Consider the following 111,596-nt stretch of genomic DNA (forward strand, 5'->3'; position numbering starts at 1 on the left):
CTCTGCCTGCCCTCTTCCCTGCAGGGAAAAGGGAAGGGAGGAAAGGGGGCTCGCCCCTCGGCACCACAGCATTTGAACAAGCCCTGCGCAGCATCCAGAGAAACCTCGGGCTTCAAGCAATCTTTTCTTGATTTCCATGAAGGAAGCGAAGCGACACGAGCAGGGGAGCTCCCCAGTGTGCACGGGACGAGGTCCCGAAGGGCGACAGGGGCTGTACAGCTCCAGCCTGGAAGAGTGCCTGTCAGCACCGATTAAATCCAGGTTTAACGGCTTGTCCTCTGGCTCATATCCCTTATTCCCAAAAGACAGAAGGATCCATTTAAAAACTGGATCATTCCCTCTCTCCTGGGAGAGGCCAAAGTGCTGGCGCTGGAAGAGTTAATGCCAAAAGGCATTAATTTGTGGTTTCCATGGTGCGCAGAGCTCTGGCACTCACCAGCCCTGCCAAGGGAGCCGATGCGGGTTACCTTTGAACACACGCGAGCTCCCTGCAAGGGAGATCTGGGCCTTTTGCGGACGGCGAGCCGGCTGCTCTTCTCTCCCACCTGAGCTCGGCAAGCTGCAAGCAGCATTTCCTGCGGCGGTGGAGTAAGGAGCCGCAGCAGCAGCGCTCTGGCACGATGTTCCGGTTAACTTACCCACAGGACTCAAACTTTTATAGAGGGGAAAACCCCCACTGTCAGCCTCGCTCTTTAAGGGCAGAGAAAAGTTGATCCCAGATCACCTAAAAGCATCCCACTGCCTTTGGTGTTCAGGGCGAGAAGCAGGAGAGCCGCCCTCAGCCCCCAGTGCCTACGAGCTTCTAATAAATGATTCATCAGGAGCATCTCTGATCTCCGCATCGAGCGAGCTGCTGCAAAGGACGAGGCCAGCGAGGCCCCACCATCCCTGGGCTCACCACCCAGGGCTCAGAGATGTCGATTCAACAGCTCCACGCCTGCGCTACGAAACGAGACTTCAGGAGTAATGTCAGGCTCATCCTGAGGAACCGGGCAGGGAGAAGGATGAAGAACCAGCCTGGCACAGGTTCAGACCAGAGGGAAGGGACCAACGCGCAGGAGGTGCTCCACAGGAGATGCTATCCCGCTGTCAGCTCACAGCCCCGGTCTGGCCAGGCTGACTGTGCAACAACAGCCACGTAAAGGTAAGGCGGCAGCCTTCTCCAAAGGGGCAGCTCCCCGACGCGCAGGGAAATTACTTTCTTGGCGCACCCACTCTGTGTTTTAAAAGCCCACGTCGCGGTGAAATCCCTGTCCCTGAGGCCAAGCGTTATACTGCACAGGCAGAGCGATCGTTTCTCCGCAGATTAAAGCATCCCCAGGAGGAAAACACTGAGGATTTGCAGATGAAACTCGGAGTATCCTCATCACGAATGCAGAGAGACAGTCACGAGCCTCCGTAATCGCATCCTTGGTGTTTCCATTCTCGGGGAACGGAAGGGTGTGTGCCCACATGTGTGTATAAAACCGGACCCTTCTGGTCACTCTCCTGTATCTCGCTGCAGCATGACGGATGGCGGGATGAAAAGCAGAGCCCTGAGGCTTTCAGGCGATGGTAGATTAATGATGACATGGCCTTGACCTCCAAAAGGTAAAGGTTATGAAACACTCAAGGGTAACTGGGCTTCCAATTTCATACCCGGAGGGTGAATGACAGCAACCGATGGTTTTATTCTCAGAAACACTCCAATCCTAGGGCGCACAGCTGTCACCCACCACCTTTTTGAAATTCATCTCAACGTATTTATTCCTCCTGTTTCTTTCTCCTCACAGGCTCCAAGCGCTGCCAGAGTCCTTCCAGAGCCGATGCTCCCGTACACCGGGCAAGCGTTCAGCAGGGGACAGGAAGCAACAGGGAAGCCCAGGGTTTATACTGAGATATTCCACGTGCGCCTCACACCCCTTCCCATTTCCATCTGCAAAATCGTCTTTCCTGGAGGAGATCTTCACCTCATAGCACACAGAGTAGGGTGCAGGAATGAGGAGTGATGCTGGGTTTCACACTCCACTCCTCCAAAACACAGAGGTGATCTCAAGCTGCCCCTTTTTGACCCAACCAGCACAGTGCTCTCATCTCCAACAGCACTTTGTGCTTCCAGCCCGGATCTGGAGCTGGTCACAGAGGGATACACGGCGAGACGGAGCCAGCAGAGATAGCCACAGCCTTTCTCCAAAATAACACCCATGCCAGGACTCCACTTAGATTAGATACAGGCGGCAGGAATATACATTAAAGTCCCTATCACGGTCCTTATGCAAACAGTGTGTCAGAAGGACCCTCTATGCTGCCGCCGTGGAGGAATGGCTTCTGAACAGCACTGCTTATACAAAATTACACCACGTGTGTCAATCCAAGGGCCTCGACACATTTCAGAAACATTAAACACAGCTTTATCTCCATGGAAGAGAGACGCTAAACCCCCAGCACCAGGAGCTCAACCTGGGGATGCAGAGGAACGTCCCATTTGCCACCAAGACGTGGGGACATCCAGCACCGTGGGGTCTCACCGATGGCCTCGCTCCAACACACCCCAGGCCAGCCTGCGCTCTCCCTGCTGTCGCTTCTGGAACTAGATTGCAGAATTAGACCACAAAGTCACCTAAAGTCAGAGCAAAGCTTCATCTTTTGGCTTCCTTCATCTGTTAAAGACCTGCTGTGAGTGCCTAGGACCAGTCTAGGGCAAGAACAGACCAAGATCTCTGAAGATCTTTATTTACAGAAGGAGATAGGAAGCATAAAGAGCGCGAGTTGTTTAAAGCACCGTGCCCGTTCTGGTTGTGCACTGGGGACGTCCCCATCAACTCATTCACACTAACAAAGCCTGAACACCACAGGATTAGTGACCAGTTGCTTTCTTGGACTAACTCACCTTCTCAGCAATGTTTTTGGTGGGTTTTTTTTGTTGGGTTTTTTTTTCACAAGCTAAGGGAAACAGACAACAAGCTTGATCCTTGTCCTTTCTTCCAACATACATCTCGGAAAAAAGGTTGGGAAGGCAAAAAACCATCCAACTGTAGTGTTTTTCTGTTCATGTTGGGCAGGAGCGGCAACAGCCGGCAGTTCTAAGGTCTCTCTGTGTCACGGCTCTCACAGTTGGGAGTTTATGCTCGCCCCAAACGGGATCAGCAGGGGAGGAAGAGAAGAAAGTCACAGACATGTGCTAAGAGTACACCTGCAGCTCTCCCAGCGTGAGTTGAAAAGCATTCTTCGACTTCGACGTCAGGGACGAAACAAACACGTCAGGAATGCCGCACGGCCGAGTGAAGGAGACACTTCAGGTGCACCGCAGGGCAAAAGGGCCGCGAAGGGGCTTTTTATCTCTCTGCACCCGCTGAACGGCATCTTAAATACCGTATGGCATTTACAGTGGCTCTCCCATCCTCAAGTTCACTGGCCCCGGCATGGGAAGGCTTTGAGGCAGCCCCCAGCGTTCGGTGCAGCCCCCAGGAGCACATTTAAGAGCGATACACCTGGCTCTGCAACGGGAGGCCGGGCAGAGCTAAAGCCACTTGGCAGAGCAAGAGAGTTTTCCCTCGAAGAGTCCAGCTGTTATTAAAAAGAGGCAATCGGGCGATGACTAAACATGATTTGAATTGCACATTAGCCCCAGATTTAAAAAAAAAAAATCCATTCTATTCAAACCCAACAAGCGCAAAAACAGCAACATGCCACGGCAGCGTTAACCCTTCCCCTGCAAGCAGCACTGCAAATCCACACGCCTCTGCGAGGCGGCAGGACACGCCGAGCCCACCACGCTAACCTCACCGGCCAGCTGAGAAATGCCCTGTAATGTCGAAGAACTGCTGCTTTTCAAGCTAAATAAAGTCCCTGTAAAAAGGGATGAAATCAGGATGAGTTTGTAGCAAAAGAAAACGCCTGGATGCAAACGTGCCCATTGCAAGTGCTGCAGTGGGCAGCAAAGACGATCCCCGGAGTTGTGCAGGTTTATTCTCCCAGGGATCCCAGGGTACACAGCTTAATTCTGACCCAGAGGTGAGTTTATCTCCAGGCTCCGTACACGCACCCAAGGGCCAGGGAAGCCAGGCGGACGCTCACCACTCCTCACCCCAAAGGTAAAAGATTTTTTCAGTCCTAAGCGAAGCAGGTTTTTCTCTGCCAAGTAACTGTCTGGAGCTGAGGGCATGCCTGGACCCTGCACATCCCCCACCAACCCTTCGTCCAGGCAATACCAGGGGACCATCCGCATTTGAACTTCTAGGCTGGACACTTGGTTTCTCAGCCTCTTCCCCCCCAGACCATCCTCCTCCTCCTGGGCAGCAGCGGCAGGGATGAGCACAACAGCAGAAAGACAAAATCCTGCAGAGGAAGGACCTGGTGAAGAGGGTCACTCAATTAGATTTTGGACGGGGAACCAAACTCAGAAATTAGCTGCCCTACGCCAGCAATCAGGAATTGCTCTACGGAAAGAGCCGACGTCCAGGAGCATCCCAGGCTGCCTCCAGCCAGCACGGCACCATGGACAAAACCAAACAAGAGATGGTGGAGGAGCAGAATAAGAGAGGAAAGACGCAGGCTGACAGCCTTCACCCGCACGCAGCCTGGCGCCTCCAGAGTCAGGAGCTATGTGGATGCTCATCGCTTCCACACGTACACAGTCTTCAGACCTCTTTCAAGCAGAAAAGATGAAAGGCCATGGGAAAAGCACTCAGAAAGCACCTCATGTTTGATCTTTTATGGTCACTTCATTTGGTTTCTCCAGTATCACTAAAAGCTTGAGATTCTAGCAGAGCTTGAAGGGAAATCTAGCAAGAGAGTTGCTGCTCTGCAAATATTTGACTATAAACCCCAATAATTGTTAAATCTGTGCATTTGTTTCTCTGTACGAACAACCCCTCTCTCTTGCTTTTATGCCTTTTAAATAACAAGAACGGCCAGACCCCAGGAAAAGGTGTATTAGCCACTAAATTGCCCGTGCAATGAAGCTGTTCCATCCCAAACATTATAAGCCCAGGTTTTTAAATGAGCTGCTTTGGGCCCTGCGGGATGAGCCTGGCTGCCTAACGGTCCAACCTACAAAAGCACATTACACATCCGCAGTTAAAACATCAGAAAACCAAAATCTGCATGTTTTGACAAAGTCGGGCCTGGGAGACACCCAGCCAGGCGCCAGCAGCGTCTCTGCAGGGCACCTGCTCACAGACGCTTTGGTAGAAAAGCCATCTGAGATGGTCCTGGATCTACGCTCAAGGGTCTCTGAGTGCAGCACCCCTCAACCCCGCACCCGTTGGTGCCCTGAAGGATCTTCCAGAACATGCAGAGCTAGGAAAGATCAGCTCTGCTATCCCATAACCCAATCGGAGAGGGTTTCCTGAGAAAGCGAGGCTTTCCATTGCTAATTTAGCAAGACTAGGAAAGCTTTTTAGGGCCTAAGACCGTGGATCACTCGTCTTTACAGAGATTTTTCTAACGTTCCTACAAAACCGTCAGTGCCATGTGCACGGCCGTGAAGAGGAAGCTCAAGAGTCCCCAGAAGCCACAGCCACAAACCAGACTCGGTGCAGCATCACCGCAGAGCCCAGTGCTCTGCGGTAAAACTGTTGAGTCTTCCAGGAACAGAAAGAGCCGCTTAAGTTACCTTAATTAAAAGGATTAAATGGAAAGGAGGGGATCCTCGACAGAACTGCGCAAGGTTTAATTCACCAGCAGACGTGCCTCGCAGTCCCTCTCCGTGTGCGTGCAGCACACGCACCCCTCTGTGTTTCACGGGGCGGGGGGAGCTTTGGGGCTGCTTTTACTTTTGTCCTCCACGGTGAAGAGGGGTTAAGGGGAAACCTGACTTTGTTTCTCCGCTTGAGACTCGAATGGGCTCTGGAAGGCCGGGAGCCGAGAGCCGGGTCTGCCATTCTTCCCCAGCCGCTCCTCCAAATTCCTGCAGCCAAATGGTTCAAGAGCCCCTGAATGGGACATAATGACATCATTGATTGAATCATAATAGAGGGGGAAAGGGGGGGTGGGGAAAAGATGTATTTGTGTTACAGACAAAAGCGAAGTTCTGTTTCACAGCGGGGACCAATGAAGAACCAGATGACTGGGCAGAGGGAGGTCAGAGAGTCCCCCCAGCACCGTCCCCCCCGGGAGCGAGCCCTTCGCCACTCCCCGAAGGTTTGTCCGGGATGCGGAGCCCTTTCAGGCGGCGCCGGGATCAATGCACGAGCAGGAGTCCCCCTGACCCCGCGCAGCGCTCTCGTCATTTGTTTTTAAAATGACATCGCGGGTGTGTGTACGGGCTGGGGTGGAGAGGCAAGCGCTTCCAAAGGAATAATGGTAAACACCAAACTGCTTCGGGAGCTGGAGCTGGCAGGAGCGACAGCACAGCACCGAGCCACGCAGTCACTTCTCGTTTGTTTGTTTCACAACTGCTTTTTTCCTACACAATAGGACCGCGGTGAAGACATAACTGTGGTTTTGGGACCGGGTTATCTGAGCCAGGACGGTGCTGCACCGGCAGACGTCCTGCAGCCCAGTGGAAAACCCTCCGGCCCTTTTGGAGAGCAGCTGGACACCAATTGACATTTCTATTGGAAACAGAGCAACGGATTTCTTCAACCGCTGTTTTCTCATCCTGCCTAGGCAAAGGCTAGAGAAAACATCACACGATACCCAGTAAGCACTTGAAAGATAACGAAAGCCACAGTCTTATCGGGCATAAGATGTTCTCATGTGCCTGACCACGAGAGCTTCCCGTGCAAAGAGAAGGGCAATGACACAACGTACAGATCCCACCACCAACCCTGGAGACTGCTCCGCACGGAGCCAAGGGCAGGCTCTGGGAACCTTCCACCATCCCAGGGTGGGCACACAGCTCTGCACAGCACCTCCTCCAGCTCCTTCCTACAGCCTGAAACCTTCCCAACCAGGACATTCACCTCCCAAATTCCCATGGTACCAAAACCATGCTCACTTGAGCACTGACCGTAGCAAAGAGCAGCTCCACCTCTGCCTGATGTGGAGCTAATTCAGGGGGAAGTGGGAAGTAAGCACTGGCACAGCCCCTGGTAAAATGCAAAGTCAGATGGTCTGGAATTGAAAATTCAGTAAAGTCCTGGCAGGTAAGGAACAAAATCCACAGCACAGCATCATGCAAGAGGGACAGGAGGGGTTCAGGAATGGCTCTACGGAGATGGGGAAGAGCCCGGTTGTGGTGATGCCCACTCATGGATGCGGCAGCCTGAAAGTCGGCAGCGTGATGGGACAAAACACGACCAAGAAACACGCAGGGCAGCTCTGCAACCCCAGCACTTGCCACGGCACCCCACTTGGCGCCATCGCACAAGACCCACACTGCTGCCGGGCTGTCTGAGAAGGGGAGGAAGCCAGTGGCAGGATTTGGGTAGCCGAGGCAGCAGGAGAAAGGGAAATTGTTTTGGATACGCTGGAGAGGAAATGCCAGAGGGGAGGAAATAGCAGCAGCTGAGAGCACAGGTGACCGAGGGTCACAGCACAGGGACGCTTTGGGACGCTGGCTCTCTGGCTTTCCGGCCCTTGGGCATGGTGACTTACCCACTGCAAGGCTGAACTTGAACCCTTCTGGCACAACCGAGTTTTAGGGGGGCAGCAGGAAAGCACTGGCATCGCCACCAAGGCAGCAGGACGGGCTTCCCGGGAGCGCTACGTCCACGTTCCTCTGCGGTTACGTGCCTGCAGGCACACCGTCAACCCGAAACCGTGAAATTACGCTCCCACCTGAGAAGCGTAACCTGTAGTTTGCTACAACACACCTAAGGCTCCGCATACCTCCTGCGGCACGATTGAACTTTGCATCTCATTAATTTCACTATTTCCATTAGTGCGACTCATTCACAGAAGCAGAGGGGAAAACATTTCGAGGAGCAACAAGCATTATGCCACTAAAACAGCAGAGAGACTGCGGAGGCAGGAAACTTTAATGTATTTCAAGCTTTTACGATCTGCCTAGTCCAGAAAGGGCGACAACCCCTGGAAAGGCATCTCGACCCAACACTCGTGCTGCAGATTCACCTTTAACCAAGCAGCACAGTCAGGCTTGCAGCAGCCTGCAATATGTGACCATCGAACAGTGCAGAGGCTGGGTTTCCCCCCCTACTTTCCCCCCCCGCCTTTCCCCTCCTGCATACCAGTCTACAGTTATTTGCAAGAGAAGAGGCTCGTTAGATAAAACTTGTTATTTGTCTTCTAGGAAACACAAGACTTTAATTTCCTTGCACAATCTCATCATCCGCCAGCAGGATCACCAGGGATCGGGACTGGAAACCACAAATCCATCCCTCTTCCCAGAGGAGACTGTTGCATTGGCCAGAGCGCACTGGGCCAGCGAGGACCGCAGCCACAGCCCTCACGGGGAAACCATTGCTTTGTCTTAAATGAAAAAAACACAAAAAGGAAAAAAATTGAGGTCTGTTAAACCTTTATGTGTGTCTTGTAACCTCAGGTCTAGTTTTCCCCAGGGTTGCAGCCCTGTGAAGATCCGGCCTCATCGTCCAGCGCACCAGCAAGCCGCACGCTGGCACGGAGGCTCTGCCGAGCCTTCCCTTCCCACGCCTGCGTCTCCAAGAGCAGCTGTGGCCCAGGTCAGTGCCGGGGCTAGGCTGTAGCATGCCACGCAGCCCGCGCTCGACACCATCCGACAGCCTTTGTCCAGGGGCACACTGGTCCTGAGCTTTGCCACATCCAGGATGAGGACGGGGAGGGCTCTCCGGGCGCAGGAGTGGTAAAAATGAGACTACAACCCCCCCCATTACAAAGGGTGAACGTAAACATCTCGCCCGCCCTGCCCTCCACCCAGGGATGCTGCCTGCGCCGGCGATTCGGTCGACACAAACCCCTTCCCCAAGCGACCCGGGAGGGGGCAGGGGCGGCGGAGGCCTCGCTTACAGCACCCTTGTGTTAAAACGTCCGTGACTGCCAGCACTATTCTTCACCTTGTCACTTCCCATTATCTTAAACCAACAGGCCAGCATTCAGCGGCTCAACTTGGAAAATAGTGACGTCACTTTGTAAGGGGTTGGGGGAAGGAGAGGCAGCGAGGGGACGGGCAGCACGCACCGACAGTTACCGCGGCACGCAGAGCTGAACATGGACCTGTGCAGGGCTCCTGTCCAGGAGCCAGGACAGGAAAAAAGAAGTTTTTTTGAGGATTAGTGCCCTTACAGGGGCCAGCTGGAAACTCTCCAGCATCTACCTGCAAAAGCATTAAGGCTGCAGTGTCTCAAAACCGCTCTTTCTCTCCTCGAGACTGAGGTTTACCTTTTGATACGGATGCTGTTACCCATCTGCAGTCAGCAGCAGCTAAGGCAAAAAAAAAAAAGGCATGAAACACCTCAGCCTTTGAGTCCTCCGCTGCCGAGCCTTCCGCAAGTGCTCCCAGTCAGCGGGACTCACAGAATCGCATCTCGCCAGGTTCAACACTCCTTTCTATTTGCATTAGTTTGTATCTGGATCTTCCATCCTCGTTTCTGCAGGCCCATGCAATTCTAGCTGCACTCTTCTATCTGACCTAGTTTCTGCTTTCTGCGGGACTACTGAAAAGTTTCTCTAACAAGTAAAAACATGAGGGGTGTTTGAGAGGGCTTTGCTTTCATTTTACTCTTTCAACCAGGACTATTTTTTAATCTTCTCCCTCTAAATTCAGCTGCCTTAGTTACCACTAGTCCAACTCAGAGGGAGACAGAAAATCCTTTAAAAATTACCTAAAGCAGCTTTTTAAAATACCTAAAAAATATTAAGATCCAAAAACACAATGTCATGGGAATTTCAGGGCACGGGGAAAGAAGTCTGGGACTGCTGACTGGAGCCCTCTCATTCACCATGTGGTCTGTCACGACATACCGACTTCTCCGCATCTGGCACACTACCCTGCCCATTCCCCACATCATCGTGATGCTGCCCTGAGGGAGAAGAAACTTCTTTTACGTGGCTGATTTAAGAAATGCCAAGCGCTCCATAAATGCAGAGCTTGCACAGCAGTCCTGAAGAGGAAGGACGTGGGGATGACACGCAGATGAAACAATCAACTTCTCGAGAAATACAACCCTGCTACGAAGTTACAGCATGGTGAAGACACTTTCCTGGCCCATCTTTTATCTATCTTCTAATCAGAATGCACTACAGAAGGTAAAAGTGAAGGTGAGAGAGAAAGAGGAATTAAGATGAAGCACAAAAAGAGGAGGGGTTGCGTTATAACCCAGAGAAGACTGCTCTCTTCCCCTCTGCCATGCAGAGACTGGGTAAAAAGTAGAGGGGACAGAAAGACGTAAAGCTGATGACAGCCAGAAAAAGTGAAGTTTGGAGGGAAAAAAAAAAAAGGTAATATTCAGGGACACGTGCCCTTTCAAATAAGGCAGGAGCCATCCCTTCAAAGTGACAGCAAAAGGCATTTCTTGACAACAAACCCGCCACTTAAGCCAATCACGCCTCTGAAAAACGCAGGCATATGCCACCACGCGTGACACGTCCATCCCTGGCGCTCGCTAGAAACAACCCTCGTCCACGAATCCTTTTTCCTTTCCTCTGCCAACATCAGCACGTCTCCCCCCCGCCACCCTTTGCTTCCTTGGTGGTTAATAGCTTCTCATCCGGGGCTGGCGGGGGGTGTTTGGAAAGACTGCAGGCAGAAAAATTATCCAGGAAAAGGATTCCTCCTCAGCACGTTATTATAAGCCTGCTGGAAGCCAAACAATTAAGTCAATTGTTTTCTCTCTCTCATTTAGCTATTTTGTATACACACAGACTTTCTGCTGGTCCACTGACCCCTGCTCTCCTCCACCACCACACCAACGTCACGCAGTCAGCCCGCCAGCTGATCTCAGGCGAGCACAGTTCTTATCTGCTCCATGTAAAACACATTCTCATTAACCGGAATTAAACCAGCGTTAATCTAGAATCATGACTGATGGCCGTATTAAAACATTAACTCTTCCTAGCCAGGAGAGTCAGTACCTTTGATCAAGGGGATGCTTTGGCATCCTGCGCTGCCACCCCTGCTCAGGATCCGACCCGGGACGCCTGCAGGGCTCTCGACATATCTTACGGCTACAGTGCTCCAGCTGTAAAATGGAAGACTTGCAGCCAGGCAAAGAAAAATGAAGTTATTCAAGGTGACACAGGGCTTGAGAGTCACTCTCCCTTGCTACAGACAGGTCACTTCACCTCTCAACAGGCACAGAAACATCCCCCTGCCCCGAGAAGTCACCAAGTCGGTGATGGGACAAGTCGCCCCTGTGATGAGGGATGGGAACGCTAGGCACGCGTACAGCCCCTTCAGGGGCAGGTCTGCAGCAAAAAAATCCTTTGTTTCGCCCCCAGCTCCGAGAAATGCAATGGGGAGAAGAGAGCTCCAAGTGGGAACTCCCAACTCGGAGAGGAGTCACTTCACCTCTCTGCTCCCAACCTCTGAACGGCCGAGGGTTAATCAGCTAATTGTTCATCAGGCAGTTAGAGACCTCTGCGTTAAAGAGGAGATATAAAAGCCAATTATTTTAGTCATCTGTTCGGATCGGGAAAGGTATTTGATAATGTAACAGAAAGGTGGCAAACAGAGCTTTTATGTCATCCCAAGGGCTCTTGCTGTCCATTTGGTGCCAGCACTTTCTCAGCAGGAGACTTACAAGGCTATTTTATACATAAAGAGCAAACCACCCCCTTGGAGAAACGCTTCTGAATCACAGCCACGACGCAGGCAGCTCCCTCTGCAGCACCAAACCCTGCATATAAAACACGGAGCTAAACATCCTCCCCTGGGGAGCAGAGAGTTTGAGTGGTACAGGGAGCAGCTGCTATAGAGAGGGAACATTTACAAGTGTGGGGGGTTAAGTACAACTAACAGGAGTCAAGGGATGGAAGCTTTAGGTCAGCGAGCGGGTGCTTTAACAGGAGGCCTCAGAGGGGAGAGTCAGTGCTACAGGGAGATAAACGCTTGCTTGATTTATTTTAAAAATTAATTTGATGGCCCCGTGCTGCCTTGAGACAAATGAGCACCTGCCTCTTCTGCTCCAGCACCGCCAACCTTTCTGCTCGTCCGCTCTCCTCCCAGCGCCAGCGTCTCGCTTTCCCTTTAGGCGGAGAGGAAGAGGATTTTAAACTTGAAAGATTCCTACCCCAGAGGGCTAACAGAGGGGGAAGGGGGGTTCAAAGCTACAGATGAGTTCACAGCCACTAACATTTGCAGCTCTGCATTTGCTCCCTGCTCACAGCAGGTCTGAAATCCCCCTTAGCTACAATTCTCCCCCCCCACATCCTCACCCCTCCCCAAACCAATTTGAATAGGAAATGAAGTGTGGCTCCGTGGAGACAATGGTTTATTGTAAAGTTTTTGCTGCAACGCATGGTATAAAAACCTGCCAAGACACATGTAAACATTCGCAACTGCCAGGCTCCTCCGTAATGAAAAGCTATAAAGAACACCCAGGTGGGAAGCACAATACTACCAGCTAATTAAAGTAACCAATAATATTCCTCCCAGGAATGCAAGAGTGTGTTCCGCTCAGTGGGAGAAGCCACTTCTAAGCCCATGAACTCGGCTTCCTGGTGGAGCAAACAAAAAAGAGACACGGCGCAGCGAGGCGAGCCCTGCCGCTGGACACCGCTCGGCAGAGCGTGCGGCCGGAGCTCGCAGGGGACACAAAGCCCAGCGCCGAGCAAGCTGGAGGCTAGAACCAGCCCCGCCATGACTCCTGACCTTGGGCAAGTCGTTTTCCCCACCGGGAGGTCTCCATCGGTACACCGGGGAGCCGTTCCTTAGTATACAGCGAGCTGCATTTGCTGGTGAACGGCTCAGGGAGATCAGACCTCGCACTTCGGTGGGTTTTTGCCACGTACAAGGAGCACAGCACAGCCCGGGAAGCCTGCTCTTTCCAGAAACCCCAGCTTTATTAAGCTGCGGCCACACGGTCCTAGCCAGGGAAGGCCACGGCCATAAACGTTGACAAGGCATATATTCCTCCTGAAAAATGGGAGCTCCTAGTGACAGGGTTAATGATGTTTGAGCAGCCTCTCACCCTGAGCTCCACATATCCCAGCTTTAATGCACTGGCCTCCTTCCCCCACCCCCAAAGGGACAGGAGAGGGAAGCGGGGGGAACAGCGACCTCCAATGCCAGATATTTTCTACATCACTGAACTCCCAGGGCCAGTGGAATAAAGCAGAACACTCATACGTGGAGAAACAGGCAGCAAAAAAGGTCAAATCCATCCCCCCGAGGAGGAGAGGGGCTTATTTCACAGCGATGGAGAAAAGATGAACCTCCCCTGGCTCTTACCCTTTTCCGCCTCAAGAGGAGAGGTCTCCATGCCAACATTACCCAGCTGTTAGAGCCGGACGATTCTTTTTCACTCACCGCTATTTCTGAACAGTGCTGCAGCACGAGGTTCGCTACAGCCCAGAAGAGAAAAAGGCTATTTTTGTTTGGGAAGTGCACAGGATGTCGTATTTATCTCCGAGTATATATTTATCCCTTCCTCTGTTTTCCCCAAACATACTAAATTCATCTTCTCTCCCGTTTGGTCCGGAACATGTTTCGGCAAGGGATTACGGCACCGCTAAGCACATTTACCTCTGAGCACGCCCTGTCGCCCCCCCAGCAAAGCCCACCCTTCCAGCTCCAGCCCTGCCCCACCGACGGAGCCCCGCAGCCAGCTCCAGCAGTCGCTCACTTTGAGGACCAGGAGAAGGGGCTATGCTGAGAAGCTCACGTGCATTTCTTCCCTGGAAAAATAAATAGCTTTAAGACCAAATCCATCCCCCTACAAAGCTCATCTCATTTGTACTTCAAAGAGTTATTTCCTACCAGGGAGCTCTGGATGCCTTCTCTGAAGGGCTCATTACCTTGGTCTCTACCCTGGCTCCTACTCCAATCAGGAACGCGCGCTTACGCAGCGCGAATCAAACGCCTGAAAACAAACCAATTACACAGCCGGCTAAATGGTGTCTCTTCCCATGTTAAAATCCAGATGAACAATCTTAAAATTCAACACCTCTATTCGGCAGCTGTAACTCTCTCTAAACCATAACGAGTCGCACACACAAAAACAAACAGAGGGAAAGAAGAAGGAAACGGTGTTGACAAGACTCCCCTGGGGCCCACGCCGCTGCACTAATAACAAGATGTGAAACCTCAAGCAGCACGAAGGCTTTGAATGGTCACGGCACGCTACGAGCCAGAGCACCGGGCTAATCTGGAGGTGCAAAGAGTGTCCTGGAGGCCAAGGCGCCTTACCTTCTTGGAGAGCGAGGAGACATTCAACCCAAATCTTTGAGCCCTTTCCTTTAATTTATCCATGTTTACCTACAAAGACATAGGAAACAATTTATATTCTTTTTTAAAAAATAATCACCAGCACTCAAGTTGCAGGGATAGAGATAAGGAAAAGTCTCCCAGAACAGACCTGTGCGTGGGGAAAGTTCCCCTGGGCACTGTGCTGCACCAACACCCAGCAGCAACCGCTCCTGCCAGCGCCACAGGACGGAACCGGTGTCCCAAATGAAGCAGCCCCAAACTGCCAGTTGGCCCCTTCGCTTCCTCAAGCCAACCAAAGGATAAACACCCCAGGCACTGTTCCCCCTCCTGAAGGAGCAGTTGGTTGGGGCTGTGACCGAGCCAGCTCTACCTGGTTCCTCTCCTGTACCCGTCTGGTCCACGCGAACAGAAAACAAATAGCTTCTTAAGCAAACTTGCCACTACTCCTAGAAGTGACCACTGCTACCTGGCTGCCACAGGTTTAAGCAGCTGTTGCTGCACTCTCGCCCTTCCAAAACTATTGTGTCACATCTAAACGGGTCCCCGGACCAAGCAGCTTCCCAACACGTCACTGTTAACGGCACTTATCCCAAGGAACACAGATTTTCAGGGCTGAGCCTTCCTCCGCACATAGTTCTGCAGAAGAAACCCTGGTACTGTTCTGCCTCGCAAGAACTTTTTCGCCTCTGGCACCAGAGAAACCTAGAACCTTCCCTGGTGACAGATCTCGTCATCCTCAATCGAGCATGCAAATACTGAGCCAGCTGCCCAGCACGAGAGAGCTCTCAGCCCCGCACGCTGTGGTGCCTCCGACGTAGACTTGAAGTCAGAGGGGGAAAGCAGCGCTGGCCATTGAAAGCAGAGTCATTTACTACAGGTCATTCGCTATTTCAATTCCTGAAGCATAATTCAAACAGTTCAAAACAAGCACAGAATGAAAGTCAGGCATATGAAAAAAACCCAACCCAAAACCCAAACATCCATCTTCGTTCCTTTCAGCATTCCTTTCTGAAACCAGCTCATTTGAGAAAAACAGCGGAAGAGGCGGTCACAGGGACGTGAACCCATCAGGTTCAGCGCCAGCACGACACCCAGGCAGGCTGGCGTTAACTCTCACCCCACGTACGTCAGTCCTGAACCATTTTCACAGTTTATCTCTGCAGACAGGAACTTTTTTCTTTTTTTTTTTTTTTTTTTAATTTTACAAATGATGTTTTACGGGTCTGACCAGCACTAACTCAAGAACAAGAAGCATTTCTTACCGTGGGTTTGCTGTCTGCAGAGAGGCCTGAAACAAGAAGGCAAGAAAAAGAAAACCCAGTTAGAGAACAAACATCAGGAGCAGCATCTTTTTTAAAAGGAGGCGTGGTAAAGCCACAGCACCCGTCCCACCAGACTAGTGAAGAACTGCTGTCCTGTTTTTCCCGGTTTCTATCTCTGCTCGCTACAGAACGAGCCTCCCAATTTCTTTTTCACCTTCAAATCAGCTTCTCCGCCCGCAATACCACTGCTGTCCCACCTCGCTAAGGCAGCTTTGGCAATTGAACCTGGTGTTCTAGGAAGCCAAAGGAAGGCTGGCACACTGTGCGAGGACACGACAGGAAAATCTGGTTAGTGCCTTCCAGTTGTGCCTGGAAGAGATGCTGGGAAAAGGGTCTGAACTACCAATGAACACCACATGGCCTTTTCTTCCTGATTCTACAATTCCCACTCGGAGCTCCTGGGCGCGGTCAGGAAAAGGGACAGAAGTGAAAACAAAGGCAGCCCCACCAGCAATTCCCCCCCCTCCCCGCCGCAGGAGTAATTAAATATTTGCAGTAAGGTCACGCTGTGGATTGGTTCTGCTTCACCTCCTCACCTTTAGTCGAAACTGTGGCCAAACCAAACCTGCCAAAGGTAAACAGAGCTTAGTCAGAGCCGGGCAAAGAGAAGGTCAGCTGGTACCCGACTCATCAAGCCTTAGGTGTGCAAACTTTTCCTTCAAATACTTTTCATGAGCGTACTTGAGTAAAACTGGTTTGGGGCCACGATTACCTGGAAAACGCTGTTATTGGCCAATGTAATTACTACAGCAGCTCCTGCCCTTACTCCACGTATAACGATTCCCCACTTCCTTCATAAAACAAACCTCAAAGGGCAGAAAGCTAGTTGGATCTCTGGCAGTTCACCGTCTTTCCCTCTCACTGCCCTGTCTTTCCAGAATAACTGTGAGAACTGCCAGAAACGTCACCAGTATTTTAGCCCAAGCAACCTGTAAAGCATTCATCAAGCAGCCCACAATCAGACACAGCCCAAATTCGACAGGGGGGGTGTGTTTCCTGCCTCACGAGGGAGCACCCTCTCCCTGCAGGTTTCACGCCTGCAAACCCTTCATTCAGGCTGGGGGCAACCTCCACCTCAATTTCCCAGACTCCTCCCCAGCACTGTCGTCCCACCAGCACAGCACAAAGCCACGTTCACCTCACACCGACACGACACTGCTACTGGCACACGTGTCCGGAGAGCTCTTCTCCCAAGCACGGAGGGGGGAAGTCTCCAAGCACAGACTCACCGAGCTGCCCGCGCTGCCTTCTTGCTCTCCAGGCTCACGGGCACGTTGAAGCGTTCAGCCCTCTTCTGCATACGCTGGAGGAGAAAAGAGAAAGGAACTGACTGAGGAAGAGGGAAGACGTGAAGGGTACAGAAAGGACGTTCTGCAGATGGAGAGAGGCAAGCAAACTCAACACACGGTGGGCTTACGCCCTGCCAGACCAGCAGCGGAAAGAGAGCGATGCTGCAGGCACCTTCCGCTGGCTCGTGCCATCCAAGAAGCCACCCTGCATCCTCCAGGCCGTACGCTTGGCCAAAAGGTGCTCTCGTGATTCTGATCGACACAGGCCTAACAAAAAACCTCACAAAAAAAAAGGTATACCATTACTCTGCTGCTCTGGGAGTGTTCCCAGGAAAGGAGATGTGCCAAAAGAGAACAGGATCGGGGAGCCGACAGAGACGGGCGACTATTTTAAGATGCTACAAGGCTGTAACTGTGCCGGAGGCTGGCATGCCAGCACGCAGGCTGGAGTGCTGCTCACCTCGCCCAGGGAAGCCCTTGTGCCAGAGGGAAAGGATCGGCGCTCCTGGCAGGGACTACAAAGGGAGCGGCACTGACTTCCCTGCCGGAGGCAGGAAACAAGCAGTAGGCACAACGAAGAGAAGCAAACAAGATTTCCTTTTCTTCCTCCCTAAGCAAAAGGCCAAAGAAATATGCTAGAAAAGGGGATGGGGGGTGTGCATGTGTTTGTTTTCAGGGAACTTATTTATTTGGCACAAGTCTCTTCACAAGAGACGGACACTATTCATGCAGTTGGCTCAGCCCTGCAAGCAGAGTTTGCCATTAGCGGCACAATTCAAGACGAAATTCAGCTACGTAGGAAGGACTCGGCCTGGTGCCCTTGCTGCAGGCAAGGCTCGCCCGGCTCGGAGCACGCTGCCCTGGGCGCAGAAAAGCTTACAAACATAGGAAGTGCAAGAGTTTGCACCTACGAGTATTAAATCCCCTTAAAAGCTTAAGGGAAATATTTAACATTTTATTATTATACAAGGGCTCAAAAATGTGTTTGGTGTTTTAAAGGTTAGAGAAACAGATATCATTTTAATGGAAACATTTACTTTAGCCAAAGGCACAGTTAGGAGCGTAATAAACATGTGCATCAAAACACAAATGTTTAGAAAAGACGCATTAGGAACGCCACTCCTAACAGTACCAGTGCTGAGGAACTTTTACTCAGCCAAGTAGAAACAATAAAGACAAAAAAACATATCGCTTGGGTCAGAGCCCATTTCCTTACTCTTTTCTGACACTTGGAGGAATATCCAAAAGAAACACCTGAAGAGGCAGCTTCTGAGAGGACTCTCGACTGCTGACGAGCCGTGCTGGATCAGAGCAAAGGCTCCACCACCCCACAACCCGTCCCAAGGGGCTCGTCCAGTCGGGCGGTGGTCTGTCTCCCAATTCGCCCTCCCAGACTCCAGTAACCCACGGCAAACGACTGATGGAATTTCAGGCTGCGCTCACATTCGCGGTCCTTTATCCCCAGGAATTTGTCTGCTCACTTTTTGAGCTAAACTGTATTTCTAGCATCCACAACAGCCTACGTTAACAGCCTTCAGCGTTCAGGTATGCATTGCATGGCAAAATAATTCCCTTTTATCTTCAAAAACCATCTATGACACAATTTTGCCGAGACCCATCTGATTCGCACTGAAACAAAAAATTAAAGTGGATTTCCTGCAAACAGGTTCGGCAGAATTTAGAGAAAAACAAAGGGCAAGAGAAGAACTTCAGCAATTTTGCTTAACGAGCTCTTTAACCAGCTATGGCCAAGGGCAGCCCCACATCACGGGGGACATCGCTCCTTCCGCCGCACTTCCAGCTCACATCAGGTCCCGTGTTTCTCCTCATTACTCCTTCACTGAGGTCATAATCCTCCGCTTGCGCCATCACCCCGGTTGCTGTGGAAATGATCGCGTCCCAAACAGAAGATTAAAACTCTAAAGTCGTGGTGAACAGCAGGGAGACAAGAATCATGTTTTCATAGTGATTTCTTTCTTATGGAACACGAGCAAAAAAATAAGGGGGAGGATTAGAGAACCACAATCGGATTCCTGAAACTCAAAGTTTCGCAAAGTTTTCCCAGAGGAATCGGCAGCTTCTAAGCGTGTTTGTTTTCAGTAAGCCCAGCAAACGTAAGTGACAAAGTTAGAGAAGATAAAGATGAGATGCTCTGTTAGCTCATATCAGTTCCTCCCCAACTGATTACTCCCCAAAGCGTATCCTCAACAAAGCTTTGTAGTTTTACGTGTCTGAAGCAATCGGGCTCGCAGCAAGTCCCGAGGGACAGGGATGTGCCACGGCCTGGTGAACTCCACAGCAGAGCTTTTCATGTTTGCAATAGCAGGAAATACAAATTTCTACACCCAGAGTCGTAACAGAGGCGGTTCGAGTCTATCGACCTTTATCGTCCAGAGCAGAGGACGCTATGGGGCAAAGTCCATCTTTGTCTATGATGGAATTACACCCCAGGAACGACTCGGCTTGTCGTTGCTAAGTTGGAAATACCGAGGTAGGGTCAATGGCGGTTGGTGGCAGAAAGCAACAGCAGCGAGCAAGGAAAGAGGCGTTAACAGACAACCGAAACATTCCTAAGATCTAGCATCAAAATGAAACGTGCTAGGGGGTCACCGCCCTGCCAGGCCACTCCACAGCCAGCGACTGGTCATTAATATGAAATCAAGGAAAAATAAAGCAGGTTTGCAACAGAAACCCTGACACCTCAGCAACACACAAAAGAGACTTTTGAATGAAGCGAATAAGGACACCGACACCTCGGAGGATGAAGTAGCAGAAGTAACCTTACCTCCATCTGCGATATTTCTGATGTTATTTTCACTACCTTCTTTTCCGTAATCCTAGAGGTGTTTGAAAAGAGAGAAATCAGTCAGCACAGCTCCTGCCAGTGACACAGGCACGGCCCCGGTCAGGGTTCTGCTCCCTGCACCCCTCTCTGCCAACACCACCTTAACCAAGGGCCTGGTTTTAAAACCAGAGCAGCCGCAATCCAGCATCCCCCTCGCGAGGGCAAGTTTAGAGCCAGGTATCAATGCTAAAGTAGGAAGCCTGTGAAACTTTTAAGCCAAGTCTAAGGGTGTATTAGGGGCAGGAAAGACACAACCCAGTGAAGGTGCAGCTGTGGGCTCTCCCGTGAGTCTAACTCATGCCTGGAGCACTCCCAAGTTCCTCTGGCAACAACGGGAAGCAAGCGGGAAAAGACACAAGAACCAGCCACGACACTCTCACCCAATCTCTTGGAGGAACAATTAAAACCGTTTAAGGCAAGAGAAAGGTGCTGCAATTTTAGCGGGGTGCTGCAGATGTACCTCAAAATACCAAGTGGATATTACAGCAAGAGGCCATAGACCTACGTGCCCAAGAATAACCCTCTGCCCATCTTAAAGCTCAGCTCTTGTTAGAAGCCCAAAGCCTCGACTGCAAGCCCCGAAGAGCTTTATTCCTTTATGGCCCCTCAAATACAAAGGATTGTTCTGTTCTAGTTCATGGGGCAGCCACAGGCAACTTTCCTCAGGTCAGCACCAGCACCCCGAGCCCAGGCTCCATTTCAAACACACACTTCCTGAACAATGCGCAGCTGACAACAGCGGGACCAGTAAAAAGGCTGAATGAAAATAAAATGGAGTGGGCGTGCTCCAAAGTTTATGCTCCGAAAACAGAGCTCAGGCTCGAGGGGGAAAACAAAAGAGGAAGAGACAAAGTTCGGAAGTTCCCAGGCTAAATGAAATAGCACCCTCCTCCTCCAAACAACTCCCATAAAACAGTGGGTCACAGCCAGCCTCATTAAGGTCTCCCATTTAGAAAAACGCACTGCTTTTGTTCCAGATTCCTGGACAGGTTTCTCATTTTATGCCCTGAAAGGTAGTAATGGTTTAATGGCACTTTCACAGGAAGCAATTCTGCCTGGGACTCGGCACTCGCTGCCGTTCCCGGCGCAGCTCAGCAGGCACAGGACGCCCCCTCCTGCCCACAGGCCACAAGCCCGGGGCTGGCTTCGGGCTCACCAAGCTGATAGCCACCAGCCCTCGCACCCCACGGCTTCACTTCGCTCTACTCAAAAAGGATAGTTACACATCAGGCGATTTTACAGGAGGCTCTTCTACTTTGACGGGCGGCTCTACTGGCTTCTGTTCTTCTTCCTGCAAGTTAAGGAGCAGAGAGGAGGTCAGACAATTAATAGCGAACAAGAGAGACACCACAGTGGGGACGCTGTCAAGTCTTTGGGGTTCTCACTGGTTTAAAAGGCACGAGCCAGTAATTCAGCCTGCACATATCCAAAGATTTCTAGTTCATGCCTTTAACTCGGCCCGCTACGGCAAGAAGCAGTATTACGTGCTTGCAGCCTCAGTCCAGCCGGGTTTGGATACTAGCTGTTACAGACACAGCGTCCTGTTTTATTTTTTCCAAAGTCTAATCCCTTAGCAGAAGGTCTGGGCTTCACAAGGCTTAGGAAACAACTTGAGATGTTCTCCAGCCCACAACCAGAGCCAGCAAAGAACACCAAAACTACACAGTGCTCACGCTCAACACCCAGTGTCAATCCGATGAGACCCATCTCGCTTCTCACCAAACACTTTTTGTGAGACCAGGGAGAAATCTTCCGTATCCCCCCTCACGCTTGCAGGGCAGGCGCTTGCTGAGTGGCAAAGAGCCCGACAATTGGAAAAATCGGTTTCTGCTGGTGTTTTAAGCACAAAGGGCTTTCCCAGGTCGGATCTCCTCGCCTCCCTCAGAACGCATCCTTTCCTAAAAGCACACTGCACTCTGACCGCATTTGCTGCTCAGCTCAGGACAAAAACCGCGTGGCGACGGGGTGTGAATCCTGCTGAACGCTGACGGAAAGACCCCACTCTGAACCAGCAGCCACGCACCGAGGTTACACACTCTGCCAGACTGCACCCCCCCGCCACGTTCTGCAGGCTAACAGAGCAACACCGAGTCTTTGGCTTAAAAAATAGCAGGTTTAGACCCTACAAGGAATGACAGTGGTTCTTTAAAACAGACACAGCCCCGGGTATCACCTCGTTCCTCATGCACAGAACCACGGTGCAAACTGGAAGCCCCCGCTCAGGCACAACAGCTGCCCAGCAGAAGACTTACCTCTATTTCTTCTCCTAGCACATCTTCTTCATTTGCTTCTTCTTCAGCTGGAGGACAAAACAACAGAGCAATTGCAGTAACAAATTACTTCAGCAATATCTTTGCCTTCCCAGATAAAGTCTATGATGAGAGTTTTACGGGGGAAAGCGGGAAGCCAAGGCAGTTACAGCAAAGCGCTCAGACCAGAGCTCTTCTCTGTCACCCAGGAGCTCCACGCGAACAAAGACAGAAGCCCGGGGAATCTCTCACCGGCGTAACCCCAGAGCAATCCCCAGCAACAGCCGCTGCTCACGAGGACTTTGGGAAGGAGCCCACGAACGACCGGCCCCAGCACCCACCGTGCTCCTCCAGGTACGCCTGGAGCCTGTTGATCAGATCCTGCTTGTTGCCTTTCGCTTCCAGGCCACGGGCCAGACATTCCTGCTTCAGTTCGGCCAACTGCACAACAGAAGAAGCTTCCAATTAGTGCGTGTGGTTCACTCACACGTGCAGAAGCACGCCAAGAAACAAACAAATAAAAAAAAATATTAACAAAGCACATAAATAAGCCGAGACAATTTGGCTTTTTAAGAGCCACGAAGGCTGCCTACCCCTGTTAAACGCCAGTGGTCCTCCTGGCCTCCCAGTTCCACACAGATGCCCAGGTTACCCCCCCAGACCCGGAGGGTCCCTCCCCAGCGCCCTGCGCAGGCCAGGCCAGCCGCCACGCAGCCGCGACCACCCCGCGACCGAGGCCCCGCAGCAAGCGGTTGGGCGGTTGCCGTGCCCCGGGGGGACGGGCGCATCCCCAGGCACCCCGGGCGGGCAGCGGCGAGGCCGCGGCTCCCAGGTGAGGCTGAGGAGGGACGAGGTACGAGGGGTGCCCGCCGCAGGCCCCACGCGAGGCGGGGGACCCTCCCGGGACACCCCCGGCCCGGGGCGGCCAGCGGAGCTCTCCCATGTGTGTGCGCGGCCCAACCCGCCCAGCGGGGCCGCGGAGGAGCCGGGACCGCGGCGGAACGCGACCTCGAGGGGCTCTGAGGGGCTCCGGGCCGCAGGGACGCGCCGGCCGCCCCCGCAGGCCGCGGCTCCGGGCACCGGCAGGCGCTGCCCCACTCCCGGGCGGGGGCCAGCGGGAGCCCGGGGCCCCAGCTGCCCGGGCCGAGACAGGCCGCGACCCTCCGCCGCAGGAGCCCGAAGCCGCGGCGGCCTGACCGGTACCTTCAGCTTATGGAGCTCCACAGTCTCCGCCGCCATCTTGTCGCCCCCGCAGACCGCTGTTAGACCCGCCCCCTCCGGCAGCCCATAGCCCAATCAGCGGCGCGTTTCCTGAACCGGCGATTTCAAACCACTTCCCAACACCGCCTCTCACGAGTGGCCAGTCCTCCCCAGCGCCTTCCGCTCACTATTGGCCAGTCAGCGCGAGGGGCGGGGCGTCCCTGAGCGACGGGCAAAACGTCCAATGGAAGCGGGGAAACGCCGCGGAGCGGCCAATGGAGAGAATGGGCCGGGTGCGCGGACTTCCTGGAGACGAGCCCGGGAGCTGGCAGGGTCCTGGCAACGGCCGCGGAGCTGCCGGGTGGGCCCGGGGGTGTGAGGGGCCCGGGGGGGGCCGGTGTCCGGGGGTGCGAGGGGCCCGGGAGAGAGGGCCGGGGGTGGGCCAGGGCTGCGAGGCTACGGCGGCAGGGCCGGGCCCCGGGGAGGGCAGTATTCCCCCGGAGGGAAGGGGTCTGCGGTCCTTTCTTTCCTCCTGGCCTTTGCGGCCCTGTCCTCACGGCTGAGGCGCAGAGTCACTAATTAGGGAGCCGGTGTCAGAGGGGTGTTGAGGGTTGAGCGTGTGGGAGGTGCTGCAGCAGGACCGGGGGTCTGGGGCTACGCCAAGAGCCCTGACTGGGCTGGGGATTGCAGAGATTGGGGAAAAACCTCTCCGAGGAGACCTCTGGAAGGCTGCGTTTGTCTGCTCCAGGATGAACGTCGGCGTGGCGCACAGCGAGGTGAACCCCAACACGCGGGTGATGAACAGCCGGGGGATCTGGCTGGCGTATGTGATCTCCGTGGGAGTCCTCCACCTCGTTCTCCTCAGCATCCCGTTCTTCAGCATTCCTGTGGTCTGGACGCTCACCAACGTCATCCACAACCTGGTTAGTCAAAGCTCAGCCCGCTTTTCTCCCAGGGCTGCAGAACTCGCAGGCTGGCGTTTGCTGGGTACGGTTCTGTGTCCCCAGGCTACGAGGAAGCCCCTCGGTTCCTGCGGGACACCGAGGGAGCAGCGGGGGGGTCAGCACCGCAAGCGAGCTGTGGCTGATGAAAGGTCGTTAGCTCAGGAAACAGCACAAAGCACGTTTCTGTCCCAGAAGCGGACTGTCCCAGGCTTGCTTTACATCTCCTCCCCCCTTGAAACCCGCAGGTCATGTACCTGCTGCTGCACACAGTGAAGGGGACCCCCTTCGAGACCCCGGACCAGGGCAAGGATCGCCTCCTCACGCACTGGGAGCAGATAGACTACGGGACGCAGTGCACCTCGTCGCGCAAGTTCCTCAGCATCTCCCCAGTAGTGCTGTGAGTGCCGCTGAGCGAGGCAGGAAGGCACAGGGGGGGAGCTCAGGAGGGCACGGTGGGACCGCTGGGCTTCTGTTGGCACAGATGGCACCCGGTGGGTGCTGTTTGGCACGGGAAGCACCAGGGAGGCACCTGAAATCCCCCCGGTGTGCGTCGAGGGGAGGGTGGGAGCAGCGCAGAGCTCACCCTGGGGTCTCCCTTGCTCCCCCAGGTACCTCCTCACCAGCTTTTACACCAAATACGACCCCGCGCACTTCGTCATCAACACGGCCTCCCTGCTCAGCGTCCTCCTGCCCAAGCTGCCCCAGTTCCACGGCGTGCGGATCTTCGGTGTCAACAAGTACTGAGGCCCACCGTGCCCACTGCCGCGGCACCGGGGGACGGAGAGGGGACACTGGAGCAGCACGAGGCGCCGGCTGGAGAGCAGGGGTGAGGTGTGAGGAGGGCTGGGCGCAGGGCAGGGACCGCTCCAGCTTTTAGCCAGGGTTTTAGCAAGGTTCCTCCATCTTGGAGCAGCTCCTCGCTCGGGCTTAACCCTTCGGTGAAGGGAGATGCGAGTGGTACAGAGCGAGCAGTTGTGTCACACGCACGCATTTCCTTTGAGCTAAACCTCCACGTAACCCTGCAGAAAGCACCTACGAGGGGAGAACTGCTGACAGGAGGGAAGAGTCGCCCACCAACACCTCTCTCGTCCTCATATTTTATAGACTTCCACCACAATAAAGAACTTAGAGCAACTGGAGCGGCATCCTCGCACGGGGACCAGCCCTGGCTCGCGCCTCCCGCCCACCCCTCCCCGCACAGACCAGCCAGACTTCTTCAAACTGTACTTTTAATTTAACAAAAAGCGTTAAGAAAGAGGTGCGCTGTCATTTAAAACCCAGCCGCTCCGCTGGGGCAGTTCAAAAAGGTTCTGCCTGGCACACGGCTCAGAGGGCCGGGAAACACAAAGCACTCGGTGAGACGCCGGACACTCACACGTGTCTCGGCAAAAAACCGCTCGTGATACAACTCGGCGGCCCGTAACCAGCCCCTGCCTTCATTTTGTTTTTAAAAAAATAATAATGTGCTCTTCGTCCCCAGCGCTGTGGGAGGGGGACGAGGGTCCCTCACGCAGAGTTGAGGCAGGAAAAACAGAACCGGCACGGCCAGAGGCTGGGCGGGGGAGTGGGGGTCCCGGCTGGGCAGCGCTGCGAGGAGGAGGAGCGCAGCTAACGGACGCGCTATATTAATAGAAAGGGGATGCACGTAGTAATAAATAGACCTGCACGAGCAAAAAGGAACAAGCGGCTTTAAAGAAAAATATGCAAAGTGTGCTGGCAGAGGCTGCCGGGGCTTGGCGAGCCCTTCTGGTGCCCCGGCAGCTTTGGCCCCGCGGCCGAAGGAGCGGCAGCGGCTCACGCGGGGGCCGTGCTGCGCAGAGGGGACCCCGTGACGTCACCACGCACAGCTCCCTTCCTTCCGAGGCGGCTCCAGGAGCCGCGTCCCTGCGATGTTTACAATAACCCTGAAGAAATTTGGCAGCCGGTCTGTACGTCCGTCCGTCCGTCCCCCGCCCGGCCCTGCCGGCTGCCCCGCTGGGCTCTTTGGTACAGCTGCTCCCACGTGCAGCTCCTCCTGCCCACGGTGGCCCCCAAACTCCCTGGTTACTTTGAAAGATAGAGATTACTTAAAAAAAAAACAAACCACACCACAACCAAAAAAAAAAAGAAAAAAAAGAAAAATAGATTTTTTTTTATTCGAAAGAGCCCTTTTCGTGCCCAGCAGAGCGCCGTCTGCCCCGCTCAGCGCTGGAACGGCCGACGCACCTTCTTCCGCCTCTTGTGCTTAGCGTCGCCCTTGGGGGCGGCACCCTCGGCCCTGGGGGGGACCCCGGGGGAGGCTGCTGCCCGCGGGGGCGCGGGGGGCGGCGGGAAGGGCCCCCCCGGCGTTGGACCCGAGCTCCCCTGAAAGACGCGGGTGAAGAAGTCCTGCAGGTCGGCAGCCGAGGGGGGGCTGCCCTTGGAGGCGCTCCTGCGGGGAGAAAGCGGGTGGGTGGGGGGGCCCGTCCGGACTCGGAGCCCCCCCAAGCCCCAGGACCAGGGTGAGCCCCGACTGACCTCTGCCGCCCGCCCGGCCCCGAGCTCCTCGAGCCGAAGGAGATGTGGTAGGGGACGCGGTGGGTGTCCGGGGAGATCCCCACACGCTGGCAGCCGGCCCACTCTGCCGAGAGACACAATGTGGCCGCCAGTCACGCCGCCCCGGCGAGGACACAGGGGCAGGCGGCCGGCAGCACCCGCTTTCGGTGTGGGGGCTGTGGGAGGCAGCACCCACCTGTGATGTCGTAGATCTTCCCGTCCATCATGGCAAAGTAGGTGATCTTCAGCCCCAGCAGGCTGGATTCGGCCCAGAAGTCGCCCTCCTCGGCGGGGTGCCGCCCACCACACTCGGCGCAGTACCGGGCGCTGAGGGGGTCGCGGTCCATCTCGAACCTCCTGCGGCGAGGACGGGTGTTTCCGACCCCCGCGGGACCTCCCCCCGCCCCTAAATCGCTCTGGGCCCCCCCAGGCACGCCATCACCGCCGGGACCTACTTGTGCTTCCCCTGGCACTTGCTGCACATCATGGTGTTCATGGCCTCCTTCAGGTCGTCCTGCAGCCGGCTCAGGAACTCGCTCATGGACCTGGTCAGCTCGCTCTCCGCCATCCGTTTGCTGCGGGGTGGGGGGGAAACTGGGGTCAGACCCCATGCGGGGGCGGGGGGCGGGCGGGCGGCACCCCCAAAGCCTCCCCCGGCGTCGCCCACTCACATCTCGTACTCCTTCCTCCTCTCCGGGCTGCTGACGATGTCCCAGGCCGCCCGCAGCACCTTGAACGCCGCCTCCGCCCTGGGGTGCTCGTTCTTGTCCGGGTGGACCTGGGAAGAGCAGGAAACCTCAGCGCCACGTCTCTGGGAGGGGGGGACCCGGAGACCCCCCGCCGCCCCCAGCGCGCACGCACCAGCACCGCCAGCCGGCGATAGGCCTTCTTCAGCTCGGCGTCCGACGCCGTCGCCTCCACGCCCAGCACCTGGAAGGGGTTCAGCTCCTCCTCGGGCACCTCCGCCATGGCCAGCAAGCGGCTCACCTCCTCCCCGGAGCCGGCGGACGAAGCCCCCCCGTCAGAGCTGGCTGCCGCGTCCCCCAGCCCGCCTGTCCGACCCCCCCCGGGCACCCAGGGGGGAGCTCGCCGCCTCTGCAGCCAGTCCCAGAGGTAGCGGCACGTCCGGCTCTCCCCGAGGAGCCCCCACGTCCTGCGGAGCACGGCCGCATCCAGGAGCGCAAGGAGCCGGGCCGCTCGCCGGCTCCCACCCAGCCGAACCGCACCGGCGGTCAGCGCGGCAGCACCCAGGCGCCAGCAGAGCCGCAGGCTGCCCAGGAGCAGCATGAGGAGGAGGAGGAGCAGCGCACAGAGCATCCAGAGCAAGCGGAGGAAGAGCCCTGCCGCGGCCCGCAGCCACCGGGCCGCCCTCAGGGAGCCGCTCCGGGCCCGCTGGCCCACCCGCCGGCCCCAGCTCCGCACGCCGGCCTGCGCCGAGCCCAGGTCACGGGCACCGAGGTGGCAGCAGGAGCAGAGCAGCCGCCCACCGACCTCCGCGCCCAGCCTGCGCGCCTGGGCCAGCGCCGCTGCCAGCAACCCCCGGCAACCGGCCAGCTTCTCCGCCGGCCCCGGCAACTCGACCCCGTCTCCTCGGCTTCTCTTCCGCGCCGGCCGGTGCCGCTTGCCCGCGCCACCCTCGCGCCGGCCGCCCTCCTCCTTCTCCTTGGGGGCCGAGCGATGCCTCTGACGCCTCCGCGTCCTCCGGCCCCCCTTCCCCGCGCCATCCTCGCCGGCTCCGTCCTCCTCGCCCTCCTCCTGCCCACGGGGCAGCGGCGGCCCTGAGGCGGTGGTGGCCCGGTTGTGGCAGGTGAGGCTGCAGTGTCCGTCCCGCCGCTCGGCCCCGGGGCTCGGGGGAGCGGCCGGTTCCCCCCGGCAGTGGCAGGAGCACTCGGGTCCGTCGGGGCTCGGGAAGGGCAGGTCGTCGTCATCCTCTTCTTCCTCCTCCTCCTCCGGGCCGGGGGCCGGCGGCCGGCCGCAGCTCCCGTTCCAGGCAGCGCTGTCCCCCGCGGGGCGGCCGCCCCCCTCGCCATCCCCGGGGGGCTCCCGGCTCCAGCCGGGGCCGTCGTCTCCTTCGGCCGCAGCCGCTTCCCGGTGCCGGGGCTGCTCCATCCCGGCGGCCCCTCGCCGCCCCGCGGACCCCGGCCGGGCCTAGGTCACGGCCATCCCGCCGGGCCCTGAGAACGATAACGGGGGTCAGCGCAGCCCCCGACCGGCCCCGGAGACACCCCCCCCCCCCCCCGGCCCAGCCCCGGGCGCCCACGGAACACGCACCACCCCCCCCCCCCCCCGCCCCTGGACACTTTTTGACCGATTTCAGCGGATTTCGCCCCAAAGACGCAGCTCTGCCGCTGCTCGGGGTCCCGCCGCGGCCCCGCTCGGCGCTTGCCGCCTCCCCCGGTGCAGCGCACCCCCCCCCCCCCGGGGCTGGCGGTGACCGGCGGGGAGCCCGGGGGACTCAGGGGTGACGGGGGAGGGGTCGGGGACTCACCGCGCCGGTGCCGGTGCCGGCGGGGGGGGGGGGGTCGCCGCCGCCTCCCGCCCCCCCCCGGGGTCCCTCACCCGCCTCACTTCCGCCTTCCGCCCGCCCGCCGCCGCCACCGCCTCCCACTTCCGGGGGCGGGGCCTGAGGCGGGGACGTCATTCCTGCGCCCCGCCCCTTAAAGGGGCAGCGCCCGCTGCCCGGTAAGGCCGTGGCCGCCCCGGGAGGGCCCGGCGCGTCCTGCGCTGACCCCGGCACAAAGCGCCTCTGTCCCGGCTGAGGGGCCCGTTGTGCGCCCGGGCGGGGGCCGCGGCGTCACCCACGCGGGTCGCGATCCCTCGCGGGGCCCCTCCCGGCCCCACACGAGTGGGTCCGCCCCACGGCACTTGTAGGGCCACGGTGCCTGCCCCACGCGGGTTCGTGTCCCGCAGCGCACCCCTGCCCCATGCGGGGCCCGGCCCCACGCGGGACCCCTCCCGGCCCCGCGGGACGGCTCCTGCCCCGCAGCCCCCCCCCCGCCCCGGTCCCGGGTGCCGCCCTCGCCCCTGCCCCACGTCGGGTCCCGGTCCCGCAGCCCACCCGTGACCGCAACCCCCGCCCCACGCCGGGTCCCCGCCCTGCCCCACGGCACGGCCCCAGCCCCGGCCCCGCGCGGGACCCCCCGGCGGCCCCTCCCCGCCCCACGCCGGCCCCGGCCCCGCTCCCGGTCCCGCCCCGCACCGCCCCCGGCCCCGCTCCCGGCGGAGTCTCGGCTCCGTGGCCGGGCCGGGCCCCACCGCGACCCCCGGGACCGGCAGCGAGCGGGTGAGTCCCGGGACGGGGCGGGGGCGGCGGGGACCGACCGGCGCCCCCCGCCCGGAGCCCCCTCCAGCCCCGTGTCCCCCCCCCGCAGCCCCGGACAGCGCCGCCCCCCGCCCCGTCCTCCCCCCGCTCCCAGTGCCCCCAGCCCTCTGTCCCCAGTAGCTCCCAGTGCCCCCTCCCACTCCCTGGCAGCCCCCAGTTTCCAGTGCCCCATCCCAGTGCTCCCAGTAGCCGCCAGTCCCCCAGCCCAGTTCCCTCCAGATGTGTGTGTCCCCCCCCCGTCCCAGCGCTGCTGCCAGATGTGGGTGCGGGGAGGGGGATGCTCACCCACCACCCACAGAGCCCGAGGGGTGCTGGGTGCCGGGGGGGGCACAGCGGGGGGCTCAGCACCCCAACACCCCCCCCAGCCCCCGCAGCCCCCGGGGCGATGGAGCCTGGTGCCCCCCCCGCACCCCACTGCACCCTGGAGCCCCGGCCCCCCTACGAGCCCGTCCCCGCCGCCCTCTGCGCCATCGGTGCCGTCTTCGGCGTCGTCTGCGGCTGCTTCGGTGAGTGCCGGCGCGGGAGGGGGGCACTTGGGGGACGAGGAGAGGGGTGTTGCAGGGGGCAGCGCCGGGAGCAGCCCCCGGTGACACCCCCCGTGCCCGTGCCAGGGTACCGCTGCTTCAAGGCCATCATGTTCCTCTCGGGGCTGCTCTTCGGCTCCATCGTCATCTTCCTCCTGTGCTACAAGGAGCGGGTGCTAGAGACGCAGCTGAGCCTGGAGGCCAGCGTGGGCATCGCCCTGGGCATCGGGCTGCTCTGCGGGCTGGTCACCATGCTGCTGCGCAGCGTCGGGCTCTTCACCACCGGGCTGCTGCTGGGGCTGCTGCTGGCCACCGCCGCGCTGGTGGCGGCGGCACCGGTACTGCCGCCGCCGAGCCCCTGGGTGCCGGCGGGCAGTTTGCTGGGGCTGGCGCTGCTCTGCGCCCTCCTGGCGCTGCAGTGGCCGAAGGCGCTGACCGTCCTCTCCACCGCCGTCTTCGGCGCCGCCGTCGTCGTCGTTTGCGTTGACTATTTCGTGGAGGCGCTGGCGTTGGTGCTCTACGTCTACCACCGGCTGCGGCTGGCGCCGGCGGGGCCGCTGTGCTGGCACGGCTGGGCGGTGCTGGGTGCCTGGCCGGCGCTCAGCCTCCTCGCCGTCCTGCTCCAGTGGAAGCTGACGGCCAACGGCTTCTCCCACACCGACGGTGAGCGGGGACAGTGGGGGCACCCCCTTCCCAGCGCGTGGGTGAGCGCAAAGGACACGGGATGGCGGGGGTGAGGATGGGACCGGGGCGGCGATGGGGACGGTGGTGAGGATGGGACCGGGAAAGAGACGGGGACGAGGGTGACGATGGGAGCGGTGGGGAGGGGGGGACTGCAAGGGGGAACGAGGATGGTGAGGGTGAGGAAGGAGACAGGAACGGGACAGCAACGGGATGGCGATGGTGGCGATGGGGATGGTGGCAGGAACGGCCGTTGGGGACAGGGATGGCGATGGGGACGGAGGCGGCACCGTGGCCACGGGGCAGGGCTCAGCCCCCGCTCCCCGCAGTCATCCTCAGCCGGCGGCAGAAGCGGCTGCAGCTGCTGCGCATCCGGCAGAAGGAGGCCAAGCGCCGGCAGAGCCTGGCCCCCCCCGAGGGCACCTACCGCCGCAAGCCCCCTCCCGTCAAGCGCTACGCGGGCGACGTGCTGGCCCCGGTGAGTCCGTGCCCCGGCGGGGCCGTGACAGCGGCCGCGGGGCCGCGCTGACCCCCGTGTCCCCCCCAGAGCTACATCCGGAGCCTGCGGGACCGGCAGCAGGAGAGCGGGACCTCGCCCGGCCCCGATGCCCCCCCCGCCGCCGACTGCAGCTCCGCTGCGCCCTCCCCGCCCCGCCGCCGCCCCTGAGCACCTGCACCCCACCGATGTGCCTTGGGGGTGCTGACCACCCCCCCCCCACCCGTACCTGATTAAGGCAAAAATAAAGCCCCACTTTTATTTTTGTAGGACCTACCCAAACCCTGCGCACACCCCGTGGGCCCAGCCCAGCCCCCTTGCCACTCTAGAGGGTCCCAAAAGCCTTAACCCCACAGGGGGGGCGTCTCACCCTGCTGTGGGCTCTCCCCAGGCCCCCCAACCCCACCCTGAGCCCCCAAATGACGACGGTGACCCCGGGGAAGGGTCCCCCCCACCCCCTGCTGGGCTCGTACCGGGGCTGCCGCGTTAAAGAGCGTGATGGGGGTCTGGCGTGAGCCCCCCGGTACCGCCAGACCTCGTCACCTGCAGCCAGAGGGGTGAGGGACAGCAGGTAGTGGGGACCCCCTGACACCCCAATCTCGGGGCCACTGCGATGCCCTGGGGCGTCCCCTCCGGCAGCTCCGCCGGTGCCAACACCCACCACCCCGGCCCAGCCGGTGGGTCAGCCGGCACCCCCCCCAGCCCCTACAGCCCCAAACTCCCCCCCCGGGCAAAGCAGACCCGAGCTCCTGGCGTCGGGTCACTACTGCAATTTTATTATTGCGTGATTTTTAAAAATAAAGGGAGAGAGAGGCCGCAACACAGAACACGAGGGGCCAGGGAAGATCGGGCGGGGGGGGGCACTGCCCCACCCTGGACGCAGCACGGCCCCGCCCCAGATAAAATTTAAAAAAAAAAGAGAAAAAAAAGGAGAGGTATTCAAGAGTCGCCGGGTTTCTAACACCGATAGCTGGGAACAACTGTTCTGAAAAAGAAACAACACCGACAGCACCCACCCGACCCAAATCCCCGGTGCTGGGCGCTCCGTCCGGGCAGCGTGTGCGCTGGGGACGCTGCCCATGCCCCACCCCCCCCGGAGTCCCCGCGCCCCCCAAATCCCCCCGCCCGCCCCTTACAAGTCCAGCTCCAGGTCCCGCAGTTCCTCCTCCAAGGCTTTCCTCCGGCCCAGCTTCTCCAGCTGCTCTTTCGTCGGCTGCTTTATCTCCCCTGAATCGAGCCGCTGCTGCAGCTCCTCCACCTGCCGCAGCTTCTTCTTCAGGTTCTTGATCTTCTTGCTCTTCTCCGAGGCGGGGGCTTCCCCCTCGGCGGGGGCCCTGGTGCCGCAGGCCGGCTGCGGCGCGGCCGCCCGACTGTCCCCCGGCGGGCCCTTGTCCCCACTGCCGCTCCCCGCCAGAGAGGTCTTCTCCAGCGCCTGGATCAGTTCGTCTGTCTCCCGCTCCCCCTTCTCCTGCTGCTGCTTCCTCTTCTCCTTGCGTTTCAAATTCCTTTTCGCCGCCTTGGACAGTCCCGTCTCGCCGCTCTCCGCCTTGCCGGGCTGCTTGCTGGGCTGCGTGGTGGCCTCCAGGCTCAGCCCCGGGGGCAGCTCGGGTTTGCTTTTGAAAAACTTCACATATTTATTCTCGTACCTGCACAGAACGAGAGCCCGTGAAGGCACTTCTCCCCCACCATCCCTCCGCAGGGCCCCAGGACGGTTCTGCAGACCCCAGGACGGTGCCAAAGCCCCCGGCGCGGTGCCAAAGCCCCCGGCGCCAAACCCCAGGAACGCTCAGTGCCTCCAGCAAAACCTCCGTCGTGGAGCAGCCCCCGCAGCCGGCTCTCCTCCAGGAATGGAGGGGCGGGGGGAACCTGCGGGCTCGGCCCCCTCCACCACGCAGCAGCAGTGGGTCCCCACTGCCGAGCTCCACGCCCCGGGAGATGCCTCCGCTCGGGGTCCTCTCGCGTCCGCGGGACGGCCCGGCCACGCACAGCCACCCAGAGGAGGGCCGGGGCAGGAGTCGATACGTACCGGCAGGATACGGCTTATGGGGGGAGGGTGAGGGGGTCGGAATTGCTCGGGCACCTGGAAAGAGACTGAGACCTCAAGACGTAACCCGGCACACGCAGCCCTGGGAGTCGCGGGGCCGAGCTCCAGGGTGCCTGGGGACGGGACGCTCCGGCGGCTCTGCTCCCCTCTCACAGCCCCAGGAGGGGGAGCCGGGAGCTCCCCCAGCCCCCCGCTCAGGGGATGCCCCGTTCCTCCCCCTCCGGCCGCCCGCCACACTTACACCGGCACCTCTTCCTGGGGCACGTAGCCCTCCTTCACCCGCCGCTGCTTCCGCCAGGTACCGTCGGGGCGCTGCGTGGAGGCGATGTACTTCCCTGCGAGGCCAAGGCGCCGTCGGCTGGCGGCCCCGGGACACCCCACACACCCCACGGGGGCCCCGGGACACCCCCCCACCCCGTCCCGGGACTGGGGCACGGACAGCAGGACACCACAAACACCGGGACGAGGGGACGCGGTGGGTCCAGCCCCATAGAGACAGGGAAGGCAGGGCCTGCCCCAGAGCTACCGGCACGGGGGGGGACACGGGGCCCCAGAGAGACCGGGGAGGCGGCGCCCAGCCCCGCAGAGACAGGGCCGCGGCTCAGGAGCAAGGGGAAGAGGGGACGGGACCCCGCGGGGGCAGGGGACGGGACCCGCCCCACAGAGATGGGGCTGGGGAGAGGCCCCACAGGGACCCGCAGCCCCACAGAGACCGGGGAGAGAGCCGGCCCCGCAGGGCGCCCGCCCCACAGGGACCGGGCTTGGGTCCCGCCCTATGGATCCGGGGGACACACGAGCCCCACGGAGGCTTGGCCCAGCCCCACGGGAGCCGCCCGCCCCACGGCGCCGGGCCGGGCCGCACTCACCGGTCTCGTCAGTCACATAGGGAGTCGCCATCTTGCGAGCGCGACACACTTCCGGCCTCCAGGCCCCGCCCCGGAAGTGGCGGCCACGGCGGCGGCAGCCGGGCGTGTGTACGGAGCGAGGCGGAGTGGGCGGCCATTTTGTTTTTAAAGGGGCAGCGCCCGGTGTGGAGCACTCCCGGCATGCCCCGGGGGAGCCGCTTCCCGGAGGGGCCCGGTTGCCATGGTGACCGTCGGGGCTGGGGGGCACGGACAGGCCGAACCCCCCCATATCCCCCCCCCCCCCGGGCCCATCGCCATGGCGACCGCAGCGGCCCCAAACCCCCTCCCGCAGGACGCGGCCCCCCCCCCCCGGCCCGGGGGGTGTCAGGGGCTGCGGCCGCCCAGGGGGGGGCTGGGCCGGGGGGGGGGGGGCAGCGGGGACGCGTGTGTGTGTGTGTGTGTGTGTGTCCCGCGGTTCACCCGGGAGCGCCTGCGGGACGGGAACCCCCAAACCGCCACCGCCGTCCCCGATCGCACCCCGAGATACCGCGGGGGAGGAGGAAGCGGCGCCGGGGCGGGGGGAGCGCGGCCCACGGGGACCCCCCGAAAGCAGCGGGTCCCCCCCTTCCCCCCGCCGGGGCCTCGGGCGTCGTGTGTGTCCCGTGTCCCCCCCCGACATGCGGGGTGTCCCCCCGCGCTCCCGGGGGGTCCGTGCCCCCCACCCCCCCCGCACTCTCACAACCGGGCCCCGGCGCTGCCGTGGCGGGGGGGCCCGGGGGGGCCCCAGCCCCTCCCCACGCTCGGCACCCAGGAGGGGCCGGGCAGCCCCCGGTGGGGAGGGGGCCCCACGCCTCGGCCCCCCCACGCCTCGGCCCCCCCACGCCTCGGCCCCCCCGGGCCGGATGTGGCACCCCACGGGGGGGGGGTGTTTCGTTAGGTAACGAGGCGGTAACCGTCTCCCGCCCACGCAGCCGCCACGGGGGATTTCCAGGCGGGGGGGGGGCTCGGGGGGGGCCCCGCACCCCGTCCCGCTCTGCCCCCCCGCCCCGGGCCCTTCCCGGCCCCCTCGGGGGGTCCCCCCGGCCCGGCCCTGCCCCGGGTCCCCCCCTTAACCCCCACCCCGGGCTCAGGGGCGGCGGCTCCTCCAGCGGGCGAGTGTGCAAGGGGGGGGGGTGAGTGTGCAAGAGGGGGCGAGCGTGCACGGGGACCCCCGAGCAGGCAGGGCCGTGCAGCCGCAGGCAGGGCTGCGGGCAGGGCAGCAACAGGCAGCGGCCGGGGTTCATCCCGCCCCCCCCCCCGCTCCCGCCGCCGTCGGGCCCCCCCCCCCCCCCGCCTCTCCGGCGGCACGTGCGGCCGGTGCCGCCCCCGCCCCGCCGGGCCGTGATGTCACGGGGCCGGGCCGGGACCAGCCGCCGCGGGACCCGCCAGGTACGTGCCGGGCAGCGGCACCGGGACGGCGGGATGGGCTGGGGGGGGGGGGGGGCTCCGGCGGGACGGGCTGTACCGGGCTGTACCGGACCATACCGGGCTGTACCGGGCCGTACCGGGCTGTACCGGGCCGTGCAGGGGGGCACGGGAAGGGGAAGGAAGAGGCACCGGGGATGCCCGAGCACAGGGACGGGGCGGCCGGTGCCGCTCCCGCGGGGTCCCCCGGCGGGTTCCGGGGGGAGCACAGGGGCGGGGAGCGGGGGGGGGGGATCCCGGTGTCCCGTCCCGTCCCGTCCCGTCCCCCCCCCGAGCGTGGGGCTGGGCGGGTCCCGGTGTGACTCAGCCCCGTGGGAGCCCCCCCCCCCCGGCCCTTCAGCAAGCAAAGGCAGCGCCTGGGGTCCCACCCATGGGTGCCACGGGGTGCGCAGGGGGATGGAGACAACCCCCAGCCGCTGTCACCCCACATCTGTCTCACATCTGGGGTGCGAGGAGGGGGGGGGGGGCATCACCCAAACCTGTGAAGCGGGGGGGTGTGGGGGGTGTGTGTGTGTGTCTCCCGTGTCACGACATCACCCTGAGGTGCCCCCGCCACCCATGGGTGCCCCTCCCTGTCTGGGTGCCGCTCCCCATCTGGGGTTCAAAGCTCATTTCCCGCCCTCCTTCCCCCACCCCCCCCCCCACCCCGGCCCGTACACGCGTGACGGTGGGTTGCGGGGGCGCAGGCAGCTGCCGGATGCACCCGGATCCGTGCAGGCAGCGGGTGCGGAACCGTGCACGCCTGCCTGTGGCGGGCGTAGGGGAAAAGGGGGGGGGTGCGTTGGGGGCGTACGCCCCCAACGCACCCCCCCCCTTTTCCCCTTCGCCCGCCGTAGAGCCGTGGGTATCCCCGTCTGGCAGCCCCTGCCTGCAGGCAGCGTCTGGCAGCAGGCAGCCATGGAGGAGAGCCGGGATTGGGCCACCCTTAGCCCCCAGGAGTTTGCCCAGCTGCAAAAGTACCTGGACTGTGAGTTTTGGGGAGGGGAACACAGACGAGGACCCCGTCGTCCCCGTCTGCGTCCGCACACGCGTGTGCACGCGTGGGAATGGCTTCGCACACCTGCGCGGGTGGGGGGGGGGGCTTTGCATGCGTGTGCGTGCGTGGGGGTGGCTTCACACGCCTGCGTGCGTGCGTGTCGGTGGCTCTGCACGCGTGTGCGTGCATGGGGGCGGCTTCACACACCCGTGTGCACATGGGGGGGGGCTTTGCACGTGTGTGCGTGCATGGCGGTAACTTTGCACGCACGGGGGTGGCCTTGCACACGCGTGCATGCCCTGGGCTGGCTTTGCGTGCAGGCGCGCGCTCTGCAGCAGCTTCATGTGCGTGCGTGTGCCTGACACGGCAGCCTCACCTGTGTGCCGGCACAAGCTTGCCCGTGTGCACGCATGTCGGGGCACGCGCGTGTGCACACACCGGAGCGGCCTCGCCGGCGCCTCTGTCCCCAGACAGCAGCAGGAAGGTGCAGGACGTGCTGCAGGATTTCTACGGTGACGGGGCTCTGTCACAGCACCGGCAGGGAGAGGTGAGACCCCGGCACCCCCCGTGTGTCCCTGGGGATGGACCCGACGGGGGAAGCTGCACCCTGACCCCCCCCCCATCCTGCCTCTGCCCCCCCAGTGCGTCGACTTTGAGGGGTTCACGCTGTTCCTGAGGAGTTACCTGGAGGCGGACGACGTCCCGGAGCCGCTCTGCCGCCATCTCTTCGCCTCCTTCCAGAGTGGGGCCGCGGCGCCGCCGGGCAGCCGGGCGGGTAAGAGGGGGCCGGGGGGGCTTGGGGGGGGCTGAGGCACCCTGGGGGTCTCACTGGGGTCTCTCCCCACAGGCAGTGACCTCGTCTGCATTAATGACGTCTCCTGCTACTTCTCGCTGCTGGAGGGGGGACGCCCTGAGGACAAGCTGGAGTGTGAGTGGGGGGGTCTGCGAGGGCGGGGGGGGGGCGCTCGGGGATCCCCAGGGACCTGCCGGGGTCCCCTCACCCCGCTGTCCCCTCCGCAGTCACCTTCAAGCTGTACGACAAGGACGGGAACGGCCTCCTGGACAGCTCGGTGAGCACCGGGGAGGGGGGGCTGCGGCCAGGGCCCCCCCCCGTGCTGACACTCTCGCCCCAGGAGGTGGATCGGATCATCACCCAGATGATGCGGGTGGCCCAGTACCTGGACTGGGATGTCACCGAGCTGAAGCCGGTGAGCGGAGCCGGGGGAGCCGGATGGTGGGGGGCTGGCCCCCCCCCAGCTCTGCCCCCCCTCCTGAGCCCTGAGTCCCCCCAGATCCTGCAGGAGATGATGCGGGAGATCGACTACGACGGCAGCGGGACGGTGTCGCTGGCCGAGTGGCTCCGCGGGGGGGTCACCAATATCCCGCTACTGGTGCTGCTGGGCCTGGAGGTGGTGAGTGTGGGAGTGCCCCCCCCCCCGCCCCCCGACTGGGGCTTCCCTGATCCCACGTCCCCCGTGTCCCCCCCAGCACATGAAGGACGACGGGCAGCACATGTGGCGCCTGAAGCACTTCAACCGCCCCGTGTACTGCAACGTGTGCGAGACGCTGCTGGTGGGGCTGCGCAAGCAGGGGCTGTGCTGCACCTGTGAGCGGGGATGGGGACGGGATGGGGATGGGATGGGACAGGGATGGGATGGGGACGGGATGGGGACAGGGATGGGGATGGGATGGGGATGGGATGGGGATGGGACAGGGACAGGGACAGGACGGGCATGGGATGGGGACGGGGATGGGGATGGAATGGGGACAGGATGGGGACAGGGATGGGACAGGGACGGGATGGGGACGGGATGGGGACGGGATGGGGACGGGATGGGACAGGGACAGGATGGGGATGGGATGGGGACGGGATGGGGACAGGGATGGGGAGGGGCATGGGCATGGGATGGGGTGGGATGGGGACAGGGATGGGATGGGGATGGGATGGGACAGGGCAGGGGTGGGGCTGGGATGGGGATGGGACAGGGGTGGGGATGGGGATGGGATGGGGATGGGATGGGACAGGGGCAGGGATGGGATGGGGATGGGATGGGACAGGGGTGGGGATGGGGATGGGATGGGGCAGGGGTGGGGATGGGATGGGGGTGGGACGGGGATGGGACGGGGATGGGGATGGGGATGGGGATGGGATGGGATGGGACAGGGGTGGGGATGGGGATGGGGATGGGGATGGGATGGGATGGGACAGGGGATGGGATGGGGATGGGATGGGGATGGGATGGGATGGGGATGGGATGGGGACAGGGATGGGATGGGACGGGGATGGGATGGGGTGGGGATGGGGGTGGGGATGGGGACGGGGCAGGGCAGGAATGGGGATGGGATGGGATGGGATGGGGATGGGGCGGGGCAGGGATGGGATGGGGATGGGATGGGGATGGGGATGGGGTGGGGATGGGATGGGGACGGGGACGGGGCGGGGCTGCGGTGGGACCAGGACGATGGTCAGGCCGGGATGGGGACGGGGACCGGGACGTGGGTGCGGTGGCGGGACCGGGGCCGGGACGCTCCGGATCCAGCTGTTGTAGGAGGCGCCGCCCCCTCCAGCTGTGCGGGGGCCCCGCCCTGTCCCGCCCGCGTGGGGCGTGGCGCGCGCATATGCCCCACCCACCTCGCGCCCAGTTAGCCGCGCAGGGTGGGCCGCCATTGGCCGACCGGCTGGAGGCGGCGATGGTGTGATTGGTCGGGGGGGGGGGCGCGGAGTCGGAGGGGCCCTGGGCGGGGCCTGGTCTGACCCCGCCCACCCCGCCTGGCCCCGCCCACCCCAGTCTGCAAGTTCACGGTGCACGAGCGCTGCGCCCGCCGCGCCCCCCCCAGCTGCATCAGCACCTACGCCAAGGCCCGCAGGGAGACCGGCGTGAGTGCCGCCCCCTGCCCGGCCGGCCGGCCGCCTGTCCGCCTGTCCGCCTGTCTGTCCGTCCGGCTGTCTGTCCGTCCGGCTGTCTGTCTGTCCGTCCGCCTGCCCGTCCGCCTGTCCGTCCGGCTGTCCGGCTGGCTGTCTGTCTGTCTGTCCGGCTGTCTGCCCGCCTGCCCGTCCGGCTGTCCATCCGGCTGTCTGTCTGTCTGTCTGCCTGCCCGCCTGCCCGTCCGTCCGGCTGTCTGTCTGTCTGTCCGTCCGGCTGTCTGTCTGTCTGTCCGACTGTCCGCCTGTCTGTCTGTCTGTCCGGCTGTCTGTCCGCCTGTCTGCCCGGCTGTCTGCCCACCTGTCTGTCTGTCTGCCCGCCTGCCCGCCTGTCCGTCTGGCTGTCTGTCCGGCTGTCTGTCTGTCTGTCCGACTGTCTGTCTGTCTGCCTGTCTGTCTGCCTGTCTGCCTGCCCGTCCGGCTGTCCGTCCGGCTGGCTGCCCGCCTGTCCGCCTGTCTGTCCGGCTGTCTGCCTGTCCGCCCGCCTGTCCGCCTGTCTGTCTGTCTGTCTGTCTGTCCGGCTGTCTGTCTGCCCGCCTGCCTGTCTGTCTGTCCAGCTGTCTGTCTGTCTGCCCGCCTGTCCGCCTGTCCGCCTGTCTGCCCAGCTGTCCATCCGGCTGTCCGACTGTCTGTCTGTCTGCCCACCTGTCCGGCTGTCCGTCCAACTGCCCGGCTGTCTGTCTGTCTGCCCGGCTGTCTGTCTGCCCGCCCGGCTGTCTGTCTGCCCGCCTGCCCGGCTGTCTGTCTGTCCAGCTGTCTGCCTGTCTGTCTGTCTGCCCAGCTGTCCAACTGTCCGGCTGTCCAACTGTCCAGCTGTCCGCCTGTCCATCGCTCCACCCACCCATCTGTCCACCCGGCCGCCTGTCCCCACCGGCCACCTGTCCATCCATCCATCCATCTGTCCACCCATCCGTCTGTCCGTCTGTCCATCGCTCCACCCATCTGTCTGTCCATCCATCCACCTGTCCACCCGTCCATCTGTCCCCACCAGCCGCCTGTCCGTCCACCCATCCGACTGTCCATCCATCCGACTGTCCATCCATCCGACTGTCTGTCCGACTGTCCGTCCATCCATCTGTCCACCTGTCCGTCTGTCCGACTGCCTGTCCCCACCGGCTGCCCATCCGTCCGCCCATCTGTCCACCCGTCCGTCTGTCCGTCCATCCGACTGCCCCCACTGGCCGCCTGTCCGTCCGTCCACCCATCCTTCTGTCCACCCAGCCACCTTCTGCCCGTCCGTCTGTCCCTGCGTCCGTCTGTCCGTCCACCTGCTCCCCTGCCCAGTTCTCCGTCCGTCCGTGCATTTGTCCAGCCACCGCCCCCCACACCCCACACGAGGGGTCCCCATTGCGGGGGTGGCGGGGGGGTGACGCGGGGGGGTGACGCGGGGGACGCCGTGCGCAGGTCCAGGCCCACGTCTGGGTGAAGGGCGGCTGCGAGGCCGGCAAGTGCGGCAAGTGCCAGAAGAAGATCAAGAGCTTCCAGAGCCTGACGGGGCTGCACTGCGTCTGGTGCCACCTGAAGGTGGGTGCGTCCCCGCGGGGGGGTCCCCCTCGCCCCCCCACGCCCCCTCACCCCGCTCTGCCCCCAGATCCACGAGGAGTGCCTGCCCCTCGTGCCCCCCGCCTGCGACTGCGGGGTCCTGCGGGACCACATCCTGCCCCCCGCCGCCATCTACCCCGTCCTGCTGGTGAGTGGGGCCCTGGGGGGGCTCCCCTGGGTGCTGCCGGGCCCCCCTGCGGGGACGCTGCCCCCCCCTCCCTCCCCTCGGCCCCCCCCTGAGCCGCGGGTGCCGGCAGGAGAGGCAGGACAGCCAGAGGGACGGCAGCGGGACGCCGGTGGAGGAGACCCCGCAAGTCTTCACCACCCCCGAGGGCCAGGCGCTGCGGGTGAGCCGTGACCCCCCATGTGTCCCCCCCCTTGTGTGTGTGTGTGTGTGTGTCCCCCCGATCCCCGGGGGCCCGGGCACAACCCTCACCCCCCCCCAGGTCAGCCCCGTGCCCAACACCCACCCGCTCCTCGTCTTCGTCAACCCCAAGAGCGGAGGGAAGCAGGGGGAGAGGTAAGGGGGGGCCCGGGGGTACCGGGGGGGCTCGTTCCGGTGGCTCGGCGGGGAGGGGGCGGCTGCCCGGCCCCCCCAGCCCCCCCCAGCTTCCCTCTCCCCCCAGGGTGCTGCGGAAGTTCCAGTACCTGCTCAACCCCCGGCAGGTTTATAACCTGCAGAAGGGAGGACCCAGCCCAGGGTGAGCGGGGCCGGGGGGGGGGGGACAAGGGGGTGTCCGGGGAGGGGGGGTCCCGATCCTGCCCTGACCCCTCCTCCCCCCCTTCTCCCTCCCAGGCTCAATTTCTTCCGGGATGTGCCAGATTTTCGCATCCTGGTGTGCGGCGGGGACGGCACCGTGGGCTGGATCCTGGACGCCATCGGTAGGTGCTACCCACCGCTCTGGCGGGTGCTGGACCCCCCCCGGCCCCCCCCGATCCCCCCCCCGCCCCCCCCTGATCCCCCTCTCCTTGCAGATAAAGCCAACCTGCCCCACCGGCCCCCCGTGGCCGTGCTGCCCCTGGGGACCGGCAACGACCTGGCCCGCTGCCTGCGCTGGGGGGGAGGTGAGTGGGGCAGGACCTGGGGGGGGGGGGGGCACACGCACCCCACGGCCCCCCACCCTGGCCCACGGCCCCCGGCCCCCTCGCAGGGTACGCCGGGGAGGACCTGGTGAAGATCCTGCGGGAGATGGAGGGTGGCAGCCTGGTGCAGATGGACCGGTGGCAGCTCCAGGTGCTGCCCGAGGACCCGGTGGCCGCGGGGGACCCGGTGCCCTACGAGATCATCAACAACTACTTCTCCATCGGGGTGGTGCGTGGGGCGAGGGGGCAGCGGGGCGGGGGCGTGCATCCCCCCCCCCTCCCCAGGACCTCACCCCACCTCTGCCCCCCCCCGCCCCCAGGACGCCTCCATCGCCCATCGCTTCCACGTCATGCGGGAGAAGTACCCGGAGAAGTTCAACAGCAGGTGGGTGGGGGACGGGACCACCCCCGCAGTGTCCGCATCCCCCCCCCGCGCATCCTCCGGCCCCCCCCCACCGTGTGTGTCCCCCCCCCAGGATGAAGAACAAGCTGTGGTACCTCGAGTTCGCCACCTCCGAGACCATCTCCGCCACCTGCAAGAAGCTCAAGGAGTGTCTGAGCGTGGAGGTGAGGGGTCCCCCATCCCGGGGCGGGACCGGGGCCCCCCTGCCCCACCCTGACGTGCCCCCCCCCATCCCCCCCCAGTGCTGCGGGACCCCCCTGGACCTGAGCGGGGCCCTGGCGGGGCTGGCGGTGCTGAACATCCCCAGCATGCACGGAGGCTCCAACCTCTGGGGCGAGACCAAGCGGGCGCTGGGGGAGGCGAGGAGGGCGCCGGGCGCCGGGCAGCCCCCGGCCATCACCGACGCCGAGACCCTCAAGACCTGCGTGCAGGGTGCGTGGGGACTCCCCCACCTCCTCCTTCCTTCCCCGCCCCCCCCCCAGCACCGCCCTGACACCCCCCCAATCTCTGTGCCCCCCAGACCTGAGCGACCGGCGGCTGGAGGTGGTGGGGCTGGAGGGGGTGCTGGAGATGGGGCAGATCTACACCGGGCTGAAGAGCGCGGGCAAGCGGCTGGCGACCTGCTCCGAGATCACCCTGCGGTGAGCGGGGGGGGCTTGGGGGGGCTGGGGGGGCCCTGGCTGTGGCAGCGATTGAGCCTGGGGGGGGGGTTTGCAGGACGCTGAAGCCGCTGCCCATGCAGATCGACGGGGAGCCCTGGATGCAGCCGCCCTGCACGGTACGCGGACCCCCCCAGCCCCGCAAGCCCTGGGGTGCCGGCGGCCCCCTGCCCTCGCCGAGCACCTCGGGGACCCCCCAGGGTGTTGCCCCCCCCCCTCTTGTTCCGTCCCTCCCCCAGCCCCAGCCTCTCTCTTGCAGATCAAGATCACCCACAAGAACCAGGCGCCGATGCTCATGGCCTCGCCGCAGCGCTCCTCCAGCTTCTTCGGCCTCAAGAAGGGGCCGTCCGAGGCCTGAGGGTCCCGGGAGAGGGGGGGAGAGCCCCCCCGAGCTGCGCCCGGGCAGGGCGACGCGGACCAACGCCCCCACCCCCATGTGTCCCTGGCAGGGGCGGGTGGCAGCTGTGCCCCCCCGCCCCGCACCCAGGGGTGCTCGGAGCCCACGGGTGCTGCGCCAGGGTGGTGGGGGGCTGCGCGAGACACCCCCCCCGTGTGCCTGCGTGTGCCGCGGTGGCCGGATCCCCCCACCCCACTGGGTTCCCCCGCCCTATTTATTACCCCCCCCCCCCCCCAATTTCAAGTGCCTCTTGCAGGAATAAAGCTGGTGGTGAGACAGGCGCTGGCTGTGCCGACTGCGGGGGCGGCGGGCTCGGCTCCCCCCCCCCCAGCAGAACGCAGGTGCCCCGGACCCCCAAACCCCCCCAAGAGACACAACCAGGCGGAGGCACCGGCTGAGCTGAGCCTTTAATGTCAGTGTCGGCGTGTGTGTCCCCCCCGCGTCCCCCCAGCTCCTGGGGGCTCGGGCCAGGGAGGGGGGGCGCGGGGTGGGGGGGTGCCCTAGACGGTGTTGGCACGGAGCAGGGGGCTGGTCTCTCCACTGGGGGCCCCCCCGAAGGCCTGGCGCAGCAGGAGGCGGAGGGCAGAGCCGGGGGGCAGCCAGCCCCGGGGCCGGGGAGCCGGGGGGGCCGCGGCCAGCACCGGGCTGTACTTCACACGCCTGTGGGGCAGAGACACGGAAGGAGGGTTAGAGCCGGGCGGGGGGGCCGCAGCGGTGACCCCCAGGTCGTGGTGGACCCCTCGCGCCACGGTGTGTCCCCCGTCCCCACGGTGCCCCCCCCCCCACCCAGCCTGACCTGTAGGTGTAGGCAGCGGTGCCCAGGGCGGCGGCGATGAGCACCAGCCCCATGAAGAGCGTGGTCCTGCCGGCAGCCGGGGCAGCGCCTGCGGGCAGAGGCAGCTCAGCACCCCCCGGGACTCCCCCACCCGCCCCGTTGCCCCTCTCCGGCCCCGCTCCCACCTGTGACGGCGACGCGGGTGCTGGCCACGGCCAGGCTGTTGCCGTTGGCCAGGGAGACGTTGAGGCAGTAGAGGCCGGAGCCGTTGAAGTCCTGCCGCAGGACGAGCTGGCAGCCGGGAGCCGGTGCCACGGCCGAGCACGTCTGCGTCTGCGCCGTCTGGCACTCGGCGTCCGCCACCACGGTGCACACCTCCTCGGGCAGGCTGCGGGCAGGGGTCAGGCCACCGCGGGACCCCCACCCCCGGCCCCAGGGCGCGGTCCCCGTCCCCATCCCGGTCCCCTGGCCGGCGCCGGTGCCCCGGCCGCCCTCACCTCCCCTCGCACGTCACCGTCAGCTCCACGCTGTTCTCGCCGCCCTCCGCCGCCACCGGCACCACCTGCACGATGGCCACGCTCTCGATCCCCTCTGCAACGGGACGTGGTGTCAGAGCGGGCTCGGACCCCCCGGCCCCCCCCGGCCCCCCGCCCGGCACTCACGGACGATGTCGAGCTGGGTGGAGAAGGTGCCGTAGCGATACAGGATGCAGCCGGTGGACTCGGCGGCCGGCGCCTGGCGCTTCACCAGCACCAGCGGCTCGGCGGTGCCGTCAGGGGTGGCTGTGGCTCCAGCTGTGGCTCCAGCTGTGGCAGCAACAAGGGGTACAGATGTGGTTCCCACTGTTGCTCCGGCTGTGGCTCCAGCTGTGGCTTCAACCAGGGCTCCAGCTGTGGCTCCAGCTGTGGCAGCAGCAAGGGATACAGCTGTGGCTCCCACTGTTGCTCTGTCTGTGGCTCCAGCTGTGGCTTCAATCAGGGCTCCAGCTGTGGCTCCAGCTGTGGCAGCAGCAGGGGATACAGCTGTGGCTCCCACTGTTGCTCCGGCTGTGGCTTCAATCAGGGCTCCAGCTGTGGCTCCAGCTGTGGCTCCAGCTGTTGCCGCATCTGCAAGCAGGAGGCAGGGAAGAGGCTGGGGAAGGGCGAGGGGGGACCGAGCCCTTGGGGACCCCCAGCACGTGGCCCATCACCCCCTGTCCCGGGGGAAGCGCCCACCTGCAGCCACCGTTCCCTCCGCGGCGGCCGAGGTGCCCAGTGCGTCCCCGGCCGGGGTCACCGAGGTGGGGACCAGGGGGTCCACGGACACCGTGGCAGAGACGGCGATGGGATCGGTACCTGCGGCTCTGCTGTCACCGTTTGCCGCGGTGCTGACTGCCAGGAGGACGGGCTCGGTGACGGCAGGGTCCGAGGGCGCAGCCGCTGATCCCCCCGTGGGCTCCACTGGCGAGCCGGAGGCTGCGGGTGCTGCGGGCAAAGCGAGGATGGAGGGGCCACCCCGGGGAGGGGGCACCCTGGGACCCCCAGGCACCCGGCACCCAGGGGGGAACCGCTCCACGCTCCCTTACCGGTGCTGGACGCGCCGGCGGTGCTCCGTGCCCCGGCGGTGCTCGGCGTGGTGCCAGCGGGCTGCGTGGCCGTGGGTCCTGCTGACGGCGGGGCCCCGGTGGTGGGGTCCACAACGGGGGCCGCGGAGGTGCCGCAGGGGCTGAGGGGGATGGCGGCTTGCAGCACCAGGCGGGCGGCGAAGGACCCGGCTTCCAGGTAAGTGTGGGTGACGGTGGTGCTGCGGGAGATGAGGGTCCCGCTCTGGTCCCCAAAGTCCCAGGAGTAGGAGATGTCGGCGTCGCGCAGGTAGTGGCTGGGGTCATGCAGCCGCACGGTGAAAGCCACGGCGCGGTTACGCACGAAGCGCCCGTCACCCTCCGCTGCGTCCTGCACCTGCGTCACGTCCACCGCGAAGGGCACCTGGTCTGGGGGTGGGGGGCACGGGGCACAGTCAGCTCGTCTGCCCCCCCCGCCCCCGGGCTCCCTCCGCCAGCCCCCCCCAGCCCCGGCACCCACCGGTGATGCTGAACTGGGTGCTGGCACGACCGATGGGGATGAACTTCTGGCGGCCGCGGTAGTGGTAGACGACCACCTCCATGGTGTAGGAGCCCAGGGGCACCCCCGCCGTGCTCACCGTCAGCCGGGACGCGGCACCGTCCACCACCTGCCAGTAGCGCCCTGCGGGATGGAGACGTGGGGTGGGGGGGGGTCAGGAGCCGCCTCGGGGACGCCCCCGGGTCCGCGGCGAGGGTCGGTGCCGGTCTCACCCCACGTCCACCAGACGTAGACGAATTTTCCGCGCTTGCCCCTGGCGCTGGGGGGAAACGGCTGCCCGTCAGGGAAGACGCCATCCGCGCCCTCGGCCAGCTGCTCCGGGAAGACGGGCTCACCCTGGGAGACGCGGGTGCCTGCGGGGAGCGGAGGGTGAGCAGGGTGCGGGGCGGGGGGCCGGGCGGGTGTGGGGCAGGGCGGGGGGGGGTGTTCGGGCGGGCGCTGACCGTTGACGGTGCAGTTCTGGCTCCAGACGACGCGGCCGTCGGGCAGCACCGCCTGCGTGCTGGGGAAGCGGAGGGCGATGGAGAAGGTGGCCTCGGCGCCCGCCATGGTGGGAGCATCGTTGCTGATGTCGAAGGTGACGTCGCCGCCTGGCAGGCACAGGGACGGCGGCTCAGGGACGGCTCCGAGGGACGGCGCGACGATCCCCGGTGCCCGTCCCGGCACTCACCTCGCCAGCAGTCCCGCTGCCGCGCCGTCCCCTCCTGCCATGGCCGGTACAGCCCCGAGTCCCAGCTCCGAAAAGGCGCCGGCCGCCCGCTCCAGGGCTGGCTCCAGCCACGGCTCCGGCCACCGGCTCCTGCGGGAGAAGGACGAGAGGGCGCGCGCGGCACCCGGAGCGCCCACGTGGGGCGGCCGCAAACCACCCCGACCCACCGGGGAAGCCCCCAGCGATGGGCTGCCACCCCCACGGGGCATCCAGCCGGGCCCCCCCCAGACCGCAGGGACCCTCGGGGACCCCGGAGGCCACGTGACGGGCTTGGGCCAAGCCACGCGTGCGGGGCAAAACCCATCACATGGCGCCCAGCGCTGCCCAAAGCCTTTTCATGTGACTCTCAGCTGAGCCGGCGCCGGCAGCCGCGGGCAGGACGGGGTGAGCGCCTCCCTCGCAGCCCCCCACTCGCAGGGGGCCGTCGGGTCCCCTCCGTGTCCCCCCACTCGCAGGGGTCCTCCAGGTCCCCTCTGCGTCTCGGATGGATGGGGGTCCTCCATTTCCCAATGGATGGGGGTCCCCCCCATTTGCAGGTAGTATGGGGGGGGGGGTGTCGTTCCCCCCCCCCCCCCCCAGTTACAGCACCCACACAGAGGGATGGGGACCCCCACATCCCACCCCACTCCTGGAGGGCTCTAGTTTCCCCCCATATCCCTCAGAGGGATGGGGACCCCACAACGAGCCCCCCGTAGCCTCCAAGCAGCCCCCACCCATGGGATTAGCGGGGTCTAATCCTGCTCCCTGCGTGATTTGGCTTTGGGAGGGGGTCTGTTCCCACAGATGGACCCCGTAATCCTCAGGGTGATGGAGATGGTCCCGGCCGGTGAGGGGGCTCGCCGGATCCGGGGGGGCAGCTCTGCTGCCCCCCCGGATCCGGCGAGCCCCCTCACCAGCCAAGACCATCCCAACTGCTCTCATACCGGGCTCTGGGTGCTGCCCGGACCCCTCGTGTCTAGCACCCACCCGGCGACACCCCCCTCACCCCAAACCCCACTTACGACGTTGAGCCGTAGCCAAGACCAGGAGGGTCCCCAACACCGCAATCGCCCCGTGCACCCGCATGGTCCCACCGTCTTCGCCTCCCACCGCGTTCGGGCACCGCCGGGGCAGAGGGGCGAAGGGGCCGGGGATGGGGGGATATGAAGGGGCTCTGGTTTGCATAGTCCCACCCCAAAAGGGGGGGACCCGCCTTCCCCCCCCCCCCCCCCCGAGTCGAATTGCGTGGGAACACGTGTGCGCACGAGTGTGAGGGCCCCCCGGTCGGCACCCGGTCACACGCTCTGGCTCTGCCACGGGTGGGTGGGGGACTCGTGGGGTCCTTTTTGGGGGATGCAGAGAGCCCCCAGCTCGGGGAGGGGTATGGGGGTGCTGCGTGTCCCCCCCCCACTCTCAGCACCGTCCCGGTGGCCCCAGGGACACGGATTTGGTCGCACGGACCAGATATGGCCGGGAGGTGGGACGGGGACCCACCACCCACCGAGCTCTGCAGGGTGGGGTGCACACGCAGGGGGACCCCGATCCCGCAGACACGGGGGGGACCCCGGTTTCGCAGAGACAAGGGAACCCCGACCCTGCACACGGGCAGTGGGACCCCACTCCTGCGCACAGACGCGGGGGGGACCCCGATCTTTCCGGCTGGGGGGGTGTTTCCAGGTCCCACCCGGGACCGTCCCACCCGTGCGCGCGGTTGGCAGCCGTGGGGGGGGGGGGTGTCTGTGTGCGTGGGACCGTGCCCGTGGGACCGCTTGTGCGGGACAGTGGCTCCCCCCCCCCCCGGTAAGCCCCGTCCCCCCCCGGTGATGCCGCCCCCCGCCCGGTGCCCGGTCCCAGCCCCGCCGGCTCCGGCCCCGCCCGGTGACCCAAGAGCCCTCCCGGGCCGAGACTGGCCGGCGGGGAACCTGGGCCCGGACGCTCCTGCCCAGCCGGCCCCGGGTCCCGGTACGGGAGCGACCCCCGGCAGCGCCTCACGCCCGTCTCCGCCGCTCGCTCCTGTCGCTTTAAGGGATCTCCCGCGCCGCCCGCTGCGTCACCGCCAGCCCGGCCAATGGGACGGCGCGGGGGGCGTGGCCAGCGGAAGGCGGGAAGCGGCGCGGGGCGGGGCCGCCGTAACATTGTTGCGCGCGGGGGGAAGCGGCGGCCGCGATCGTTCCACCCGCCGCGCGCGCGCCCGGGACCCCCCCCCCCCCAGGGACCCCCCGGGGACCCCCCCCCTCCCCCCAGGGGACAACCCCCCCCCGGGGAAACCCCCCTCCCCCGGGGACCCCCCCGGGGCCGCCCCGCACCCCCCCCCCTCCCGGCCGGGGTCGCTCCCCCCCCCCCGCCCCGGGGTCGCTCTCCCGGTGCCCCCCGGGCCCCCCCCATGGAGAACTTCCAGAAGGTGGAGAAGATCGGGGAGGGCACCTACGGCGTCGTGTACAAGGCCCGGAACAAGGTCACGGGGGAGGTGGTGGCGCTCAAAAAGATCCGCCTGGACACGTGAGTGCGGGAAACGGGGGGGGGGGGGGCACCGGGGAGCGGGGGGGGGGCACCGGGGAGCGGGGGGGCACCGGGGAACGGGGGGGCACCGAGGGGGCCGGGCTCACCCGCCTTCCCCGCAGGGAGACCGAGGGCGTCCCCAGCACGGCCATCCGGGAGATCTCCCTGCTGAAGGAGCTCAACCACCCCAACATCGTCAAGTGAGCGGGGGGGGGGCACGGGGGGGGCGGGCAGGACGGGCCGGGGGTCCCCCAGGAGCGATGGGGGCGGTGGGGGGAGCCCCGCAGCCGTGTCACAGCCCTGGCTCCGTCCTGGTGGCACCGGGGGCGGGGGGGCCGTGGGGACCCCCCCGAGGCCGTGGGGACCCCCCCCGTGGCATCGGCCCAGGCGGTGCCCGCTCCCCCAGGCTGCTGGACGTGATCCACACGGAGAACAAGCTCTACCTGGTCTTCGAGTTCCTGCACCAGGACCTGAAGAAGTTCATGGACTCGTCCTCCATCAGCGGCATCGCCCTGCCCCTCATCAAGGTGCGTCTGGGGGGCACGACGGGGGGTACGGGGGGGTCCCGGCCCCGCTGAGCCCCCGTCCCCCCGTCCCCGCAGAGTTACCTGTTCCAGCTGCTGCAGGGCCTGGCCTTCTGCCACGCTCACCGCGTCCTGCACCGCGACCTCAAGCCCCAGAACCTGCTCATCAACGCCGACGGCGCCATCAAACTGGCCGATTTCGGCCTGGCCCGCGCCTTCGGGGTGCCCGTGCGCACCTACACCCACGAGGTGGGCTCTGGGGAGGGGGGGGGGTGCTGGGGGCGGGTTAGGGGGGTACCCGGTGCCCATCGTGTGTGTGTGTGTCCCCCCCCTTCTCCGGGCCGTGGCAGGTGGTGACGCTTTGGTACCGGGCCCCCGAGATCCTGCTGGGCTGCAAGTACTACTCGACGGCCGTCGACATCTGGAGCTTGGGCTGCATCTTTGCGGAGATGGTGGGTGCACCCCCCCCCCCCGCAACGACATTCCCACCCCCCCCGATGTCCCCCCGTGTTGGGGTGCACCCGTGGTTCTGCCCGTCCCGTCCCGGTGATGATGCAGCCCTGACATCACCGGGGCTGACGCCCGCCGCAGCACCCTGGGAGGGAATAAAGGGGCTTTGTGGGTGCGGGGAGGGGGGGGCGTCATGTGAGCCCCCCCCAGCTTCCAGGGTCCGCATCACGCGGCCGACCGCGGTGCCCGGCGCTCCCCGGGGAAACCGAACCCGGCTCCAGCCGCGGGGACGGTCACGAGGGGCCGGCGTGAGAGCTCACAGGGTGGGGGCCACGGGTGATCCCCACCCCGGGGGGCCTGATGGAGCCTGTTTCCCCCCCCCACCATGGTGCCCAGATCACCCGTCGCGCCCTGTTCCCCGGGGACTCGGAGATCGACCAGCTCTTCCGCATCTTCCGCACGCTGGGGACGCCGGACGAGGCGGCCTGGCCCGGTGTCACCGCCATGCCTGACTACAAGCCCAGTTTTCCCAAATGGGCCCGGCAAGATTTCGGCAAAGTGGTGCCGCCGTTGGACGAGGAGGGACGGAAGCTGCTGGCGGTGAGCGAGGGGCTGGGGGGGGGGGGTGTCGGGGGGGGGGGGGGGCAGTGGGGACCCCCCGCCTCTCACCGCCCCCCCCATCTCCTCCCGTAGCAAATGCTGCACTACGACCCCAACAAACGGATCTCGGCCAAGGCGGCGCTGGGACACCCCTTCTTCTGCGACGTCACCAGGGCTGTCCCCCACCTGCGGCTCTGAGCTGGGGGGGCCCCCCCCTTCCCCCCCCCCGCCTGCACTCGCGGGGGGGTGTCTCGGGATGGGACGGGCAGCTGCCTGCTGCCCAGCGAGGGTCTCGGGGGGGGGGGGGGCTGCCTCCTCCCGAAAGGAGCCCCCGGTCCCTGTGCTGCGAGAGGTGACGTCTGTCCCTGGGGGGGCTCAGGACCCCCCTACGCCTCCCTCCTGCCCCCCCGCCCTGGGCAGAGCCCCCCCCCCCGGGGACAGGGAGCGGGTCCCACGCCTGCCAGAGGGTCCCATCCTGCTCCGCTCCCCAGCGCGGCGAGACCCCCCCCCCTCGCCCGGACTGTCGGCACTTACGGCCCCTCTGGGGGGGGGAGCACCTTCATCCCCACCATCCTCATCCTCACCCCCAGCATCCCCCAGCGCGGCACCGGCCGGGGGGGGGGGGGGTCTGTGCCCCCCGCGTGGGTCTCCTGCCCCACGGGAAGGGGGTTTGGGGGGGGGGGGGTGTCCCCTGCTGAGCGTGTCCCTCAAAGCCCCCTGCCCCCCCCCCCCCGGCTCGGGGCCCCCCCTTCCCCTCCCCCCCGCGGTTTCCTCGCCGATTTTTGTAACTTCTGCAATTTCGTACCGAACGTCCAACTCTGTGTGTGGCGCCGGGGGGGGGTGGGGGGTGTCACTGTCACCCGTGGGGCCTCTCCCATACATGGGGGGGGCGTGTCCCCTCTATACGTGTCCGTGACCGGCCCCACGCCTCCCGTGGGGTCCCCAGTGGCGCCCAGACCCCCCCGTTACACACCCCCCCCCCCGTGGGGCTCCCCAGGCCTTGGCCCCGCCCACCGCCCCGAGGCCCCGCCCCTCGGCCACACCCTGCGGTGGCCACGCCCTCCTGTGCTCTGGAGCGCCGCTATTGGCTGGGCCGGGCCCCGCCCCCAGGGGAAGGCGCTGCCGCATTCAGGGAAACGGAGCCGCCACCGGGGGGGGGGGGGAGGTCAGAGGTCGCGGTTCCCAGCGGCCGCCGCGCACACTCAACTGCTGCCCCGCGGGCTGTCAATCGTGGACAGCGTTTCCTGCGATTGGTTGCAGCGCAACGCCGCGCGCCCGCGTCACTCATAGCGTTGATTGTGATTGGGCGATGCAGCAGCCTTCTGCGTTCCGATTGGCTTCTGCGGCCGTGGAGGTCCTCCCCCTTAGGTCACCTTATTTGTTGCTGGTGCCGCCCCCCTCACGCTGCGGCGCAACCCGTTGGCTTCATGCCCCATCAGTCACCTCGAGCCCCGCCTCCTTCATGACGTTTCCGCCGACCGTTGGTCGACGGCTTCCCTCGCTTCCATTGGCTTCGAGGCGCTGCCCATCTGCCTGCTCTCCGCCGCCGATTGGCTTCTCTACGCGGGGTGGGGCGGTGACGCTCCCCCCCCGCCTTTTCCATTGGCCCGCTCGAGAGGAAGAGGCGTATCCGCCGCCCCGCTGCGCGTCTCCGATTGGCGCAGCCTCCTCTTAATCCCGCCCGCGCCAGGAGGGTTTGGTTGAGCCGCTGTTTGTGCACTCGGGGGCCGCGACGGGAGGGCTGGGCCGGGCCGGGCGCTGAGGTACCGGGGGGCCGCGGCCGGGCCGGGGGAGGCCCCGGGGGGGGGGGCGTGGGGAGGGCGGCCGGCCGGCCGGGGGTCAGGGCCCGCTGGTGGAGCCGGGGCCTGGGCGGGACTCGGGGCGTCGCGGGGCTCCGGGGGGCGGCGGGCTGGGCAGGGCTGGGCTGGGGGGGGTAGGGCCGTGTGCGGGGCGGCGGGGTTTCCCCTCCGGGCTGGGGCTGCCGGGAGCCCCCGCGACTCGCCCGCCCCCGGGGCCCGAATCCCTTCCGGGGGGGGTTCGGGGGATCGGGGGGGGGGCGTTCGCCGTCCTGCCCCACCCGGGACCCCGCGTTGCCCGTCGCTCCCCCGCTGGGGGTCTGCGGTCCCTGCCTGGGTGTCGGGGCATCGCGGCGGGGGCTCCCCCGGGCCGCCGAGAGGGAGCTGGTGCAGCCGGGCCCCGCCCCCCCCCCTCCCCCCGGGACGGGGCTACCGGGGGTCCCCGCTGCGGGTCCCCCCCCCCCCCCCCCCCGCCCCGGTCTCACCGGGCTGGTGCCTGCGAGGTGCTGGGGCGGTAAACGTGGGGCTGTGGGCTGCCCGTGCCCAGGAGGCCGCCGGTGTTTGGGTTCGTGCTGCCGGTACGGACCGTCTGTGGTCCTGTCTGCCCGTGTAAAATCGGATACCGGCAGCAGCTGGGGCGAGGGCGGGACGCGGAGGCCAGGAGCCCCTCGGAGATCCCCGCAGAACAGCCCCCCGAGCCATCCCGGTGGGGGCGTGCGGCTCCACGAGGTGCCCAGGTGAGCCGGGAGAGGCCCCGGTTTTCTGCGTGGGGCTGCCAGTCTCCCACCCCTCCGTACGGCGGGATGCGCGTCGGCCGCGTTTTCCCACCGATTTCCGCACCGGACCCGCTGCGGAGCCAGGGCTCCCCCAGAAGCAGGGGCTCCCCCAGGAGCGGGGCTTCCCACACGCTTTCACCCGGAGCTTTGGCTTCCTGAGCCTCTCCTGGTTCGGAGAAAATCTGTCTGAGGCTGGAGGCACCGACTGGTCCACGGGTTTGGCTCCTGGGCTGCAGCTTCGGCCACCCCAAGGAAGGAGTCCCCGTCCCTGGCACGTGGGTCTAGGTCAGGGCCAACCGAGCCGGCGCCGAACCTGCTGGTACAGGTTGGGAACTGCCCAAATTGGTGCAAGATGGAGGGACCCGGCGCTGTCGTGGAAGAGTGGATCAATAAATGCTGTTCTCCTCTCTGAGAAGCTGCTCGCAGGGCTCCTCTTCTAAAGGGCACTTCCCGCAGCAGCGTCGTGCCGGGCTGCATCACTCGAGTCCGCGTGGGACTCGGTGTTTGTGCCAGGCACCTGCAGCCAGTGGCGGCTCGGCGCCGGAGCGGAGCCTGGATCCCTCCTGGGAGGCCAGGAAGCTTCGCCGGGGTGGCCTTGAGCGCGTGTCGGCGCTATCTCGGGTGAAGCGTGGGGGGATGGCGTGTGGCCGAGCGGAGCCGCAGCCTGTCCCTTGACCGGGGCTGTGAACCAGCTTTGCCGCACGATGGGCCCGGTACAGGCGGCGTGACCGCCAGGCTTCACGTGCCATGCGGGTCAGGGGAGAGCACCAACACCATCGTGTCACCGAGCCACCAGAGCTGGCTGAGCTGTGAGATCCCGATGCTTCGTTAAGGCCGGATGCCTAATGACAAGAGCCGCGGGATGATTTTATACGATGCTCGGCAGCGTGCACTGGCTCAAATTCGCTCCGAGAGCCAGAGCTCCTGCGGTGGGCCTGGCTCCGGTGTCCCAGCACCGCTGCGTGGCAAAGGCTGGGCTTCCTCTGTAACCAGGACCCCTTCCCCAGCACCGGCTAGGCGAATCGGCGGCGGCCGAGCCCCTGCACAGTTGCTCGAGTGAGATTGGGACATAGGAAAAGTATCGCTGGCAACAGGAAAGCAGTTAGCCCAGACGGGCTGTTGCAACCCTCCCCTGCAAAGGACGCCCCCTTCTCCCGGTTCAGCCGGCGCGGCCCTCGGCGTGCTCAGCCACGGGGCTCGGTGGTCCCGGTGGCACCGGCAGCCAGCGGTCAGGCGAGATGCTGCCTCTGAACGCCACGTCCCAGCGGCATGGGGAGGCTGCGGGAGCGTTTGGGATCCCGTTTGGGAAGGGTGTTTTGGAGGAGAGGGAGCGAGGCAGCCTCGGACTCCCCGAACATCATCGAGCACCGGTTGACCCAGTGCGGGCGCAGCCCTCGGCCAGGGAAAGCTTCTGCCGCGGCGGCAGGGGAGGAGCAGGTTCAAGCCGGCAGGTTTTGTGGCCCCGCTCGTGGTTGCTGGTGCTTGCCGTGTCGCACCGTAAATCTCGCTCAACCGGCAGCTAACAGTAATCGCTGATGACACGGAGGCGCGCCAAAAATAGCTGCAGACTTCTACGGATCGACGTATCGTCGTCTTTACACCTGTTGTGGCGATGTTTTAGTGTGACTGTATGGTTGTCTCGGGGGTCTGCGAAGCTTCTGAAGCCCCGGTGTGCCTGGGGAAAGCTGAATTTCGGTGATTGTATCTTCCTTAACGCTTCGCAGAAGCCGTGGTGCAGGCGGGATTTCATGGCCGCTGTGCTTTCAGTGTGCGTGTCCTGAGGCAGCTCCTGGGCAGGAGAATCTGCTCCGGCCGGGGCTGGGGGGTCCCACTGAGCGAGGGGGGGTGAGGATGGAGCCGTCCAGCCCCAGACGTCAGCCGCTCGGGTGGGAGCAGCCGAAGCCTCGGGGCCGTTTCCCCAGCAAACCCTGGGCTGCTCCCGGCAGCCGATGGCTCTGTGGGGCAGCGATGGCTTCGTCCAGGAGCTCTTCCCCGGAGCACCCACCCGAGCAGGGCAGAGGGGGCAGCTCCCACCCCGCTGTCTGGAGGAAGAGGAGGAAGAGGAGACCCACGTGATGCCAGAGCCAGGGTCCACGGGCCACGTGGCTCCTGGAAAAGGTGACTTGGGGTTTGCCCCGTATGGCTGCCGGTGTAGAGGTGCGGTGTGAGGCCAGGCACCCGGTGAAGCCACTGCCGGTCCCTGCGGTTGGGGGTCCTGGCTGGGAGGGACCATCCCCTCCGAGCTGGAGCCCTTTGCCCACGGCTGCGGGTGCCTGGCAGCTCCTCCCTTATAAATACGCACGGGATCTATTCTGGGTGCTTGCCGCGCGGCTCCGGCTGGAGCTGCGGAGCAGAACGACAGGACCTGGTGTGGTAAATCCCCAGCGAGCGGGTGGTGGATCTAAGGGTGGTGCTGAGTCCCCACGGGGTGAGCTGCTGCCCCGGGGCTGGGGCCAGGGTCTGTGCGAGTGCCCTCAACCTCTGCACCCACGAGGAGCCCGGGCTGCTGCCGAAATAGCACCAGCGCAGCGCCGGGGGGAGAGCAGCTTTCGGCAGGGAGGTTGCCCCAAGGAAGGAGGGAGCCAGCCTGGAGGACGTGCTTGGAGCCGTGGACTGGCCCTGGCAGCGCCGGGCTGAGCCAGAGAAAGAAAGGGAGAACGGCCTTGGAGAGGGCGAGGCGGATCTGTTCCCAAAGCGGATTCCAGCAGCGGTTCCTTCAGAGCTCGGTGGTATTTCAGGGGAAGGAGCTGATCTCGCTGGCAGAGCGGGGGTAGCACTGGGTCTGCAGCGGCCAGTCCTGGGGGGTGCAGGGGGCTGATTCCTCTTGTGCTTTGGGCTTCGGGGGCGGCTGGAGCCAAAACGATCCTCCTGCCCCACACCGCTGCTGGAGCGGGTCCTGCTCTCTGCCCTGGCCTCATCGCGGGCTGCGTGGCTGCCGGGACGGGGATTTCTGCTCAGAATAGTTAAAATACTTGTAAAACCATCAGCCCTGCCTCTAAGCTCATGAGAGCGGCTCTTGGCTCGAGCGATCCTGAACTTCATCCATGCCCAGCCTCGTCCTCTGTGAGTTCTCCCGATGCATTTCTGGATCGTCGGCGGGCGTCGGGCAGCTGTGCCGGCCACTTCCCGGCGGGTCGTGCCAAGCCGTGCTTGGGATGCTGCTGAGGCCGTTGCTGAGCCGTCCCTTTCCCAAGCAGCGTTCCCTGTGCCGTGCCGATGAGTTTGTGTTCCCGGGGCTTTGCTGTGCCTTGGGGGAGGCGAGGGTGACCCCGAGCCCCCTTCTCCCGGACAGATCCAGGCATGGCTGGGTCAGGGTCTGGGCGTGGCTGGATCCGTGCCGTGTGAGCGCTGTGGGTAGCAAGTGTTTCCTGCCGGGCTTGTCTGGCTTTAGCCCCGCTTACATCCTCGGACAGATGGGGAAGGGGAACTGGCAACAAACAACTTTCCGCTTGTTGGTTCTGGTCTCTGCAATCCTCATCCTGTTGCCTGCCCGGCCCCGCCGGTGCGGATAAATCTCTGCTGCGGTCCCGCAACCTTGGGACTGGAGGCGTTACGAGAGAGAGTGAGATTAGGTCCTAAAGGAAACACAAATCCTGCTTTCTCCCACTTTCTCTGGGCGTGTGAACCACAGAAGCCGAAACTCCGGCTGCTGCCTGGTGACTCCCTGGCTCTCGTCTCTTCTCCGAGTGCCCCTTCCCGGCACCCACCCCCTCGGTTTCGAGGAGCCGCGTCGTTCCGGGTGCTGTGCGTGATCCCCTCCTCCCGGCTGGCTGGCGGGGAGGCAGCCGGAGCTGTCGTGGCATCTCCCCGGCTGCCGTATAAACGAGAGCGATCCTGGCCCGGAGCCGCTCGCTGCCGGCCAGCCGCTCTCCTGCCACCCCTTCCCCACTAGCCCGGCTCCTTGTCTCCGGTGGCACGGTGTGTCCCGGCACGGGGGCCGCTCGCCGCGGGAGGGTTGGGAGGACTGCTGACTCACTCCCAGCCTCCTCAGCCGCGAGGATCCCGTCTGCCTGGCTCTTGGATTAGCTCCTACCGACCAATTTGCTGCTCCGTGAAATCCCTCCGGAATTGAGGTTCGCGGAGCGGAGCCGTGGCCTTGCGCGTCTGTGCCACGTGCTGCTGCGGGGTGCCTGGGGAGAGACCCCGCGTGAGGGGACAGAGACCCCGGGGAAGGACCCCGTAACGAGCAGCGTGCTCCAGCTTGAGGCAAGGAGTGTTTTGCCCGCTGAGGCTCGGCAGAGCGTGTCTCCGTGGATGTGATACGGTCCCGGGGGGACATAGGGACGCTGTGCTGCGTGCGTTCGGCATCCTGACGGTGCTCCCCTCCTTCCAGGACAGCCGAGCGGATCGAAGGCCAGCACCCTGCACCCAGCCCCTGCCCCGTGCGGACGCCTCGGTGCCTTCCCGGCTCTCCGGTTAACGAGGCGCGCGGCGCCAGCAGCACCCAGGCCATGACCAGCCGAGGAGCCGCCAGGCCGAACGGGCAGTCCCAAGCCAGTAAAATCTGTCAGTTCAAACTGGTGCTGCTGGGCGAGTCGGCGGTGGGGAAATCCAGCCTGGTGCTGCGCTTCGTCAAGGGCCAGTTCCACGAGTACCAGGAGAGCACCATCGGCGGTGAGTCGGCGAGAAGTGCCCGTCGCGGGTACTCTCGGGTGCCCGCAGCCCCGTCGCCTTGCACCGCTTTTATTTCCCCGTTGAATACGAGCCCCTGCCAGGCTCCGAGCCCCCTGCCCTGCGGCCGCGGTGTGCGGCCACGTTCCCCACGCCTCGTCCCGAGGTCTCGTGGTGTCAGCGTCTCGGTAGACGTGGCGGTCCCTCGGCGTGGGAGCCCTTGCCGATCCCCCGATAAGCACGCCACTCGTGCAGAGCAGCTGGGATTATTTTTTTTCTCCTCGGCAAGCCCGAGTGGTGGCCGGGCTCAAGGTGGCTAATGGGTTCTGCCAATGGGCTCAATTAATGGACTCCTCCACCCAGCAGGGCCGTGCAGTCCCGGGGCCGTGCGGTCCCAGAGCCGGCTGCGGTGTTGGGGTGCCAGACTGGGGGTGCGAGGAGGGTTCCCCGCTGCCTGTGGGGGTACCAAAGTGATGCTAACGCCATCTTTCCTCCCGACAGCGGCGTTCCTTACACAGTCCGTCTGCCTGGATGACACAACGGTAAAGTTTGAGATCTGGGATACGGCCGGCCAGGAGAGATACCACAGTCTGGCCCCGATGTACTACCGGGGGGCCCAGGCCGCCATCGTGGTCTATGATATCACCAACCAGGTAGGGGCCCCCTCCGCGCTCCTCGGCTGCTGGGCGCGAGGCACCTGGGTTAAACCACCCGGGAGCGAAGGCTCGTGTGGCTCAGGGGGTGCTCGTGGCCGTGGGGGGGTCTCCCGGGGGGCTGTCTTCTCTCAGGGGGGCAGCTCGTGCCGCAGGGGGGGTCCCTCCAAGACGCCCGCCTCGCAGCACAGCGATGGGACGCGCCTTGAGTTCCCACCTCTGCCCCTAGGAAACGTTTGCGCGGGCGAAGACATGGGTGAAGGAGCTGCAGAGACAAGCCAGCCCCAGCATCGTCATCGCCCTCGCGGGCAACAAGGCCGACCTGGCCAGCAAACGCATGGTGGAATACGAAGTAAGCGTCGTCGTGAGCTCCCCTGCCCTGCCCAGGCCCGGTGCTGCCGTGGGGGGTGTGCCGCGGGTTCGGTCCCCGGTCCCTCACCCGGCTGCTCGTGTCTCTTCCAGGAGGCGCAGGCCTACGCAGATGACAACAGCCTATTGTTCATGGAGACGTCGGCCAAGACAGCGATGAATGTGAACGACCTCTTCCTGGCCATCGGTGAGGCCCCGGGAGGGGTGGGGGGCGAGGGGGGGGTAAGGGGGTCTGCAGTTTTCCCCCCACCCCGAGCTTTAGGGGAGGCTGAGCAGAGCTGGTGCCTGTCCTGCCCTCTGGTGAGCGCGGCTCTTCAGGGCCCGGTGACGGCTGTGCCACGGGCTGCGGCGCTGCTACCGGGGCTCAGCACCGAGGCGCACGCAGCTGACGCTCGGGGCAAAAGCAGCTGGAAGGGAAACTGCTCCTTCTTCTTGATGAAGTGCCTGGCGGGCGCTTTGCCTGTGCGGCTACGACGGCTGCAGGGTCCCACCGGCTCCCTCGGCCTGCCCCGAAGCCCGCGGTGGCGGTGCTGTGCCACAGAGCCGCCCCCCGCCCCGTCCCGCTCCCGCCGCCATCTCGCCTGTCTTCCCCTTCCAGCCAAGAAGCTGCCAAAGAGCGAGCCCCAGAGCACGAGCGGAGCGGCGGGCCGGAGCAGAGGCGTGGACCTGCACGAGCAGAGCCAGCAGAACAAGAGCCAGTGTTGTAGCAACTAAAGGGGCGGCCTCCGCCAGCGCGAGAGGAAGAGCTAAGATAATAACCTCCATCCCCGTCCACCACACCTCACCTCCATAACGGCACACCGAGAAACCCGTCTGAACCAAAACCCTCCCGAGAGCTCCCTCTAACTGCACTTTTTAATGCTTCAAAACCACCACCGCACCCGTTACCACCATCCCGATGGCAGTGGAACTAGATCAGCCGGGGACTTAACTTCCAAAAAAAAAAAAACCAACAAACTCTTCTTCACTTTGTATTATAGGTGCAAATAGCGACCTAATATTCTGATTTTTCTCCCTCCATCTTCCTCCCCCTCCCACCCCCCCTCTCTGCTTTGGTAAATCTGGGTTCCCGTTAACGTCTCTCCTTCCACCCTCCCCGTAGAGCTGGGGCGGGGAGAGACCCGAGGAGGTGGCAGCATCGGCCTCGGAGGTTCACGTTGTGGCGAGCCAGCTGGAACCAGCGACCTCCGGAAAACATGAGATTTTTCCATGGGGGTCTGTCATGGATTTCTTTTTTCTTTTTTTTTTTTTAATTTTTTTTTTTCTCCCTCCTGTTTCTTCTGTTTGGCTGTCGGGGGGAGGGAGGAAAGCTGCAGTGTCCTTTATTTCTTCCTAGGTGGCCTTTTTTGCCGGAGGATCGGAAGTGCCTGGGGACTTTTTATAGGGGAAGGGGGGGGAAGCGGGGTGACCGCCAGACCCCGAGCACCGATCACTTCCCACCGCTCCACCTTCGCCCGTAGAGCTGTCGCACATTATCACCGCGGCCGTCCCGCGAGCGACAGCGATGTCGCTCCGGTGATCCCGATGCCGGCGGGGCGTGAGCGGCTGCGGTGACGAGCCCACCGATTTCTCCTCTCGCTCCATGGTTTGGCCCCGGCGAGCGGGGAGGGGTCTCTGGTTTGCACTTTAGTCCTGGAAATGTCCCGTTAAGATGCACCTTGGGGGTTTTGGGGGGTTTTTTTGGGGTTGTTGTTTTTTTTTTTCTCTCGATCCTGTTGGGTCCGAGCCCTCGGGGGTGGCGGAGGGGGGAAGGAGGCGCCGTGCTGATCCCGTTTTTGTTTCTGCTTTCCCCAAGGAGCTCCCTCGGCTGGAGGAGCCCTCGGTTCCGTGCCCGGGAGGGTCGGCACGTTACCAGGCACCGTCGGTCGGTCGGTCCCGGCAGCGAGACGCCCCCGCCGCCCTCTCCGGGGGGATGCAGGTGGCGCCCCCGGGTGCTGGGCAGGTGCCTCTGGTCAGGGCGTTGCAGCAGGAGGGCTCACCCCAAAAGCGGGGACACCCCGAAGCGGCAGCACGTCTGCAGAGGGCAGCACCGCCCGGGCAATGTGTCCCAGCACCGGGGCCGGATCCTGCTGCTCCCAGCGCCTGCCAGCAGCACCCCGCTCTGCCCCGGGGGTGTCCCGCTTGCAGGGCAGGGGGCTCGGGGGAGCTCCCGGGGCCGTGGGGCGGAGGGAGCAGTCTCGTATGAAGCCCCCCAGCGCGGGGGCAGAGCCCGCAGGCAGATGAACCCCTTCCCCACCGCCCCGGCCCCCCCCCGGGCCCCGTCTGGCTTCCCGGTACCGGTAGAGCTTTGTGCCGCGACATGGGAACCGGTTGTGTCGTCTCTTGGGCTGGGGTCTGGCTGACGGAGCCCCCCCCAAGGCGGTGACGTGTACTTAAGCAGGGACCGTGGCCCCGTTCCCCCCTCCCACGGTGTCCCTCACCCTGCCGAGACCACCCCCCCCTTTCCCCCACCATCTTCTGGCCAAAACCCTGGACCAAATGGGGACACTGCAGCTTTTCTCACTTTTTTTTTTTAAATTTTGTTTTCCTTTTTCTTCTGCTTCTCCTCTGATATAATTATTACCTTTTTTTCTTTTTTTTTCTTTTTTTTGCTTTGAGAAAGCTCCTCCATTGCATTTAAATAACAATCATGGTAACAGAACTCAACCGCTGATTTACCGATGTATTTAATGTAAGTAAAACCAAACCAAACAACAAAAAAGGAAGGAAAAAAACAAACCAAACCCCAAAATCCTCTGTGTGCTCAGGGAGGGATTTAAGGGGTGGGGGGTTGAATTGGTCGCTGCCTCCCCCGGTGCCAACAGCCGGTGTGAGGCCCCAGCCCTGCCCCGATAACGCTTATCGGAGCTGCCAGCTGGGCGGTGGCCCCCGGGTGTTGCCCGCCGCCCGCCCGGGGAGAAGGACGGGACCGACCCCGGCTGCCCACGGGGAACGGCGGGGGGGGGGCGCGGTGGTAGCGCTGGCCCTTTAAATCCCCTCCCGGTGTTGCCCCTTTAAATCCCCCCGGTGTTGCCCCTTTAAGTCCCCTCTCGCTCCCTGGTGGACCCCCACCTTTTCCAAACAGGCTCAGGCCACGCCCACGCTGGCGGTCTGGGGGCGTGGCCAGAGGGCTCGTCCCCCCGCTGAGGCCACGCCCATCGCCTCTCTCTTAAAGCGGTAGAGACGGGGGGGAGGTTGCGTTACCGGAGCCGTAACGCAGGTGCGCGGCGGGAACGAACCGGGACCGGGCCGGGGCCGGAGGGGAAGGGGAGCACCAGAGCGAGCGGGCGGGGAGGGGCGGGGATGTCCCACGCAGGTCTCTGGTGCCCGGTGTCCCCGGGGTGGGGGATGAGGCTTCCATCGGTGCCGGTTCCCGGTAACGGTGCCCGGTGCCCGCCCCAGCCGCTCTTTCCCGCTCAGGTGCCGCCGCGATGCTGCTGCTCCGAGCCATCGCCGGGCGCAGGTAGGAGCCGCCCCGTCGGGGCTCCCCGCGGACCCCGGTGTCCGTCCGTCCCCTCCCCGGGGCCGGTCCCAGCTCCGCTCTCCCCGCAGGCTCCCGCCGCTGTCCCGCCGCGGCTGCTCCCGGTTCCCCCCAAGCAGCCCGGTCGCGGGGGGACCCCGGGGGGCGGCTCCGGTGCTGGCGGCGCTGCTGGGCCTCGGAGCCGTCCTGGCCTACGGAGAGCGGCGGCGGCGGGTGAGCGGGGGGGGGGGGGGGGGGGCGGCACCGGGGGAGGGAGAAGCACCGGGACGGGGCGGGGGGGGCGGCACCGGGATGGCCGGATCCTCCGGGCGGGGGGTGAGCACCCCGGGGTCCTTCTCTGGGGCGGGGGGGCTGCTGAGTCCCGGGGGGGCAGCACCGGGGTGCCCGGATCGTCCAGGACACCCACCCCCCCCCCCGCCTTCCCCCACGGCCCTTCTGCGGGATGGGGGGGCGGGGGAGCCACGCGTCCCCCCCCGGCTGTGGGTCACCACACCGGGGGGCCGGTTTTGGGGGGAGACCCCAGGGACCTGGCGGGGGGGCGATGGGGAGGGGGCACCCCCCGGGGAGGGGGCAGCGGGTGCTGACGGGGTCGGGGTCCCCCAGGGCGCCCAGGCGGCCCAGGCCACCCCCGTCCCCCAGTACCCCCTGTACACGCGGGAGGAGGTGGGGCGGCACCGCTCCCCCCAGGACCGCGTCTGGGTGACCCACGGCACCGAGGTCTTCGATGTCACCGACTTCGTGGAGCTGCACCCTGGGGGGGCCGACAAGCTGCTGCTGGCGGCCGGCGGGGCCCTGGAGCCCTTCTGGGCCCTCTACGCCGTCCACAACCAGCCCCACGTCCTGGAGCTGCTGCGGGAGTACAAGGTGGGGGAGCTGAGCCCCGAGGAGGCGCCGCCGGCCCCCGACACGGCCCAGGACCCCTTCGCCGGGGACCCCCCGCGGCACCCCGGGCTGCGCGTCAGCAGCCAGAAGCCGTTCAACGCGGAGCCGCCGGCGGAGCTGCTGGCCGAGCGCTTCCTGACGCCCAACGAGCTCTTCTTCACCCGCAACCACCTGCCGGTGCCGGCGGTGGACCCCGGCTCCTACCGGTTGCGGGTGGAGGGGCCGGGGGGCCGGGCGCTCTCGCTGTCACTGACCGAACTGCGCAGCCGCTTCCCCAAGCATGAGGTGACGGCCACGCTGCAGTGCGCCGGCAACCGCCGGGCCGAGATGAGCCGCGTCCGCCCCGTCAAGGGGCTGGCGTGGGACATCGGGGCCATCAGCACGGCCCGCTGGGGCGGCGTGCGGCTGCGTGACATCCTGCTGCACGCCGGCTTCGAGGAGGAGCGGGAGGGCGAGTGGCACGTCTGCTTCGAGGGGCTGGACACCGACGCCGGGGGGGCCCCTTACGGCGCTTCCATCCCCTACGGCCGCGCCGTCAGCCCGGCCGCTGACGTGCTGCTGGCCTACGAGATGAACGGCGAGGAGCTGCCCCGCGACCACGGCTTCCCCCTGCGCGTGGTGGTGCCCGGCGTGGTGGGCGCCCGCAGCGTCAAGTGGCTGCAGCGCGTGGCCGTCAGCCCGGCCGAGAGCCCCAGCCACTGGCAGCGGAACGACTACAAGGGCTTCTCGCCCTGCGTGGACTGGGACACGGTGGATTACTCGACGGCGCCCGCCATCCAGGAGCTGCCGGTGCAGTCGGCCATCACCCGCCCGCGCCCCGGGGAAGCGGTGCCGGCCGGTGAGCTGACGGTGAAGGGCTACGCCTGGAGCGGGGGCGGCCGGGAGGTGGTGCGGGTGGACGTCTCGCTGGACGGCGGCCGGACCTGGCGGGTGGCGCGGCTGGCGGGCGAGCGGCCGGTGCCGGGACGTGCCTGGGCCTGGGCGCTGTGGGAGCTGCAGGCGCCGGTGGCGGCGGGCGCCGAGCTGGAGATCGTCTGCAAGGCGGTGGACAGCAGCTACAACGTGCAGCCCGACACTGTGGCGCCCATCTGGAACCTGCGCGGGGTCCTCAGCAACGCCTGGCACCGCGTCCGCGTCACCGTCAGCCGCTGACCGTCCCGGCGGCTTTCCCCGCTCGCCCGCAGCCGCTCAAAGGTCGCCGCTTTTTACAGCCCCCGACGTGTGAAAGTGGCTCCATAAAGATTGCGCAGTTTTATGGACTTGGCGGTTTCCTGGGGCAGCGCGGGGACAGCGGGACGGGATGGGGCGGGGGGACGACACGCACACGACAGGGTGGGGGTTGACCCCGGGGACCCCCCCAGCCCCCCCCCGGGCCCTTCCCCCCGTGCCCTTCCCCCTGTGTCGTTCCCCCCCCCCCCCCCCCGCCACGGGTCCCCTCTGACCCCAGGTACCCCCCTGCCCCTGTGGGACCCCCCTGCCCCCCCATAACCCCCGACCTGCGGATTCCTGACATGGCCCTGCAGCCCCCGGGACCCCCCGGTCTCTCTACGGGGGACGCCACCCCCCCCCCCCGCCCTACGGCCCCCCAGCCCTGGGCCCCCTTGCTGCGAGGGGACCCCCCCCCGCCGGTACCGGGTCCCCCTGTATCGATGGCCGCCTCTGGGGGCGGGTCCCGGTGCCTCTCGGTGAGTCGCCGCTCCTGCCCGTGAGCCTGTCCCCGCCGTATCGATTATCGGTTATCGATTATCGGTTATCGATTACTTGCTATCGGCTATCGATTATCGCCCCCGCACAAGCCCCTTACACCCTGGGTCCATCGATGCCCTCGGCGCTCCTCTGCCCGCCCCTGGGCAGCCGGCTGCCGCTCGATGCGCCGGCGCTCGGCTGAGCCCCCCCGTGCCGGCCCATGGCGGCCGCGGCGCCCCCCTCCCGGCGACTCGAGGGCGTCGGCGCTCGGCTGTGCGGCCTGGCTGCGCGCGGGGGCCGGAAGTGGCTCGGGGCGGGCGGGGGGGCCCGGGCCCTCCTCAGGTGAAGCCGCCGCCGATGGAGCCGCCGCCGCCGCCGAGCCCCTGAGCCCCCCCGCCGCTCCCCCACGCCCCGCGGCCGGGCCGGGCCAGGGGGGGGCCCTCCCCGAGCCCCGCCGGTGAGAGGGGAGCGTTGTCGGGGGGGCCGGGTGGGGTGGGAGGCAGCTGGGCCGGGGCCGCTGTCCGGGGCGGGGGGGGGGGGGCTGTCAGGGGTTGGGGGGGGCTGTCAGGGCACGGGGGGGCTGTCAGGGGTTGGGGGGGGCTGTCAGGGCACGGGGGGGCTGTCAGGGCACGGGGGTGATTGGGCCGGGGGGGGAGGGAGGTGTGACCGGGCCGGGGGGTGATGGGACGGGGGGTCGCCGTGGGGGCGGGGGTCTGTTCTGGGGGGGGGCGGGGGGGTGTGAGGTCCTGGCTGGGGGTGTCAGTGTCCTGCGGGCGTGTGTCTGGGGGGGCTGTCACGGCTTGGAGTGGGGTCTGTACCTCGGGGGGGGGCAGGGAGCGGGAGGTGTTTTGGGGAGGTGTGAGGCCCCCGCGGTGGGGGGGGGTGGGGTGGGGGTGCTGTGCCCCAGGCTGGGCCCCGAAATCGTCCCTGAGCCCCTTTCCCGGGACGGCTGGAGGGGCTGGAGCCAGCCCGGGGGGGGGGGGGTGTCCCCCTCCTTACAGGGGTGCAGCCCCAAAACTTGGCCGCTCCGGAGGATGAGGGAGCTGGAGACGGGGAGGGGGCGCGGGGGACCCCACCTCGGTGCCAGAGCGTCGCGGTGGATGAAATGATGTTTCTGGGAAACAATGGGCTTCACCGGCGGGACGGCAACGGGGGTGCTGAGGGCCTGGGCGCGGGGGGAGCCCCGCCGAAGTTCTTGTGCTCGTCCGTGTTCCATGGAGGGATCTGTCTGTCTTTGGGATCGTTTCCCTGCGCTTCCCTCCCTTCTCCGCGGCCGTTCTCTGGAGCGTCGGGTTTTGCGAGAGGATGGTTCTTTGGGGTTTTGGGGCGAACCTCCCCCCAAGCGCTTTTACTCCCCCGTAACACACCTGCGCCGGTGGCTCCGGGGTCGAGGTTGCTGCGGGCGCTGCTTTTTGGGTGAAGCCTTTGGCTCCAGGGCGGGTTTTCCCCGACCAGTCTGTAACGCCGGAGCTTGCTCTGTGGTTGTACAACGGGGACGTGGGGTTCACCCCCCGTTTTCGTGTTGCCCAGCTGGCGTCCCCCAGTGCTCTGCCCCCCGTTACTGATTCAGGGAGGGGGGCACCGGGACGGGCAGCGCGTGGCTGCGGCAGCTCGGGAGGAGCGGAGAGGGGGTACGAGCTCCCTGAAGCCCGGTGCCAGCGTCCCGGGTGCTGCCTGACTCCGTCCCCGTTGAACCCCTCCTGAAGAGAAGCTGCGGTGCCGACGACCACCTCGTTTTGCTCACGTCCGTCGTCAGCCCCAAAACAGGGGCTTCGTGCCGATGCCCTGTGGGGAATCCCCCCCCGCTCAGAGACCCGAGGGGGGGGCACAGGAAAAGGCAGCAGCGGCTCTGGGGAAGGTCTTGGGCCAAAGCTGCTGCTGGCAGCCTGGCTGTAAGCTCCTTCTCCGGTCGTGTTGCTCCTCGCGGAGTTTCGGCTCCTGGGTACGCGGTGGGCGCGTGGGGCCCGTGCTGCGAGGACAGGCGGATTCTCTCGGGCACCGACGCTTGGGACAGGCAGCGTTGGTGCTTTGTGCCCAGGGAGGCTGGTGTCTGTGGGGCGAGGGCGGCGTTGTCCGGGTGAAGCTCGCAGACACCTTCGCGCTGCGTATCGAGGTCCTGGTACAGAGAAAATAGGGAGCGTCTGCGTCTGCTGGGTCGCACCCGGTGCCCCTTGGCTCAGGGGAGGCTGTGCCGGGGGCGGTGGGGAAGGGTGAGCCCCGTCTTGCGGCACGGCTGGGGCGAGGGGACGGGGATAACAATTTTTAGCCTCATCTTGGCTTTCGCTTCCAAGGACTCGAGGAAACCTGAGCGGCTTCGGTGAGCCGGCGTGACAGAGGGGGCTCTGGAGCCCTGGGGAAGGTGTCGGTGTTCAGAGGAGCCAGTGAGCCCCAGGCCCCCCCCCCCCCCCCCCCAGAGCACCAATTCTGTTTGCACAGCGGCGGCTTGTGCTCCTGAGGGGAATTACAGGAACCGCGGGGCCGACGTGGTCTCTGCGGCCGAGGACGGAGCGGGGTAATCCGAGGGCAACGGACGCAGGACGGGCGCGAGGAGGGAGCATCCAGCAGAGGATTAATTTTTCTCCGCTCTCGGTGGATCAGTTCCATTTAAAACGCCTGTGAGTGTCGTTAGCGAAGTTGGGCCGCAAACGATAGTGCTGAAACTGCGGCGCGGCTTCGCTTCCTGAAGGCCTGGGGATCTCTTTCCTGCGGCCCGTATCTGTCCGTCCATCCGTCCAAGGAAGCGCCGAAGAGGGAACTTCTCTTTCCTCCCTCCGCTGCTAGGGCGGTCTCCCAAAACGTCTTTTCATCTTTTGTAGGCTCCGGCGTTGTTGCTCACGGTTATTATTTATTCGCATTGTGGTGATGCCCAGAGGGCACAACACGGGTTTAGATGCTGAACAAAGACACGGCAGCAGACGGCCCTCGGTTTGCTTTGAATTAAAACTTCGTGGAAGTCGCTGAATCTCGGGAGCCTGTTTAAGATGAGAAATTTTACGTTTTACACTGCGCTGGTTTATAGTGCTTTTTCCATCAGCGGGCTTTTAAACAAAATTATATCAATGAGCAGGCAAGGCTCGTGTCCTGTCGTGTTAGTGTTAGGAGCCGTTCCAGCGGGGAGGAGCTTCTCCAAGCGGTGAATATTAGTGGAAAAACAGCATCCCCGCTTCGATGGGAGACGGCGCCCGGTGTCTCCGCTGCAGTCTGCTGGACCTCGCTTCGATTGCCGATCCAGGGTCTGGATCTGGATCCTCGGAGGGTTTCTCTCTCTCTCTCTCTCCCCGTTTGATCAAGCACTGGCTTTAGTTGTAAAAAAGGATGGAAGCTGCAGGCGTGTTTGCTCGGTTTTGGGTTAAGGCAGGTGAAACGTGGGCGTTTTCTGGGAGATGGTCTCCGGTCAGGAGCCTGCGGGGTCGCAGGGAGGATGTCGGACCCGTCTGTGGTTTAGGGCTCCGCTGCGAGGTCAGATGCAGCGGCTGCGTTAGCTCGGCTGGTGACGAACCCCAGCGCGGGAGCTTAGCAGCGGGGCACAGCAAGTTTTTCTTTCTGTCCCCACCGCAGTAACTGAAGGATATTCCTGCTGCCTCTCTTGCACCGGTGCTGCGTGGGGTTGGAGCCTCGATTATCCACGTCGGGGGAGACGAAGGGTCTGTCCCCAGCCCGGCGGTGCGGAGCTGTCAGCTGCCGTCCTCCAGCTGCAGCATTGCATTAAATCGTTTATATTTTTTTTTAGCAATGACACTTCATCTTATTTAATAATACATTTCAAAATATGGAAACAATGGGAACTATTTCATAATGGATAAAACATATCGCAACGCTTTAATTTTCGCTTTTGAAAGGCGGCTCCGTTCGTTTCTGCCTCTGTTGAACCGTTCGAGTCGGGGTCTTCCCCGGCGAGCGGGGCCCGGCTCTGCCGGTACCGACACACGCGTGGCAGAGCTGCTTCCTCAGCATTCCCATCGGGGACGCTCGTGGGACAGGGGGTTCTCCGTGAAAACAACCCTTTCCCCTGCCCTGGATTTTGAAGTGTGTCCAATGACAAGAACTTTTGGGTTTTTTTGAGCACCAAGCTTCTATTTACGGCAAAGGTGGAAAAAAAAAAAAAAAAAGTCCTCGCGTTGGAAAATAAACGGCAGCTAATGGAAACAATGGTTGGGAAAAAGAAACTGCAGGGACCTTTAGAGCACTTACTAATTCTTACCCTGACAGGAGGCTTGAAGACGTTTGCCCCCAGCATCCCTCCCCACGCACGCCTGTTTTCTTCTCACCACGGGCTCGCTGCTTCCGGCGACTCCGGTCTCGCCAGCGCCGAGCCGAGCTGTCCGGCAGCAGGTCAGCGGGGAGCTGGGAGCCAAACCCCGGCACGGAGAGAGACGTGCTGGGGTCTGGGGGGTGTTTGGGGCAGCAGAAAGCTGGGACCTGGGTGTCCGCACCCCTCAGGAAGCGATCCCTGCCTGCCAGCCGCGCTGCTGGACCAGCAGAGAAATGGGTGAGAGCGCAGGGTTTTGATGTTTCTGGCTGGTTTCTGGGTGAGTTTGGTGGGAGCCGTGCATTTACCCTGCGCAGGGGCTGGTGGTGTCGCCTTAAAGATAATCTGGCGGATACCTTGGTGGAATGAGCCTGGGGTGTCTTTTCCTGCTGTCGTGGCATCCGGAGAAGCGTCTTGCTGCTGGTGCCGAGTGTTCGGGACGGTTTCATGGCACTTGGGGTATGACCAGAAGCACTGGGGAGAAATGAAGGGAAACAGGGGAAAATAGGGAAGAAAATAGACTGGCTTTCCGAAGGACCGCAAGGCTAACGGGCGTTAAAAAATGGGCTCCGGAGGCAGCTGATGTTGGAGGGTGCGTAGCAGCAACCTGCAGGCTGGGCCGGGTGGGATCTAAGAGATTTTTCCTGTTTCTGGGATATTTCTGCCATCCCAGGACTGAGCAAAGACCCGGCCCCTCTCCCGGCGCCGGAGGGGCGCCCAGGCCTGGCCTTCGTCAGGAGCCTCTTGTTATTAGTGCAAAGGACGTTCACAAATTGCACCATGCCGAGATGGAGGTTTTGTTAAATTGGGCTAGTTCCGAGGACTTTTTTTATTTCCTTGAGCGTTGCCACTTGGGGAAAAGTCCTTATTTCAGAGGGGAGGAGAGCGTGGAGCAGCGCTGAAGGCACTCTGCTCTAATTTTAGTGCGCTTCTGTCTCCGATTCCCAAGTTGCTGATCACACCTGAAAGCTGGGAAGAAAGTCCAAAGACGGAGACGTGCTCTCTGCGCCCGACGGTCCAAACCGCGGAGGTTTGTCTGACCCAGACCGCCCCTCCGGAGCGAGGACAAACACCGCGCGTCGGGCTGCGGCTCCCGGGGGGGGATCGGCGAGGGGTTGCCCGTCCTCGTGGGATGAGCAGAAGCCGCGTCCTTGGAAGCGGCCCCCTTTTTCCCGGGAATGTGTTTTCACCCGGGCCGCGGGGTTTTGTCAGTCTGGCCGTGCAGCCGTTTTTGAGGTGCTTTTCAGATCAAAAGGACTCTGGGAGCAAATGACGTGCAGAACCGTTTTCTAGCTGAAGGTTAATTATGGTCTGTCGTTACTGCGGAGCTATAGGTTCATTTGAGCTAGGTGCTTTTTTAATTTGCAATTTTTTTTAAATTGCAATTCCTGCTTGCAAAGGCCTCAGCCAAAATTAAGGAAACTAACCGCTGGCACGTGGCTCCTGAAACACTCCCAGTGATTTTCTCCGAGTCCCCTTTTAAAATACAAAGGAGTGAGGAATCCAGCTCTTTTATTGCCCATCGTCCCGTTAACATTAACGAGACTGGCGTGTGCGAGGAGGAAGTAGGAGTTACAGAACTGGCTCCTCAACTCAATTTTATCAGGCTCGTTATTAGCTGATTACTTTGAGGGAAATTAATTTCTCGTCCTCGCTCCTGGCTGCCTGCTGCCCGTGGTTTAGGGAGGACACCAGGGTCCTGCTCGTCCCTGGCCTCCGCCGCGAACACGGGGGTTTGGGGGGCGGCGATGCTGGCAGCTTTCCGTGCCGTGCGTTCACCTGTGGTGCCCATCAGACTGTCACTTGCTGGTCCTTTCTCCTTTTTTTTTTTTCTTTTTTTAAAAAAAATAATCATATTTTCAAGGGCTTCTGCAGAGTACAGGAGAAAAAGGGCTTTCTAAATAAAATTGATTTTTATTAGCGCGTTACTGTGCCCTTTGTGCAAAGCAGACAGATCTCTGAGCGGGCGTACGTACCACAGAAAAGCAAAATTACGGGTTCAACAAAAATAAAGCTGCAGGATGCATTTTAAACCACAGTTCCTGTGTAACCCAGCACTTGAGAGAGAGATTTCATAACCTAAATTATTTTCATCTTGTGAAGTTAACGGCTGCTGTGGGGTGGGAAGGGGAACTCCGAAGTGCTCGGCTTTTCCTTCGCCAGCCGGGCTGGGAGGCTGCGGCCCCGGGATGTCCTCCTCCGTCTCGGTGGCACGGATGGCAGGGAAGGGGAGAGCAGGGGTCTTCCAGCACTAGCCCACGTGTTCCCTTATTCTGTACAGCCCCTGTAAGTAATTTAAATTCCTGCGGCATCCCAGGATACGAGGCACCTTTTACTTGGGGATTTGGAGCAGGTTTGGCAGCCTGTGTCCCACTGCCGGCGGGGAGATCGGAGCGGGTGTCTCCATCAGGCTTCGGGACCTGCATCACCGGGTACCGGTGATGGAAGGGGGGGTCCCTGTCACCAAACCACACGGGGACGGCTGGAAAAAACACCCCGAGTGAGTGCTGCAGCCCCTCGCTGGGCTGAACCGGGTGTAAACTGGTGCTCCCAGCCTCCCCAAAACCAGCGGGTCCCCATGCGAGGTTTGCGGTTAAGTGGAGCACGGTGAGAGCGTTCCTTCTTAATTAACATCAGGCAAGTAGTCAGGTCGGATGGGGTAATAAATAAGCCTGGCCTAATGTGCCCTGTCCGCATCTGTACTTATCTCGAGTGGTGCGTTGCCAGGAGCAAGGCTTGTACAACTTGGCTGGTTCAAGAGGCGGTTATTGTTAAAAATCTGCTTTTAAAAGAGGCACCATCAGAAGGGAGCGACCGATTTCTTTCAGCTCAGAAAAGGTACTGAGGTCCCCTAGAAAGCTTCGCCGTCTGTGGCGTACCAGCTGCTCGAGAAACGGAGGGGAAAATGAACAGCGCTGCTGCTGCTTGTGTGTGCTCACACTCTGCAAATCACGTTGATTTTCTGAGGAGACGATTCATCTCCACAAATTATCGCTTTTTAAAATTGTTCTCTGCAGCAAATGCTCCGTTTCCAACCTGATCAACTGCCAATTAGACCCAACTCTAAACAGCAAAACTCCTGTTTCTAAAACTGGGCTCATTTTGTTTTTTAAACAGCCAGGGTAATTGACAAATAAAAGCCATTTGAATGTATAAAATGTTCATTATCTCCATGGGGTGCCGAGCAGCAAAACGTAAAGCAGATTTCCCTTTTATTTTGGTGTGGTTGTTGGAACGGCTGTTGCGAGGCCGCTCGGTTAGCGTGGTTCATTAGCGTGCGGTCCCCTTGCCCAAAACCCCGCTTCTTTTCATTGATAAAATTAAACCGAGTGCTTGGGCCATGTACGTCCCACAAAGTGGGGACTTCATCTCCCCACTGCGAGCCCCTCGGTTCCCAGCAGCAGCCCCTCACCGGAGTGGGAGACCCGAATTTCCGGCACACCTCGCTGCCCAGGGATGTGGCAGTGGTCGTCTGTCTGTCCGGACCGGTGACCCTCCGGCCCTCGGCTGTCCCAGGGGACCCAGCAGCTGCTTTTCTCCCGTCTCAGCCCGCTCCAAGCATCCCAGGTTTGGCTTTAATAGCGAACGCCGTTTTCTGTGCACGCCACAGAGCTGTGGCGGTCTGCGTGCAGGGGGATGAAACCCTCCGTGTTCACCCCGGCTTCACTGCCGGGACCACCGCTCGCTGCTGGCGTTGGCATTCGCTTTCTGTCGCTCGGATGGGGAGGATCGGTGCGGTCCGCTGGGGTTGATGATGTTAAGCCCAGGGTTGCAAAGCAGTGTTAAAGGAAGTTGGGCTGAGTAACTCCTCTGCTCAGAGAAGCTGTTGGGCAGTTTTACTGGAGAGTAGTCCGAGCAGCTTCTGGAGCCTAACTCTGACTGAGCTCTGCTTTCTCTTTCAGCAAAGTACCTTAAAGATGGATATAGAAGACTGTAATGGACGATCTTACATATCTGGTATGTCTGCTCTTGATTTTTGCCAGCTATTTTGGGTTGCTAACGTTTTAAGGTGCTCATCCTCTGGGTATGAGCTGTCCTGTGCTCGGTTGCTTTGCCTGAGGCTGCGCTGCTATCGCAGTCACAGATGGAGCACTGAGGAACAGTATTCAGAACATCACCGTCTTTCATTAAGTATCTGAGAAGTGTTAAAGCCCACGGCATCACAAACTGCTAGTTTAAAATCCAGTACCTAGGCTGAGCCTTGGAAGTTTAGGCTGAAGTTTATGTGCTTGTGTCTTCACCTGCTGATCTGGTGGGTGGCTGCCAGCACGGCACGGCGCGGCACGCCAGCGGGAGGTGAAATTTTAAGCCTCGCTGCAAGCTGAAAGGAAAATGTATTTCCAGTGATGTGCAATCCCAGTGCCGAAAGGTCTCGGGGAGGTTGGTCCTTCCTTCAGGGCTCCTGGCTGCGCTCCCGGGTGGTTTAGTCCCGCTCTCCGGCACACTGGATGCACGATGCCAAATGTGCAACTGGAAGCAGCGCAATATTTGAGACTTTCGCAGGTGATCTCAGCCACACGCTTTGCTAATTCCAGCGCTGCTGTTTATCGGTGTGCGTTAAGATTAAACCCCGGCTGAGTTCCAGACATAAAGCCCTGAAATGTCCATGGGGAGAGGGGGAGGTGGCAGCGGCAGTGGCATGGGGCTGGCCTGGATCTGGGTGTCGGAAGCTGCCGGCGTGCCGGATTGCTCCGTAACCGTCGGGGTCGCACAGACTGGAGCTGCCGTGCTGGGGGTCGCAGCTGCAGGGACCATCTCAAGAGGATCCCGGTGGCACTGGGGGGTTTAGATTGTCTGGGTGCCTGCAGAAACCCGGCTCGTAGCCGGTACGGGCTGTAAGTGAAAGCTGGTTTGGTGGGATTTGTTCTTATCTCTGGGGCACTGGTGTTTGCCGTGTGAAAAACCCCCAGTTTGTCCATCTTTGTTTGGGAGAAGAGGAGGATTAGCGTAAGACCTGATGTAGGTTTAAGAGCGGCAAAGCCAGAAGAAACTCCGGCCATTATCTAATCCGGCCCCAGCGACGTGCGAGGCAGGAGGACGTCTCTGCGCGAGCCGGGGGGTGCCGGGGATGAATGGCTCGGCGGGGAGGAAGGTCAGAAGTTGAAGTACATGGGAAGGGAGAGAGGACCCCGGCTGTTCTAACGAGCGTTTGCGGCGGCCGGGACTTGGTGCATTGACAGAGCTGTGCGGGGGGACCTTGCGCAACACCCTTTGCGTAAATCACGTTACATCTTGCCCGTCCTGACAAAGTTCATCCTCGGAGTTATTGTGTGCTCCTCCTTTCTGTGAAGATTTCCTCCGATCCCCGGAGGATCCCTGCTTGGCTTAGACATTTGGCTCGTCTCGAGGCGCTCGCTGCAGTTTGCTGCTCGGGTTTTGGTTGCCAGGATGTCTCCGTTAAGTAACAAAACGCTTCCCCGAAGCTGGCCGATCGCACTGTGCCAGGGCGGCTGCCGGCTGAACGCGGCTGCTGCTTTCTCGGCTTCGCTCGGCTTTCAGCTTGGCAGAACCACGTCTGCCTGGCGCTCACAGCGGAGTTTGGGGGAGTTTTGCTCGGCTTGGAGGTCCAGGTTGCCTGGGGGTCAGGGCAGGCCTAACGAAGATCGTTAGGGTCAGGGTCAAGGCCTGCCAATTAGCTGCTTCAGGTCGCTGAGCTGCTGCGGATCTGAGATGACTAGAGGAAACAAACATCAGAGGTCTTGAAACTCATTTCTGTGAAATATTTTTAATTAAACAAACTCTTTAAGAAGAAAAAGCTCATGTTTGTTGAATAGTGAGGTAACTGAAAGCCCGGAAACTCTTCATGAACGCGAAATACTTTTTCTCCTTTGAATTCTTCACAGGAAAATAAGTCAGTTTTGAAGCAGCTCTGGTAGAGACAGTCGTTACCGCAGAGGGGGTAGGAATGAGGCGGAGGCGGGCGAGAGACCTCTCCGTGCTGCGCACCGGCTCCTCGGGCTGTGAGTCCTGTAGACGCTTAACCCAAAATCCCGGCACTCGGATGGTGCCGATAACGGCTCTGCCGCTCTTTGCTTGTGTCGGCCCTGCCTGCTGGGCAGCATCACCGTTTCACGGGTGATGAGAAGGGCCGAGCACCTCGGCCCATCCGAGCACGGCCCCACGCGGGGGAAAGCACCGGAGCAGCCTCATCAGCTGCCCCGTGCGGGCAGGGTGGGATCAGGTCCCCATCCTGCCATGGTTTCCCGTGGGATCCTGCCCTCCCCTGCTCCAGTCCTCTTCCTGGGATGGACAAGCACCCTCGGAGCTCTGCCTCCGCGTTGTTGCGGCAATGTGTGCGCGTGGCAGAGGCTGATGGAAGATGGGGGATGTTTTCAGGCTGTCCCCCCTGGTGCTCTGCTCCCCAAACCAGCCCAGGTCTCCTCCATTTTACCCTTTTTTATTTGGGTGCTGGGCACTGAGAACAGGGTTAAACGTTCTCAGCTCCTTGGATAAGTGGGCTACAGAAAGACGAACTGTCTCTTGCGCGACATTCAGGTTTCCATTTGGTTTTTTTTTCTTTTAAGAGCAAATGAAATGTGACCCAATATTTCCTGAAATCTCAAGTCTGAAAAGTTATCAGAGAGGGAAATTGCTGAGAGACTGTTGAAACCCAGGCACTGGTTGTTCCCAGGGGTGGGATAGTGCTTCAGCTCTCGCTGTCGGCAGCAGGCAGCCTGCCCACCCTTCCCAGGGCTCTGAGCTGCTCGCAGGAGCCGTTATTGGGGGTCCCGGTGTAAGCCCCACGGAGGAAGAAACCCGTCCCCGTGTGGGGGGGTGATTTTCAGAGCGGGGGTCCTGGCCGAGGGCCGTGCGGCTCTGCCTGGGTTCGACACCGATCCCTCCCAGGGGGGCAGAGGCTACCGGCAGTGCGAAGGTTCACGCTCGCCTGAGCCCTGTTTTGGGGAGGGCTGGGTGCCAAGGATCGACTCGGTTATCCCTTGGTGCCTCCAGTCAGAAGGAGCTTGGGGATCTTTTGGGATTAGAAGGATCCTTTGGGATCCGGAGGATGAAGCTAGCTGGCAGAGGAGCTGAGCTTTGAGCTGAAGTCAGGATGCCATGCCCTGCCTTTATACTGGAAGGGACCAAGCAGAAACCGTGGGTTTTTTTCCTCCTTAATGTTCAACTTAAATTCTAGTTTGGGGTTTTTAACCTTTCTCCAATACATCAGAGATCGGCAGCGGCTAGGAACACATTGTCAAACAGTGCAGCAGGGTTCTTCCTGCTGTCAGCATCACCTGCGTGCTTTGGTAGTGAGCCCCGATCTCCTCTTCGGGGTTAAACCAGCCCTGGGACCAGGAGGGTCTTTTTTTGTAGGATGGGAGCTGCACACCAAGGTAAGCTCACCTGGAGACGCTGCCTAAAATAATTCCCTGCAGCTCCAGCGGGAGACCGTGGTCTCGTGTGTCGTGGCTGTGGGCTCTGGCCCTTTGATACGGATACGTTTGCAGAGTGTGTGAAGGTGTGATAGTGCCTCCCTTCTGAGCTGAGCATCTGCTCCGGAGCTGCCTGGCTCTGGCGTGCTCTGGGTCCGGGCATACCAGGTAGCTGGGGGGTTTCATGTGAGATGCTTTTGCTCCATTTCTGGAGCTGAGGACCGAGGTTTTGGTGTCCTCGGCCCTTGTCAGAGCCCAAATGAGCCATCGCTGACTGTAGGCTGATGTTGGGGACGATGCTGTTCTCCCTTCAGTCATCGGGGTCTCTATTTCCCACTGATATTTTGGGTCCTGTGCCTGATTGCTGACCCCGCAGCATCAGTGCAGAGACCCTGCAGCATCCCTGGTCCCCCACCCCGTCCCTCCTTAGAGCATCGTCCCCGGCCGGCCCAGCTCGGCGCAGCTCCATACTATCCCATGCCGGGGAGCGGCACAGCCCGGGTTCCCGCTCGCTGTGCCGCCTGACTGTAAAATGACGGTCGTTTCCCTCGCTTCCAGGAATCTGCTCTTCCTGGAAGGTGAGTGGCTGCGTGCGCCCTGCCAGCGACGCAGACATGCACACGCAGCCTGGGCTCCAGCGCTGTTTCCAAGGAGTTGGCTGTGATAACACTCCAGGGTATCTCCAGCAAGGTAGAATAATGCGAGTTAAACGGGAGCGGAGGGAGGGAGGGGGGAGGATCCTGAAATAACTCGGTGCCGTCTCCGCTCGCTGTCTGTGTGCGGAGGACAAGGGGTGCAGGGGGCTGTGCTGGGCAGAGGGACTGACTCTGGAGGGTGATTTATAGGTGACTGAAATCCTCTGTGCTGGCAGGGAGGAGAGGGAAGGAAAGGCCTGACACCCCCCCCCCGAGATGCCCGTGGAGGCGAATATGAGCGAGGTAGGCTCAGGACGCCGCTTGTGATGTACCGAGACCCTTTGAGAGGGCCGGTCTCACCCCACGCAGCGGCTGTTCAGCCTCAGGACGTGCCCCCAGCTTGCAGAGTAACGCGCAGGGCTAGCTCCCTCTCCGCTGGGCTCGTCGTTCAGCCTTCTCGTTAACCTCTTCTGCTGGGGCTGGCAGCGCGCGTAAGCTTCGCGTGACTCAAATTCGCTGGCAGCAGCTTACCAGCCTCGCCAAAATGCGGGGAGGGGAGAGAGAAGGGTCCTCAAAGTCTCTCCCACTGTGACCCCGGCAGGAAAGAAAACCTCTTTAAAATGCCGCCCATGGGGAGTCGGGAGGGGTGAGGATGCTGCTGGGGTGTCCCAGCGTGGTCTCACCCGAGCAGCGATTTAGAAGATGCTGTCTCACCGAGGGCAGTTACCAGAAATGATTCCCATGCTCAGCAAGGCCGATGAGCTCAGCGTCCCAGTAGTCATCAGACAATGGGATGAACTGGGCTCGGGGAGCACCGGGAGAAGAGTTTCTCCAGATGCGAGTATTTAGAAATAACATTCCCAGCTGTGCCAGAGACGCTCACGGAGCTTCTGCACTTTCCATCGTGAAACTCCGCCGTCCCCGTCCCTGCGGCATCGCCGAGGAGCGGCCGCTGCAGGCAGCTGCCCAGCTCTCGGGCACACGATGGGGAGGGCTGGCAGGGGACTGGGGGTTTTCTGTGCGCTGGCAGCCGGCAGGTCTCGCTGGAACAGAAACCTGCTAGCCCCCGAAGGGGAAAAAATGAGTCTAGCCTGCCGCGGAAATGCCTCGGGCTCGAGGTGATCTGGTAGGCAGCTACATCGCTGAATTTGCTTTCCACTGTGAATGGGCAAGGGCCTGTTTCCAGGGACTGCAGGGGTCCGTCCGGGGTGGGCTCGGCTTCCCAGGGCCGCGAGCGTCTGCTTGGGAATTGTCACTTCAGGGACTGTCGGGGAGGGGAACCGTGGCGCCTGGCGAAGGGACAGAGCACTGGGGTCAGCCCGGCACAAGTCGTTCTGGTGGGGGATCGATGCTTGTGCGCAGAGGGGGTGGCCTGGCTCCCCTCTGCCTGGCACACCTTTGCACGGTGGTGCCAGCCAGAGCTCCTGCGGAGCCCTCCGGCATCGTGTGGCGTGCCGACCCCTCTCCCCTTCTGCAACCCCTCTGCAAGCCAGTGAGGAGAGCAAATGTGCTGCCGCCGTTGGCACAGCGCTGGCTTGGGGCTGTTGGATCCGAGGGGGTCACAGCTGGAGGACTGGGGTCCAGAAAGCATCGAGCTCCTGTTTGCGTTCATGCTGGTGTGCGTGGCAGATGATGCTGTTGGGGGGGAAAAGCCATGTCCTCCAGCCCCCCAAGGGGCCCACCAGCGGCCCCTTTCTGAAGCAGAGGTGCTGGGAAGAGGGCTTGGCGGGGTGAAGCCTGTGGGAGCCCACAGGCTGTACTTCAGGCATCACTCACTTGTGTTTCCCTCCTCCCAAAGGTAGTGGGGATTCCTCTCTGGAGAAGGAGTTCAGCTCGGCGATCGTAGGACCCACGGTGAGCACACCCAACAGCCAGCACTCCTCCCCGAGCCGCTCTCTCAGCGGTGAGTACGCTGACTTACTGTAAAAAGCCGTGCCAAGGTCTGCCTGGTTTGTCCCCAAACCCTGCACTCTCTCAGGCGTGACATAAATTTCACCTTCCCGCTGTGACAGATTTCTCTCTGACTCTTTGTTTTCCAACCAAAGAGGATAAAACCCTGCTTTGGTCTCCGCACGGAGCGGCTGCCCGGTTACTGATCCTGGGCACCGGCTGTTGCTGAGGCCGGAGTTTTTCACATCGGCTGTGGCGATGCCGAGGAGTCGGGGTCTTTCCTTGTGGTTGTGAATTTCACCTTGACTTTCAAGCAGCCGCGTGTTCCAGACCGTTAATGATCGCAGCTCAGGAGGGGCCGCAGAGCCGTCGGTTGCTTTGGAATCAGTTATTTTTTTATACCTGTCTAGATAGCTGTGTGGGAAATGAGAAGCTGCTTCGCTTCCTCTCGCGTAGTAGCTGGGGCAGGTCAGAGTCTGCGGCACGCACAGCAATTCATGCAGCAGCAGAACTCTGCATCTCCGCGAATGGGTCTGTTGGGAAGTTATTTGTGTGGCTGCAGTCGGTTCGGAGACCCCCCTGGGCATGTTCGGATACACCAGGAGCCCCATGGGGTGATGGAACACACCAGCGGCGCCCAGCCTTCGCCCAGTCTGTGCCGTTTTGTTCGGGCACCGGCTTTGCCTGCTCCTGGGGAAGCTCCTCTTCTGCCAGCCCTTGTCGCCTTGCCATGGCACTGCGGAGTGGGTGCGTGCCCCCGAGGTCTTGCCCGGCCGTGCCTCTGCCTCCGTGCGCTCTCGCCCAGCGGTGCCGTCGGCAGAGTGCTGTCAGCTGAGCTGGTGGCTGGCACCCGACAGGGAACTAATCCAGAAATGGGACCGGTGTGGGGAATCTCCTGTGCACAGTGCAAAACTTTCCATCTCCTTGCCTGTCTACAGATGGGATTCTCTGTTTTTCATTTAAAATGAATGAAACTGCTTTTTAGGTTATATCTGAGAACCTCCCCCAGTAAAACAGGTTGGATTTCTGAGTTGTCGCAGTCTGCCCCTCGTCCTGGCGTGCCGTCTGCTCCCACGGCTCGCTGCGGCAAGCGATGTGACATGTGATGTTTTCCTTGTGTGCTGACAACCGGCGCAGCCCTGGCCAAGCTTGGCACGGCTGGTCCAGGCTTAACTGGACTCTATTTACGTCGCTATTTACTCTATTTACTTCTCTTCTGTGGGCCATACGTACCACCAAGTCATGTTGACACATGAAAAGGAGCGCTGTGATGAGATAAGTTGGCAAATCCCTCTCGGAATTGTGCTGTCGGTATTCAAGAGCGGACAGTTGGGCCATCTCTACCAGATGGACTCGACCACCACCGAAAAGACCGGCACTGTGCTGATCTTCCCTCTCTCCTGGCTTCCGGCGTGCAGTTGCCTCTTGCTTTTCTGCAGCAGAGAAACTCCCTTGTAATTTATCCGCGTGGGCTTCCAGCAGTTAGGTGACTGGGACACCTCCAGATAGGGCCCGGTGTTTGAAGGTTGCTCTTTCTGAACCAGGATAAAATAAACCCCAACCATTAAGTTTTCAGAAGGGGTAATGTTATGAATTAGCTCTGTTGCCATTTTTTTTTTCTTTTATTACTTGCTGTTTATTTTATATTTGCCCTATAAAACCACTTAGAAGCTCTGCAAAGAGATGAAATCTTGGCTTTTTCACAGAGGACGGTTCTGAGATGTAACGCAGCCTTTTCGCTTGATCAGAAGCGAAAGGAATCGAGCACGTGGACTGACTGAAAGGACAATAACGATCCCTTCCCCTTTAACAGCAGGATGCGAGTGATGGTATTGCCTCTGATCTGACTTGACTTCACAGCTGGTTCATCCAGCAAGCATCGTGCCCCAGAGGAGCAAGAATATTATATAACCTGTTCTGCCAGCAGAGACTTCTCTCCAGTGAGGCCGGACTCTGCATTGGTTCTGAAAAGGGAATTACAGAACAATAGTTGGCCTCCCTTCTATGCCCAGGAAAAAAATAAGTCCCCAGGGGAATGGGAGAAAAAAAAAAAACAAGAAAAAAAAAAAAAACCAACTAGAAAATCAAAGTGCAGCAAACGTCAACTCATCCAGGCAGCTCCCGCCACCGAGAGAGGAGCTTTTCACTTCGTGTTTGTGCACAGAGGCATCTGTTTGCGCCGGGTCTCCTGGACGCTCCCAGGGGAGTGTGGTGGCACCGGCCAGCACATAAATAAAGTTCTGCTCCCCCCCCCGCCCCCGCCCCGCAAGAATGCTTCAGCCGCAGAGTCTCCTCCCGGTCTGCAGCCAGCGGTGGCTTTGGCCAGTGGCTCAGCAGACAGTCTGAAAGTGCCGCCGATTGCCAAGGCCGGGGGTATGCACAGTTCACGTTGCCCGGAGCCTCCCTGGGAAGGCGGCATTGTCTGCTGCGAGGATCCAGGAAGGGAAGGAGGGGAGCGAGAGCCAGAATTCCTGGGCTCTTCACCCGGCAATAAACCTCACGCAGTCTCGGATGAATCACTTCCATGCTGCTGCTCCTCGTTAATCCCCGCTTGCGAGGCCGTACCTGGCTCCGTCGAAGGCGGTGCGGAAGAGGAGCCGTCCTCTCCGGGTGCGTGGCCTGGCTTCTCGGGGGCTGTGTGTCCGCCCTTCCCGGGGCAGCGGGTCTCCCCAGGACCGTCTTGCCGCCTCCGCTCTCCAGTGTTCGCGCATCCTCCTCTCCTGGTAAGCGACGCAAAGCCTTCCCGCTCGCCCACCGGGACGGATCGTCCCTGCCTCAGCCGATGGGAGAGTTTGTTTGGAGCCCCCTGGGTCTTGAAGGTCAAATCCTCTGGATGGTTCGGTACCCGGGACGGTACCAAGGTTTGTTTTCTCCATTTCCCTCGGCTGGTACGCTGCGGCTGTCGGCATGCGCCCTGGACCGTGGGTGAGCGTTCACGCTCTCACAAAGAGCTGAACGAGCCCCAGGGGTCGATTCAGCACCAGATCTGGAAGCTGCTGGGATTTCTGTGTGGTTGTGCTCCGTTCTCACGCCTGTCTCCACAAGGCAGCTTGGACTCTGCAATCTCCTACCCTCCGGGCAGCAGCAGAGTCTCCTTTGTGTATATAAAGTTCAGTTCCTCCAGCCCCCACAGTTCTCCTCTTAAGGGATTGGGAAGAGCCTCCTGCTTTAAATGGAAGAAATAAGAATCTGATATTTGAAGGGATTCTGTAAATATTTTGTTTAAGCCTGTGGGCTCAGTGCATGGCCATGTGGGTGACCTGGATTCGACCGTACTCCATCATCCTCCTCCTCCGGCCTGCCAGGACCAGAGCTACAGGAGCAGGTAGTGGGTGCGATCGGCCGAGGAGCAGCCACCCCTGGCCGGGAAGCCTCCCCAGGGGATTCCCTCTCACTCCCAGCTGCTGGCAATGGCTTAAAGTGGGAGGAAACTTTCCAGTTCCATCGTTTAAAGCCTGGCTCTCCAAACAGGCGGCTTTTCACCGAGGCTGAGGGTGTCCCGGCAGCAGCTCTCCCTTGAGCAGAGGGCACAGCTGGCGTCGCGAGGTGGGACAACGGCTCGGACGCTTGGCCAAGGGAGGAAGCATGCAGGATCTGGGTGGACAAGTTCATCGGGAGGTAGCGGAGGGAGGAGAGGGAGAGGTTCCCCCCCCATCCTTCTCTCTCCCGGTCCCCGCAGGGCTGCAGCTCGCTGGCAGCGGAGGGAGCGGAGCAGTCGCCGTCGTCTCGGGGAGTGTTTGATTTGTGGCATTCCACAGATCATTAGAGCAGCCGGGAATGTAGGTCAGGGCTGGCGCATCCATCCCCTCGCCAGCCTCCGCTCCTGATGCTGCAGGAGGAAGGAAAGGTAGCGGTGGGGAGGGAAACCTGGGGGCTTCGCTGCGGCACAGCGCCCACTCCGCGCTGGGGAGACTCGCCTGCTGCCCTGGCCCCGCGCCCCTCCATTGTCCAGCTTTGGTGGGCTGCTTGAGCCACGGTTCCTCTGGCTCCTGCCCTCTCTCTGCTCTTGTCTGGACCAGCAACGCTGCGGGGTGGCTGCTCCCGGGAGTCGCCAGCCCTCGGCTGTGGGACCTTTCCCCGGTGGCATCGCTCACGTCTGCTTCCCTAATTTCACACAAGCTTTCTCAGGGTTTTTGGTGCCCAAACGCCGCCACACGAGTGTCTGTGTGTTCATCCCCTCCCCACGTTTGCCACGATTCCTGTAGCCTCTTCGATGGTTGAGGGAAGGGGAAGAGGCAGAGCTGCCTGCAGGGCTGCTGGTGTGGCGGCCATCAGCCCGCCTGGGGCAGGAAGGGGATTTTCAGGCAGCACCATCCTCTTCGGTTTCTTTTTTCTGCCTTTAAATAGTCGATGGATCCCAGGTCTTGCAGGAAAGATGAAAACTTGCAGTGAAGCAATGTCTTCTCTAGTGAGGCAGGATTTACTGACTATTCAGGAGACCCGCGTTAGGCGCTCTGTGGCAGTAGATTTTGAGCCTTTACCGGTTCAGAGTCAAAACTTGGTGTCTTTGCTTCCTCTGCAGTACTTTAAAAGCACGAGTGGTTTTTCTTTCCCCCCTCTGCCTTTTGAATCCAGGGAACTAAATGTTTTTTCCTTCGGTTGGTCACCTTACAAGGCAGGATGCAGAGCAGTAATCTTTGGGGTGTGCAAACAAGCTGTCCAGCCCGTAACCTTCTGTGATCGGTGTTTGATGTCTGCTCTTGAGCAGTGGTCAAAATAAGAAGATGCACATTTGTCACAAACAAATCGCTTAACGCATCACGGTATTTCTTTTAGGAGTAAGTCTCGCCTAAGTTGTGCTCCCAACTTCTTTAACTTAAGAGGTTTTTGGTTTTTTCCTCCACTGACTGTTTTATCCCCTCTGCCTCCTCGTAGCAAACTCTATCAAGGTGGAGATGTACAGCGATGAGGAAGCCAGCCGGCTGCTGTCACAGGATGATCGGATGCTCGAAAAGGAGGACAGCGTAATCGTGGAGGACTCGCTCTCAGAGCCCCTGGGCTACTGCGACGGGACAGGCCAGGAGCCGCACTCCCCCGGGGGCATTCGGCTGCCCAACGGCAAGCTGAAATGTGACATCTGCGGGATGGTGTGCATCGGCCCCAACGTGCTGATGGTGCACAAGCGCAGCCACACCGGTGAGTGGCGGCCCCGAGGCCGGTGTTGCTGTCGGGGCAGGGGCAGGACAGGCTGGAGGGAAGTAAATTTCTGAAGCTGGGTGGCAAGCGTGTGTCGGCTGGCAGGCACCGATGCTACGGGAGATGGGTGTCAGGTCCCAAGGTGCTGACCCCGGTGACAGCGGCCAGAAGATGCTGGTGAGGAAAGGTCCAGGGAAGTGCATGTAGCTGGTCTTTCCTCGTCACTGTCCAACCTCCAGCAGCAGGTCTGTCGCTCCCCAGGCTGGGGGTCGCATCCAGAGCACTGTGTTTGGTGCTTACCCTCTCAAACGTACTCAGCGCTGCTGAACCCGTGAATACTCATGGTCTCCCGGGCTGTTGATTCCAGAGCTTGTTCCTCTGCAGCCTTGGAAAATGCTTTTAATGGGGAGATTCACCCACTGCTCCGGTTTTGCAGGAGAAAGGCCGTTCCACTGCAACCAGTGCGGAGCCTCCTTCACCCAGAAGGGAAACCTCCTGCGTCACATCAAACTGCACTCCGGCGAGAAGCCCTTCAAATGTCCCTTCTGCAACTACGCTTGCCGCAGGAGGGATGCGCTCACCGGCCACCTGCGAACACACTCCGGTAGGTAGCTCTGGGCGGCCACGGGCTGGGAAGGGAGGAGGCGGCAGGGAGGGAACACACGACCGGGATAGAGAACCGGGGCATTGAGCCCAGCTCACAAAAGTGGCAGGCTCGAGCTCCCAACCGACAGCAGCCAAACTCCCTCTCCTATCGGCTCCCGGCTTGCCGCAGTCGCTACGCCGCTGCCGGTGCAGAACCAACCTGCCGACGGCGGAGCGTATGCCTGGGGGAGGTTGTGTCTGTGTCTGGTTAATGGTCTGGGAGCTCCGCTGACCGGAGGGACGCCTGTGGGGTTTTGTGCTGCTGTGTTCCAGACGTTCCTGGGGGTTATTGCATGTCTTTCTTACAAAGATAAATGTTTAATAGCTTTTATTGAGTCGACATAGGTCCCACCCTTGGGTGTGCCCTGCCCCAGTGAAAATGAGCGCTGAGGGGTTTTGTTTGTGTGTTGTTTTGACATTGTCCTTTATAATATGACATTTGAGATGTGGTTTTCACCCTCCGGTTCCGTGATGTAACAGCTGGCGGGGGCCACGGGTGGGAGTGAAGTATGCCAGCCGGCCCCCTGGTTTGCGATCGTTTTCCCTTGATTTGCGTACCAGCGTGTTTCTGTGGTGCTGCCGGGGCTTTCAAAGTTCACGCAGATGGCTTTGAACACCTGTGACTCTAACCTTTCGAGTGCTGCGTGGAAACGAGTGTCGTCCGCTTCCTTGAAGGAAGAGACCTTGTCCCCTGAAGAGCCTGTTCTCATTGCAGCCTTACCCAGGAGCCCCAAAAACCTGCTCGCCGCTCTCGCAGCCTGGCCCCAGAGCCCCAGATTTCTGTAGGTTTCTGCCCTGTGCCCATCTCGGTGGGAGGGCGCGATGCACCAGGTTTAAGCTCCCGTCTTGCTGTGGACGAATCTTCTCACTTTGCTCTTTCTTTTGAGTGTTTGTCATCTCTTCCCCGCACACACATCTGAGACTTTCTGGAGGATGCCAGGGAGGAATCCCGGCGCTTTGACCCCCGGAGCCTGGAATGGGGCTGCTGGGTCTCACCTGGCATCTGTGCAGGAGCAGATTTGGGGTTTGCAGGAGCTTCCTGTCCGTTATATTTTGTCTCTGGACATCCCCACTGCTAAGGGGTAAAGCTGCTTCTCAGTGTAGAACTGTTTTCATCTCTTGTCTGGTTCTCCAGCCTGGCCAGAATGTGGCAGCGGCATTTCTGATACCGAGGTGATCGGGAAAGAGTCTGTTTGGCCCTGGGGGAGGAGGTGAGGTTAGCAGCATCTGGCTTTGCCAGTTAATGGGGAGAAATGCCAAAGAAATCCTTTGCCCATGTTCTTTCCTTATCTCTAAAGGGGACGGGGCAAAAAAAAAGGAAGAAGGCAGTAGTTGGAGGCAAAACCACTCATGTCATTAACTCTAGAGAGCAAAGAGCATGTGTGTCTCCTCCTGCCCCGCTCAGAGGTTGAGGAAGGCCAGGTTCCGGTGGCAGCCCGGCTCCCTGTGGAGCACTGAAGCACCGCAACGGCTGCTCGGACCAGCTGAGCTGCGGCCGCTCCACCTCGAGGCCTTCGGTTCTCGCGACGAGTCCTTCAGTCTGGAGCGATCATCATCATCCGTCTTCCTCCCCTCCGCCCCCGGCCGCTCCGAGTGGTAGCGGCTTGGCCAGCGCTGAGCCACGCTCCATCTTGGGCAGCGCTGCATCAGCTCGGGGAGGAGTTACCGCACGGTGGAGCGGAGAGCTTTGGCATCTGTCTGCCACGAGTTCGCCTTGCCGGCAGCTCTACCCTGCGCCCCTCCGGGGTGCCACTGACGTTAGGAAGGTCTCTGGTCTTGGCTTTGTTTAAACCCTCGGCGTTGGAGTGCGGGGTTTTGCAGCGTTAGGTGGCTGAGCCCTGTTCCGGGAACCCCAACTCGCTGGCAGCCCGAGGTTTGTGCGGGCGGATGCGCAGACCCGAAACCGGGGACACGTTGCTGCACATCGCCTCGTGGCAGCAGCTCCCGTGGCTGATGAGACCCCGCTCCGAGCCTGCCTTGCGCTCGCAGGGGATTTCTCCTAATTAACCTGCTTCAGGGGACCCCGAATGCGTCCAGACCCGGGGGTGCAGGGTCGTTTCTGGACTCCTTGGTCCTGTCACCTCTTGGGGGTCAGAACCCCCTGCTTGGGCTGTCCCTGTCCACAGCATTCGCCCTCGCTGAGGTGAGTCCTTGGCCAAGCTGTGCCGACATCTCCCCGCTGCCAGGCATGGAAAAGGGTCGCCTTGAGTCCTTCAATCAAGAGACACAGAAATGGGACAAGCCCTCACAACATACCAAATAAAAATTAGTCTTTATGGGAGCTAATTACTAAGAAAAACCTTCGTTTAATGTGGATTTCACAGGCGAAGGTCTAGCGGTTACCCTGCCTGGGTGGAAGGCAGTGGGGCTTGGCTTTCCCTCCCTTTGCCTTAACTAGAGGCATGTGCGTTTCATGCCGTCCCCATGAGGGACACTGAGCTTTCATCTCGGAAGATGTGCTGTCCAAAAAAGTGAGGTATTAAAATCCAGATCAAACACGCTGCGTTGCTCTGAAATAGATCAGAAGCTGCAGCCCACACCCGGGACAGCTGAGACGAGCCGCTGGTCCCCCGAGACCTCCCTCCCTTAAAGTCCTCGCCGCGCCGCAACCCGATAAATAAACGAACCTGGAGCTTGTGTTCGGGGGGAGCCTTTCTGTTTGTTGTACTTGGTCAGAAGAAACTTCTCCTGGTGGGGCCCGGCAGTGAGGAGAGCGTCCCCCTCGCTCACGTTTTTGGGTATGACGTGGGTGAAGAACTTCAGGGATCCTAAACAGACCTCATCGCTCGCTGCAAGCCTCTCACTCGCATCAAGTGACAGATGGATCGAGTCCATCCGAGACACAAGCACGTGTCGGTGGGTAAATGATGATGTTTTCGAAGAACAGGCTAAGGAGTAAAAGGAAGAGCAACTGATGGCAAGGCAAAGCCCAGCTCAGGACAGAGGCTCCTCCCTGTCCTGCAGCTGCCATAAAACCCCGTCCCTGAGCCGTTGCTGACCCAGGACGCCCAGCACAAGCCACCCTGGCAGGAGCCTCGACGCCGGGAGCAAGACTTTTGCTGCTGAGGTGCGTGGGCAGGAGGACAGCTCAGTCCCTGTGTCCCCAGGGAGCTGTCCCAGGCTGCTCCGTGCCCTGCTGTCCCCCTGCGCCGCAGGCAGCTGCCTGTCCCCAGGGCCCTGAAACACAGGCTGAGGCAGGAAGGGAAAGGCTGGGTCCTGAGGAAATCGCAGAATCCCAGACTGGTTTGGGTGGGAAGGGACCTCCCAGCCCACCCAGTGCCACCCCTGCCATGGGCAGGGACACCCCCCACTAGCCCAGGTTGCCCAAAGCCCCATCCAACCTGGCCTTGAACACTGCCAGGGAGCCAGGGGCAGCCACAGCTTCTCTGGGCACCCTGTGCCAGGGCCTCAGCACCCTCACAGGGAAGGATTTCTGCCTCCCATCCCATCTCCATCTCCCCTCCTGCAGCTTCAGGCCATTCCCCTTGGCCTGTCACTCCCTGTCCTTGTCAGCAGTCCCTCTCCAGCTTTCAGATAACTTCAGGGAATCCATGTGGAGCTTCCCGGCTTGGAAAGCCAACCCCGATCCCAACGCAGCCGTCGGGAGCTTTGCGAAGCACAAACACAGGCAGAGGTTTGGGTGGTTGGTTTGTTTAGGAGTAACAAACCCGAGCCGTTTGGGGAACTCTTGACTTTAAAAGCTGCACGAGCGATGGAGGTTAACGAGGCGTAATGAAATTTGGAGTCAAGGCTCTCGCATCTAAATTGCTAGATTTTGAGGAGTGAATTCCTAACGCGCATTTTTGTGTTCGTACTCGGAGGCTAGTGGTATCCTCGCCTTTCTTGGGACTGGAGTAAACCAATATTCAGCTGCTCTGCGACAATGCTGCTGCCTGGGGAGGGCCGGGAGGAGAGATTTACACTTGTCATCGGCTTCTCCGGATTGATTTCTAAGCCGGAGCTTCAGTGGTGAAATCCACGGCGGCTCCTGGACTCCCGGATCTGCCTGTGGCTTGGCTGAGCTGCGGGGCTGGGACCGGGCAGGGGTACGGCACGTGTGGATGCAGCCGGTCTCCTCATTGACCGCTGCCGTTTGAGGCTGCCACGGTGGCGTTTGGGCAGGATCCGGTAGACGTTGTCGCAGGAGGAGGTGCTGGCCCCGCTTCCCCGCCGCCGTGCAAAACACTTCACGTGAATCCAGGCGACAAAGCTGGGGCGGGGGGTAAACGCGAATTCACCTGCTGCCTGAAAATGCGGGGTGTTTTGTTGGTTTTTTTTTTTGAAAAAAAGTAGTTAAAGGTTAAACCACAAGCTGCAAAAAACCCCAAAACAACCCCTTAAACCTGACAGGAACAGAAAGAGCCTGGTCCAGGCGGGTGGCGGCAGATGGCACGCTCCTCCCCGAGCTTCGTGCCGGAGCCGGACGGGGCGAGCGTGACGCAGGCGGTGTCGGAAGGGAAGAACACGGCAGCTCTTGGGCTTCTCTCGGACGCCGTGGTCCCTGGCTCTCGCCTGGTGCACCGCGTCCCCCTCCCCAGCCTGGTGTGGCTCCTCGGTTTGGTGTCCCGCCTGTTTGGGGAGCTCCCGGGTGAGAGCGATGGCTGGGGAGAGGGGAGCGCAGGGGGCCGCACGAGTGCCCAGGGGTGTGCAGGGGGCTGAAGAGCCCACCGCCCTCTCCAGCTCAGCTTCCCTGCACTCGCCTCTTTCTTTTTTTTTTCCACCCCCTTAGCATCTTCTTGCCTAACAAGCTGCCTCCCCTAAAAGGCGTCTGAGTGTGATCGACCTGTGGCCCGGACCCCTTTATCCCCATCCCAGACTATTTAACAGGGCGGGCACCGCCTTGCCCTTTTCCCCGTGCCCGAAGGACGTTGGCTGCTCTGCCGCCCAGGTACTGCCCTGGTTATAGCTAATAAGCAATCAACCCGGCGAGAGGCACAAAACCCCCGCGTCAGCGTTTGCGTTTCCCCGTCCCCTGCGCAGGCAGCGGCGATGGAAACTGCGACGGGGTTCTGAGATACCATCTCCCCTCGGGAGGGGTCATGAGTTTTCACTGTAAGTAGTCTGACGGTTAAAACGTGCAGATAATGACGTGGCGCGAGGACCATCGCCGGCTCTGCGGCGCACGGTGGCCGCTCCTCTTTGTCTGGCGGTCGCTGGTCTTGGGTGGCTTCGGTGATTTTTCAGTCAGAAGTGAGAAAATTGGGAGAGATGAGAGTAAAAATGTGTCTGGCGAGTGTCTTATCATGAATCCCGGTGGGGAGCTTGCGCACACCGCACAGCAACTGTGTGCTGGCCAAGCCACCGAGCTGCTGGGGTGGGTGCGGTAGCTGTGTTTGAGGTAGATGGTGGTCGGGAGGAAGGCTGAGGCAGAAGCTGAGAGCTGCAGGTCGTGGCTCTTGCTCCCAGCTCTGCAAACTATCACTCGAGACATGCCGGAGAGGTCCTTTCTCTGCGGCACAGACAGATAGCGCGGTGGGCTGACGGCGAGGGTCGTTGCGCCGCCGCAACCGATTCCTGGCGACCGATTCCTGACACTTTTCTCTCCCGTTGATGCGTGTCCAGCCCTTTCCTGGGCTCTTCGTCGAGGGCACTGCGTCTGTTCTTACGGCCGGGCTCCGGTTTGCCTGTTTTACAGTCTCCTCCCCCACGGTTGGCAAACCCTACAAGTGCAACTACTGCGGCCGGAGCTACAAGCAGCAGAGCACGCTGGAGGAGCACAAGGAGCGGTGCCACAACTACCTGCAGAGTCTGAACACTGAACCGCAGTCGCTGGCCGGCCAGCAAGGTCAGTGCCGAGGGGCGGCCGGAGCCCTGGGGATGCGAGGAGGGGTCCCAGCAGGGTGGGAAACGGGGACGCGGGTTTGTTTTCCAGCCCCGTCTCTGGCCGACGGGGTTGAGCTACGGGGACATCCTTCCCGTTAGAAAAGGGGGTGCTGCCCTGGTGTGAGCCCCAGAACTCTCTGTGCCCCGACGATCATGGGATGAAAGGCGCTGTGCGTGTGCGTTGGTCAATGCCGCAAACCTCTGCAAGTGCGAAGTGTTACCTCCCGGGTTCCTCCCCTCACCACCCGCCCGATTTCAAAGCCCCCGAATCGAAACGCACCCTTGTCCCGTATTTCTAGTGCGAGAACTACCGAGAGCGTTTCCCGTAAAGAACAGAACTACGATGTAGGGGATTTACCCCTGCGGGCAGGTGTCTGAAACGGGCTTGGAAGCACCTTCTGGCTCCTCCTCGGAGCCTGCAGACAGACCCCCCGTCTTTGTTGCGCTGGCAAAGAACTCAAGCTGGAGCCTTCCTGGCTTCTCACCCTTCTGGAGCCAGACCTGGTCCCGCTAGAGCCACGGCTCCTTACGGCGAGGTTCACCGGTTAAGCCTGCATGGACACTTTAACCGGATGATCCGTAACCTGCGGGGCATGGGAATGGTGGAGCTGCCCTCACCAGCAGCAGCACGGGGCAGGTCTCTCCAGGACGGGGTTGAGAGCCGGCAAGAAAAGCGAGGGCACTTCCATCCGTTGAAGCTGGCTCCTCTTCCCCAAAGTGGCAGGAGCGGGTGCAGCTCGATGAAGAAGGGAGGCGGACCGGCTGCCGGCGCTCCCCTGCGACCGATTCACCGACGGGGTAAGCTCTGGGCCTGGAGCAGGCAGCCCGGCAGCCTTTCCGTAGGTCCGTCCCAGCTAGCAGAGGGCAGGAGCGGCGTGCCTCGAGCGCTGGCTGCGGAGTCTCCGGCCTGGGTCGCAGCGTGCCCGTCCCGCTCGCCCCATCCCGCTCGCCCCGTCCCGCGGTCGTCAGCTGAACCGGGTTTCCCTTGTCTTGCCAGGTGACGAGATGCGAGACCTGGAGATAGTGCCGGATTCTCTGCTTCACCCCTCGTCCGATCGGCCGACGTTTATTGACCGGCTGGCGAACAGCCTCACCAAACGGAAACGATCGACACCTCAGAAATTCGTGGGTAAGGGGATTTTCTCCCCCCCCCCGCCCCTTTGCTTCCCGGGCAGACAGGAGGGAGAGGGGGAGCCCCTGCTCGCCAAAGCGCGGCTCAAGCACCCGGCCAGGAAACCCCCCCCGCCCCGGGAGCTGAAACTCCGCACTTGGGCACGCGGCTGGTGTTCGCACAGCGCCTTTCATCCCTGCGGCGGGGACGGGGCACGTCTCGCACACGGTGCTGGCGAGGGAGAGGATGTTGGCAGGGCCGGGAGGGGGGACAGGGATGCACCCCAAAACCAAGCCTGCCTGTTCTGACGCCGCTCTCCTTCCTGGCAGGGGAGAAGCAGATGCGATTCACCCTCTCGGACCTCCCCTTCGACGTGAACTCCGGCTTCGAGAAGGACGTGGAGATGGTCTCGGCCCACCACCCCCTCGACCCCTCCTACGGCAGCTCCCTGTCCCTGATGGGGGGGGAACATCTTCGCCCCCTCCGGCTCCCCCCTACAAACTGCATCTCGGAAGTCACCCCCGTCATCAGCTCCGTCTACACCCAGATCCAGCCCCTGCCGGGCCGGCTGGAGATGCCGGGGAGCCGGGAAGCCGCCGAGGGGCACGAGGACGTGCCGGATGGGGTGCAGGTGGTGTACCGGGGCCGGGACCAGGGCGTATCGCCCACCAACGGCTGCCAGGACTCGACGGACACGGAGAGCAACCACGAAGAGCGAAGCTCGCAGCTGCCGGCGGGAAACTGCGCCAGCAGCCGCCAGAGCCCAGCCTACGCCAAAGAGGACCCCAAACTGCCGGAGGGACCCCCGGCCGCCCGCTCCACCCCCAGCTCCGCCAAAGAAGCCCTGCGGGTGGTCAACGAGGACGGGGAGCAGATCAGGGCCTTCAAGTGCGAGCACTGCCGCATCCTTTTCCTGGACCACGTCATGTTCACCATCCACATGGGCTGCCACGGCTTCAGAGACCCTTTCGAATGCAACATCTGTGGGTACCACAGCCAGGACCGGTACGAGTTCTCCTCCCACATAGTGCGGGGCGAGCATAAAGTCGGCTAAAATCCTCTCCCCCCGCCCCATCCCTCCACTCCCTGTGCCCCCCCCCAGCCCGCCCTCGACTCTTCCTCTGTCTCTAGCTCAGCCCCTCCACCCTTAGGGCATGGAACTGTTGGTTTTTCTTTTATACTCCTTTGCACTGACTTTGGCTACAAAAATATTTAAAAAAAAAATCAATAACTAAAAAAAAAAAAAAACCAACCCCGACGAGGGGGAGCTCTTAACAATTTGCCTTTTTATAAATGGAGTTATTTAAATATTAACGGACTTTTTTGTGCTTTTCCCCCCCACCTCTCTCACCTCCCTCCGTTATTTATTAAGCTTCTTAGTTTCTCTTTTTATAACTCTCTTGTTGTTTGTTGTTTTTTTTTTCCCCATAAAGTCTCACTTGAATTTTTGAGACTGGTTCTCCTCCCTCCTCTTCCTCTCCTGCCCCGGTCCCGGTCGGCTCCCCGGCACGGCACGGTGCCACGCGCCAGCCTGGAGCTCCGAGCATTGCCCGTCCCCGCTCTGGGGCGAAGCAAATCTCAGATTAGGTGCTAAAAAACCCCCAGGACACCCCCACACCCCCCCAGCCTGGCGGGGGGGGGGGCCGCTGCGCCCCGAGCTTTAAATACAGGGAGCATAAAGCAGGGACCCCCCCGTCTCCCTGCGGGGCCAGGCCGGTGATGCCGGGGTTTGCCCGGCGGCTCCTTCCCGCGGCGTTTGAGCCCCCCCGTGGCGTTTGAGCCCCCCCGTAGGCCTGGCACCGCACGGGGGGGGCGATGGGGGGGGGGTCTCCATCGCTCCACTTAAACGAAGGAAAGGTAAAGCCAGGAAGATGGCGAGCGTCCGGGTGACGGCTCCGTTCTGCTGGCTGGGATCTCCTCCTCCTCCTCTTCCTCAGCACAGGCCAGTATCTCCAGCCCGCTCTGCTGCAGGGGTTGCTCCCCCCCCCCCCGGCCCCCCCCCCGCTGCCCCCAAAGCCCCCGGCATTCCCAGGGGGTCGGTGGGGTGTCGTCCCCCCCCCCGCTCCGGTGTCGTTCCTGTTCCCGCTCGCACGGAGGAGTCGGGGTGCGGCGGCACCCTCGACGCCAGAGCTTTGCCCTCGGTCCCGCCAGCAGCCCCCCCAGCAGGACCCCCGCCCTCCCCCGGCTTTGGAGGGGGGGGGGGGGGTGTCCGAAAGAGGGGTGGGAAGTTGGGGGGTGTCGTCTGCTGCATCCAGCCGCTGCCTGCTGCACCCCTCTTCCCGGGGCCGGGCTCCGGGGGCAGATTGCCGGGACCCGCCTGGTTTTTGGGGGTGAGACCCCGAGGGGGGGGGGGGGGGTCCGGAGCCGGGCACTCCCCCCCCCCCGGGACAGGGTCCCCCCCACCAAAAGGGATTTAGCGGGCCGGAGGCAGGCGGCCGATAACCAAAAATAAAGCGCGAGCCCTGGCAGGAGCCGGCCGCCTCCTCGGTGCTCCCGGGGCCCCCCCGGCCGCAGCCCCCCCACACCCGGGGGGGGTCCCGCTGCCCCCCCAGGCCCAGGCGGCATCAAACGCCCCGCAGCCGTGCCGGGGCTCTCCTGAGGATGAAACCAAAGGCTGTTCCTTTTTCTACGGACACAAACACAACCACCTCACGCGGCGGCAACTCCCGTTGCCCCTGTTTCCCGTTTTTCTTTTAATGTTATTAATTTTACTTTAATTGGGGTGTTGTTTTTTTGGGGTTTGTTTTTTTTTTTTTTTTCCCTCCTTTCTGGCTTTTCTGGGGACGGTGTCTGCGTGGGTGTCGGTGCGGGGCTCAGCTCGCTCCCAGCCGGAGCTCCCCCTCACAGCCCACACCCCCCCCCAGCACCAAAACAAACCCAAAAAAGGGTTTTTTCAAACCGAAATGGAAGCTCTGCAGTTTTCTGACCGCTCTTGGGGTTTTGGTTTGGGGTTTTTTTTTTCTTTTTTTTTTTCTTTCCTTCTCTCTTCTTTTTCCTGTAAAAGAGTCTAAAACAAAAATGTAGGAATTTTGTAAAACTCCAGGTCGCTTTACTCGTGTAAATATCTATATTTTTTAATCAGATGTATGAAGAACAAACGATGATGTGCAATACCCCGGCCCCCCGCCCCCCTCCCCGGCTACGGCCCCCTCCTTCCTTTCTAACGAGTTTTCATTTGTATATCGTTAATGGATTTGCTGTCGTCTTTGTTTTTTTCCCTTTTTTGTGAGGTTAGACTCGCTTTTGGACAAAAAACACCCCCTGACCCCCCCCCCCCCCCCAGTCCCGTCCCCCCCCCGGTGACCGCAGGAGCTTTTGTATCTGTAAGATATTGTAATTACCTATTTGTGTAACGAGATCTACTACTGTAAGTTTTGTACTGTACTGGCTGAAGGTCTGTTATAAATAAACCGGAGTAATTTAACGCCTCCCCCCCCCTCCCGCCTCCCTTCTGTGGGGGGGGGCAGCGTGCTGGGGTCCCCCAGGATTGGGGGGGGGGGTGGGGGGTGGAGGGGACCCCCCGGGGATGGAGGGGGGATGCTGGAGGTTCCCTCTAGGGAGGGGTTGGGGGGGTTTTTTTTGGGGGGGGGATGCTCGGGGTGCCCTACCCCCCCCCCCCCGAGCACTGATGGTGGGGACCCCCTCGAGGGGTGGGAGGGGGCTGGGGGGGGGGAGGACACCGGGGGTCCCCTCTGGGCCCAGACACTCGTGGGGACCCCCACAACGGGTGGGACACGCGGGGCCCCCCCGTGGGACGCCGGGGGGGGGGGGGGTGCAGGACACGTGACCCCCATTTCCCCCCCAGGACTACATCTCCCAGCGTCCCCCGCGGGGCGCGCGCGGGGGGGATGACGGCACACGCAGCCCGCGACGAATGGCGCGCGTCGGTTTTCTCACGCCTTCCGTCGCGCGGGAATCCTCCGCCGCGGCGAGGAGAAGTAGTCCCTCCACCGCCGCCGCCGCCGCGGCCCAGCACCGGCTCCGCCCGCCCCGCGCCCACCCCAGCCCCGTCGGCGGAGCCGCTGCGAGGAGGTCTGAGGAGATCTTCGGCACGGGGGCGGCGGCGGGGCGGTGGCGGAGGCGCTTCCGGGCGGCGGCCTTGATATATAAGGGCGGCGGTGCGGTGGCCGGGTCTTCTTTCGCCGCCCCGGCAGCGAGATGGTGAGCGCGGCGTGGCCGGGGGGGGCCCGAGGGTGCGGGGGGGGCCCGAGGGGACCTGAGGGTGCCGGGGGGGGCGTGGGGGGCCCGGGGGGGGCCCGAGGGTGCGGGGGGGGCGTGTGGGGTGCGGGGGGGGCGTGTGGGGCCCGGGGGGGGGGCCCGAGGGGACCTGAGGGTGCCGGGGGGGTGTGTGGGGTCACGGGGGGGGGGCCGGGGCCAGCGGGAACCCGCAGGGGCCTGTGGGGGGCGGGGGATGGTGGGGGGCGCAGCGCGGCTATAGGGCCCGTGTGGGGCGGGGGGGGCCGGAGGGGCCCGTGCGGGGCAGGGGGGGGTCAGGGGGTGCTGGGGGGCGGTTGTGGGGGGCAGCGCCGGGGCTGTGCTGGGCCCGGAGGGGGCGGGGGGGGGGGGGCAGTGGGGCTCTCGGGGCTCCGCCGGTGCCTGTCGGGGGGTGGTGGGGGCTGTCAGGTTCATCCTCTCCCCTCCCCAAGACGAAGAAGAGGAGGAACAACGGCCGGGCCAAGAAGGGCCGCGGCCATGTCCAGCCCATCCGCTGCACCAACTGCGCCCGCTGCGTGCCCAAGGACAAGGCCATCAAGAAGTTCGTCATCAGGAACATCGTGGAGGCCGCGGCCGTCAGGGACATCTCGGAGGCCAGCGTCTTCGACTGTAAGGCCGGGGGGTACGGTGGGGTGTCCCCCCATGCTCCCCCATCCACGGGTGGGGGGACTGGGGAGCCAGAGCCCTGTGCCCAGAGGTGTTTTGGGGTGAGTGGGGGCCGCTGACCCCCCCCTCTCGCCCCCCCCAGCCTACGTCCTGCCCAAGCTGTACGTGAAGCTGCATTACTGCGTCAGCTGCGCCATCCACAGCAAGGTGGTGCGGAACCGCTCGCGGGAGGCCCGCAAGGACCGGACCCCCCCGCCCCGCTTCAGACCCGCCGTACGTATTGGGGGGGCTCTGGGGGGAAGTTGGGGGTTTGCATCTCTCAGATCTGGCTGACAATCTCCTTCCCCCCGCAGGGTGCTGCCCCCCGGCCCCCCCCCAAGCCCATGTGAGGAGACTCCGGCTGAGCGTCGTCCCCAGCGTGGGCTGAATAAAGGATCTTGCTCTGAGCTCGGCTCCGCGCCTCTGGGGCTGGGGGGGCCGGGGGGGGTGTGTGCGTCTCTTTGGGGCTGGGGGGGAGTGAGTGGGGCAATGGGGGGGGGCTCCCTGCCCCCTTCTTGGGAGGGGGGTGCAGTGGGGGGGGCTCTGAGCTCACCCTGGGAAGCTGTGCAGAGGGGGGGGCTGGTGTCCTGCAGGGCTGGGGGTGCTTTGCCCACTGGTGCAGTCCTGGTGGGGGGGTGGGTGGATGGATGGACACCTGGAAGGTGTTGGGGGCTGGTCCTGTGCCCCACAACCCCCCCCAGGGCCCTCAAACCTGGCATTGCTGGAGGTGGGTGCTGTTTGTGCCCCAAATCCTGCCTGGGACCAGGACCTACCTGGAGGGGGGGCACCACTAACCACCCCCCAGCAGTGCTGGGTGTTCCCTGGGGAGGGTGGGGGGTGTTGGGGGGGTTGAGCTTCACCCCAGGTGCTGAATGGGGCTGGGGGGCCAGATGCCCCCCCCCTCCCCCCCCCCCCTTTCCAGGCAGTGTTGGGGGGCTGTAATAGGGCCAGGCCTTGCCCTATGGGGGGGGGGGGTTGGGGGGCCACAGAGGGACCAGGCCTTTGCTGGGGGGGGGGCCAGACTGCTGGGGGGGGGGCACAGGGGCCAGGTGGGGGCACAGCGGGACCGGGCTGCACCCGGTGGGGTCAGACTTTGCCCGGGGGGGGGGGGGCCTGCAGTGGGGCCAGACCTCTGCCCCGGGGGGCTGCAGCGGGGTCGGGCTTGGGCTGGCGGGGGGGGGGGGGGGGGGGCGGGGACGGACACAGCGGGACCGGGCTGCACCTGACGGGGGGGGGGGGGGGGGCCGTGCCCGGCGGCGGGTCCCGGGGGTGCCCGACCCGGGGTGGGGGGTCCCGGTGCCGCTGCCCCGGGGTGCGGCGGGCGGGTCCTGGGCCGGGCTGCTCGGGGGAGGGGGGGGGGGCCCGCCACCGCCCCGCCCGTCCCGGCCCCGTCCCGCCCCGGCGGCCCCGCGCCAGGTGCATTCCCCCCGCCGCGCCCGGGCACGCCGCAGCCGCCGGGCCCTGCGAGCCGGCCCGCGGAGAGGAGCCGCGATGGACCGGCCCGGGCACCGGCCCCGGGCGCTGCTGCTGCTGCTGCTCCTGCTGCTCCGCGCCCCGGCGCCGGGCTCCGCGCAGGCAGGTGAGCGGCGGGGACCGGGGGCGGCACCGGCAGCGTGCGGGGATCCCGGCGGGACCGGGGCGGCCGGGGCTGCACGGCGGGGACGGGCACCGGGGGCTGCCGCGGCGCTCGGGGGGTCCCGGGACGGAGCGGCGGGGTCGGGAGCGCTCGGAGGGGACCGGGAGGGCTCCGGGGTCCGGGTGGTCCCGGTGGTCCCGATCCCGTCGGTGCAGGATCCCGATCGCGGCGGATCCCGCAGCCTCCCGGGACCTTCCGCGCCGCGACCGGGGAGACCCCCGCAGCCCCGGGAGGGACCGGGACCGGCAAAGCCCCCTCGGGGCTGCGGCTCGGTCGGTGCCGGCGGCGGGGCCGGGGCTCGGTGTCCCCCCCCCGCCCCGGGCAGAGACACCTGCGCCCCCCGCAGCTGCCGGGGCTAATTTTAGGCTGCGGGGTCGGGAACCGCCGATGCCACCGGGATCCATCCGGGACAGGGGAGACCCCCGGGGGGACCCCTCCGAGGGGACCCCAACCCTGCCCGCCCCGGGGCCCCCCCCCCGCGCCCCGACCGGGGGGAGCAGGAGACGCTCCCGGAAGGGCCGGGTTCACCCGGGAGTTGTTTTTCTGCCCCACAAGGAAAACACCGAGGGTTGGACGTGAAGGTGGGGCCGGCGTCACCCGCCGACGTGCCGGGGCACCCAGGTGTGGGGGCCGCACCGACGGCACGCGGGGGGCACGCCCAGACCCTCGGCACCTCCGCTGCGCCGTGTGCCGCCGGCGACGCCGTGGGCTGCTGTGTGCGGGGGTCCGGCTGCTGCGGGGGTCCGGCTCGTGCGGGGGTCCGGCCAGTTCCCACCCCGGCACCCACAGGTGCCCAAGTTCCAGCATCGGGGCGAGCGACCAGCCCCACTCCCCCATCCTCATCCTCATCCCCCGCTCAGAGCCCCTTTGTTTGGGGACGGGGACAGGATCCGGCCCCACGCACACAGACCCCCTTTGTGCCGCCTGCGGGGCCGAGGGCAGGAGGTCGGGTCTGTCTGCCCGTGTCCCCCCCACCCCGGCTCCCCAGGCCCCCTCCCTGGTCCCCTGGTGCTATTCCTGGCGGCGGGGGCCGGGGGGCCGCGGCGGCGCAGTGGCACGCGGCAGATAGCAGGCGACGTGCCGGAGCTGCCAACGGGGCCCCGCGCTGATAACACCCCGCCACGGCGGTGCCTGGGGGGGGCCCCGGCCCTCACCCCCCCTCCCCACGGGCAGGTGCACCCCGGGGGCCGGGCGCCCGCAGCCCCTCGTGCCTGGGTTTGCCGGGAGCTGGTGCCGAGGGGGGTCCCAGGCTCTGGTGGGACCCTTCGAGTGGCTGTTGATGATTCCCCAGCGACACCCAAACGTGCTGCTCGTTACTGGCCACGGGGCTCCCGGGGGGGGCCGCGTTCTGCCCCCCAGCAGCCTGGGGACCCCCTCCGAGCAGGTTCCAGCTGCCTCCGGCACCCCTGGTTGTTTTTTTGGGGTCCCAGCTCCCCCCTCTTTGGGCCCCACCGTGCCCATCCCCAGGGCATTGGGGCTGGGGGCCGTGCCCCGACGCAGCTGGGACCTTTTTATAGCCCCTTCCCTATTAAAATAGCTCCGGCCCATGGTGGGGGGGGGGAGCGCAGGCCGTGGCTGGGGGGGGGTGCTGGCCCCACGCCCCTTCCCATGCGTGCACCGAGCTGCCCGTTCTCTGCAGCTGCCCCCGGGAGGGGGCTCAGGCCCTTCTCTGCCCCCACACCGGGGCCGGACAAAGCTGCCATTTACCCACCCGCGGCCCCCCCGCGCCGGGGCCTGAGTCACGTCTGTGCTGGGCCGGGGGGGCCGCACCCCGCTCTGCCCCCGGGGGTGCTGGCTCTCCCGCCGCTTTCGGGGGGCTCGGCCTCCCCCCGTCCCGCTCACCACAATCGCCCCTTTGTGCGGCTGCGGGGAGGGGGCCGCATCCTGCCCCGCGCACAAAGGGGCCCTGTCCGTCCTGGCGCGGGGGGCCGGGCAATCATTAACCCCGGGGCCCCCTTAGTGCCCACCGCCCCCCACCCCCAAGCTCTGGGGGGACGTGGGCGGCCGGGCCCCCCCTCGGCCCCCACCCCGGACCCGGGCGTCGAGGCGGGATGGGTTGCACCGGCAGCTGGGTCCGAAGTCCGGGCGTTGCGGGTGTGCCGTGCGGGGGCCATGCCCGCGGCACCCGCCTTGCGCAACCCTTGCCCGGCCGGTTTGGGCGCCGTGCTGGGGAGGGGAGGGTGGGGGAGCAACCGTCACCCCCCGCCCCGGGCACCGCCGCCCCCATGGCAGGGACAACGCGGGGGACTATGTGGGGGGCACCGCTATGGCGGGGACAGGGACGCTGTGGGGGCACCCCCGTGGCCAGCGTGGGGGGACACACACCCTGGGGGGGTCGGGGACGCTGCAGAGGGCAAGGGGGGGGCACGGCCAGCACGGGAGGGACAGAGACACGACCGTCGAGGAGGGGACCCGGTCGCCACGGGGGGGCCATGGCCATCTGGGGCAGGACACGGCCAGCTCGGGGGGGGGGACCCCCGTGGCCATCAAGGGGGGCACAGGGCCATGACCACCACTGGGGGACGTGGCCACGGCAGAGGGACATGGTCACTGGGGGGGGGACAATGGGACACACACGGCCGCCGTGGGGATGGGCACGGTGGGCAACAGGGCGCTGTGCTCGTAGTGTGCGCGGGGACGCTGAACGGGCTGAGCGTGACGGGGGATGCCCAGCACCAGTACCAGACGCTGCACAAGATGTACAACAACTGCGAGATCGTGATGGGCAACCTGGAGATCGTCCTCATCGACCACACGCAGGACCTCTCCTTCCTGCAGGTGAGCGGGGGGCACGCGGGGGGGACACGCATGACACACACATGGGGGTCCGCGCTCGCCGGGCTGACGCGTGCCGCTGCCCCGCAGACCATCCGGGAGGTGACGGGCTACATCCTGATCGCCATGAACGTCTTCGCCTCGCTGCCGCTGCAGAACCTGCGCGTCATCCGCGGGACGCAGTTCTACGAGGAGAAGTACGCGCTTTTCGTCCTGCTCAACTACAACCCCAACACCACCCACGCCCTGCGCCAGCTCGGCCTCAACCAGCTCACAGGTGGGACCCCCCCCTCCCCGCGCCACTGAGACCCCCCCCTTGTGTGCCGGGACCCATCCCGGAGCGTCCCTGTCCCCATCGTGGTCCCCATCCTGGAGCGGTGCTGTGCCCTCGTTGTGGGGCCGGTACCAGGCAGGGCTGGGGGGGGGGCACAGCTCCCCATCACCCACCGGTCATCCCCCCCCTCCCGCAGAGATCCTGGCCGGTGGCGTCTACATCGAGAAGAACGCGCAGCTCTGCCACGTGGAGACGGTGGAGTGGCGGGACATCATGCGGGACCCCCGCCTGGAGCCCGTTGTGGGGGACAACGGCAAGGCCTGTGCGTGGGGGGGGGTACGGGGGGGGCTGGGGGGGGTGACACACACCCCGCCCCGGTTTGGGGTGACCCTGCTGCTCCCCCGCAGGCGCCCCGTGCCACGAGAGCTGCGGTGGGCACTGCTGGGGACCTGGCCCTGAGGACTGCCAGAAACGTGGGTACCGGGGGGGGCTGGAGGGGGGGGGGGCCGGGGCTGGATCCCCCCCCCCCATCACTGCTCACCCTCGCCTCCCCGCAGTGACGAAGACGATCTGTGCCCCCCAGTGCAACGGGCGCTGCTTCGGGCGGGCGCCCAACGAGTGCTGCCACGAGGAGTGCGCGGGGGGCTGCACCGGCCCCCTCCAGACACACTGCTTCGTACGTGCCGGGGGGGGGGGTGGTGCTGAGCAGCGTCCGTCCATCCGTCTGTCCCTGCATCCCCCTGCCTGCATCTGCGCCCCCCGAGGGAGCTTATCCCTGTCCCCCCGCGTGGGTGGGTGGGGGGGGGGGGATGTCTGTCCGTCTGTCCGTCCGTGGGATGGGTGCAGGGCGATGCTCTCTGCGTCGGGCGGCAGACGTCCGTGTGTCCATGGGCCCGTGTGGCCGTGCCCCCACCCGTCCGTCCGTCCGTCCCGCAGGCCTGCCGGCACTTCAACGACAGCGGGGCGTGCGTGCCGCTCTGCCCCCAGCCCCTCATCTACAACAAGCTGACCTTCCAGCTGGAGCCCAACCCCGACACCAAGTACCAGTACGGGGGCATCTGCGTCCGGAACTGCCCGCGTGAGCCGGGGTGCAGGGGGGTGCTGGGGGGGGGGGCACGGCTCGGGGTGGGGGCCGGGCTCTAAACCGCGAGGGTCTCCCCGCAGACAACTTCGTGGTGGACCAGAGCTCCTGCGTCCGCGCCTGCCCCAACGACAAGATGGAGGTGGAGAAGAACGGGCTGAAGATGTGCGAGCCCTGCTCGGGGCTGTGTCCCAAGGGTAGGGGTCTGGGGGGGACCGCTGGGGCTGGGGGGGCCGGGGGCCACAGGACGAGCCCCCACCATCCCCATCCCGCAGCCTGCGAGGGCACCGGCGCCGGCAGCAAGTACCAGACCGTGGACTCCAGCAACATCGACACCTTCGTGAACTGCACCAAGATCTTGGGCAACCTGGACTTCCTCATCACCGGCCTGGAGGGGTGAGGGCTGGGGGGGCCGGGGGGGCCGGGGGCAGGGGGTGCAGCCCCCCCCCACACACACACCCCCCCCGGCTGACGGCTCCGGCTCCGCAGGGATCCCTGGCGCAACATCTCAGCGCTGGACCCCGAGAAGCTGAACGTCTTCCGGACGGTGCGGGAGATCACGGGTGAGCGGTGGGGCTGGGGGACACCGGGGACACCCCCGCCGGGACCCCCCCCACCCTGACCCCCGTTCCCCCAGGGTACCTGAACATCCAGTCCTGGCCCAAGCACATGCACAACTTCAGCGTCTTCTCCAACCTCGTCACCATCGGGGGACGGAGCCTGTACAAGTGAGTCCCCGGCCCCGCAGCCCCCACCTGGCACCTCCCCACCCCCTTCCCTGTGTCCTGCGTCCCTCAGCGTCCCCCAGCCCTGCACCCCTCTGTTGTCCCCCGGCGTCCCCTGACCCTCTGTCCCCCATCATCCTCTGTCCCTGTGTCCCCTGTCCCTGCATCCTGCATCATCCTGTCCCTCCGTCCCCCCATCGTCCCTTGTCCCTCTGTCCCCCCATCCCCGTGTCCCTCCGTCCCCCATCCCCGCATCCCTCTTGTGTCCCCCGTTCCTGCATCCCCTGTTGTCCCTTGTCCCTGTGTCCCCCCATCACCCCCATCCCTGCATCCCCCTGTTGTCCCTTGTCCCTCCATCCTCTGTCGTCCCCCATCCCTCATCATCCCCCATCCCCACATCCCTCTCATGTCCCTTGTCCCTGTGTCCCCGTCATCCCCGTCCCTGCATCCCCCATTGCTGCATCCCTCTCGTCCCCCGTCCCTGCATCCCCCCGTTGTCCCTTGTCCCCACGTCCCCCGTCCCTGCATCCCCCCGTTGTCCCTTGTCCCCACGTCCCCCGTCCCTGCACCCCCCGTCACCCCCATCCCCGCCCGTCCCCCCATCCCCTCGGGGTTGGCAGGTGCACCCCCCCCATCTCTCTCGGAACAGCCACCCCCCCGGGGTCCCCCCCACCCTGACGCTCTCCCCGCAGCCGGGGTTTCTCCCTGCTGATCATGAAGAACGAGAACGTGACGTCGCTGGGGCTGCGCTCGCTGCGGGAGGTGAGCGCGGGCAGGGTCTACATCACGGAGAACCACCGGCTCTGCTACCTCCACACCGTGCAGTGGGCAGCCCTGAGCCGCCGTCGCGCCGACCTCGACATCCGCAACAACAAACCCCGCGGCAAGTGCGGTGAGTGGGGGGCCGGAGGGGCGCGGGGGCGGCCGGGGACCCCGCTCTGAGCCCCCTGCCCTCCCTGCAGAGCAAGAGGGGAAGGTGTGCGACCCGCTGTGCTCCGCCAAGGGCTGCTGGGGTCCCGGCCCCACGCAGTGCCTGGCCTGCCGACACTACAGCCGGCGCGGCGTCTGCGTGCCAACCTGCCGCTTCACCCAGGGGTCAGGGGGTCTGGGGGGACGGGGGGGGCGGCACCGGGGTGGGCTGGACCCTGGGGGGGGGCTGGGGACCCTGGGATGGACTGGGGACCCCAGGGTGGGCACTGATGGGGGCTGGGGACCCGGGGGGGGGCTGGGGACCCCAGGGTGGGCAGCAGGGTTGGCACCGGGCTGGGCTGGACCCTGGGGGGGGCCTGGGGACCCCAGGGTGGGCACTGATGGGGGCTGGGGACCCGGGGGGGTGGGCTGGGGACCCTGGGATGGACTGGGGACCCCAGGGTGGGCAGCGGGGTCGGCACTGGGGTGGGCTGGACCCTGGAGGTGGGGGGAAGAGCCCAGGGTGGGCACTGGTGGGGGCTGGGGACCCTGGGGGTGGGCACTGGTGGGGGCTGGGGACCCCAGGGTGGGCTGGTGACCCTGCCTTGTCCCCGCAGGGAGACACGGGAGTTCGCCCAGGGGGGCGAGTGCTTCGAGTGCCACCCCGAGTGCGAGCGCATAGAGGGCAACGTCACCTGCAACGGCTCGGTACGGCTCCGGCCAGGGACCCGCGGCGGCGACGACACCGTCCCCGTGGGTCCTCACGTGCCCTCCTGCCCCGCAGGGCGCCGACACCTGCACCCGCTGTGCCCACTACCGGGACGGTCCCCACTGCGTGGAGAGCTGCCCCGAGGGCATCCTGGGCGAGCGTGGCCCCATCTACAAGTACCCCGACGCCAGCCGCGAGTGCCGGCCGTGCCACGAGAACTGCACCCGCGGGTGCGCTGGGGTGCGGGGGGGCTCCGGGACCCAGCGTCCGGCCGGAGGAGGGGACCCCCGCACCCCATCTCACCCCCGGGCTCTGTCTCCGCAGGTGCCTGGGGCCGCTGCTGCGGGACTGTCTGGGGGAGCCCCTGCCCGTCTCCAGGTACCGCGGCGGGGGGGGGCTGCGGGGGCCCCAGGGCGCTGCCGTGCTGGGCTGTGCCGTGCCCTGGTGCGTGGTGCCGCGCTGTGCCATGCGCTGCTGTGCCGTGCCACGTTGTGCTGCATGGTGCCACGCTGCGCCATGCCATGGCGTGCCCTGATGTGCCGCGCCGTGCCGCACTGTGCCATGCTGTGCCATGCTGTGCCACACCATGCTGTGCCATGCCACACCGTGCCATGCTGTGCCGTGCCACACCGTGCCATGCTGTGCCGTGCTGCACCGTGCCATGCTGTGCCATGCTGTGCCGTGTCATGCCACGCCATGCTGTGCCGTGTCATGCTGCGCCATGCTGTGCCACGCCATGCCGTGCCATGCCACACCGTGCCATGCTGTGCCGTGCTGCACTGCGGCTCTGCCACAACAGGCAGGGCCGTGGGAAGCGCGTGGGGAGCGGCGGTGGGCCAGGACCTGCCGGCACCGGGAGCTCAGCCCTGTCCTCCTCCCGCGGCCAGGAAAACGCCGACGGTGATCGCGGTGATGGTGGTCGGGGGGCTCTTCCTCTCCTGCTCCTGCGTCCTCCTCGCCCTCCTCTACTGGCGGGGCAAGAAGATCCAGAAGAAGCGGGCGATGCGGCGCTACCTGGAGAGGGGGGAGGTGAGTGGGGCGGCCGTGCCCAGGGGGTCCCAGTCCTGGGGGGAGCCCTGGGGCCATGGGGAGGGGGGGTTGACAGGCAGGAGGGGTGTGGGACCCGTCCCCGGCTCCATCCCTGTCCGTAGCCGTTCCCACCCAGCCCGTGCCCATCCCAGGTCTCCATCCCTACCTGCTTCCACCCCCGTCCCCGTCCCCGTCCCCATTCCCCGTCTCCTGCCCGGCAGAGCCTGGAGCCGCTGGACCCCAGTGAAAAAGCCAACAAGGTGCTGGCCCGCATCTTCAAGGAGACGGAGCTGAAGCGGCTGAAGGTGCTGGGCTCCGGTGTCTTTGGCACCGTGCACAAGGTGAGCGGGGGGCTGGATGGGGGGGCTCAGCCGGGGCCGGACGCGGCGCTCACTGGGGCATCCCGTCCCCCCAGGGCATCTGGATCCCCGACGGGGACTCCATCAAGATCCCGGTGAGCATCAAGGTGATCCAGGACTGGAGCGGGCAGCAGTCCTTCCACGCCGTCACCGACGTAAGTCCGGGGAAGGAGGGGGACGCGGGCCAGATCCTGCTCCCTGGGGGGGGGGGGTCCCCGCAGGCGGCGAGGGGGGCTCGGCCGTGGCTGACGCTGTCCCCGCAGCACATGCTGGCCATCGGCAGCCTGGACCATGCCTACATCGTGCGGCTGCTGGGCATCTGCCCCGGCCCCCAGCTCCAGCTGGTGACGCAGCTCCTGCCGCTGGGCTCCCTGCTCGACTACGTCCGCAAGAACCGCGACAGCATCAGCCCCCAGCTCCTGCTCAACTGGTGCGTCCAGGTGGCCAAGGTGAGTCCCTGGGATTGGGGGGGGGGTGTGTGTGTCCCCACGGCCCCGCTCACCCCCCCGACCCCCCCCGACCTCCTGTCCCAGGGCATGTACTACCTGGAGGAGCACCGCATGGTGCACCGCAACCTGGCCGCCCGCAACGTGCTGCTCAAGTCCCCCAGCCAGGCTCAGGTGGCCGATTTCGGCATCGCCGACCTCCTCTACCCCGACGACAAGAAGTATTTCTACAACGAGGTCAAGGTGGGTGCGCAGCAGGGACCCCCCCCATGGTCCCCCCTTCCTGCCCCACGCCCCCCCCAGTACCCCCTGCATCCCCTCCTCTCCACTATACCCAGCACCCCGGGGCGTCCCGTCCCCTCCGTGCCCCCTGCCCTGCCGGGTGTCCCCCCGCCCCATCCCCGTGTCCCCCCCATCCACGTCCCCCCACACCCCGCCTTTCTTTGCAGACGCCCATCAAATGGATGGCGCTGGAGAGCATCCACTTCGGGAAGTACACGCACCAGAGCGACGTCTGGAGCTACGGTGAGCGCCGGTCCCCTGTCCCCCGCGGCCCCTGCGGCCCCCTCCCCGGGCTGACGGGGGACCGTCCCCGCAGGCGTGACGCTCTGGGAGATGATGACCTTCGGGTCCGAGCCCTACGCCGGGATACGGCTGGCCGAGGTGCCCGACCTGCTGGAGAAGGGCGAGCGGCTCTCGCAGCCCCAGATCTGCACCATCGACGTCTACATGGTGATGGTGAAGTGTGAGTGGGGGGCCACTGCCTGCAGCCCCCTCCCCGGGGACGGTCCTGGTCCTGTCCCCATCCCCACGGCAGAATCCTGCTCCCGTCCCCATCCTGTCCCCATCCCCGGGGAGGGTCCTGTCCCTGTCCCCATCCTGTCCCCATCCCCAGGGAGGGTCCTGGTCCTGTCCCCATCCCATCCTCATCACAAAATCCTGCTCCCGTCCCTGTCCCCATCCCCAGGGAGGGTCCCGTCCCCATCCCGTCCCCCTCCCCGGGGCCAGGTCCCGTCTCTCAGCCCCCCGCCGTCCCCCCAGGCTGGATGATCGATGAGAACATCCGTCCCACCTTCAAGGAGCTGGCGAACGAGTTCACCCGCATGGCCCGCGACCCCCCGCGCTACCTGGTGATCAAGGTAAGTGTGACCCCCCCTCCCGCGGCCCCCCGGCCCCGCAGCCCCTGATGTGGCCGTCCCCGCAGCAGGAGAGCGGTGCTGCGCCGCCCGCCGAGCCCCCCACCCTCAGCGACAAAGAGCTGGATGACATGGAGACGCTGGAGCTGGAGGAGGAGGAGGAGCTGGACGCCTCCTTCGGCCTCGCCACCGGACTCTACCCCCAGCGCCCACGGGGCAGCTGCGCCCGGGTGAGACCCCTCTGCCCCCCCCCCCAGGTCTGGGGGCTCTGGGGCTGGGTCCTGGGCAGGGTGGGGGGGTCTCCCAGCCCTGAACCCCCACCATGCAGGTGGGATGTGGGGCCAACCCACGGGTCCCCCCTTCCCCGTCGTCCCCTCTGAGCCCTGGCGGGACCCGCAGTGGGGTGGGGTGGGGGGTCTGGGCCCCCCCCGCTGGGTGTCAACCCCCCCTGTCCCCCCACAGAGCCCCAGCCTGCTCAGCCCCCCGGCCGGCTACATCCCCATGAACCAGCCCGGCCTCGGCAGCGGCCGCCAGGTACCCGCAGGGAGGGGGGGACAACGAGGGGTGCTGGGGGGGGGACAACGAGGGGGGCTGGGGGGCTGTGGGGTGACCATGGGGTGCCAGGGCAGGGGGGCAAAGAGTCGCTGGGGCAGTGGGAGGTGAGGCGGTGGCCGTGGGGTGGTGGGATGGGGGGGGCCAGGGTCTGCAGGGGCGACCCCCCCCTCTCAGCCCCATGTCCCCCAGGGCGGGGGGTACCGGCCGCCGCGGCGCAGCCGTCAGGAGTCCCTGGGGCGGACGGTGTCGGAGTCGTCGGAGGGCCGGGGCACGGCCTCGGAGCTGGACCTGGCCGAGGGGGGGTCGCTCTCGGGGAGCCTCTGCCGCAGCCTGCGCTCGCGGGGGGACAGCGCCTACCTGTCCCAGCGGGAGAGCTTCCCCCCCCCGCCCCCCAGCACCGAGGGCAGCGAGGAGGACGCCAACGGCTACGTCACCCCCAACTGCACCGGACGGGGTGAGGGGTGCAGCCTTTGGGGGTGGGGGTCCCATCTGGGCAGGGTTGGGGGGGTCCCAGCATGTAGGACTGGGTCTGGGGGTGCCTGTCCTCGGGAGGGGGGGATGTCACATCCTGCAGGGTTTGGGGTTAACGGGGTGGGGGCTCATCCTTGTGGGGTTGGGGTGGGGGGGCTCCTGGGGTGGGGGCAGCCTGTCCCCAGGGGTGGGGGGACCCATTCATGCAGGGTTGGGGTTCAGGTGGGGGAAGATCATCTTTTGGGGGGGAATGAACCCACCCGTGGTCCGGCCAAGAGCGCCCCCCAAACTCAGGACAGGCCTGGGGGGCAGGGGGGGGGATACCGGGGGGACTGAGGGGGGGATTAGCTGCCACCTCACCCCCACCCCGCAGAGACGGACCCCACCGGGGGCTCGGTGGCGGAGCCAGAGGAGGAGTACGAGTACATGAACCACCGGCCCGGGGGTCCCCTGGGAGCCCCCCCGCCCCGGCCGGCCTCGCTGGAGGAGCTGGGCTACGAGTACATGGAGGTGGGTTCAGAGCCGGGGGCCCCCCCGGGAGCCCCCCCGGGCCGGGGGCAGGAGGAGGAGGACTACGAGTACATGAACAAGCAGCCGCGGCTGAGCCGCTCGCTGGGCAGCATGGCGGGGGGGCCGGGACCCCGGCAGGAGGGCATCCCCTCCCGCCACGACGGCTACACCGACATGCGCCCGGGGGAGGCCGCCCCGGCCCCCGAAGAGGAGCAGGGCTACGAGGAGATGGAAGCGGTGCTGGCCCCCCGCTGCCCCGGCTGCCGCGGCCCCCCCGGGCCCCCCACCCCCTGCATGAAACCCCTGCGGAGCCTGGAGGCTTCGGACTGCGCCTTCGACAACCCCGACTACTGGCACAGCCGCCTCTTCGCCAAGGCGGATGCGCAGCGGACGTAGGGGGCCCCCCCCCCCGAGCCCCCCCAGCTCCCGGACCTGCCGGCACCCCGCTGCCTTCCTGGCCCCCCCCGGGACTGTTTACACTGGATATGAAGGATCCCCCTCGGGGGCATGAGCCAAAGCTGCAAGGGGGGGGCTGAAGCGGGGCAGGGGGCTGAGGGGTCACAGCCTGGCCGGGGTGGGGGGGGGCACAAGCCCTTGGGGTGCCCCCGCTCCCTGCCGTAGGGTAGAAGCGGGGGGGTGGGGGGCTAATCCTGAGCACCCCGAGCTGGGGAGGGGCAGCCCAGGCCCCCTCAGAGCGGGGGGGGGATCAGTTGGGCTCCGGACCCCTGGGTCCCCCTCCCGCCGTGCCCCATGGGTGCCCCAGCCGCCCCCCCCCCAGCTGCCGGTGCTCCCCGGGTGCAGGGCGCTGGGTCCGTCCCTGTCTGGGGCTCCTTGGGGTGGGGGCAGAGGGGGGGTCTGGGCGAGCAGGACCCCAGGCTCATTCCCAGGTTTCCCCATTCCCTGCTGGAACCAGACTGGGGTGTTTTTTTTTGGGGGGGGGGGGGGTTGCCCCCTCCCCGGGGCACTTCGAGGGGTGTCCCCCGGTCGGGGGGGGCTGCGGTGCCCGTGGTGCCTTGGGGGGAGCCCCGGGGCGGGGGGGGGGGGTGTCTGCGAGGCCCCGTGGAGCCCCTTTGCCGTGGGTTTTGCCCCGGGGGGGGCCAGCCCGGACCCCCCCAGCTCGGGGCATCACCCCCGCCCCCCGGGAGGACGCGCGGGTCGGTTCGGGTTTGTAAATGCTGAATAAAGACAAAGGGAGTTTTTTACCAGAAATGATGGTGGTGGTGCTGGGGGGGGGGGGGGGGGCGGGGGGGGGGCCGTGCCTGGCACCGGCGGGGCTGGGGACAGTGCGTGGGGCCAGGGCCATGGGCTGAGGGCACCGACAGCCCCAGGGCGGCGACCGCTGCCCCCGCCCGGCCCCGGTGGCTCCGCGGAGCCGGTGGCGCCGTCCCGTCCCGTCCCCGCCCTGACCGGACCCTTTCCTGGAGCCACCCGCAGACTAC

At 63.8% G+C, this 111,596-nt stretch overlaps 13 protein-coding genes across 31 annotated transcripts in view; 9 read left to right on the plus strand and 4 right to left on the minus strand.

Annotated features, from left to right (window-relative positions):
• Positions 1–23,258, minus strand: part of SARNP (SAP domain containing ribonucleoprotein) — a 42,883-nt gene extending 19,625 nt beyond the window's left edge. For 2 of the 4 annotated variants that reach the window (XM_075737598.1, XM_075737601.1), the window contains exons 1-9: positions 23,139–23,258; positions 22,277–22,376; positions 21,939–21,985; positions 20,910–20,977; positions 19,627–19,678; positions 16,782–16,855; positions 16,089–16,117; positions 15,493–15,518; positions 14,210–14,278 (exon numbers count right to left, since the gene is read on the minus strand). In XM_075737598.1, the coding sequence (XP_075593713.1) occupies positions 14,210–14,278; positions 15,493–15,518; positions 16,089–16,117; positions 16,782–16,855; positions 19,627–19,678; positions 20,910–20,977; positions 21,939–21,985; positions 22,277–22,376; positions 23,139–23,174 (501 nt within the window). In that variant the 5' untranslated portion in view covers positions 23,175–23,258. The remainder of the gene's footprint in view (positions 1–14,209; positions 14,279–15,492; positions 15,519–16,088; positions 16,118–16,781; positions 16,856–19,626; positions 19,679–20,909; positions 20,978–21,938; positions 21,986–22,276; positions 22,377–23,138) is intronic. The other 2 variants (XM_075737599.1, XM_075737602.1) reach the window with 1 other exon arrangement.
• A 90-nt stretch (positions 23,259–23,348) lies between these two features.
• ORMDL2 (ORMDL sphingolipid biosynthesis regulator 2) lies at positions 23,349–26,161 on the plus strand. 3 transcript variants are annotated; one of them, XR_012832691.1, is made up of 5 exons: positions 23,349–23,496; positions 23,884–24,058; positions 24,325–24,476; positions 24,688–24,905; positions 25,105–26,161. XR_012832691.1 is itself a non-coding variant. In XM_075737604.1 (4 exons), exons 1-4 carry the CDS (start codon positions 23,411–23,413, stop codon positions 24,821–24,823), a joined length of 549 nt encoding a protein of 182 aa, XP_075593719.1. In that variant the 5' UTR covers positions 23,349–23,410; the 3' UTR covers positions 24,824–26,161. The 3 variants fall into 3 exon arrangements, 1 of the variants encoding a protein (XP_075593719.1); XR_012832692.1 differs by having other exon boundaries at positions 25,184–26,161; XM_075737604.1 differs by having other exon boundaries at positions 24,688–26,161.
• Positions 26,162–26,189: 28 nt separating this feature from the next.
• On the minus strand, positions 26,190–29,234 carry DNAJC14 (DnaJ heat shock protein family (Hsp40) member C14). The gene is made up of 7 exons (XM_075737587.1): positions 29,082–29,234; positions 27,455–28,767; positions 27,265–27,371; positions 27,049–27,168; positions 26,790–26,950; positions 26,576–26,678; positions 26,190–26,489 (listed from the first exon to the last, which is right to left on the minus strand). The coding sequence occupies exons 2-7, from the start codon at positions 28,700–28,702 to the stop codon at positions 26,261–26,263; spliced, it is 1,968 nt and encodes a 655-aa protein (XP_075593702.1). The 5' UTR covers positions 28,703–28,767; positions 29,082–29,234; the 3' UTR covers positions 26,190–26,260.
• A 568-nt stretch (positions 29,235–29,802) lies between these two features.
• Positions 29,803–31,881, plus strand: LOC142598607 (transmembrane protein 198-like). 3 transcript variants are annotated; one of them, XM_075737595.1, is made up of 5 exons: positions 29,803–29,876; positions 30,281–30,421; positions 30,527–31,102; positions 31,450–31,598; positions 31,668–31,881. In XM_075737595.1, the coding sequence occupies exons 2-5, from the start codon at positions 30,301–30,303 to the stop codon at positions 31,785–31,787; spliced, it is 966 nt and encodes a 321-aa protein (XP_075593710.1). In that variant the 5' UTR covers positions 29,803–29,876; positions 30,281–30,300; the 3' UTR covers positions 31,788–31,881. The 3 variants fall into 3 exon arrangements, with proteins under 3 accessions (XP_075593710.1, XP_075593709.1, XP_075593708.1); XM_075737593.1 differs by lacking the exon at positions 29,803–29,876 and having other exon boundaries at positions 30,083–30,421; XM_075737594.1 differs by lacking the exons at positions 29,803–29,876; positions 31,450–31,598 and having other exon boundaries at positions 30,070–30,421.
• DGKA (diacylglycerol kinase alpha) lies at positions 29,808–44,233 on the plus strand. The gene is made up of 24 exons (XM_075737586.1): positions 29,808–29,876; positions 36,806–36,936; positions 37,416–37,492; positions 37,588–37,720; positions 37,793–37,873; positions 37,966–38,015; positions 38,079–38,153; positions 38,238–38,357; positions 38,434–38,551; positions 39,735–39,823; positions 41,273–41,392; positions 41,460–41,558; positions 41,668–41,757; positions 41,857–41,930; positions 42,037–42,111; positions 42,207–42,292; positions 42,386–42,475; positions 42,562–42,722; positions 42,814–42,878; positions 42,970–43,060; positions 43,139–43,328; positions 43,417–43,537; positions 43,614–43,674; positions 43,815–44,233. Exons 2-24 carry the CDS (start codon positions 36,867–36,869, stop codon positions 43,911–43,913), a joined length of 2,235 nt encoding a protein of 744 aa, XP_075593701.1. The 5' UTR covers positions 29,808–29,876; positions 36,806–36,866; the 3' UTR covers positions 43,914–44,233.
• On the minus strand, positions 32,373–34,678 carry PYM1 (PYM1 exon junction complex associated factor). The gene is made up of 3 exons (XM_075737597.1): positions 34,527–34,678; positions 33,902–33,995; positions 32,373–33,262 (listed from the first exon to the last, which is right to left on the minus strand). Exons 1-3 carry the CDS (start codon positions 34,555–34,557, stop codon positions 32,749–32,751), a joined length of 639 nt encoding a protein of 212 aa, XP_075593712.1. The 5' UTR covers positions 34,558–34,678; the 3' UTR covers positions 32,373–32,748.
• Positions 44,234–44,346: 113 nt separating the features above from the next.
• Positions 44,347–48,680, minus strand: PMEL (premelanosome protein). 2 transcript variants are annotated; one of them, XM_075737607.1, is made up of 13 exons: positions 48,537–48,679; positions 47,497–47,625; positions 47,270–47,416; positions 47,039–47,179; positions 46,788–46,949; positions 46,292–46,696; positions 46,062–46,190; positions 45,802–45,833; positions 45,390–45,609; positions 45,225–45,318; positions 44,913–45,115; positions 44,749–44,836; positions 44,347–44,612 (listed from the first exon to the last, which is right to left on the minus strand). In XM_075737607.1, exons 1-13 carry the CDS (start codon positions 48,598–48,600, stop codon positions 44,453–44,455), a joined length of 1,974 nt encoding a protein of 657 aa, XP_075593722.1. In that variant the 5' UTR covers positions 48,601–48,679; the 3' UTR covers positions 44,347–44,452. The 2 variants fall into 2 exon arrangements, with proteins under 2 accessions (XP_075593722.1, XP_075593721.1); XM_075737606.1 differs by having other exon boundaries at positions 45,390–45,833; positions 48,537–48,680.
• Positions 48,681–49,839: 1,159 nt separating this feature from the next.
• Positions 49,840–52,322, plus strand: CDK2 (cyclin dependent kinase 2). The gene is made up of 7 exons (XM_075737913.1): positions 49,840–50,013; positions 50,136–50,213; positions 50,420–50,540; positions 50,616–50,786; positions 50,888–50,989; positions 51,384–51,587; positions 51,681–52,322. The coding sequence occupies exons 1-7, from the start codon at positions 49,898–49,900 to the stop codon at positions 51,783–51,785; spliced, it is 897 nt and encodes a 298-aa protein (XP_075594028.1). The 5' UTR covers positions 49,840–49,897; the 3' UTR covers positions 51,786–52,322.
• An 878-nt stretch (positions 52,323–53,200) lies between these two features.
• RAB5B (RAB5B, member RAS oncogene family) lies at positions 53,201–62,509 on the plus strand. Of its 3 annotated transcripts, none has more exons than XM_075737914.1 (6): positions 53,201–53,350; positions 58,498–58,773; positions 59,272–59,423; positions 59,653–59,775; positions 59,886–59,979; positions 60,391–62,509. In XM_075737914.1, exons 2-6 carry the CDS (start codon positions 58,611–58,613, stop codon positions 60,504–60,506), a joined length of 648 nt encoding a protein of 215 aa, XP_075594029.1. In that variant the 5' UTR covers positions 53,201–53,350; positions 58,498–58,610; the 3' UTR covers positions 60,507–62,509. The 3 variants fall into 3 exon arrangements, with proteins under 3 accessions (XP_075594029.1, XP_075594031.1, XP_075594030.1); XM_075737916.1 differs by having other exon boundaries at positions 53,284–53,350; positions 58,493–58,773; XM_075737915.1 differs by lacking the exon at positions 53,201–53,350 and adding an exon at positions 57,856–58,232 and having other exon boundaries at positions 58,493–58,773.
• Positions 62,510–62,861: 352 nt separating this feature from the next.
• On the plus strand, positions 62,862–65,389 carry SUOX (sulfite oxidase). 2 transcript variants are annotated; one of them, XM_075737910.1, is made up of 4 exons: positions 62,862–62,991; positions 63,192–63,234; positions 63,324–63,465; positions 63,856–65,389. In XM_075737910.1, exons 2-4 carry the CDS (start codon positions 63,203–63,205, stop codon positions 65,284–65,286), a joined length of 1,605 nt encoding a protein of 534 aa, XP_075594025.1. In that variant the 5' UTR covers positions 62,862–62,991; positions 63,192–63,202; the 3' UTR covers positions 65,287–65,389. The 2 variants fall into 2 exon arrangements, with proteins under 2 accessions (XP_075594025.1, XP_075594026.1); XM_075737911.1 differs by lacking the exon at positions 62,862–62,991 and having other exon boundaries at positions 63,012–63,234.
• A 633-nt stretch (positions 65,390–66,022) lies between these two features.
• On the plus strand, positions 66,023–96,110 carry IKZF4 (IKAROS family zinc finger 4). Of its 7 annotated transcripts, XM_075737903.1 has the most exons (9): positions 66,024–66,277; positions 73,972–74,026; positions 78,001–78,132; positions 79,876–79,980; positions 84,843–85,103; positions 85,540–85,707; positions 91,384–91,533; positions 92,569–92,700; positions 93,012–96,110. In XM_075737903.1, exons 2-9 carry the CDS (start codon positions 73,987–73,989, stop codon positions 93,734–93,736), a joined length of 1,713 nt encoding a protein of 570 aa, XP_075594018.1. In that variant the 5' UTR covers positions 66,024–66,277; positions 73,972–73,986; the 3' UTR covers positions 93,737–96,110. The 7 variants fall into 7 exon arrangements, with proteins under 7 accessions (XP_075594020.1, XP_075594018.1, XP_075594022.1 ...); XM_075737905.1 differs by lacking the exon at positions 92,569–92,700 and having other exon boundaries at positions 66,023–66,277; XM_075737904.1 differs by lacking the exon at positions 78,001–78,132 and having other exon boundaries at positions 66,025–66,277.
• Positions 96,111–96,681: 571 nt separating this feature from the next.
• On the plus strand, positions 96,682–97,949 carry RPS26 (ribosomal protein S26). The gene is made up of 4 exons (XM_075737737.1): positions 96,682–96,843; positions 97,329–97,506; positions 97,646–97,776; positions 97,857–97,949. Exons 1-4 carry the CDS (start codon positions 96,841–96,843, stop codon positions 97,890–97,892), a joined length of 348 nt encoding a protein of 115 aa, XP_075593852.1. The 5' UTR covers positions 96,682–96,840; the 3' UTR covers positions 97,893–97,949.
• Positions 97,950–98,978: 1,029 nt separating this feature from the next.
• Positions 98,979–111,062, plus strand: ERBB3 (erb-b2 receptor tyrosine kinase 3). Of its 2 annotated transcripts, none has more exons than XM_075737744.1 (28): positions 98,979–99,121; positions 101,805–101,956; positions 102,044–102,230; positions 102,424–102,549; positions 102,635–102,700; positions 102,785–102,903; positions 103,164–103,305; positions 103,392–103,505; positions 103,584–103,704; positions 103,798–103,871; positions 103,946–104,036; positions 104,726–104,925; positions 104,996–105,128; positions 105,560–105,650; positions 105,727–105,881; positions 105,976–106,029; positions 106,539–106,680; positions 106,902–107,021; positions 107,096–107,194; positions 107,303–107,488; positions 107,573–107,728; positions 107,935–108,010; positions 108,084–108,230; positions 108,527–108,624; positions 108,690–108,851; positions 109,084–109,155; positions 109,366–109,630; positions 110,021–111,062. In XM_075737744.1, the coding sequence occupies exons 1-28, from the start codon at positions 99,034–99,036 to the stop codon at positions 110,551–110,553; spliced, it is 3,969 nt and encodes a 1,322-aa protein (XP_075593859.1). In that variant the 5' UTR covers positions 98,979–99,033; the 3' UTR covers positions 110,554–111,062. The 2 variants fall into 2 exon arrangements, with proteins under 2 accessions (XP_075593859.1, XP_075593860.1); XM_075737745.1 differs by having other exon boundaries at positions 108,693–108,851.
• The last annotated feature ends 534 nt before the right edge of the window (positions 111,063–111,596 follow it).

This window comes from Balearica regulorum, chromosome 29 (genome assembly GCF_011004875.1).
Source record: "Balearica regulorum gibbericeps isolate bBalReg1 chromosome 29, bBalReg1.pri, whole genome shotgun sequence".
Classification (NCBI taxonomy): Eukaryota; Metazoa; Chordata; class Aves; order Gruiformes; family Gruidae; genus Balearica; species Balearica regulorum.

Bases quoted from the DNA above. Each gene is read 5' to 3' on its own strand.
- ORMDL2 (XM_075737604.1), top strand. From the start codon at position 23,411: ATGGAGAGAATGGGCCGGGTGCGCGGACTTCCTGGAGACGAGCCCGGG. The intron at 23,497-23,883 runs GTGGGCCCGGGG...TGTCTGCTCCAG, and splicing joins AACGGCCGCGGAGCTGCCGG to GATGAACGTCGGCGTGGCGC. The intron at 24,059-24,324 runs GTTAGTCAAAGC...TGAAACCCGCAG, and splicing joins CCAACGTCATCCACAACCTG to GTCATGTACCTGCTGCTGCA.
- DNAJC14 (XM_075737587.1), bottom strand. From the start codon at position 28,702: ATGGAGCAGCCCCGGCACCGGGAAGCGGCTGCGGCCGAAGGAGACGAC. The intron at 26,679-26,789 runs GTGGGTGCTGCC...GTCTCTCGGCAG, and splicing joins GAAGATCTACGACATCACAG to AGTGGGCCGGCTGCCAGCGT. The intron at 26,490-26,575 runs GTCAGTCGGGGC...TTCTCCCCGCAG, and splicing joins GGGCCGGGCGGGCGGCAGAG to GAGCGCCTCCAAGGGCAGCC.
- LOC142598607 (XM_075737593.1), top strand. From the start codon at position 30,193: ATGCTCACCCACCACCCACAGAGCCCGAGGGGTGCTGGGTGCCGGGGG. The intron at 30,422-30,526 runs GTGAGTGCCGGC...TGCCCGTGCCAG, and splicing joins CGTCGTCTGCGGCTGCTTCG to GGTACCGCTGCTTCAAGGCC. The intron at 31,103-31,449 runs GTGAGCGGGGAC...CGCTCCCCGCAG, and splicing joins CGGCTTCTCCCACACCGACG to TCATCCTCAGCCGGCGGCAG.
- PYM1 (XM_075737597.1), bottom strand. From the start codon at position 34,557: ATGGCGACTCCCTATGTGACTGACGAGACCG. The intron at 33,996-34,526 runs GTGAGTGCGGCC...TTGGCCTCGCAG, and splicing joins CTATGTGACTGACGAGACCG to GGAAGTACATCGCCTCCACG. The intron at 33,263-33,901 runs GTAAGTGTGGCG...CGTTCTGTGCAG, and splicing joins CCCCAGGAAGAGGTGCCGGT to GTACGAGAATAAATATGTGA.
- DGKA (XM_075737586.1), top strand. From the start codon at position 36,867: ATGGAGGAGAGCCGGGATTGGGCCACCCTTAGCCCCCAGGAGTTTGCC. The intron at 37,493-37,587 runs GTGAGACCCCGG...CTGCCCCCCCAG, and splicing joins CACAGCACCGGCAGGGAGAG to TGCGTCGACTTTGAGGGGTT. The intron at 38,016-38,078 runs GTGAGCACCGGG...CTCTCGCCCCAG, and splicing joins ACGGCCTCCTGGACAGCTCG to GAGGTGGATCGGATCATCAC.
- PMEL (XM_075737606.1), bottom strand. From the start codon at position 48,600: ATGCGGGTGCACGGGGCGATTGCGGTGTTGGGGACCCTCCTGGTCTTG. The intron at 46,191-46,291 runs GTAAGGGAGCGT...CTTTGCCCGCAG, and splicing joins CGCCGGCGCGTCCAGCACCG to CACCCGCAGCCTCCGGCTCG. The intron at 45,834-46,061 runs GTACCGATCCCA...TCCTGCTTGCAG, and splicing joins CGGTGACAGCAGAGCCGCAG to ATGCGGCAACAGCTGGAGCC.
- CDK2 (XM_075737913.1), top strand. From the start codon at position 49,898: ATGGAGAACTTCCAGAAGGTGGAGAAGATCGGGGAGGGCACCTACGGC. The intron at 50,014-50,135 runs GTGAGTGCGGGA...CCTTCCCCGCAG, and splicing joins AAAAAGATCCGCCTGGACAC to GGAGACCGAGGGCGTCCCCA. The intron at 50,214-50,419 runs GTGAGCGGGGGG...CCGCTCCCCCAG, and splicing joins AACCACCCCAACATCGTCAA to GCTGCTGGACGTGATCCACA.
- RAB5B (XM_075737914.1), top strand. From the start codon at position 58,611: ATGACCAGCCGAGGAGCCGCCAGGCCGAACGGGCAGTCCCAAGCCAGT. The intron at 59,776-59,885 runs GTAAGCGTCGTC...TGTCTCTTCCAG, and splicing joins AACGCATGGTGGAATACGAA to GAGGCGCAGGCCTACGCAGA. The intron at 59,980-60,390 runs GTGAGGCCCCGG...TTCCCCTTCCAG, and splicing joins CGACCTCTTCCTGGCCATCG to CCAAGAAGCTGCCAAAGAGC.
- SUOX (XM_075737910.1), top strand. From the start codon at position 63,203: ATGCTGCTGCTCCGAGCCATCGCCGGGCGCAG. The intron at 63,235-63,323 runs GTAGGAGCCGCC...CTCTCCCCGCAG, and splicing joins CGAGCCATCGCCGGGCGCAG to GCTCCCGCCGCTGTCCCGCC. The intron at 63,466-63,855 runs GTGAGCGGGGGG...GGGGTCCCCCAG, and splicing joins ACGGAGAGCGGCGGCGGCGG to GGCGCCCAGGCGGCCCAGGC.
- IKZF4 (XM_075737903.1), top strand. From the start codon at position 73,987: ATGGATATAGAAGACTGTAATGGACGATCTTACATATCTG. The intron at 74,027-78,000 runs GTATGTCTGCTC...CCTCGCTTCCAG, and splicing joins TGGACGATCTTACATATCTG to GAATCTGCTCTTCCTGGAAG. The intron at 92,701-93,011 runs GTAAGGGGATTT...CCTTCCTGGCAG, and splicing joins GACACCTCAGAAATTCGTGG to GGGAGAAGCAGATGCGATTC.
- RPS26 (XM_075737737.1), top strand. The intron at 97,507-97,645 runs GTAAGGCCGGGG...CGCCCCCCCCAG, and splicing joins GGAGGCCAGCGTCTTCGACT to CCTACGTCCTGCCCAAGCTG. The intron at 97,777-97,856 runs GTACGTATTGGG...TTCCCCCCGCAG, and splicing joins CGCCCCGCTTCAGACCCGCC to GGTGCTGCCCCCCGGCCCCC.
- ERBB3 (XM_075737744.1), top strand. From the start codon at position 99,034: ATGGACCGGCCCGGGCACCGGCCCCGGGCGCTGCTGCTGCTGCTGCTC. The intron at 101,957-102,043 runs GTGAGCGGGGGG...GCTGCCCCGCAG, and splicing joins AGGACCTCTCCTTCCTGCAG to ACCATCCGGGAGGTGACGGG. The intron at 106,681-106,901 runs GTGAGTGGGGCG...CCTGCCCGGCAG, and splicing joins GCTACCTGGAGAGGGGGGAG to AGCCTGGAGCCGCTGGACCC.